Below are 144,179 nucleotides of genomic sequence, written 5' to 3' on the forward strand. Positions count from 1 at the left end.
TCAGAGGGGCGGTACTGAGGGAGCGCCGCACTGCGCTGTCGGAGGGGCGGTGCTGAGGGAGCGCCGCACTGTCGGAGGGGCGGTACTGAGGGAGCGCCACACTGTCGGAGGGGCGGTACTGAACTGAGGGAGCGCCACACTGTCGGAGGGGCGGTACTGAGGGAGCGCCGCACTGTCGGAGGGGCAGTACTGAGGGAGCGCCGCACTGTCGGAGGGGCAGTACTGAACTGAGGGAGCGCCACACTGTCGGAGGGGCGGTACTGAGGGAGCGCCGCACTGTCGGAGGGGCGGTACTGAACTGAGGGAGCGCCACACTGTCGGAGGGGCGGTACTGAGGGAGCGCCGCACTGTCGGAGGGGCAGTACTGAGGGAGCGCCACACTGTCGGAGGGGCGGTACTGAACTGAGGGAGCGCCACACTGTCGGAGGGGCGGTACTGAGGGAGCGCCGCACTGTCGGAGGGGCAGTACTGAGGGAGCGCCACACTGTCGGAGGGGCGGTACTGAGGGAGCGCCGCACTGCGCTGTCGGAGGGGCGGTGCTGAGGGAGCGCCACGCTGCCGCATTTCCTACATTACAACAGTGACTGCACTCCAAAAGTACTTCATTGGCTGTAAAGTGCTTTGAGACATCCGGTGGTCGTGAAAGGCGCTATATAAATCCAAGGCTTTCTTTCTCTTTACCACAACAGTGACCGCACTTCGAAAAGTAACTTAGTTGGCTGGAAAGCGTTTTGGAATACCCTGCGCTCACAAGAGGCGCAAATTTGTCTCTTGATTTTTGGGAGGGGGGGGGTGCGGGGGCGTGGAATCATCATCATCATCATGGGCAGTCCCTCGAAATCGAGGAAGACTTGCTTCCACTCTAAAAGTGAGTCCTTAGGTGACTGTACAGTCCAATATGGGAACCACAGTCTCTGTCACAGGTGGGACAGACAGTGGTTGAGGGAAGGGAGGGTGGGACTGGTTTGCCGCACGCTCCTTCCGTTGCCTGCGCTTGGTTTCTGCACGCTCTCGGCGACGAGACTCGAGGTGCTCAGCGCCCTCCCGGATGCACTTCCTCCACTTAGGGCGGACTGGTCTTTGGCCAGGGACTCCCAGGTGTCGATCTAAACTACAGAACCAGTTGGGAACCTGTTCAACCTTCGTCGTCTCCAGGCCAGGCCCAAGACCGTCCCAACCTCTGTCGTCGAGCGAGCATACGCAGTCGCCGCTTGCGTCTGCGCACATTCAGAGACTGAACTCCAAGTCAGAGTCAACATCTTCACTGAGGCGTTATGAAAGCATGGGAGGACAGACGCACCAACGTTAGCGTCCTCGACCAGGCCAACATCCCCAGCATCGAAGCACTGACCACACTCGACCAGCTCCACTGGGCGGGCCACATTGTCCGCATGCACCGACACGAGACTCCCAAAGCAAGCGCTCCACTAGGAACTCCTACACGGCAAACGAGCCCAAGGTGGGCAGAGGAAACGCTTCAAGGACACCCTCCTTGATAAAGTGCAACATCCCCACCGACACCTGGGAGTCCCTGGCCAAAGACCAGTCCGCCCCAAGTGGAGGAAGTGCATCGGGGAGGGCGCTGAGCACCTCGAGTCTCGTCGCCGAGAGCGTGCAGAAACCAAGCGCAGGCAGCGGAAGGAGCGTGCGGCAAACCAGTCCCACCCTCCCCTTCCCTCAACCACCGTCTGTCCCACCTGTGACAGGGACTGTGGCTCCCATATTGGACTGTTCAGCCACCTGAGAACTCACTTTAGAGTGGAAGCAAGTCTTCCTCGATTCCGAGGGACTGCCCATGACGATGATGGGCCTGATGCGAAACATCCGTAAGACAAAGGTCCTCCAACAGCCTGACCCCGCCACACAGCACTGTCCCCCCCCCCCCCCAGTCATCAAAATCCACGACGCGGCCCTGGAGGTGGAAGAGAAGATAATAACTGCTGGTTTCTCACAGAAGGACATCTGGAGGGATCAATGAGAAAGACACGGAGGCCATTCTGAAGTAACAAGGCGGTGGACTGAATTTATTGTTTTATTTGTTTTTTTTAATAAATATGTCATGGGGAATCCATGTTACTTATACGGATACACATTCAGACAAGTCAGTAACTGAAATGATACAAATTTCCTCTTTTTTTTGTTGTTTAAAACAAATCGCTTGGTTTTCTGCGAGCTCAGTGCATTTCGTTGTTCCTTTACTAACACAAAGAACCCAGTACTTCATTTTAGAAAATAGAACCCTCGTGTGTGTTTAATTTATTGATCTCATTGTTTAAATAACTCAGCGTCCCTCCCGGGTTAACCCTTCCGACAACGAGAACAACCTCAGAACCATATGGAAAATAAAAGATTAAAAAAAAACACGTTTTAATCTAACTGTCTATAGAAATAAAAACTATTAAATCTGTCTAAAAAAAAGTTTTTGTCTAACTTGAGAGAGAAATGACACGTTAAGTAGTTTGGGAAAACACCACAGTCAAGGGACTAGCGAGCAGCTTAATATTAAAAAATAAATGGGAACATTAGAGAGAGAGAGAGAGAGTTAAATGTTCGATAAACACCAACAGCTACTTTACGGAGAAGCGCGCTGCGTACATTTCTAAATAACAGTCCTCGTATATTTGGTCTGACGGAAAGTGGTGGATCCGCTCAGTGGGCCAGGCAGCACTTGTGGAGAGAGGCGCAGAGTTGACGTTTCGGGTCTACGGCCCTTTGTCAGAACGGACAAGTATTCGAAATCTGACAGATTCTTAAGGGGCGCTGAAAGAGGGGGTGGGGGGGGGGGGGGGGAAAGAGAAGAAAAGGGAAGGTCGGTGATCGGGTGGAAGACAGGAGAGATTTGAGAGACAAAAGGGACGATAGAAATTTACAGCGCCGAAGGAGGCCATCTCGGCTCATCGTGTCCACGCCGGCCGACAAAGAGCCGCACGGCCCTCGGTCAGCAGCCGTTATATGATGGGCCGGCTTGAGGTGGTAATGGCAGAAGTTGGAAAAAGATTAGCCGAGAGCGGGCGCGAATGGCAGGAGAATTACCAGCTGCCATCGGAGACACAGAGAAAACAGTCCATGGGTGGGGGGGACCTGACCCATCCACCTCCACGGAGGTGTGTGGGGGGCCTGACCCATCCACCTCCATGGCACGAACCTGGTATTGCAGTACTTCCAGGAACGGTGCAGTGGCTCTAGGCCTTTTGGCTAAGAGCATTGGCGCAGAGTGATCCTTGAATGGGCCCAAGGTGACCTCTGGCGTTTGTGATTTGACAAAGAATTGGAACGATTGGCTACGAATTTCAAAAAAAAAACAAAACAAAAAAAAAAAAACAGTCCATACGATGGGGAAGGGGGCTCATTTCGAACATTCGCCAGTTCGGACGCAGGGTCACCGACCCGAAACGTTAATGCTCGCTTTCTCTCTCTCTCTCTCTCCACGGACGCTGCCTGACCCCCGGCTGAGTACTTCCAGCATTTTCGGATCTCAGATTCCAGCATCGTGGGGGGGGGGGGGGGGGGGTTTGAGACAAGTCCCTCATCACCTTTTCTAAAAGCGAGTTGGCTGTCGGCAGTCGAACGACGGAAGCGGCACTTCCTTCACAGTCTGGAGAGCAAGGTAGCGTGTGCTGTCTCCTGACCGGGAGAATTTAATCCAGCTCGTCCAGTACCCACACCATTTGGGTTGGGGTGGGGTGGGGTGGGGGTGTGGAGAAATGCCAGCAACGCTTATTTAAAAAAAAAATATATATATATATATATATATTTCATTTAAATTAAAGTTAACGATTTTTGCTCGGTGAAGGAAAATTAGTTTTCTGTATATAGAAAAAGTGGGAAGCTCTACCGTGGGTCTCAAGGACATGCAAGTTAAAGAGACCCCGCTGTTGTACGTGGATTATAACGCAGAAGGTTGGAATGCACTAACATAAAGACTGCACGGAACAAGCACCTGATACATTTCACCTGCTTCGCAAACCCTCGGCAATCGGAGATTGCAGGGGCCAGGGCGAGGTTGGGTTTTTTTTTCCCGGAGGTTCGGGGGAAGACAGCGGAAGCAAGGAAGCGGCAGGGCACGAGTGCGTGGTGCGGTGCAAGGTGGGGGGAGGATCGTGAAAGATTGTGGAGTGTTTTTGGCAGCCAGATGCTAGTACCTCTCTTCTGCTCCCCCCAAAAAGGGCCGTCCGCACTCTCTCAAATCCCGACAGCTTGATTGCAGCTCAGAGTGCAGGGTTGGCAACGGCTGGCTGGAGAAGTAATGCCCGAGAACCAGTGGGACGAGGACTCCACACCTCACTGGGGAGGTGGGAGGGGGAAGAGGTTCAAGTCATTCTGCAATGAGGAAGAGGTGAAGTGTTAGGTGGATAGTTGTCTCAGAGAGAGAGAGAGGAACAGAGATCGAGGCAGAAAGATAGGGATGCAGTGAGATAGAGACAGATAAGGGGGAAAGAGAGAGAGACAAGAGAGGAAGAGAGAGAGACAAGAGAGGAAGAGAGAGAGACAAGAGAGGAAGAGGGAGTGTGATAGTGATATAGACAGTGAGAGAGAGAGAGAGGAACAGAGATCGAGGCAGAAAGATAGGGATACAGTGAGATAGAGACAGATAAGGGGGAAAGAGAGAGAGACAAGAGAGGAAGAGGGAGTGTGATAGTGATATAGACAGTGAGAGAGAGAGAGAGAGGAACAGAGATCGAGGCAGAAAGATAGGGATGCAGTGAGATAGAGACAGATAAGGGGGAAAGAGAGAGAGACAAGAGAGGAAGAGGGAGTGTGATAGTGATATAGACAGTGAGAGAGAGAGAGAGAGACTGAGAGTGACACTGTGAGAGATAAGCAGAGGGGGCGAGAGGAAGAGGGATAAAGATAGAGATTGATAGAGAGAGTGTGAGAGAGAGATAAGCAGAGAGAGAGGGGGGGAAGAAAGAGGGATAGAGGGAGAAAGATGAGAGCAAGTGTGATATAGACAGAGAGTAAGAGATAAGCAGAGGGCGGGGGAGGGGGGGGAGAGGGATAGAGCGATAGTGATAGTGAGAGAGACAGCGAGAGAGAAAGAGGGGGAGTGAGGGAGAGAGAGAAAACGAGGGATAGAGGGAGAAAGACAGAGATAGTGAGATAGACAGCGAGAGAGAAAGAGGGGGAGTGAGGGAGAGAGAGAAAACGAGGGATAGAGGGAGAAAGATGGAGATAGTGAGGTAGACAGCGAGAAAGGGGGAGAGGGGGAAGAGGGAGAGAGGGATAGTGAGGAAGAGCGACAGAGGGAGAAAGGAAGCGACAGGAGAACGAGCGAGAGAGAACGTTAGAGACAGAGAGAGTGTGAGAGGGGAAAGGTCAAAGGGAACAATGGCCACCAGTTGGGTCAAGAACACAGGCAGTATTGTTGGAGCTAACCGTGTCTCCTTTGCCAATGCCGAACGTGTGACTGAGACTTGTCTGAAGAGGCGGCAAAGGTAGTCGTGGGCGCCACTCTCAGTGGTGGTTGGACCTGCGATGTCCGCGGCTGACTGCCCGCCCACCCGCTGTTGGGGGGGGGGGGGTGGGACTTTTGTCCGTTTTCCTCCGGAACTGGGAGGGGTCCTTTCGCTTCCAACACTTGGTTGGAAAAACCGGGAATGGGGAACCAACGTGGTTCTTGACTGGACAGGCGGTGAGGGGCATCGGCAGCCATTTTGAAGCCTGGCCGAACCCCAATTCTCCTCACGTGGCCAGCGAGGCGCCTGGAGTCAATGAGGGGAACCCCCTCCTCCTCAGTAGACGGCGCGGCAAGGACACTTGGAAATATTCCACGGAATGAGCGTTCCCTGGGCACGGGGGACTGCACCACCTCCCCCATCACGTGCTCATTCAGCCTTCCAGTCGTGGTTGCCACCCAAGGTGACAAGTCTGCGTGCGCTCAATGGACGCGGCTCAATCAATCTGCTCCGACCCCCCCCCCACCCCTCACCATTTGCGCAAAACACAAGCGGCGGTAGACGGCGAGGAGCTGGGAGAGGCGAGTGGAAGGGCCGAGCTCGGTAAAGTGAACGGGGGCGCTCGAGGCCTCCGACGTCAGCACCAAAGGTTGGGTCGAGAAACAACTGGGGACGGAGCTCCCTCTTCCGTCGAGCGCACTTAACCCCGAGCTCCAGAAGACCACCTCCCGCTGCTCCACGACATTGCTATCGTCCGCACCAGCCACGCTTGTACCTCCCCCCCCCCCCCCCACCACCCCCACTGGTTTCGGGGCCGAGTGATGGATACAGCCTCCCCATTATGGATCCACACTCACCACAAGTTGGGCAGAGGCCGTGGCAAAGTTACTGAGTTGGACACGCGACAACAAGTGCTCGTTCCGTTGGTTTGGGGGTGGATTAGAAGCTGGGTCCGACAGACAGGAAGGGGCAGTGGCCTAGCCGATTGATCCAAGTCAGCCACTTGGGAAGTTCTTGATTTGGGGGGGGGGGCGGGGGTGGGGGGAGGTGTGGGGGTAGAATAGTTTGACCTGGGTGGGGCGGGGGTGATTGGGATCTGGCCCAGAGGCACTCAATCTGTCAACAGAGAAGGAGACAGACTAAGAGCCAAGAGGGTCATTGTGCTATCACAGCATTGAGAGCGTGAAACTACGCACTCCACAATGAAACCAAAATTCTCTCTTCACCAGTGGGAGAACCCTTGATACTGAGGGGGATTGACAGGGTAGATGCAGGGAGGATGTTTCCCCCCCCACCCCCCCCCCGGGCTGGGGAGGTTAGGGGTGACCCCGAGCAGGGATCACACGGTCTCGGGATAAAGGGGTCGGCCATTTAGGACTGCGACAAGGAGGCATTTCTTCACTCAAGAGGGTGGTGAATCGTTTGGAATTCTCTGCCCCAGAGGGCTGTGGAGGCGCAGTCGTTGAGTATGTTCAAGGCCGAGATCGATCGATTTTTGGACTCGAGGGGTCGGGCGGGAAAGTGGAGTTGAGGTGGGAGATCGGCCGGGATCTTCTTGAATGGCGGAGCAGGCTCGAGGGGCCGAATGGCCGACTCCGGCTGCTATTGCTCGTGTCCACAAGTTGGTCACGGATACGGATTCTTGAATACCAGTTCACTGCGGACTCTGGGATACACTACGTTAGCCCGTTGGGATAGGTGCTCGGGCAACTGCGCTGGCCTGAAATCGCGGCGTGGGCAACTTGAGCACAGTGTGGTGGGTCAGCGGAAAACGGAAGATCGGTGCGTTAATGGAAGAGGGTCGGGAGGAGGGTGGAGGGGGCGTCCCCTGAACCCAGATGCGAGGAAGACCATCCAATGTCCCAGAGAGGGGAAATGTCATTCCTCCCCTCAGCCACACCGGAATTTATCGATGGGTTATATTTACTTCCGCACGAGTGCTTCCACGCATGCACATCCGCTTCCTGACGTCAGATCTCGGGCGAGCGGCAGAACTGGCCCCGGGTGGAGACAGGCCCCGCCCCCCCTCCGCATTTCATTCGCCGCCCAACGAGGAATGAGACGACGGCCAAACTCTCTGCGGGGCTTCCCTTCGTAACGACGAGACCGAGCGCGGCGGGGTTTTAAGCGAGCCGTCGCTCTCGCAGCCAGGACGCGTGCGACGACACGCACCCACCCTCCCCCCTCACCCCGCCATCTTCTCCAGGTGGAGTCCGAGCTTGGCTTCCCATAGGGTCAGGGTTTTAACCAGAGCGGGCGTGCGCGCGCACACACACACACATACACGCGCCCCCCCCCCCCCCTCCTCCGCCTCGGGACAGGGACCATTTGACACGCAGACTGAGATCCGAGCACAAGACTTCGGCAGGGACCCGAGAGCGACTTTGTTCCAAAGTATGAAAGAACGAGAAAAAGAATAAAAATCAAACGAGTCCGCTGGCTTGTAAGCCACTCGGGGCCTTGCTCCAGCAGTCTCCGGGGGGTGGGGAGCATCCTGTGTCGTGCGGTGCAAGGCCGATTCCACAATCGGGGTTTAAGGCGATCTTTGCACGCCGTTATTGCCGGGGCTACTTCGAGAGGTTCTCGCCCCGGGGACGTGAGTTTGCAGCGGTGGAGTATCCCAACGGCTCGCAAAACCGAGCAGTTGCTCGACCGCGCACTTTCGCACGTGGAACCTGCACCCTTGGATATCGATGGGCTGATCACCTTCCCTGAATTGCGGTCTCCCCCCCCCCCTGCCCGCAGCTCACCAGTTTCCATTGGAGTCACCTTCACAGTGCTGTCTCTCACACGGTGGGGCGGGGAGGGAGGTGTGGGGGGGAAGGGGGGAAGGTTCCACGACAGGTTCACGCCTAACGCTGCCTCCGATTAACAGTGCAACACGGCGAGAGGGGGGGGGGGGTAGGTAACCGGGACACACACCAGCGAGCGGCACAGGATCTCTCCCGTTATCAGTGACGCAGCGATTCGGGGCAGAGGACACGACCTCGGGAGCGTTTTCAACAGCTGCAATGGTTGCGACGGGTGCAATTCCTGCGAGCCTGGGGTGGGGGGGGGGGGGGGCGGGTTGGTGAAGCGCCAATGGGGGTGGGGCATTCCATCCCACCTCCCTTTCTTGACGCAAATCCAAAGCTACGGGGAGGTTTGGGAGGGGGGGGGTTGGTTCCCTCTGCGTGATGAGTTTCGACTGGCTGACAGAGAGAGTCTGCCAATACCTGCTCTCTAAACAGCAGTCGTCGTCAGAAGCTGATTGCAGGAGATTGTGCTTGCCTGGCACTCCGAGGTCAAGGAATGGCGTGCGATATTAGAAATGAAAGAGAGGGGAGGGGGGGGGGGGGCGAGCAACCGATAAAAAGGGAATTCAGTCTGGCTTTGATGCATCAAGTTTAAAAAAAATTGAATTTAGGCCGCAGGTCACACACTGTTCACAGGAGCTCGTTTGGGGTCATTTTCCGTCAACCACTCTCTTAGCCGATGCTCAAGCAATGTCCAACCTCTCTCCACGATCCAAGCCCACTGTGGTACCGACACTTGTATTATATATACATTAAAAAATTTGACTACAGTAACACATCACAACACTATCTGCGTCCAACCGTTCGAAATACCAGAAGCAAACGGGACATGTCTTTTATAATTGACGTGGGTCCATGAATGACACACTTATGGCAGGACACCATCTATCTACAGGTAGAACTGGCAATGGGATGGCTGGGAATGTACCTTCCAGCCCAGTGAAGGAATGGGAGGGTGGGGGGGGGTGGCAGGAAGGGGGTGATGCAGTGCATTGGGGAACCGACCAATTGTACCACAGGACCATTCTCGCACAAAATGGCGGGCGCATGTGGCCCAACGGGCGGGGAGGTAACCGGCCGAGATCGAGTTACTTCTTGCTCGTGAAGGAACGGGAGGCGCGACTCAACTCGGGGACGCTCCCGCACGCACCCGCACAGGGGCTGGCGAGGGCGGGGCCAGGCTCTCTCAAAGATGGCGGGCGGCACAGGGAAGGGGCAAGGAACCGTCGGCCGCCGTGAAACCAGCATCGCGTAACTTCCCACCACGGGCCCGGTCGTCCTTCATTCCACATTTATCCGACATTCCCAGCTTTTCCACCCCAGCTCCTTTCCGGACCCCCTCCCCCCACTCCCATCTCCGGCCCCCAGTGCAAGTGGGCCTTCGCTCAGGATTCGGAGGACGCGGGTGAACACCGAGGCCACCAACAATCCCGTTCTGCGGCCGGCCTCGTGGAGACAAGCACAAGACACGGCGTCAGCGTTCTGGTTCAAATCCTGCCGTTTAAGAGCGCTGCATTTACGGGTTGGGGGCCTGGGTCTTTGATCTTTGACCTCGTGGGCTGGAAGTTTGAAGGACAGCCAACAAGCCGGTAAGATTTTTTAAAAAAAAACTTAATTTTATTTCACTGCCAAGTAAAACTCTTACAAAATGATTAAAATTCAGGACTTGGAAGTTTATTTGCATTTTGACAGTGATGGGCGACCACATTAGATCATACGTGCTTGTGAGTCATGGAAGTCACATTTAAGAGTCACTTGGTATGGTTAAATGAGAGAAGGCCAATCAGTCTGCAGTCACCTTAATCCTTACACCGTTGGTCGATACAAACCCTAACACAGTTACACAGTGAGCGACCCTTACCCCGCTGAATAAGCTAAGAACTCCATCCCATTACACAGTGAGTGAGCCTCATCCTGCTGATTTAACCAAAGCTCCACCCTGTTACACAGTGAGCGACCCCTTACCCTGCTGAACAAACAAGAATGTTGTCCCGTTACGCAGCGAAGGGGCTTCACCCCGCGCGCGCACACACACACACACACGTGTTCCCCAACCCCTCCCACCCCACACCCACCTCCCCCCACACCGGCGAACAGAAACTACACCATCACACAAGAGGTAACCCTTACCCCGGCCAGGCAAGAATTTGACACGGTTAACACAGTGAGCATAAAGCAGTACCTCACTGGACGAAGAGGGACTCTGCAATCACAGTCCTTGCCCTGCTGAACAAACAGGGAGTCCCGCACAGTTAGCACAACAAATGGTCCAGCGCTGTAGTGTAGTTAGAGAGCGAGCGAGAGTCAAAGGCGCTCTTGACACACTCACAAACTGCAGGCCTGGCTCCATAGTCACGGTAATCAGACAAGTACAAGAGAAGGAAGCACTGAGCTAGAATCTATTAAGTAACTATACATATATATTCTATAGGAAACTATATGTTTATATTCTATAGGAAGCTCTATATATTCTATATATATATTACTAAAATGTAAAAAATATAAACCAGGAGGGTCCCCCATCTGGTCAATCCTTACCGGACAAACGGATTATCTATTAAAAAAAAATTTACTGGCACAAACATTAACGGCTAGGAATTGGCCGCAATCACGGAAACACGGAAGCGCTTTGCCAAACCGCGCGGCTGACAAATGTGCACCCAAGGATGACATGCAAGTCCTTTCTCGTTACACCCCCCCCACGACATTTAGTCTTCCATTTGTTAACGTCACACACGTTTTTTTTTTAGCTTTTTGATAAAACTTAATTTTCATTCCTTTTTTTAAAAAAAAAGAAAAATGGGTTAGTGGGCGAGAACAAAGGGAGCTGGATTAAAGTCGGGAATCTCGATTTACGACTGGGCAGTGTTCCCCCTCCCCACTAAGTTGTGTGTTTTTTTTTGGCGAGTGACCTACGCGGGGACCTCCAGACCGCTGCCCAGCCACACAGCTTCGCGGGACTGTTAGTACTGGGCCGACGATGAACTCGGCAGCACTGGGCACTAAGCTGTCCCGCTTTAAAAATATAAACACCAACGGAGTTACCTACGTGATGGTATAGTGTGAACGCTGGAAAAGCAACTGTGTGTGTATATAATTTATATATATTTTTTTACTCAAAAACAAATTGGGTGGAGTCACAAATAGAACAGTTTTACAATTATGATGTCCCCCAGCTTTTAAACAAAATATAAACTTCTTTTCTCTATCTCCGTGCAAAAACAAAAAAGCTTTATTCTAAAGAATCGAAGACCCAAGGGTTAAACCTAGGGGTTATTGGTTTACAGGAAGAATCTCCTCACTGACAACACACACACACACACACACACACACACACGAGAACAAGGTGTTAGGGGAGTGCAGACTATACAAGATTTCCTGGTGGATCTTTACAGCCACTGCCGTTCCGGCACTCTTACAGATGTTTGTCCAGCTGTTGGGGAGGGCGGTTAACAAAAGCCACAGCGAGGCGTCCCGACGTGGGGGTGTACGGAAACAGAGCAGGAGTGCTCGGAGAGGGATAGGGAGAAGGGTGGGGATAGGGGAAAGGAGTAAGTGCTGCTTCTCCGAGGTCCAGCCAGCCAGAGCGAGACAATGCTGGCTTTTCAGCCCCACGCAGTGAGTCGTGTTTACGAGGGCCAGGCCGAGAGGAGGGAGCGACACTGCGAGATGTCTGGGATCAAGCTCTGTCGCCGTCTCCCATCGGGGGAGCAGAGGGGGAAGGGGGAAATGCTCGTCTCCGCCCTGCCCTCCCAAAGGGTCGGAGCGTGACTGGGTATCCGGACACCAACACAATCGCACATCTTTTCCCGGGGTCTTCTTGCCACACTAAGCAACTGATTCTCTTCCTGCTGAAAAATCTCTCACTTGAAACACCGTTGTGTTCAATTAGAAGCTCAGCTTCCAACGCGCGAGGAACCTCCCAAAACTGACACTAATGGGATTGAGCAACTCAAGCCATTACCCCAGAGTCCGCACTGGGCCGTACTGCCCGAGTGCAATGTCATCTTCTCAACAAAGAAACGATGCCTGCGCGCGCACATAGACAGGCACACACACACACTACCACTCACTCAAACACACACACAAAACACTGCCACACAGACACACACACACAAACACTCACTCACACACAAAACATCACCCCACACACACTCATACACACTACCACTCATTCACACACAGACACACGATCATAAACACTACCATACACTCATTCACTCAGACACACACACTCACACAAAACACTGCCACACACACAAACACTCACTCACACACAAACCACCACCACACACCCTATCACTCACACACACAAAACACCACCACACACACCCTATCACTCACACACACAAAACACCACCACACACCCTATCACTCACACACACAAAACACCACCACACACACACTATCACTCACACACACAAAACACCACCACACACCCTATCACTCACACACACAAAACACCATCACACACACACACAAAACACCACCACACACACCCTATCACTCACACACACAAAACACCACCACACACCCTATCACTCACACACACAAAACACCACCACACACACCCTATCACTCACACACACAAAACACCACCACACACCCTATCACTCACACACACAAAACACCACCACACACCCTATCACTCACACACACAAAACACCACCACACACACCCTATCACTCACACACACAAAACACCACCACACACCCTATCACTCACACACACAAAACACCACCACACAAAACACCAGCTCACACACACATTCACACACAAAACACCACCACACAAAACACCAGCTCACACACACATTCACACACAAAACACCACCACACACACATTCACACACAAAACACCACCACACACACATATTCATACACAAAACACCACCACGCACACATACACACTACCACTCATTCGCACACAGACACACGATGATAAATACTACCATACTCTCATTCAGACACACACACACTCACAGACAGACACAGACACACACTCACAGACACAGGCACACACACTCACACAAACATCTCCACCAAGAGGCTGAAGTAAGTTTCATTTCAGGATCTCGGATGAGGCGATGCAGGAACACAGGTCATCCGAACACAGGCAACAAAGTGTGCGGATATCGTGTTTTATTCCCAATATTTATAAAACGGGAAGGGCCATTCAGACAGAAACTGGGGGGGGGGGGGTAAAAAAAATTTTTTTCAAGTGCCTGGGACACGACTCTCAGTCGAAATGCTACTGGCGGAGGCTATAAATGCGTTTTCAATTCCCGCAGGCCGGTGAAGTTGGTGTGCTGCTGCTTACACCATGCTCCAACCAGGCCAAATAGTTGGGTATGTTTTCTTTTCAAGTCTAAAGTCGCCGCCACGACTGCAGCAGGATGTCCCCAGCAGTGAAGGTGCACGTTCACGGCCCAATCCCCCAGGCAGTCGGGCACCATTCACCCGGGGCGGGGGAGAATGCGTCTCTTTGAGCTGCAAAGCATTCTGCCAGCATGGTGACACAGCCCCAAACGTTACGCGGGGAGAGATATTCGTCAGCCCGTGTGCAGGAGGGGGATGAAAGCTGGTCTCCTTTCCCTGCAGGCCCCCCCCCGAGCTCGGCCACGCTTTCTCGGGAGGGGAGCAGACATCACTCTGGGGTGCTCAACAGTGGGAATGAACGAATCTGTCCATGCTACACCTGCCGTTTCCCATTGCTGCCCCTCCAGAAAACAGCCACCCACACCCCTTAAAGACAACTGCAACCGAGGCTTTAACCCTCAACAAAGTAGAAACTGTGAACATGTTTCTCGATGGGTCATGTGGGTTTAAAAAAAAAACCCGCCGTGCTTCAGTGAGCTGAATTGCAAAAGTGAAGCCCTCTTTTCTGTAACAGGAAAGCAGACAGCGTGATCCATTAACGTGGGACAACTGCTGGGGGAATTACCCGTCTTGATGCAACAATTCAGCCTGCAGTCGCCCCTCATGCAGAACGCAGGGGAATCTCCCGGCTGAGAAGGGTGGGAGGGGAAATTAAGCGGCAGATAAAAGCACGCCTGAAACCACCGGACCAAATCACAGCAGCATACTCATCGCCCCATTGTTCCGGACAGTCAGTAAACCCCGACCAGTGCCCACTGTCCTGTTATCCTGTGTTTTAAGGCTGCTGATGATGGGGCATCTATTTTACACACAGCGACTCCAAATAACATCAACGTACAGGGGGCAAGGATCCCAGCTTCTCTCTTCCACACCCAGTCCCAAAGGCTGCCTCAGACTGATCGACATAGTGTGTCAGGCTTGATGAGCGCATTTCCCCCCTCCACACCACCACCCCTCCTCTTCACACCCCCCCCCTCCCCCCCACCTCTACACACACACACACCTCCTCTTCACACCCCCCCTCCACCTTGACACCCGCCCTCCCCGATACACACGCACACCCCTCCTCTATACACACACACCCCTCCTCGATACACAACAGACACCCCTCCTCGATACACAACACACACACCCCTCCGCGATACACAACACACACACCCCTCCTCGATACACACACACGCACCCCTCCTCGATACACACACACGCACCCCTCCTCGATACACACACACACCCCTCCTCTAGACACACACACACCCCTCCTCTATATACACACACCCCCCATCTCTATACACACACGCACCCCTCCTCTATACATACACACGCACCCCTCCTCTATACATACACACGCACCCCTCCTCTATACATACACACGCACCCCTCCTCTATACATACACACGCACCCCCCCCCCCCCCCACCAGCTCCCACGACCATAGTTACAGCACCAACAGCTCTGGAACTAGCGCAGTTCGCCAAACCTTTCAACCTGGCGGCCCTCCTCGGACTTAAACCTACAAGTTCACAATAAATCACCCACGGGGGTGGGGGGGGAGAAGGGGCGGTATTTCTGTTATTGGCCTGTGGTCAACTCTCTGACCAAGGGGGAAAAGAATTGACACACCCCCCCACCCCGAAACACTCGGGGCCCGCGCTCGCTTCTGCTCCTTAACTAGGGGGTAGCTGACGCGATCTGACCCCATCGGTCCCGGCACGAGAGAGTGGGGCAACGGGCATCTTGCCCAACCCAGCCTGTTGCAAAATCAATCTCCAACCATTCCCTTGGTCACTGCCATCCCGACCAGTGCTGCTCACAGAATCCCAGGGAAGCACCCACCTGACTCTTCACCTTCAGCCCACCCCCCCCACCTTCAGCCCACCCCCCCCACCTTCAGCCCCCCTCCCCCACCCCCGCCACCCCCCCCCCCCGCCCGCAAAAGAGCAGGGTGGGGTGAGGTGGGGTGGAGGGGGGGGGGGTTATGCTTGAACTGTATAAAACACTGGTTAGGAACACAGCTGGAGTACTGCGTGCAGTTCTGGTCACCGCATTACAGGGAAGATGTGATTGCACTGGAGAGGGTACAGAGGAGATTTACCAGGATGTTGCACTGGAGAGAGTACAGAGGAGATTTACCAGGATGTTGCACTAGAGAGGGTACAGAGGAGATTTACCAGGATGTTGCACTAGAGAGGATACAGAGGAGATTTACCAGGATGTTGCACTGGAGAGGGTGCAGAGGAGATTTACCAGGGTGTTGCACTAGAGAGGGTACAGAGGAGATTTACCAGGATGTTGCACTGGAGAGGGTACAGAGGAGATTTACCAGGATGTTGCACTAGAGAGGGTGCAGAGGAGATTTACCAGAATGTTGCACTAGAGCGGGTACAGAGGAGATTTACCAGGATGTTGCACTAGAGAGGGTACAGAGGAGATTTACCAGGATGTTGCACTAGAGAGGGTGCAGAGGAGATTTACCAGGATGTTGCACTAGAGAGGGTACAGAGGAGATTTACCAGGATGTTGCACTGAAGAGGGTACAGAGGAGATTTACCAGGATGTTGCACTAGAGAGGGTGCAGAGGAGATTTACCAGAATGTTGCACTAGAGCGGGTACAGAGGAGATTTACCAGGATGTTGCACTAGAGAGGGTACAGAGGAGATTTACCAGGATGTTGCACTGGAGAGGGCGCAGAGGAGATTTACCAGGATGTTGCACTAGAGAGGGTGCAGAGGAGATTTACCAGGATGTTGCACTGGAGAGGGTGCAGAGGAGATTTACCAGGATGTTGCACTGGAGAGGGTACAGAGGAGATTTACCAGGATGTTGCACTGGAGAGGGTGCAGAGGAGATTTACCAGGATGTTGCACTGGAGAGGGTACAGAGGAGATTTACCAGGATGTTTCCGGGACTGGAGAATCTTAGCCATGAGGAGAGATTGGAGAGGCTGTGGTTGTTTTCCTTGGAACAGAAGAGGCTGAGGGGAGACCTGATTGAGGTGTGTAAAATGATGAGGGGCCTGGATAGAGTGGATAGGACGGACCCGTTTCCCTTGGCAGAGGGGTCAACAACCAGCGGGCAGAGATTGAAAGTAATTGGGGGATTTGAGGGGAAATGTCTTCACCTAAAGTGGGGGTCTGGGGCGGAACTCGCTGCCTGAAAGGGTGAGAGAGGCAGAAACCCTCACCACATTTAAAAAGTACTTGGAGGTGGACTTAACCTGCAGGGTTACTGACGGAGAGCTGGAGAGTGGGATTGGGCTGGATAGCCTCTTGGTCGGCCGGCACGGACACGCTGGGCCGGAATGGTCTCCTTCCGCGCTGTAAACTTCTACGATTCGATGACGATTCTATGGGAGTGTGTGTGTGGAGAGCGCCATTTGGAGGGGGGGGGGGGGGGGGGGTGGGTGCAGGTCTGTCACTGGCGGCGAGAGCAGTCGGTGACAATCACACGTGGCTTAAGTGCGACCCCCCCCCCACCTCTCCCATCCACCTCCAGCAGAGTATACTGGCAGCAATAGACAACTGAACTGGCAGCAGGTTGCTGCCAATTTTGCAAAATGGATACCTTACAAGCAATGAATTGTCAAAGAGTGAACAAAAGTGCAGAAAAGACATTTTGCAATAAGTGGGGATTGGGTGGTGGGGGGGGGGGTCAGAGGGAAATCAGTCTTTTCAAAACAAAACTGTCAGCTAAATTCATCGTGGTCTGGTCCCCGAGATGACTGTGCGAATGGGGTTATTACAGGTGCAACACATTACAGGTCAGTCCTCTCCTTCCAATAAACGCACAGGCCAGTAACAACAATACCATTCCTTCTTTCAAATTCAGAACTTCCCTTGCGCTTTGTTACGTTTAAAAATCTGAGGCTTTCTTCCCACCCCCCCCCCCCCCCCCCACAATTTCCCTCTCGCCCCAGCTGGTCGTTGCTGCCGATGGAACGCTTCACGATTAATGCAAGCTGAGTGCTGTCCCGCTCTTCCGCCCCCATCCCCTTTCTCCAGCTGGTCCGGTGCTGCCAATACGACACTTGGGAGGGGGGAGCAGGACTTCAAACTTTGCTGGCGACCACCATGGCTGACGTCCAGCAAACTAGGGGGAAGCCAAATTAGGTGGAGCCGGTGGGGGGGGGAAGCGAGAGACCGAGATACCCAACACATCGGGGCCTGTGGAGGCTGCGGTGCAGGTGCCTACAGCGGGGAGTTGGGGAGCTGTCGAGAGCTTGCTGGGGGAAAAGGTGGGGGCGGGGAGAAACCCCCCTCCCCCTCAAGAGACAACAAGCCACCCCGGTTCTTTGCAGACTGCGTTCTGTCACGGCAGCGGGGCAGAAAGGCAGCGCCTGCCACAGAAAATCGAAGCCACACACGCGCCACGCTTTGGAGGGTTTGGGACAAAGGCGATCCCCACTGGATCAATCTGTGGGTTGAGATTTATCCAGTGGATATCCAGTGGAAGGACTGAACGGCCGTGCGTGCGGGAGCGCACTCACATTTACAAGAAGCATACTCTTTATGCAATTTAGTGCATTTTAAGGCGTAAAGAAATGTCACATAAAAGTGCTACTCTACACCTGGAGGCGGGGTGAGAAGTTAAGCCAAGGGTCTTGTCTGTTGAAGTTGTTGTTAATCCAATGGAATTATTTGGGAGGAGAACTAGGCGAATTCTCCCCATGTCCTTGGCCCCCACACCGGTTAAAAACAAAAGCAGATTAGCCCTACAGAAACAAAACAGCATCGCGTGAAACATTGGCGAGACGTTTGGTCGCGAATGTTGGCTGTACAGATTCATAACGCGCTCCCTCTCCTTGACGGAAGATTGTGGGGAAAGGGATGGGGGGGTGTGTGGGGAAGAGACACAAATCCTAACCTTGCTGTAGGCACCTGCAACCTGGTTCACACAGCCCGGGCATCCTGCTCCTCACCCCCCGCTGCGTACCAGCACACACCCTTTTTTTTGCCAGCTTGAGTTACAGCAGGTCGGGACTCGAACGCAGTCGTTCGCTCAACGTGCGTGCACTGCTGAAATAAATGTAAAATACGTATCGGCCCAGGCGGGCAGGCACCCTGCAATTTGAATTGAGCTCGTCCGCCAGCAAACCGGGTGGGCCTGCTGGGTGCAGAGGTGGTCTGCGGGGGAGAGGGTCGTGCTGCCTCGGAGAACTCTCGCAGACGTATCGCTTCGGTCCCGTGTGCTCGATCGCAGCGGGCGAGTCCGAAATAAGCCGGCTCGGCATTGCGGCAACAGTGCTCCGACACCGAGAAGCTGAATGCATTCAGTGCCCGACCTTTGCTGCGTCGAGTCTCGTACCCTGGCCCTGATTTTGGAGGGCTGGGCGTTACGCATTCAGCAGTTCCACTGGAATACATTCGGGTTGGAGGGGAGCGGGAGCCGGGGGGGGGGGGCGAGAAAGGGAAGGGGAGCATCCCTCTCAACGGTTCCCCCCCGCACCACCCCCTCTCTCCTCGTCGTCAGCAGCCCAGTGTTATCCCAGGGGCTATGCTTTTATTTCGGCAAGAGGCGTTTTAAAAAGCCACTCAGTCACACGTTTGGAAAGTGTGGGCAGTGCTTCAACATGTGTCGATTGGAAACGCACTTCCCTTTGCTATTTAAAAAAAAAACACAAACCTCTTGGGATTTCAATAATAACCACGACATACAGGGCAGCCTACGGTGTTGTAAAACCCTCTAGTCGACAGTGCCAAGCAGCAAGAATAAGACTCGAGGCTTGGGGGGGGGGGGGGTCGGAGGCAGGAAAGACAGGACTCGGGAAGAAGCCAGGTCACCGTGATCCAGCGACTGTTTCCAAGTGTTTGCGACCCTTTTAGCAGAGCAGGGGGGGTGGGGGGGGGAAGTCATGGCTTTCACACCTCCTGCGTCCCCCACCCTCAGACACACACACACACACACACATTGAATTGACAGTCTAACACGGGATGTAGACAGGACAGTCAACCATCCTTCACTGATCTATGCGTCCTATATTTTAAAAAAAAAGTTGGGTCATTTTTTGACGACTTTCTTTTGTTAAATATCACCCCCTGTCCCTCCACTCTTCCTTCTCAGTTCCCCCCGCTCCCCACAAGCCAGAAAGAGCGACCTTTCCACGGGACAGAAGTGCAGGGAGATTGAATTTCGAAAACCGAGGTCGAGAGGTGGGGGTTTGAATAATGGAGTGCCCCTTGCCCAAAAGAAAAAGGATTTGATCGATAACAAATTTACCGTCAGATTTAAGAGCGGGTGGGGGGGGGGAAAAGAGAGAGAGTTCATATTCCGAGTGTCTCCTGAGAGCTGGAAGGGTTTATAAAAGAACAAAAATATATATGTACACATCAGCAGGGAGCCTTCGGGGACATCGGGGAGCATTGCAACACACACACAAAAAAAAAAACAGCACGAGGGGCTTCTGTCGCTTTGGAAGTCCGCTGCACAATTCTGTCCCCTTCCTCCACCACCATCCTCAAAAATTCCACGCGAAAGGCCAAGTTGTTGGAAAATAAAACGCCGGGTCGCTCTCCCCCCCCCCACCCCCTCAAAGCGCTTTGGAGACAATGGCGCACTGCTCTTGCTGGGAGGGAGTTCCTGCGCATCAAGAGATTCCTTTTCGAGAAGCGCAGCCCTTGCCCTTCCCCCTACAAAGCCCCACCGCCCCGATCAGACCCAACCACCGTCGCTCTGGTTGGCCGAGGGCTCCCCAGGGTCGTGTTGACGTCGCCCGTTCCCTGTCCCAGACTGGCTCAACAATGAGCTCACTTGCTCCTTCAAACCCCCTGACCCCCCCCCGCCCCCCGCCGGCAGAAAAGAATACCTCGACCAGCACGGGGGTGGGGGGGGGGGAGGAAGGGGGTGCCTACGTGATGCCTCACGTCCCAAAGGTGAGCTTTAATCGAGCAGCTTAAAAGCCCGACAGAACTCGCGACGGTGTTGCTGCGGAGGCGAGTGTGGAGGGGAGGGGCGCATGAGGTAACCGGGCCAGCTTTGGTGTCGATCCGCTTACCGAACGCCGCTCGGCCATCTCGGCAGCCACAGATTTTGCCGAATGGCGCCCCCCCCCCACCTCCCCACAGCGGCCAAACCCCACCCTTCGCCGGTCAGGCCACAGCGAGGATAGGGGTACCCAATTGCGGCCAGCAGGTCAGCGCGAGCGGTATTGCAAAAGGTGGCGCCTGGTCGGTCTCCGGGTGTGGAGCAAACGCTCCCCCGTGTCGACCACACCCCCCCCCCCCCCCCCCCCCCCGCCCCCCGCCCCCAAAAAAAGCAGGCGTCGGGAGAGGGAGGCACGACAGTTCGCTGCACCTCCTATCTTCACCACCCCCCCCCTGCCCACTGTCACACCACACCACACGCCGACTCGGCGCAACTGGGCGTGTACTGGAGAGGTCCCACCCGTCAAAAGCCCCCAGCATCCCGCTGACTGGAGGTGCGCGGCTGGATTGCGGAAGGCACGGCGAGCTGGGGTGGGGGGTGGGGAAAGGAAAGGGGGCGGAGGGGTGTGTGTGTGTGTGTGTGTGTGTGTGTGTGTGGGGTGGTGGGAGGAAGCGAGGTGATGTGCCGGGGATGAGTTGAAGGGGGAGGGGGGGGGGGGTAGCTCAACCTCTCGCTTGCTACCGTTCCGAGGGCCGAACAAAAACACAGAGACAGACACCCGAACACCGACGCGGGGATGGAGTCACATCGCGAGGAAGAAGTTAGAACCGAAAAGCTTGCCCCTCCCCGTCCCCGTTGTAAGCGTCGAGGTTTGGCGTTATGTCACTGCTTCTGGGAAGCCTCCGTGAGCAGCCCCGACTCACGAGGCGGGAAAGAGAGACACACACACGCACGCACACACACACACACACACAACGGCTGCCTCGCTCGTCACTGGTTTTCGCCTCCTTTCCCCAACCAACCAACAGCGCCCCCCCCCCCAACCGCCCTCCCCTCCCCTTCCCCCCCCCCCCCACCCTCCCCCAATGGTCAAAGTCAGCTCACTCTCTCCGACACGGTGGCCCGCGTGTCTGCTGCCGCTGCTGTTGCCGCCGCCGCCTCGTCCCGGCCCTGCCTCGGCAGGCTGGAGATGACGCCCCCCCGCTGATCCCCCTCGCATCGCAGTTTGGCCTTGTCGGCGAGCTCAGTCTTTGAGGGCTCCTTCGGCGGGGGCTCGGGGTCCGCCGGCCCCACCGCCGGGGCTGCCGCCTCGCGCCGCTCGCCGCACGGCCGCACGCTCAAGTCTTTGGGCTCCGAGGGGGAGCTGCGGCCGGCGGCGGCGACGACGCGGCCCTGCAGCCCCGGCTGGTCGGGCGCCTCGGCGGGGCCCGGCTCGGCAGGGGGCGGGGGCTCCTTCTTGAAGCCGCGGCCCTTCGGGCTGCCCTCCCGGGCCTTGTGAATCACGCTCTTCCCGCTCTTCTGTCCCTTGCCGCTCCGCTCCCCAGCATCGGCCGGCGGCGGCGGCGGCGGAGGCAGCTCGGGCTGGCCGCTCTCCGGCGGCGGCGGCGCGCCGCCCACCGCCGCTGGCCCGCTGGTGTCCTCCTCGAAGATGCGGCTGCTCTTCCGCTTCTTCAGGGGCGAGCTCTCCTCGCCCAGGTTGCGCTTCTTGATGGGCAGCACCGTCACCTCCTCGGGCTTGACTGAAGACTCCTTGACCACTTTCTTCTTCACCGCCGGGGGCGGGGGCGGCACAGCGCTGACCGCGGCCCCGCCCCCGCCCCCGCCCGGCTTCCGGCCCCTCTTCTTGGGCACGGCCCGGGGCTCGGCGTCAGCCTTGCGCTTCCGGCCCGGGCTGCCCTTGCGCGCCTTCGGGAGCTGCTCGGCGGACGACGTGGGCCCCTCGGCCTTCTGCAGCAGGGGGGCCGAGAAGGGCATTTTGACCAAGAGCTTGGCCGCGCTTTTGTCCGACAGGCGCTTGGGCGGGCCGGCCCTGCGCACCCGCTTGTCCTTGCCGCTCCCCTTCGGCCGGCCCCGCCCCCGGCCCGTGCCGGGCGACTTGGCGGCCTTGGCCTTCTTGGGCGGCTTCTTCTCCCGCCGCGACGGGCTCCCTCGGCCAGTCACCGTGAAGTCAAAGTCGGTGGGGTCCAGCGTGGTGTCGCCAACCTTCTCAAAGTGAGCCAGCAGCTCCACTTTGGAACGGAAGGCCTTGCCTTCGGGGCTGAAAGACAAAACAGATAACGACAGCGTCAAAACGGGAGATGCGATGTAAGCTTTTAATAAACTTACTTTAAAGTTGCACACGGGTCTTGGTTTCCTCAAACCGCTCCCCCTGTAAGGTATTTGCTGCATGGATTTTGTGTAAGAATTCATAGCATACTACAAGGGGTATGGCGAGAAAGCAGGAAGGGGGTACTGAAGTTGCATGTTCAGCCATGAACTCATTGAATGGCGGTGCAGGCTCGAAGGGCCGAATGGCCTACTCCTGCACCTATTTTCTGTTTCTATGTCTATTGCGACTCGGAACCAGTTGGCTTATTAGCAACATGTTTCACAATCATACACATGTCTCCGCAAGGTCCTGCAAATCCCCTGGGAGGACAGGCGCACCAACATCAGTGTCCTCGACCAGGCCAATATCCCCAGCATCGAAGCACTGACCACACTCGATCAGCTCCGCTGGGCGGGCCACGTTGTTCGCATGCCAGATACGAGACTCCCAAAGCAAGCGCTCTGCTCGGAAATCCCAAAATGGTTTATGCGGCGCTCCTTCACGGCAAACGAGCCAAAGGTGGGCAGCGGAAACGTTACACGGACACCCTCAAAGCCTCCCTGGTAAAGTGCAACTGACACCTGGGAGACCCTGGCCGAAGACCAGGTCCGCCCTAAGTGGAGGAAGTGCATCCGGGAGGGCACTGAGCTCTTCTGAGTCTCAACGCGGAGAGCGTGAAGAGGTCAGGGACAGGCAGCGGAAGGAGCGCGCGGCAAACCAGCTCCACCCACCCCTTTCCTCGACGAATGTCTGTCCCGCCTGTGACGGGGTCTGTGGCTCTCGTATTGGACTGTTTCAGCCACCAAAGAACTCGCTTTGGGAGTGGAAGCAAGTCTTCCTCGATTCCGAGGGACTGCCTATGATAATGACGACACTTCAGCCACTGGGCTCACAACCACCCGCCTCATTTCCCCCCCCCCCACCCCGCCCCCGAACCCAACTGGCCGGGGTTTTATTGAGCCGCACGAACATCACGTGACTGTCTTAAGCTGTTCCCAACCCAACAGCGCTACAGACCGGAGAGCATGCTCCCAGGCACGCACATCGCACCCCACCACCTCGCCCAGTGACACTGTAGCTTTTTATTCCATCAGCCGATAGCGGAGAAACCGGTCAGATAGGATAGAAGCTCACTTTGCCCAATATGGAATGCACAGAGACTCCATCGCGAGCATTCCGCTTACATACGACCACGGGGGCTTGGCATGAGCCAAGGCTCTTGGTCGCCCCCCGCCCCCAAAACGTTCTGCTGGAGTTTAACTGGCGTAAAGCATGCAGCTTCGTATCACCGTACACTGCAAAGCTTCCCGCTGCCTGCCCAGCCCAGGATCACCGTACCCACGGGGAAACTGGCTTGAGGGTTTGGCTGGAGAAACACGGGAAGAATATCAGTCATCAGCTCGCTGACCCGAGCTCCTTGATGTGCAGGGGGAGGAGGAGAGAGGAAGCAAATTAAATTCCTTTCAGTTTCTTTCAGCTGTGGCCCAGTGGGTAGCGCTCTCGCCTCTGAGTCAGAAGGTTGTGGGTTCAAGAACCACTCCAGGGACTTGAGCACGTAAATCTTGGCTGACACTCCCAGTGCAGTGCTGAGGGGGGGGGGGGGGGGAACGGTACTGAGGGAGCGCCGCACTGTCGGAGGGGCGGTACTGAGGGAGCGCCGCACTGTAACATTAAACGGAGGTCCGAGGTGGTTAAAGGCGCTGTAGAAATGGGAGTCTTTTTTTCTTTTGAAACGTTGACATGGTTCCTCTCTCCACAGCTGCAGCCTGATGAGCGTTGCCAAAATTTTGGGTTTTTATTCCCCTTTCATTTTCATTCTTTACCCACAGTCTTATTGCTGTGCCCGATAAACTAGCGGTCTTTAGAAAGTTTTTCCACACATGTCCCCAGATAGACTGACTGGAATCGCGGTCCCGCCAGCTCAGCAGCTCAGTATGCAGCGGGGCCATACAGACCGGGAAGGAACCAGAATTGATCCTCTCTCAGAGCGGTGTCAACGCCTCGGGATAAGGGGGGAAATTAGCCAGAGTTCCCACTCCTGATCAGTGCGAGAGGGGGAGAGTGTGAGAGAGAGTGCGAGAGGGAGTGCATGAGTGCGAGAGGGAGTGCAAGAGAGAGAGAGAGAGAGAGAGAGAGTGAGAGTGAGAGAGAGCGGGCGAGAGAAATAGTGAGTGTGAGAGCGCGCGATTGTACATAGAAACATAGAAAATAGGTGCAGGAGCAGGCCATTCAGCCCTTCTAGCCTGCACCGCCATTCAATGAGTTCATGGCTGAACATGAAACTTCAGTACCCCCTTCCTGCTTTCTCGCCATACCCCTTGATCCCCCGAGTAGTAAGGACTTCATCTAACTCCCTTTTGAATATATTTAGTGAATTGGCCTCAACTACTTTCTGTGGTAGAGAATTCCACAGGTTCACCACTCTCTGGGTGAAGAAGTTTCTCCTCATCTCGGTCCTAAATGGCTTACCCCTTATCCTCAGACTGTGACCCCTGGTTCTGGACTTCCCCAACATTGGGAACATTCTTCCTGCATCTAACCTGTCTAAACCCGTCAGAATTTTAAACGTTTCTATGAGGTCCCCTCTCATTCTTCTGAACTCCAGTGAATACAAGCCCAGTTGATCCAGTCTTTCTTGATATGTCAGTCCCGCCATCCCGGGAATCAGTCTGGTGAACCTTCACTGCACTCCCTCAATAGCAAGAATGTCCTTCCTCAAGTTAGGAGACCAAAACTGTACACAATACTCCAGGTGTGGCCTCACCAAGGCCCTGTACAACTGTAGCAACACCTCCCTGCCCCTGTATTCAAATCCCCTCGCTATGAAGGCCAACATGCCATTTGCTTTCTTAACCGCCTGCTGTACCTGCATGCTAACCTTCGATGACTGATGTACCATGACACCCAGGTCTCGTTGCACCTTCCCTTTTCCAAATCTGTCACCATTCAGATAATAGTCTGTCTCTCTGTTTTTACCACCAAAGTGGATAACCTCACATTTATCCACATTATACTTCATCTGCCATGCATTTGCCCACTCACCTAACCTATCCAAGTCACTCTGCAGCCTCATAGCATCCTCCTCGCAGCTCACACTGCCACCCAACTTAGTGTCATCCGCAAATTTGGAGATACTGCATTTAATCCCCTCATCTAAATCATTAATGTACAATGTAAACAGCTGGGGCCCCAGCACAGAACCTTGCGGTACCCCACTAGTCACTGCCTGCCATTCTGAAAAGTACCCGTTTACTCCTACTCTTTGCTTCCTGTCTGACAACCAGTTCTCAATCCACGTCAGCACACTACCCCCAATCCCATGTGCTTTAACTTTGCACATTAATCTCTTGTGTGGGACCTTGTCGAAAGCCTTCTGAAAGTCCAAATATACCACATCAACTGGTTCTCCTTTGTCCACTTTACTGGAAACATCCTCAAAAAATTCCAGAAGATTTGTCAAGCATGATTTCCCTTTCACAAATCCATGCTGACTTGGACCTATCATGTCACCATTTTCCAGATGCACTGCTATGACATCCTTAATAATTGATTCCATCATTTTACCCACTACTGAGGTCAGGCTGACCGGTGTGTACGCGGGTCAGGTAAGGCTTGGCTGTGATGGCCCCGCACGGTTTAACTGCCTCTGGCCTTTCACTGTCCATGGTCACACAATTGGGTCAGTTACTTGGAGTTCGTCAAATAACTACTTGCATTAATACAGCCCCTTTCATGTAGTAAAACGTCCCAAGGCGCTACGCAGGAGCCTGATCAAAAAAAATTTGACATTGAGCCACATAGAAATATTAGGGCAGGTGACCAAAAGCTTGGTCAAAGAGGAAGGTGTTAAAGAGCATCTTAAAGGAGGAGAGAGAGCGGAGAGGTTTAGAGAGGGAATTCCAGAGCTTGGGGCCCAGGCAGCTGAAGGTACGGCCTCCAATGGTGGAGCGATAGAAATCGGGAGATGCTCAAAAGGCCGGAATTGGAGGAGCGCAGAGACCTTGGGGAGTTATGAGGCTGGAGGGTGGGTCACAGAGATAGGGAGGGGGGCGAGGAAGGATTTGTAAACAAGGATGGAAAATTTTAAAATCGAGGTGTTGCCGGACCGGGAGCCAATGTCGGTCAGTGAGCACGGGGGGCGGGTGATAGGCGAGCGGGACTCGGTGCGAGTTAGGACACAGGGGAGAGGAGAGCGGGACTCGGTGCGAGTTAGGACACAGGGGAGAGGAGAGTGGGACTCGGTGCGAGTTAGGACACGGAGTGGGGAGAGGAGAGCGGGACTCGGTGCGAGTTAGGACACAGGGGAGAGGAGAGTGGGACTCGGTGCGAGTTAGGACACGGAGTGGGGAGAGGAGAGCAGGACTCGGTGCGAGTTAGGACACGGAGTGGGGAGAGGAGAGCGGGACTCGGTGCGAGTTAGGACACAGGGGAGAGGAGAGTGGGACTCGGTGCGAGTTAGGACACGGAGGGAGAGGAGAGTGGGACTCCGTGCGAGTTAGGACACGGGGGGGAGAGGAGAGCAGGACTCGGTGCGAGTTAGGACACGGAGTGGGGAGAGGAGAGCAGGACTCGGTGCGAGTTAGGACACGGAGTGGGGAGAGGAGAGCAGGACTCGGTGCGAGTTAGGACACGGAGTGGGGAGAGGAGAGCAGGACTCGGTGCGAGTTAGGACACGGAGGGAGAGGAGAGCGGGACTCGGTGCGAGTTAGGACACAGGGGAGAGGAGAGCGGGACTCGGTGCGAGTTAGGACACGGAGTGGGGAGAGGAGAGCAGGACTCGGTGCGAGTTAGGACACGGAGGGAGAGGAGAGCGGGACTCGGTGCGAGTTAGGACACGGAGGGAGAGGAGAGCGGGACTCGGTGCGAGTTAGGACACGGAGGGAGAGGAGAGTGGGACTCGGTGCGAGTTAGGACACAGGGGAGAGGAGAGTGGGACTCGGTGCGAGTTAGGACACAGGGGAGAGGAGAGTGGGACTCGGTGCGAGTTAGGACACAGGGGAGAGGAGAGTGGGACTCGGTGCGAGTTAGGACACAGGGGAGAGGAGAGCAGGACTCGGTGCGAGTTAGGACACGGAGTGGGGAGAGGAGAGCAGGACTCGGTGCGAGTTAGGACACGGAGGGAGAGGAGAGCGGGACTCGGTGCGAGTTAGGACATAGGGGAGAGGAGAGTGGGACTCGGTGCGAGTTAGGACACAGGGGAGAGGAGAGTGGGACTCGGTGCGAGTTAGGACACAGGGGAGAGGAGAGCGGGACTCGGTGCGAGTTAGGACACGGAGTGGGGAGAGGAGAGCAGGACTCGGTGCGAGTTAGGACACAGGGGAGAGGAGAGTGGGACTCGGTGCGAGTTAGGACACAGGGGAGAGGAGAGCGGGACTCGGTGCGAGTTAGGACACAGGGGAGAGGAGAGCGGGACTCGGTGCGAGTTAGGACACGGAGTGGGGAGAGGAGAGCAGGACTCGGTGCGAGTTAGGACACGGAGGGAGAGGAGAGCGGGACTCGGTGCGAGTTAGGACACGGAGGGAGAGGAGAGTGGGACTCGGTGCGAGTTAGGACACAGGGGAGAGGAGAGCGGGACTCCGTGCGAGTTAGGACACGGAGTGGGGAGAGGAGAGCGGGACTCCGTGCGAGTTAGGACACGGAGTGGGGAGAGGAGAGCAGGACTCGGTGCGAGTTAGGACACGGGGGGGAGAGGAGAGTGGGACTCCGTGCGAGTTACGACACGGGGGGGGGAGAGGAGAGCAGGACTCGGTGCGAGTTAGGACACAGGGGAGAGGAGAGCGGGACTCGGTGCGAGTTAGGACACAGGGGAGAGGAGAGTGGGACTCGGTGCGAGTTAGGACACGGAGGGAGAGGAGAGTGGGACTCGGTGCGAGTTAGGACACGGAGGGAGAGGAGAGTGGGACTCGGTGAGAGTTAGGACACGGAGGGAGAGGAGAGTGGGACTCGGTGCGAGTTAGGACACGGAGGGAGAGGAGAGTGGGACTCGGTGCGAGTTAGGACACGGAGGGAGAGGAGAGTGGGACTCGGTGCGAGTTAGGACACGGAGGGAGAGGTGAGTGGGACTCGATGCGAGTTAGGACACGGAGGGAGAGGAGAGTGGGACTCGGTGCGAGTTAGGACACAGGGAAGAGGAGAGTGGGACTCGGTGCGAGTTAGGACACAGGGGAGAGGAGAGCGGGACTCGGTGCGAGTTAGGACACGGAGTGGGGAGAGGAGAGCAGGACTCGGTGCGAGTTAGGACACGGAGGGAGAGGAGAGCGAGACTCGGTGCGAGTTAGGACACGGAGGGAGAGGAGAGCGGGACTCGGTGCGAGTTAGGACACAGGGGAGAGGAGAGTGGGACTCGGTGCGAGTTAGGACATAGGGGAGAGGAGAGTGGGACTCGGTGCGAGTTAGGACACGGGGAGAGGAGAGTGGGACTCGGTGCGAGTTAGGACACAGGGGAGAGGAGAGCGGGACTCGGTGCGAGTTAGGACACGGAGTGGGGAGAGGAGAGCAGGACTCGGTGCGAGTTAGGACACGGAGGGAGAGGAGAGCGGGACTCGGTGCGAGTTAGGACACGGAGGGAGAGGAGAGCAGGACTCGGTGCGAGTTAGGACATAGGGGAGAGGAGAGTGGGACTCGGTGCGAGTTAGGACACAGGGGAGAGGAGAGTGGGACTCGGTGCGAGTTAGGACACAGGGGAGAGGAGAGCGGGACTCCGTGCGAGTTAGGACACGGAGGGAGAGGAGAGCAGGACTCGGTGCGAGTTAGGACATGGAGGGAGAGGAGAGTGGGACTCCGTGCGAGTTAGGACACGAAGTGGGGAGAGGAGAGCGGGACTCGGTGCGAGTTAGGACACGGGGGGGGAGAGGAGAGCAGGACTCGGTGCGAGTTAGGACACGGAGTGGGGAGAGGAGAGCAGGACTCGGTGCGAGTTAGGACACGGAGGGAGAGGTGAGTGGGACTCGGTGCGAGTTAGGACACAGGGGAGAGGAGAGCGGGACTCGGTGCGAGTTAGGACACAGGGGGGGGGAGAGGAGAGCAGGACTCGGTGCGAGTTAGGACACAGGGGAGAGGAGAGCGGGACTCGGTGCGAGTTAGGACACGGAGTGGGGAGAGGAGAGCGGGACTCGGTGCGAGTTAGGACACGGAGGGAGAGGAGAGTGGGACTCGGTGCGAGTTAGGACACAGGGGAGAGGAGAGTGGGACTCGGTGCGAGTTAGGACACAGGGGAGAGGAGAGCGGGACTCGGTGCGAGTTAGGACACGGAGTGGGGAGAGGAGAGCAGGACTCGGTGCGAGTTAGGACATAGGGGAGAGGAGAGCGGGACTCGGTGCGAGTTAGGACATAGGGGAGAGGAGAGCGGGACTCGGTGCGAGTTAGGACATAGGGGAGAGGAGAGCGGGACTCGGTGCGAGTTAGGACACGGAGGGAGAGGAGAGTGGGACTCGGTGCGAGTTAGGACATAGGGGAGAGGAGAGCGGGACTCGGTGCGAGTTAGGACACGGAGGGAGAGGAGAGCGGGACTCGGTGCGAGTTAGGACACGGGGGAGAGGAGAGCGGGACTCGGTGCGAGTTAGGACACGGAGTGGGGAGAGGAGAGCAGGACTCGGTGCGAGTTAGGACACGGGGGGGAGAGGAGAGTGGGACTCCGTGCGAGTTACGACACGGGGGGGAGAGGAGAGCAGGACTCGGTGCGAGTTAGGACACAGGGGAGAGGAGAGCGGGACTCGGTGCGAGTTAGGACACAGGGGAGAGGAGAGTGGGACTCGGTGCGAGTTAGGACACGGAGGGAGAGGAGAGTGGGACTCGGTGCGAGTTAGGACACGGAGGGAGAGGAGAGTGGGACTCGGTGAGAGTTAGGACACGGAGGGAGAGGAGAGTGGGACTCGGTGCGAGTTAGGACACGGAGGGAGAGGAGAGTGGGACTCGGTGCGAGTTAGGACACGGAGGGAGAGGAGAGTGGGACTCGGTGCGAGTTAGGACACGGAGGGAGAGGTGAGTGGGACTCGATGCGAGTTAGGACACGGAGGGAGAGGAGAGTGGGACTCGGTGCGAGTTAGGACACAGGGAAGAGGAGAGTGGGACTCGGTGCGAGTTAGGACACAGGGGAGAGGAGAGCGGGACTCGGTGCGAGTTAGGACACAGGGGAGAGGAGAGCGGGACTCGGTGCGAGTTAGGACACGGAGTGGGGAGAGGAGAGCGGGACTCGGTGCGAGTTAGGACACGGAGGGAGAGGAGAGTGGGACTCGGTGCGAGTTAGGACACAGGGGAGAGGAGAGTGGGACTCGGTGCGAGTTAGGACACAGGGGAGAGGAGAGCGGGACTCGGTGCGAGTTAGGACACGGAGTGGGGAGAGGAGAGCAGGACTCGGTGCGAGTTAGGACATAGGGGAGAGGAGAGCGGGACTCGGTGCGAGTTAGGACATAGGGGAGAGGAGAGCGGGACTCGGTGCGAGTTAGGACATAGGGGAGAGGAGAGCGGGACTCGGTGCGAGTTAGGACACGGAGGGAGAGGAGAGTGGGACTCGGTGCGAGTTAGGACATAGGGGAGAGGAGAGCGGGACTCGGTGCGAGTTAGGACACGGAGGGAGAGGAGAGCGGGACTCGGTGCGAGTTAGGACACGGGGGAGAGGAGAGTGGGACTCGGTGCGAGTTAGGACACGGAGGGAGAGGAGAGTGGGACTCGGTGCGAGTTAGGACACGGAGGGAGAGGAGAGCGGGACTCGGTGCGAGTTAGGACACGGAGTGGGGAGAGGAGAGCAGGACTCGGTGCGAGTTAGGACACGGGGGGGAGAGGAGAGTGGGACTCCGTGCGAGTTACGACACGGGGGGGAGAGGAGAGCAGGACTCGGTGCGAGTTAGGACACAGGGGAGAGGAGAGCGGGACTCGGTGCGAGTTAGGACACAGGGGAGAGGAGAGTGGGACTCGGTGCGAGTTAGGACACGGAGGGAGAGGAGAGTGGGACTCGGTGCGAGTTAGGACACGGAGGGAGAGGAGAGTGGGACTCGGTGAGAGTTAGGACACGGAGGGAGAGGAGAGTGGGACTCGGTGCGAGTTAGGACACGGAGGGAGAGGAGAGTGGGACTCGGTGCGAGTTAGGACACGGAGGGAGAGGAGAGTGGGACTCGGTGCGAGTTAGGACACGGAGGGAGAGGTGAGTGGGACTCGATGCGAGTTAGGACACGGAGGGAGAGGAGAGTGGGACTCGGTGCGAGTTAGGACACAGGGAAGAGGAGAGTGGGACTCGGTGCGAGTTAGGACACAGGGGAGAGGAGAGCGGGACTCGGTGCGAGTTAGGACACGGAGTGGGGAGAGGAGAGCAGGACTCGGTGCGAGTTAGGACACGGAGGGAGAGGAGAGCGAGACTCGGTGCGAGTTAGGACACGGAGGGAGAGGAGAGCGGGACTCGGTGCGAGTTAGGACACAGGGGAGAGGAGAGTGGGACTCGGTGCGAGTTAGGACATAGGGGAGAGGAGAGTGGGACTCGGTGCGAGTTAGGACACAGGGGAGAGGAGAGTGGGACTCGGTGCGAGTTAGGACACAGGGGAGAGGAGAGCGGGACTCGGTGCGAGTTAGGACACGGAGTGGGGAGAGGAGAGCAGGACTCGGTGCGAGTTAGGACACGGAGGGAGAGGAGAGCGGGACTCGGTGCGAGTTAGGACACGGAGGGAGAGGAGAGCAGGACTCGGTGCGAGTTAGGACATAGGGGAGAGGAGAGTGGGACTCGGTGCGAGTTAGGACACAGGGGAGAGGAGAGTGGGACTCGGTGCGAGTTAGGACACAGGGGAGAGGAGAGCGGGACTCCGTGCGAGTTAGGACACGGAGGGAGAGGAGAGCAGGACTCGGTGCGAGTTAGGACATGGAGGGAGAGGAGAGTGGGACTCCGTGTGAGTTAGGACACGAAGTGGGGAGAGGAGAGCGGGACTCGGTGCGAGTTAGGACACGGGGGGGAGAGGAGAGCAGGACTCGGTGCGAGTTAGGACACGGAGTGGGGAGAGGAGAGCAGGACTCGGTGCGAGTTAGGACACGGAGGGAGAGGTGAGTGGGACTCGATGCGAGTTAGGACACGGAGGGAGAGGAGAGTGGGACTCGGTGCGAGTTAGGACACAGGGGAGAGGAGAGTGGGACTCGGTGCGAGTTAGGACACAGTGGAGAGGAGAGCGGGACTCGGTGCGAGTTAGGACACGGGGGGGGGGAGAGGAGAGCAGGACTCGGTGCGAGTTAGGACACAGGGGAGAGGAGAGCGGGACTCGGTGCGAGTTAGGACACGGAGTGGGGAGAGGAGAGCGGGACTCGGTGCGAGTTAGGACACGGAGGGAGAGGAGAGTGGGACTCGGTGCGAGTTAGGACACAGGGGAGAGGAGAGTGGGACTCGGTGCGAGTTAGGACACAGGGGAGAGGAGAGCGGGACTCGGTGCGAGTTAGGACACGGAGTGGGGAGAGGAGAGCAGGACTCGGTGCGAGTTAGGACATAGGGGAGAGGAGAGCGGGACTCGGTGCGAGTTAGGACATAGGGGAGAGGAGAGCGGGACTCGGTGCGAGTTAGGACATAGGGGAGAGGAGAGCGGGACTCGGTGCGAGTTAGGACACGGAGGGAGAGGAGAGTGGGACTCGGTGCGAGTTAGGACATAGGGGAGAGGAGAGCGGGACTCGGTGCGAGTTAGGACACGGAGGGAGAGGAGAGCGGGACTCGGTGCGAGTTAGGACACGGAGGGAGAGGAGAGCGGGACTCGGTGCGAGTTAGGACACAGGGGAGAGGAGAGCAGGACTCGGTGCGAGTTAGGACACGGGGGAGAGGAGAGCAGGACTCGGTGCGAGTTAGGACACGGAGGGAGAGGAGAGCGGGACTCGGTGCGAGTTAGGACACGGAGGGAGAGGAGAGCGGGACTCGGTGCGAGTTAGGACACTGAGTGGGGAGAGGAGAGCAGGACTCGGTGCGAGTTAGGACACGGAGTGGGGAAAGGAGAGCAGGACTCGGTGCGAGTTAGGACACGGAGTGGGGAAAGGAGAGCAGGACTCAGTGCGAGTTAGGACACGGAGTGGGGAAAGGAGAGCAGGACTCGGTGCGAGTTAGGACACGGAGTGGGGAAAGGAGAGCAGGACTCGGTGCGAGTTAGGACACGGAGGAGAATAGAGCAGGACTCGGTGCGAGTTAGGACACGGAGGGGAGAGGAGAGCAGGACTCGGTGCGAGTTAGGACACGGAGGGAGAGGAGAGCGGGACTCGGTGCGAGTTAGGACACAGGGGAGAGGAGAGTGGGACTCGATGCGAGTTAGGACACGGAGTGGGGAGAGGAGAGCAGGACTCGGTGCGAGTTAGGACACGGAGGGAGAGGAGAGCGGGACTCGGTGCGAGTTAGGACACGGAGGGAGAGGAGAGCGGGACTCGGTGCGAGTTAGGACACGGAGGGAGAGGAGAGCGGGACTCGGTGCGAGTTAGGACACAGGGGAGAGGAGAGTGGGACTCGATGCGAGTTAGGACACGGAGGGAGAGGAGAGTGGGACTCGGTGCGAGTTAGGACACGGGGGGGGAGAGGAGAGTGGGACTCGATGCGAGTTAGGACACGGAGGGAGAGGAGAGCGGGACTCGGTGCGAGTTAGGACACGGGGGGGAGAGGAGAGCGGGACTCGGTGCGAGTTAGGACACGGAGGGAGAGGAGAGTGGGACTCGGTGCGAGTTAGGACACGGGGGGGGAGAGGAGAGTGGGACTCAGTGCGAGTTAGGACACGGAGTGGGGAAAGGAGAGCAGGACTCGGTGCGAGTTAGGACACGGGGGGGGAGAGGAGAGCAGGACTCGGTGCGAGTTAGGACACGGAGTGGGGAAAGGAGAGCAGGACTTGGTGCGAGTTAGGACACGGAGGAGAATAGAGCAGGACTCGGTGCGAGTTAGGACACGGAGGGAGAGGAGAGCGGGACTCGGTGCGAGTTAGGACACGGAGGGAGAGGAGAGCGGGACTCGGTGCGAGTTAGGACACGGAGGAGAATAGAGCAGGACTCGGTGCGAGTTAGCTCACGGAGGAGGGGGCAGCGTGAGTTTTGGATGGGCTGAAGTTTACAGAGGATGTAAGTTGGGAGGCCAGCCAGGAGAGCGTTGGGATGGGCGAGTTTGTGTATGGGGGGGGGGGGGAAAACAAGGGCAGGGACGAAGGTTTCAGCAGACGAGCTGAAAGCGGACCCAGCAGGAGAGCGCGGCAGTGGGAGCGATGGGGAGCAGAAACGGTTCGAAATACATTTTCCCCCCCCCCCACAAGTCCAAGCAACAGTTTAACGGTCACCTACTTGATAATGTACACATCGTACTTCCCCGCCGATCGGCCAGACTTCCTCTGTTTCAGTTTCCGCGTCCAGCCCTCTGGAAGCGTGGGGTCGTCGTACAGTGGGCCCCGGTCTCGGATCAGGGAGCGCCTCGGCTTGGGGGTGGAAGGGGTGGCCGCGACAGCCCCCTCCTGCTCGGCCGTCTCGGCCTTGCTGCCGTCGGCCGGCTCAGGGACCAGGGCCTCGGCGGGCTGGGCTTCCCGGTGCTGCTCATCATCGCGGTCCTCCTTCTTCTTGTGCTTCTTCACTTTCAGCAGCTTCTCCCGCTGCCCGCCTTGCTCGTGTTCTTCGGATTTCTCTTCGCTGCAACCAAAAGGAGAGCGTCAATTGTTTGCTCGACGGGAAAGAGGCCCCGAGCCCACGGCTCGGAGAGAGCGCGCGCTGGCAGCCAGCAGTCGGTTTCGGGTGCTTCCCCCACCCCCCCCCCCTCCCCCACGAACGGGGACAAGGGACTTGAGACGCGGCACACGGCTCAAACTCAGCGTCGAGCTCGGTCACGTCACCAAGCCCCCTCTCCGATGTCCGGCGTCCCAAGCCAGCCTCCTCGACATTGGGGCGACCAAGCCCAGGCCGGGTGGCCGCTTTTGCGGAGCGCCTCCGTTCAGTCCGCAAGCGCGTGACCCCGCTCTCCACCCCTCGGCCTCCTGCGCTGCTCCAACGAAGCTCGACGCAAGAACAGCACCCACCACCCCGCCCACCTGTCGCTTCGGCACTTTGCAGCCTTCTGGACTCAACATCCAGCTCGACAACTTCAGAGTGTAAGCGCTGCCCATCGTGGGCTCCCTTCCTTCCCCACCCCACGAGACTGTGTCTCTTAGAAACATAAGTGCAGGAGTAGGCCATTCGGCCCTTCTAGCCTGCACCGCCATTCAATGAGTTCATGGCTGAACATGCAACTTTGTCTCAAATGGCAGCTGGTCATTACCACGCCATTCACACCCCTATCCTGACTGGTGTTTCTCTAACGCCGGCCATTACCGTTTCAATTCGGTCCCCCAGTCCATTTTGTCTCTCTAATCTCTCCTGCCTTCCACCTGATCACAGACCTTCCCCCCCCCCCCCTTGTGTTCTTTCTTCCCCCTCCCCCCCCCCTTTCAGCGCCCGTTAAGAATCTGTTCTTTCCGAACACTCGCCAGCTCTGACCGAGGGCCGTCGACCCCGAAACGTCAACCCTGTTTCTCTCTCCGCAGACGCTGAGATTTTCAGCATTCTCTGATTTGATTCCAGACTCCAGCGCCCGACACATTTTGCTTGTGTACCAGCCCTCCCCTTCCCACCTTACGGCTAAAGGGATCAAGGGGATATTGAGAGAAAGCAGGAATGGGGTACTGAAGTTGCATGATCAGCCATGATCATATTGAATGGTGGTGCAGGCTCGAAGGGCCGAATGGCCTACTCCTGCACCTATTTTCTACGTTTCAAGGAAAGACCTTGATCTCGTGCCTCAATCTGTAGCGCAACAGAGAATTTACTGAGTTTAAAATAAAGAGCAGAAAATATTGGAAATGTACAACAGCTTTAATTTATATAGCGCCTTTAACTACGTCCCAAGTCGCTTCACAGCAGTGTTCGAAGACAAAACAGGTAAGTGTGACACCGAGCCACAGCAGATGAAATTACAGATGACCAAATAGCTTGGTTAAAGAGGCAGGTTTTAAGGAACGTCTTAAAGGAGGAAAGAGAGGTAGAGAGGTTTAGGGAGTTCCAGAGCTTGGGGCCCAAGCAGCTGGAGGCATGACCACCAAGGGTGGAGTGATTATAATCAGGGATGGTCAGGGGGGCAGAATTAGAGGAGCACAGACACCTCGCGGGGGTGGGGGGAGCCGTGGGGCTGGAGGAGGTTACAGAGATAGGGAGGGGTGTAGGGGCTGGAGGAGGTTACAGAGATAGGGAGGAGTGTAGGAGCTAGAGGAGGTTACAAAGATAGGGAGGGGTGTAGGAGCTGGAGGAGGTTACAGAGATAGGGAGGGGTATAGGGGCTGGAGGAGGTTACAGAGATAGGGAGGGGTGTAGGAGCTGGAGGAGGTTAGAGATAGAGGGGTGTAGGGGCTGGAGGAGGTTACAAAAATAGGAAGAGTGTAGGGGCTGGAGGGGGTTACAGAGATAGGGAGGGGTGTAGGGGGTTACAGAGATAGGGAGGGGTGTAGGGGCTGGAGGAGGTTACAGAAATAGGGAGGGGTGTAGGGGCTGGAGGAGGTTACAGAAATAGGAGAGGGCGAGGGGCTGGAGGAGGTTACAGAGATAGGGAGGGGGCGAGGGGCCATGGAGATTTGTAAACAAGGATAAGAATTTTGAAATCGAGGCGTTGTTTAACCGGGAGCCAATGTAGGTCAGCGAGCACAGGGGGTGATGGGTGAGACGGGACTTGGTGCGAGTTAGGACACGGGTCAGCGAGCACAGGGGGTGATGGGTGAGCGGGACTTGGTGCGAGTTAGGACACGGGTCAGCGAGCACAGGGGGTGATGGGTGAGCGGGACTGGGTGCGAGTTAGGACACGGGGTCAGCCGAGTTTTGGATGACCTTGAGTTTACGTTGCGCAACAACGTGCATTTGTATAGCGCCCTCAATCCCAGGGCACTTCACAGGAACATAATCAGACAGAAATTTACGCCGAGCCAGAGGAGGAGTGACTCAAAGCTTTGTCTGAAAGCCAGGTTTAAGGATAGTATTTAAGGAGGATAGTGGGTGGGACGTTTCTGCTTTAAACAATAGGCCATTGTTCACTTAAGTCATAACAAATTCAGTCTTATAGTAAAAAAAATAAAGTGATTATAACCATAACAAGAAAGAATCCCAGAGGATAATTTCTTCACAAGTTACAAGCAGAGTTTTGGCAGTGATTTTGAGCGAAGGCACGGGCCTTTCTCTCTGTTAAACCTAACACAGAAGCTTCCTTTTTTTTTTAAATACAGTTTTCTCCTCAACCCAACTGGAAATAACATGGTAGGCTTAATATGGTCGGCTGTGGTCAACGCGCTGTCCTTCAGCCGATTCTTACGCACACTAGTTTACGTTTCTGTACAACATGTACACATCCTTTCCCGTAGGTTGCAATGCTCTCATGGCAGGACTCCCAGTTTCAGTCCTCGGGACCTGAAACTGCTCACCTGAACAAAGTGGCCGTGGCCCAAGTGACATCTCGTCAATGATGTCAATTACTTTTTCTGCCCTTGATTGAATGAGCTAAATGGGAAGCCAAATTAGCCGAGATCCTTGTACCAACAGACGTTTTGCAACGTTAGCGCACTCAGCTGCCCAGTGTCCTAACGCGCACCAAGTCCCGTTCACCCATCGCTGACCGACATTGGCTCCCGGTTAAGCAACGCCTCGATTTCAAAATTCTCAGCCTGGTTTACAAATCCCTCCATGGGCCTCGCCTCCTCCCTATCTCTAATAATCTCCAGCCCCAGATTTTTTTTCCTCCAATTGGCCTGGGTTTTTAATCTGGTTTTTGCCTCTCCCAGGAGATCCCATGGCTCCGGTTGGGGTGGAGTGTAGAATGTTTCAGTGTAAGGGGTGTTGCAGTTGCGTGGGGCGGACTGGTTGGGCCGGGCGCTCTTTACCTTTCCGCCATTGTGCATAGGTCTGTGTGTCACCTTTGGGGCTGCTGACCGAGGGCCGTGCGGCTCTTTGTCGGCCGGCGGGGACACGATGGGCCGGAATGGCCTCCTTCTGCGCTGTAAATTTCTATATTTCCGAGATGTCCGCGCTCCTCAAATTCTGCCCTCTTGAGCATCCCTGATTATAATTGCTCAACCATCGGTGGCCGTGCCAAGCTCTGGAACTCCCTCCCGAAACCTCTCCACCTCTCTCTCCTCCTTTAAGACGCTCCTTAAAACCCACCTCTTTGACCCAGCTTTTGGTCATCTGCCGTAATTTCGTCTTATGTCGCTCGGTGTTAAATTTTTTGGTTTTGGCTGCTCACAGTGCACGTGGGACATTTTATTACATTAAAGGCGCTGTATAAATACAAACAGAAGTGTTATAAAGATGCTATGTAAATTGCAAGTCGGCATCGAGGGAGCTGCTCTATATTTTCAGGTTACCTAACCCCCCCCCCCATCCCCGCCAAAAAGCACAGCAATTTTAGCCAAATTGAACAACAGCCGCAGATTAAAAGATTAAAAAAAAAGAGTCTGGTGTTCGAAATGACTTTCAAAAATCAAACCGTCACACACAACTCTGGAAGAACTTCAGGTCGAGAGAAGCAAAACTGCGTATGGATCCCGTTTGCACACCCAACCGGCCCCGAGATCCGAATGTGATATTGCCCACGTGCAATAGGATTTGCACCCCCCCCACCCCGTGCCTCTGTTCTGTTCCACAGGCTGCCCCAGCCTAGCCCAGTTTGCCAGTGCGGGATACGGGAGGCAACTCGGAGTCCCTTCTCTATTTTACAGGGTGGAAAAGGCCCCGCGCCCCCCCCCCTACCCCCAGTGAAAGCTTATGGTGCTGGAACAGTTAAACAGGGCTGCTTCACATTTGCTGGCCATACCAGATTAGTCACAGGAACAGTGTTAGTTCCAGACTGGCCTCGGGACGTCGAGCTTTTGTGTCAGCTTATTTAACAGTCCTTGGAACAAATCCGACCCCGGTTTGAGTTTAGCGGTTCTGAACTTTAGTCGGCTTTTAGTTTCAACTCGTGGATTTCTTTTTTTTTTTCCACGTTATCGTCGCTTTCAACGTTGGGCTTCAGTTCTGATCTTTTGAGAAATACAACGTTTCAGAAAAATAGCCCAACTGGTTCACTTGCTTACTCTTCGATACTCAGGGAACCGAAGGATATGGGGATCGGGCGCGAAGGTGGAGTTTCAGTCGAAGATCAGACTTATGAGGATAGGTTGAGTAGGCTGGGCCTGTACTCATTGGAGTTCAGAAGAATGAGAGGCGATCTTAGACATTTACAGCGCAGAAGGAGGCCATTCCGGCCCATCGTGTCCACGCCGGCCGACAAAGAGCCGCACGGCCCTCGGTCAGCAGCCCTGAAGGTTACATATAAACCTAGGAACAATGGCGGAAAGGTAAAAAGCACCCAGCCCAACCAGTCCGCCCCACATAACTGCAACACCCCTTACCCTGAAACATTCTACACTCCACCCCAACCGGAGCCGTGTGATCTCCTGGGAGAGGCAAAAACCAGATAAAAACCCAGGCCAATTTAGGGAGAAAAAAATCTGGGAAAATTCCTCTCCGACCCATTCGGGCGATCGAAACTAGTCCAGGAGATCACCCTGGCCATATTCTATTCCCTGCAGTACTTATCATTATATCTGTACCGTCCAACAAAAGGTCATCCAGTCTAATCCCAATTACCAGCTCTAGGTCCGTAACCCTGCAGGTTACGGCACTTTAAGTGCCCATCCAACCATCTCTTAAAAGTGGTGAGGGTTTCTGCATCCGCCACTCTTCCAGGCAGCGAGTTCCAGATCCCCACAACCCTCTGTGTAAAGAAGCCCCCCACTAAAATCCCCTATAAACCTTCCACCAACCACCTTAAAACTATGCCCCCTCGAAATAGACCCCTCCACTAATGGAAATAGACCCTTACTATCCACTGTGTCCAGATCCCTCAATATTTTGTACACCTCGATGAGGTCTCCTGTCAATCTCCTCGGTTCCAATGAGAACAAACCCAGCCTATCCAATCAGTCCTCATAACTAAGATTCTCCATTCCTGGCAGCATCCCAGTAAATCTCCTCTGCACCCTCTCTAGTGCAATCACGTCCTTCCTATAATACGGTGACCAGAACTGCACGCAGTACTCCAGCTGTGGCCTAAGCAAAGTATCATACAATTTAAGCATATAAGATTATGAGGGGGCTTGGCAAGGTGGATGCAGAGAGGATATTTCCACTGATGGGGGAGACTAGAACTAGGGGACATAGTCTTAGAATAAGGGGCCACCCATTTAAAACTGAGATGAGGAGGAATTTCTTCTCGAAGGGTTGCAAATCTATGAAATTCTCTACCCCAGAGAGCTGTGGAGGCTGGGTCATTCAATATATTTACAGATTTTTGAGCGATAAGGGAGTCGAGGGTTATGGGGAGCGGACGGGGAAGTGGAGCTGTGTCCACGATTGGATCAGCTGCGATCTTATTGAATGGCGGAGCAGGCTCGAGGGGCCAGGTGGCCTACTCCTGCTCCTATTTCTTATATTGTGTTCGCAGAATTCACCGGGAGACACAAAAAAATTAGGAAATAATAAACTGGGGCTTGAAGGCAGCCGTTTCAATTACTAGCATCTATTCCGATTATCGAGGCCACCAACCAATGTTCTCGTCCGAGAAATAATTCCATTTTAGTTTCCACTAGAAATCTAGTTGACGAGAAAGCAATTTTAGTCACCAACTATTTTCCTCTGCATTTTATTTAGCACAAACACCACTGTTTGCTGGGGACAGGCTGATCGGAGGGGGAACGGAGCAGTGCTCTTCTCAATCCCCGTACTGGGGAATGGATATCATCTGGGAGGCCAGGAAATGCAGAGCAGGCACCGAGAGACAGCGATGGAGTTGTCCTGTTTTATTAACTTTCTATTTGGCAAACAGGATTTGCACTCAATTGACCTGTGCTTGTACAGGTTAGCCGAGGCTCAGGGGGCTGCACTCTCGGCTCCGAGTCAGAAGGTTGTGGGTTTAAGTCCCACTTCCAGAGACTCGAGCACAAAGATGTCGGCTGACATTCAAATAATACAAAGGGCGAAAGACATTTCTGTAACACCGTTCACCACCTCAGGAGAGCCCAAAGCGTTTCACAGTCAATGAAGTACTTTTTGGAGTGTGGTCACTGTTGTAATGTAGTAAACGCGGCAGCCAATTTGCGCACAGCAAGCTCCCCCACACAGCAATGTGATAATGACCCAAGATCGCCTGTTTTAGTGATGTTGGTTGAGGGATAGATATTGGCACCAGACCACCGGGGAGAACTCCCCCTGCTCTTCTCCGAAATAGGGGCATGGGATCATTCACGTCCACCTGAGAGAGAAGACGGGGCCTCGGTTTAACGTCTCATCCGAAAGACCGCACATCCCCTCCGACAGTGCAGCGCACCCTCAGCACCGCCCCTCCGACAGTGCAGCGCTCCCTCAGCACCGCCCCTCCGACAGTGCAGCGCTCCCTCAGCACCGCCCCTCCGACAGTGCGGCGCTCCCTCAGTACCGCCCCTCCGACAGTGCGGCGCTCCCTCAGTACCGCCCCTCCGACAGTGCGGCGCTCCCTCAGTACCGCCCCTCCGACAGTGCGGCGCTCCCTCAGTACCGCCCCTCCGACAGTGCGGCGCTCCCTCAGTACCGCCCCTCCGACAGTGCAGCGCTCCCTCAGTACCGCCCCTCCGACAGTGCAGCGCTCCCTCAGTACCGCCGCTCCGACAGTGCAGCGCTCCCTCAGTACTGCACTGAAGTGTCAGCCTAGATTTTTGTGCTCAAGTCTCTGGAGTGCGGCTATCAATCCCCAACCTTCTGACTTGGACGGGAGTGCTACCCCACTGAGCCACGGCTGACACCCAACAAAGGAGCAGGGATAGAAAAAAGATCTATGCAAACACTCCTTCAGTTATTGGATCACATTTTACAGCATAAAGAACCTTTCAAGAAGTGGAACTTTTCTTAAACAAGCTCTTTATTTCACGGTATTGATCTGAAGGCCAGAGCAAATGAAAATTCTGCAGTGTCGGGATTATCCATGCATTCAGACACTGCCTCGCCTTTAACAAACCACAGAATCAAAGGGAAGAAAACACAGCATGGAGCCTGTGGAGCCGCAGTGTCATTCAAAGGCCTTTCACTCCTGCGGTGAAGATCGATATCACTCCTGTTCGAGTTAGCACCATTTTACCGAGGGGGCTACACCAAGACAGAGCCTCGTTCCACCACCTTGCTCAGAGCTCTCGGGAGCCGCCCGTGCTTTGGAGTAGCGATGGTCAGAGCCCGGGAGCGTGCTAACTGCCTCCAGACCCTTTGAGCCCTCCGGGAAAGTGCTGCCGCAGAAAAACTCCTTCGGTTCCCAAAATGTAAGAGTTGAGGTAACCAACTTCAGAAAGTCATCACCAAAGGCAGTCCCTCGGAATCGAGGAAGACTTGCTTCCACTCCCAAAGTGAGTTCTCTGGTGGCTGAACAGTCCAATACGAGAGCCACAGACCCTGTCACAGGTGGGACAGACATTCGTCGAGGGAAGGGGTGGGTGGGGCTGGTTTGCCGCGCGCTCCTTCCGCTGCCTGCGTCTGGCCTCTTCACGCTCTTTGCGTTGAGACTCGAAGAGCTCAGCGCCCTCCCGGATGCACTTTCTCCACCTCGGGCGGTCTGCGGCCAGGGTCTCCCAGGTGTCAGTGGTGATGTCGCACTTTACCAGGGAGGCTTTGAGGGTGTCCTTGTAACGTTTCCTCTGTCCATCTTTGGCTCGTTTACCGTGAAGGAGCTCCGCATAAAGCATTTGCTTAGGGAGTCTCGTATCCGGCATGCGAACTATGTGGCCTGCCCAGTGAAGCTGATCAAGTGTGGTCAATGCTTCGATGCTGGGGATGTTGGCCTGGTCGAGGACGCTAACGTTGGTGCGTCTGTCCTCCCAGGGGATTTGCAGGATCTTGCGGAGACATCGTTGGTGATATATCTCCAACGACTTTAGGTGCCTTCTATACATCGTCCATGCCTCAGATCTATACAGGAGGGCGGGTATTACTACAGCCCTGTAGACCATGAGCTTGGTGGTAGGTTTGAGGGCCTGGTCTTCAAACACTCTTTTCCTCAGATGGCCGAAGGCTGCACTGGCGCACTGGAGGCGATGTTGAATCTCCGCATCAATGTCTGCCTTTGTTGATAAGAGGCTCCCGCGGTATGGGAAATGGTCCATGTTGTCCAGGGCCCGCGCCGTGAATCTTGATGATTGGAGGGCAATGCTGAGCGGCAGAAAGTAACTAAAGTCACCGCATCACAGAAAGATCGCGATTACGCTGGAGAGCGTATAGAGGAGATTTACGAGGATGTTGTCAAGAGTGGAGAATCTTAGTGATGAGGTGTTTTCACTGGAACGGAGGAGGCTGAGGGGAGGACTCATTGAGGTATATAAAATGTTGAGGGGCCTGGATAGGTAGGGTCTATTTCCCGAAGCAGAGGAGTCAACAACCAGGGGGCATAAATTTAAAGTAATTGGGAGGAGGTTTAGAGGGGATTTGAGGGGAAATCTCTTCACCCAGAGGGTGGTGGGGGTCTGGGGTGGAACTCACGGCCTGAAAGGGCGGCAGAGGCAGAAACCCTCACCGCGTTTGGACGTGCGCTCGACGTGCCGTAACCCACAGGGCTACGGACCCAGAGCGGGAAAGTGGGATTAGGCCGGGATGGCTCTTGGTCGGCCGGCGCAGGCACGATGGGCCGCAATGGCCTCCTTCCGTGCTGCAAATTGTTACGGTTCTACGATTTTAAATAAACAAACCATCACATTCAGGGTGGCTATGCGCCTGTAATCCACAAAACGGATAACCTGTTCTGGGTTAGGAGCTCGGTCAAGCCCGTGTGGTGGCTGGTGTGCAACGGCCACCCCACGTCAAAAGAATCCACCCACAGGCATCTTCCACCCTTGACCTGGAATATTAGGTCCTTCATTGAAACACCTATGAACTCATCCCTCTTTGGCGTGGGAGCGGGTCGTCCTCGATGCGAGGGACTGCCGAATACTATGATGAAGCCAATTATAGTGTCCCCATTATCACCCCAGCTAAATTAGCTCCTGGATCTGATCAAGAGCAGAATTCAACCCCTGCAGCCACCCCTGAACTCGCGGTGCGTCAGCAGGATGGTTGATCGATTAAACCCCTTCCCACACACGGAGCAGGTGAACAGTTGTGGTTTGCTTCTGGTGATGTTAGTAACATGTATAACTGGACGGAGGGGCGGCGAGGGACTGGGGGCCGAGGGGCGGCGAGGGACCCGGGGCGGAGGAACGGCGAGGGATCGTGGCGGAGGAACGGCGAGGGACCCGTGGCGGAGGAACGGCGAGGGACCGGGGCGGAGGAACGGCGAGGGACCGGGGCGGAGGAACGGCGAGGGACCCGTGGCGGAGGAACGGCGAGGGACCCGTGGCGGAGGAACGGCGAGGGACCCGTGGCGGAGGAACGGCGAGGGACCCGTGGCGGAGGAACGGCGAGGGACCCGTGGCGGAGGAACGGCGAGGGACCCGGGGCGGAGGAACGGCGAGGGACCCGTGGCGGAGGAACGGCGAGGGACCCGTGGCGGAGGAACGGCGAGGGACCCGTGGCGGAGGAACGGCGAGGGACCAGTGGCGGAGGAACGGCGAGGGATCGTGGCGGAGGAACGGCGAGGGACCGTGGCGGAGGAACGGCGAGGGACCGTGGCGGAGGAACGGCGAGGGACCCGGGGCGGAGGAACGGCGAGGGACCGTGGCGGAGGAACGGCGAGGGACCGTGGCGGAGGAACGGCGAGGGACCGTGGCGGAGGAACGGCGAGGGACCCGTGGCGGAGGAGCGGTGAGGGATCGTGGCGGAGGAGCGGCGAGGGACCGTGGCGGAGGAACGGCGAGGGACCCGTGGCGGAGGAACGGCGAGGGACCCGTGGCGGAGGAGCGGCGAGGGACCGTGGCGGAGGAACGGCGAGGGACCGTGGCGGAGGAGCGGCGAGGGACCGTGGCGGAGGGGCGGCGAGGGACCGTGGCGGAGGAACGGCGAGGGACCGGGGCGGAGGAACGGCGAGGGACCGTGGCGGAGGAACGGCGAGGGACCGTGGCGGAGGAACGGCGAGGGACCGTGGCGGAGGAACGGCGAGGGACCGTGGCGGAGGAACGGCGAGGGACCGTGGCGGAGGGGCGGCGAGGGACCGTGGCGGAGGGGCGGCGAGGGACCGTGGCGGAGGGGCGGCGAGGGACCGTGGCGGAGGGGCGGCGAGGGACCGTGGCGGAGGGGCGGCGAGGGACCGTGGCGGAGGGGCGGCGAGGGACCGTGGCGGAGGTGCGGCGAGGGACCGTGGTGGAGGGGCGGCGAGGGACCGTGGCGGAGGAACGGCGAGGGACCGTGGCGGAGGAACGGCGAGGGACCGTGGCGGAGGGGCGGCGAGGGACCGGGGCGGAGGAACGGCGAGGGACCCGTGGCGGAGGGGCGGCGAGGGACCGTGGCGGAGGAACGGCGAGGGACCGTGGCGGAGGAACGGCGAGGGACCGTGGCGGAGGAACGGCGAGGGACCGTGGCGGAGGAACGGCGAGGGACCGTGGGGAGGAACGGCGAGGGACCGTGGCGGAGGAGCGGCGAGGGACCGTGGCGGAGGAGCGGCGAGGGACCGTGGCGGAGGAACGGCGAGGGACCGTGGCGGAGGAACGGCGAGGGACCGTGGCGGAGGAACGGCGAGGGACCGGGGCGGCGGAACGGCGAGGGACCCGTGGCGGAGGAACGGCGAGGGACCCGTGGCGGAGGAACGGCGAGGGACCCGTGGCGGAGGAACGGCGAGGGATCGTGGCGGAGGAACGGCGAGGGACCCGTGGCGGAGGAACGGCGAGGGACCGGGGCGGAGGAACGGCGAGGGACCGGGGCGGAGGAACGGCGAGGGACCCGTGGCGGAGGAACGGCGAGGGACCCGTGGCGGAGGAACGGCGAGGGACCCGTGGCGGAGGAACGGCGAGGGACCCGTGGCGGAGGAACGGCGAGGGACCCGTGGCGGAGGAACGGCGAGGGACCCGTGGCGGAGGAACGGCGAGGGACCCGGGGCGGAGGAACGGCGAGGGACCCGTGGCGGAGGAACGGCGAGGGACCAGTGGCGGAGGAACGGCGAGGGACCAGTGGCGGAGGAACGGCGAGGGACCGTGGCGGAGGAACGGCGAGGGACCGTGGCGGAGGAACGGCGAGGGACCGTGGCGGAGGAACGGCGAGGGACCCGTGGCGGAGGAACGGCGAAGGACCGTGGCGGAGGAACGGCGAAGGGACCGTGGCGGAGGAACGGCGAAGGGACCGTGGCGGAGGAACGGCGAGGGACCGTGGCGGAGGAACGGCGAGGGACCGTGGGGAGGAACGGCGAGGGACCGTGGCGGAGGAGCGGCGAGGGACCGTGGCGGAGGAACGGCGAGGGACCGGGGCGGAGGAACGGCGAGGGACCGGGGCGGCGGAACGGCGAGGGACCCGTGGCGGAGGAACGGCGAGGGACCCGTGGCGGAGGAACGGCGAGGGACCCGTGGCGGAGGAACGGCGAGGGACCCGTGGCGGAGGAACGGCGAGGGACCGTGGCGGAGGAACGGCGAGGGACCGTGGCGGAGGAACGGCGAGGGACCCGTGGCGGAGGAACGGCGAGGGACCGTGGCGGAGGAACGGCGAGGGACCGTGGCGGAGGAACGGCGAGGGACCGTGGCGGAGGAACGGCGAGGGACCCGTGGCGGAGGAACGGCGAGGGACCGTGGCGGAGGAACGGCGAGGGACCGTGGCGGAGGAACGGCGAGGGACCGTGGCGGAGGAACGGCGAGGGACCCGTGGCGGAGGGGCGGCGAGGGACCGTGGCGGAGGGGCGGCGAGGGACCGTGGCGGAGGAACGGCGAGGGACCCGTGGCGGAGGAACGGCGAGGGACCGTGGCGGAGGAACGGCGAGGGACCGTGGCGGAGGAACGGCGAGGGACCGTGGCGGAGGAACGGCGAGGGACCGTGGCGGAGGAACGGCGAGGGACCCGTGGCGGAGGAACGGCGAGGGACCGTGGCGGAGGAACGGCGAGGGACCCGTGGCGGAGGAACGGCGAGGGACCGTGGCGGAGGAACGGCGAGGGACCGTGGCGGAGGAACGGCGAGGGACCGTGGCGGAGGAGCAGCAAATGAGGGTACACGGCCCAGGGGCAGCACAGGTCAGTCCACACTGTGCGATGTGTGCGCGCACTAGGTCCGTGCAGCAGAGCAGGTCTCCAGTCGTCGTGGTTCTATCCTTGCCACTGGATAAAGGCCTATATCGGTCAAGCCCATGTGGTGGCTGATGTGCAACGGTCAACCACGGGTTAAAAAAAAAACCACGCACAGGCATCTTCCACCCCTTGAATTGGCGTTCAGGACTGAAACATCGGGTCCTTCATTGAAACATCCGTGAACTCATGTGGAAGCAAGTCATCCTCGTTCGAGGGACCGTCTATGATGAGAGGGGATCTCATAGAAACATATAAAATTCTGACGGGGCTGGACAGGTTAGATGCAGGAAGAATGTTCCCGATGTTGGGGAAGTCCAGAACCAGGGGTCACAGTCTAAGGATAAGGGGGTAAGCCATTTAGGACCGAGATGAGGAGAAACTTCTTCACTCAGAGAATTGTGAACCTGTGGAATTCCCTACCGCAGAGAATTGTTGAGGCCAATTCATTGGATATATTCAAAAGGGAGTTAGATGTGGCCCTTATGGCTAAAGGGATCATGGGGTATGGAGACAAAGCAGGAATGGGGTACTGAAGTTGCATGATCAGCCATGATCATATTGAATGGTCATGTTCGAAGGGCCGAATGGCCTGCTCCTGCACCTACTTTCTATGTTTCTATGACTAAAAGGCTTTATGGCCCCTTCATCTAAATGTAGTCGAGAGAGAAACCGTGCGACATTAGAACCAGCACGTTACCTAAAATTAAACGCTGGGGACACAAAACGTTGCTTTTTGCAAAGGCTCAAGGTTCGGAGGAGGAAATTAAATCTGCAGCTTTACACCAGAACTACAAATGAGTCATACGGATCCGCTCAGTGCTGACCGCCAAGGATTGCTCATGAGGGACGAGAATTTCTCTGCACTGTGGCTGGTGATTTGAGTTTAGTCAGAAGCACGCATCGTTCATTCCTTTCTCGCTCAGCCCCCGGGGAGGAGCACTCGACAGTGGCACGGCTGCCGGCCCCCGGGAGGAATGCCACTCAAGTACGTGATGCTCCGCGCGCGAACGTCGCGAGCCGGCGTCGAGCTGCAGACGCCACAGGAAACGTAAAGCGGAGCGCGCACGATGCCAACACTTGCGACAGGAGTCACTGCAGGACCAGCGGGAGCCTTGGCCGATTGCTTACCCCCCCGCACCCCCGGCTAGGGCGTGCTGAAGTCGAAGGCAGAAACCCTCACTGAGCTCCACTGGGATCAGTGAAAGCCCAGGATCAATGCTTGGACCTCTCTGCTCCCTATGGCGGAAACAAACTGGTTAGCAATCGTAGCAAAGGCTCGCATCTCTTCAGCGCCTTGCAACGACCTCAGGATGTCCCAAATCGCTTCACAGCCAAGTACCACATAGGTGTTTTATTCACAGGATGTGGGCGTCGGAAGTGGGGCTTTCGAGCTCCGCTATAATTAAAGGGTTAAGAATGGCTCTCGGGACTAAAGGAGCTAAACACAAGCTTTTGTAGTGGTCAGTTTTCTAAGTTGCTTAATGGGCAGAAGAGATAATGCTAAGATTAACATGTCAGAATGATGAACTGCTGCAGGCTGTGTAACAATTAGAAATAGCCAAACTGTTGAAACACAGGAGGCCCAGAGGGGCCGTTAAACAGGACACGCTGGAGAAACTTCATCTGGTATGAGACATAGGCCAATGATTGTGTGCTGCGAAAGGGAATTAGTCAATCAGCAATTGTGCACGTGGGCTTTGGGTCAATTAAAACGGCATAGGGGGACCGTACATGAGGCCACCATGCATCATTAAGTGTATAAAAGATTGCTTGGAACTTTGTATCATGGGAGAAGCTTGGCTACAGACAGAGAGCAGGCGGTCTCCCCACTGGTGCAAATAAAGACAGCTTGAATCTTCTAACCCAGACCTGGTGTTGAGTGCTTATTTTAAATACTCCACTGTACCGTCACTGGCAAGGCCGGCATTTATTGCCCATCCCTAATTGCCCCTTGAGAAGGTGGTGGTGAGCCTCCTTCGTGAACCACTGCAGTCCGTGTGGTGAAGGTGCTCCCACAGTGCTGTTAGGGAGGAAGTTCCAGGATTGTGGCCCAGCGACGATGAAGGAACGGCCGATATATTTCCAAGTCGAGGGATGGTGTGTGTGACTGGGAGGGGAACGTGGAGGGGGTGGTGTTCCCCATGCGCCTGCTGCCCTTGTCCTTCTAGGTGGTGGAGGTTGTGGGATTGGGAGGTGCTGCCGAAGAAGCCTTGGCGAGTTGCCGCGGTGCATCTTGTAGATGGTACACACTGCAGCCACGGTGCGCCGGTGGTGGAGGGAGTGAATATTGAAGGTGGTGGATGGGGTGACAACAACTTTATTTATCTAGCATCTTTAACGTAGTGAAATGTCCCAAGGCGCTTCACAGGAGCATTGCGAGATAAAAATTTGACACCTAGCCGCCCAAGTAGAAATTAGCGCAGGTGACCAAAAGAGGGATGTTTTAAGAAGCGTCTTGAAGGAGGAAAGAGAGGCGGAGAGGTTTAGGGAGGGAGTTCCAGAGCTTGGGGCCCAGGCAACAGAAGGCACGGTGTCGAAATCTCGACCTCCGATAAATGACTCAGACACCTTTCATCAGCTTAGATAAAAATACATTTCCACAACGGCCACCAATGGTTGAGCGATTATAATCAGGAATGCTCAAGAGGGCAGAATTAGAGGAGCGCAGATATCTCAGGGGGTTGTGGGGCTGGAGGAGATTACAGAGATAGGGAGCGGTGTAGGGGCTGGAGGAGGTTAGAGGGATAGCGAGGGGAGAGAGCCACGTGGGGGGGGGGGGGGAGATTTGAAAACAAGGATGAGAATGTTAAAATCGAGGTGTTGCTTAACCAGAAGCCAATGTAGGTAAGCGAGCACAGGGGTGATGGGTGAGCGGGACTTGGTGCGAGTTAGGACACGGGGACAGCCGAGTTTTGGATCACCTCTAGTTTATGTAGGGTAGAATGTGAGCGGCCAGCCAGGAGCGTAGCGCGGTGGAATAGGCAAGTCTAGACATGACAAAGACACGGATGAGGACTTCAGCAGCGGATGAGCTGAGGCAGGGGCGGAGACGGGCGATGTTACGGAGGTGGAAATAGACAGTTTTAGTTATGCTGCGGATATGTGGCTTGAAGGCTCATTTCAGGGTCAAATGTGACGATCAAATGGGCTGCTTTGTGTTGCTACCTCTCCACATATCATAGCCCCCAACTGAAGCGGAGGGCAAGAAAACCAGTTCCTTGGCCTCAAGATTCCCCCCCCACCCTCAGGGAAATGCAACGACTCCGGCTGCCTCCGACTCATCATCATAGACAGTTCCTCGGAATCGAGGAAGACTTGCTTTCACTCCCAAAGGGAGTTCTCTGGTGGCTGAACAGTCCAATACGAGAGCCACAGACCCTGCCACAGGTGGGACAGACATTCGTCGAGGGAAGGGGTGGGTGGGGCTGGTTTGCCGCGCGCTCCTTCCGCTGCCTGCGCTTGACATCTTCACGCTCGCAGCGTTGAGATTCGAAGAGCTCAACGCCCTCCCGGATGCACTTTCTCCACCTCGGGCGGTCTGCGGCCAGGGTCTCCCAGGTGTCAGTGGTGATGTTGCACTTTACCAGGGAGGCTGTGAGGGTGTCCTTGTAATACTTCCACTGCCCACCTTTGGCTCGTTTACCATGAAGGAGCTCCGCATAAAGCATTTGCTTAGGGAGTCTCGTATCTGGCATGTGAACTATGTGGCCTGCCCAGCGGAGCTGATCGAGTGTGGTCAGTGCTTCAATGCAGGGGATGTTGGCCTGATCGAGGACACTGATATTGGTCTGCCTGTCCTCCCAGGGGATTTGCAGGATCTTGCGGCGACATTGTTGGTGATATATCTCCAGCGACTTGAGGTGCCTTCTATACATCGCCCATGCCTCAGATCCATACAGGAGGGTGGGTATTACTGCAGCCCTGTAGACCATGAGCTTGGTGGTAGATTTGAGGGCATTTAAAAAGAACTTGGATGTGCACTCGAAGTGCCGTGACCTACAGGGTTATGGACCAAGAGCTGCATGGCTCTTTGTCGGCCGGCGCGGACACGATGGGCTGAAATGGCCTCCTTCCGTGCTGTAAATTTCTATGGTTTTACATTTTTAAAGAAAGAAACCATTACATTCAGGGTGCGCCTGTAATCCACAAAACGGCTAACCGGTTCTGGGTTAGGAGCTCGGTCAAGCCGTGTGGTGGCTGGTGTGCAACGGCCACCCCACGTCAAAAGAATCCACGCACAGGCATCGTACACCCTTTGACATGTAGTTCGGGACCTGGAATATCAGGTCCCTCATTGAAACATCTGTGAAACATCTGTGAACTCATCCCCTCATCACATTGTTGGTGATATATCTCCAGCGACTTGAGGTGCCTTCTATACATCGTCCATGCCTCAGATCTTAACACGTGCGTAGTTACAGTCACAAATCCACTGCGTGACCAGAACTGCATTGTCCCAGAAACATGACATTTGTCCCTATGTAGAGAAGACATTAAGTCGCTCTGCTGGGGCCTTGCACTAAGGGAATCAAAACCGAGCGTGTCATCAGATTAGTAGTCGGATTCATGCAACCAGGGCGCACTAATGAAATTCACTCCGCATTTGGAAGTCACACATTCGGTCCTCATTTTTATATTTCCATTTGGAATCCCTCATCCACATTTCTAATGGAAGTCAGCTTAGCAATTGTCGTCATGCTGCAATGACGCCCTCCTGCCAGAGATGGTGGTGTTGCACCATCCCCACTGGCAAAGGGCGCCAATGCAGCGTCAGTGTCAGCTGCCGTCGCTCTTGCCTCTGGATCAGAAGGTGGTGGGGGTTCGAGTCCGACAACCAGGCGCTTGAGCTCCTGATCTCGGCCGGCACCCCGCCATATTACCGAGGGAGTGCCACAGCGTCAGAGGCACCATCCTGTACACAAGAGCGAGGGCGCGCCGAACATGTTCCACCGGTTCAGGTGGATGTTCAAGATCCAGGGCACTCTGTCAAAAAGCAGGGAGCTCTTCCCGGGCCTTTGACCAAATCACCCGCTCAACAAAACACAGCTACACAAACCAGTCATCGCTGTTTGTGCAACATGGCTGCCTGGTTTGCCTGCAGAACGACACTCATTGTACTGCAAATGACTCATTTCCTCGAAACACTTCGAGGCATTTGAGAAATGTGATGATGTGCCCTAAAAATATGAGTTCAAAAAAAATTAACTAGAAAACTTCAGTGGCCACGGCACCAAAAGATCTCTCTATTTAAATCGGTACTTGGTGATGGGGTGGGGGGGGGGGGGGGGAATGAATCACCCACCACACTGCCCTTTGACCTCTGGGCTGGGATCCAGGTCAAACTGACAGGATGAGAGTCACCTCTCTCTGCTATAAAGGCCCTATTAAAGTGAGGTCGGGCCAATTTTAACACAGTTTCTCAGGAACATGGGTGTACAATGCAAAAATCTCGACCTGTCTCGAATCCAACAGCAGATTGGAAATCTTACAACAAATTGTATTTATATAGTGCCTTTAACGTAATAAAACGTCCCAAAATGCTTCACAGGAGTGTTATAAGACCAAGCAAACACATTTGACACCGAGCCATGTAAGAACTTATATCAGATGACCAAAAGCTTGGTCAAAGAGGTAGGTTTTAAGGAGCGTCTTAAAGGAGGAAAGAGAGGCGGAGAGGTTTAGGGAGGGAGTTCCAGAGCTTGGGGCCCAGGCAACAGAAGGCACAGCCATCGATGGTTGAGCGATTATAATCAGGGATGCTCGAGGGCAGAATTTGAGGAGTGCAGATATCTCGGGAAGGAGGGTTTGTGGGGCTGAAGGAGATTACAGAGATAGGGAGGGGCGAGAGCCATGGAGGGATTTGTAAACAAGGCTGAGAATTTTGAAATCGAGGCATTGTTTAACTGCGAGCCAATGTAGGTCAGCGAGCACAGGGGGTGATGGGTGAGCGGGACTCGGTGCGAGTTAGGACACGGGGTCAGCGAGCACAGGGGGTGATGGGTGAGCGGGACTCGGTGCGAGTTAGGACACGGGGTCAGCGAGCACAGGGGGTGATGGGTGAGCGGGACTCGGTGCGAGTTAGGACACGGGGGCAGCGAACACAGGGGGTGATGGGTGAGTGGGACTCGGTGCAAGTTAGGCTGCCGAGTTTTGGATGACCTCAAGTTTACATAGGGTAGAATGTGGGAGGCCAGCCACGAGTGGGTTGGAGTTAAATCTAGAGGTCGCAACGGCATGGATGACTGTTTCAGCAGCAGATGAGCCGAGGCAGGTGCAGAGACGGGCGATGTTACGGAGGTGGAAACAGGCGGTTTTAGTTATGCCACGGATATGTGGCCGGAAGCTCATTTCAGGGTCAAATATGACGACAAGGTTGCGAACAGTCTGGTTCGGCCTCAGACAGATGCCAGGGAGAGAGGTGGAGTCGGTGGCCAAGGAATGCAGTTTGTGGCAAGGACCAAAGACAATGGCTTCGGTCTCCCCGATATTTAATTGGTGAAAATTTCTGTTCATCCAGCACTGGATGTCAGACAAGCAGTCTGACAATGCCTGTACAGCCAACGTGATGGAAAATGGCCACGCTGGTGTAAGCAGGGAGGTTCTTGTGAGCTTGAGGCTCAGGCACATTGGTGAAGGGGATTGCGGAGGGAAGCGTTACTCTGCAAATGGGCCTGCTGTATCTGACCTGGGAGCGTATGACACCGAAACTGGGTGCCTGAAATGGGGAGGGGTGGGGGGAGAAAGAGAGAGAGGGGGAGAGAGACAGACCGAGAGAGAGAGAGAGAGAGACACAGAGGGAGAGAGAGAGAGAGAGAGAGAGAGAAAGAGAAAGACAGAGAGAGAGAGAGAGACACACAGAGAGAGAGACAGAGAAAGAGACAGAGAGAGAGAAAGAGACAGAGAGAGAGAGAGAGACAGAGAGAGAGAGAGATCTTTCTCCCATTAATATCCCCAACAGAGGAAACAAAGCAAGCGATGAGTTTCAGGGTCAGCTCTGGCACAGGCCTACAGGCAAAGCTGACTATCCAATCAGGTAACACACAGCCAGCGTAAGAAAATGGTCTTAAAGGAAGAAACCGTGCTGCCACCAAGCCGTGGATATTTACCTGGCCCGATACATGGGTGAAGGTATTAGGTGGCCTCATGATTCTGGGTTTTTACACAATTTCACACTGTATATAAATGAACAATCCATTGACAAAATGTTGGGCATCCTCCCTTTTGCAAGTAAAAGATTAAAGCTACAATTTTATAAAAGAGAAATGATTACAAACGTAACAAGCTCACGCAAAATTCCCTACCCCCCTCTTTAGCAAAGGCCGAAGCCTATTTATTTTAAATAGATCAATGTCTCCTTTAAGATAGCAACATAGAATCCATGAGCAGGGAAGTTATGCTACAACTGTATAAAACACTGGTTAGGCCACAGCTGGAGTACTGCGTGCAGTTCTGGTCACCACATTACAGGGAAGATGTGATTGCACTGGAGAGGGTACAGAGGAGATTTACGAGGATGTTGCACTGGAGAGGGTACAGAGGAGATTTACCAGGATGTTGCACTAGAGAGGGTACAGAGGAGATTTACCAGGATGTTGCACTGGAGAGGGTACAGAGGAGATTTACCAGGATGTTGCACTGGAGAGGGTACAGAGGAGATTTACCAGGATGTTGCACTAGAGAGAGTACAGAGGAGATTTCCCAGGATGTTGCACTAGAGAGAGTACAGAGGAGATTTACCAGGATGTTGCACTGGAGAGAGGCAGAGGAGGTTTACCAGGATGTTGCACTGGAGAGGGGCAGAGGAGATTTACCAGGATGTTGCACTGGAGAGGGTACAGAGGAGATTTACCAGGATGTTGCTCTGGAGAGGGTACAGAGGAGATTTCCCAGGATGTTGCACTAGAGAGAGTACAGAGGAGATTTACCAGGATGTTGCACTAGAGAGGGTACAGAGGAGGTTTACCAGGATGTTGCACTGGAGAGGGTACAGAGGAGATTTACCAGGATGTTGCTCTGGAGAGGATGCAGAAGAGATTTACTAGGATGTTGCCAGGACTGGAGAGTTTCAGCAATGAGGGAAGATTGGATAGGCTGGGGTTGTTTTCTTTGGAACAGAGGCGGCTGAGGGGAGACCTTATTGAGGTATATAAAATTATGAGGGGCCTGGATAGAAAGGATAGGAAGGACCTATTTCCCTTCGCAGAGAGGTCAATAACCAGGGGGCAGAGATTTAAAGTAATTGATAGAAGGATTAGAGGGGATTTGAGGGGAACTTTCTTCACCCAGAGGGTGGTGGGGGTCTGGAACTCACTGCCTGAAAGAATGGTAGAGGCAGAAACCCTCCCGCATTTAAAAAGTACTTGGATGTGCACTCGAAATGCCGTAACCTACAGGGCTACGGACCTAGAGCTGGAAAGTGGGATTAGGCTGGGTAGCTCTTTTTCGGCCAGCGCAGACAGGATGGGCCGAATGGCCTCCGTCCAAGTAAATTTCTATCATTCTATGCATGACTTTCCTGTAATGTGGTGACCAGAACTGCACGCAGTACTCTAAGCTGTGGTCTAACCAGTGTTTTATGCAGTTCAAGCATAACCTCCCTGCTCGTAGATTCTATCTTGTTATCTGAAAGGAGACTTCTTACGAAGATAGGTTGAGCAGGTTGGGCCTATACTCATTGAAGTTCAGAAGAATGAGAGGTGATCTTATCGAAACATATAAGATAATGAGAAGGCTCGACAGGGTGGATGCAGAGAGAATATTTCACTCATAGGGGAGACTAGAACTAGGGGGCATAGTCTCAGAATAAGGGGCCGCCCATTTAAAACTGAGATGGAGGAATTTCTTCTTTCAGGGGGTCGTGAATCTGTGGAATTCTCCGCCCCAGAGAGCTGTGGAGGCATTGAATATATTTAAGGTGGAGATAGACAGATTTTTGAGCGATAAGGGAGTGAAGGGTTATGGGGAGCGGGCGGGGAAGTGGAGCTGAGTCCATGATCAGATCAGCCATGATCGTATTAAATGGCGGAGCAGGTTCAAGGGGCCGAATGGCCAACTCCTGCTCCTATTTCTTATGCTCTTGTGCATCTATAAAAGGGGAATCTGGCACAAGCACGTTTAGCCTTTGTGCAAGAACGCCACCAATAAGGATTTCTACCCCAACACAATTAAACAATCAAATGACGTTCGGGGTCATTGAACTACCGCTGAAGCAGAGACTACGTGTTTTCTTAAAAGAAACATTTGAAAGGAAGAAAGCCCCAAACTGCATTTTAGGTGATGTTTGGGCGGGGAGCGGAGAATTAAATGTTGCGTTAAAAAAAACATACTTGTGGAAAATACGCTTGAAGCACTGAGTCACAATGCAACCGAGTCAGCATTAATCACCAGCGTGCTTTACTGAAATTGCGGTAACAGCCCTGAAATATCCTCACACATTCCCCGCAAGGGTAAAACTGGGTGGAGAATTTAGCAAGTCATTGAAATACTGCACTGCTCAGGGAAGGGTGATGTGTGAACACGGCCAGTGCGCTAAGGTACAAACACGTTTCGAAAAGCAACGTTTTCAGAATCCGCTTCTTCTGAGCCTCCTGTCCCCGATTTGCATTTGGGAGTGGGAGGGCTGGTGTTACTGTACAGGTGCAATACGCACTTGCGTGTGGGGAAATCCCCCTGTGAAACGACTGCATTTACGGTAAACCTGGGGCAACACGCTTACAAGCGGGAGTTTGGAACATCCCCGCACTTGCAGTGGGAGAGCGAGGCGACACATTCGCAAAAAAGCTCCCGCCAGTTTTGGAGCACCTGCAAGCATTTTGAGCGGAACAAGGCAGTTTGGTGACTCAAAACCGCAAGCTTGAACAAAACTCGCTGCAACATGGGGACATGCGGTGTCATGACTGCGTCGCCTACGCACACTGTGCTGTACAACGGCAGAGAGTCACGGCACTGTGAGCGTTTAGACGCGAAGGGTCGATAAAAGAACATATTAGGAGCAGGAGTCGGCCATTCGGCCCCTCGAGCCTGCTCCGCCATTTAATACGATCATGGCTGATCTTCGACCTAATCTCGACTTTCCTGCTCTATCCCTTGACATCCAAAAATCTCTCAATCTCGGCCTTGAATATACTCAACGACTGAGCCTCCACAGCCCTCAGGGGTAGCGAATTCCAGAGATACACCCCGCTCCGAGTGAAGAAATTTCTCCTCATCTCAGTCCTAAATGGCCGACCCCTTATCCTGAGACTGTGTGACCCCTGGTTCTAGACTCCCCAGCCCGGGGGGAAACATCCTCCCTGCATCTACCCTGTAAGAATTTTGTATGTTTCAATGAGATCACCTCTCATTCTTCAAAACTCTAGGGAACATAGGCCTAGTCTGCTCAATCTCTCCTTCCGGAATGGTTCAGTGTGCTTAGTGCGGAAAAGGGAGTGGTAAAAGGGGGTTTAAAGGGACGATGTGTGACCTTCGCTCAATTGGTTTCAACATAACATGGAGGGAGAAGAGATGAGGTGAAGGGGGGGGGGGGGGGGGGAAAGAGACTTGTTAATAACAAAACCAGAGGTGAGGGCTAACAAAGAGACAAAATCTCACATCTGTCTGGCCTCAAAAACATGAAAAAATTGGGCTTCGACAGAAAGATCGGTTGTCTTGTGCTTTCGTCCTTGTCTGCCCCCATCCATTCTGTCTGATAATCGCTCCTGTGCAACACCTTGGGACGTTTCTCTCGGTTAAAGGCGTTGTATAAACGCATGTCGAGCAGGATTAAAAAGGTTTAGGGGGGGGGGGGGGGGAAGAAATTTGCGTTGTTTGGGGTGCAAACGATTACTCGCCCGGGAGCACTAACGCCTCCCGCAAAATTCTGCAGGAACCGATAGCGCCCCGCTCCCGCCTTAACGGAAGAGGCGTGCGCCCCCCCCCGTGGCTACTGCCCCCAGGAGGAAGTGGGAGCGTGTGACATTACCCGCCCCCAATGTCGCTGCCGGGGCGGGGCCCCCTGCGCCGGGTTTGGAAGTCCCGCCCCCCCCAGCAGTTACCGCCCCCAAATATCAGAAACAGGAGTCGGCCATTCGGCCCCTCGAGCTTGCTCCGCCATTCAATAAGATCATGGCTGATCCGATCCTGGCCTCCACTCCACTTCCCCGCCCGCTCCCCATAATCCTCGACTCCCTTATCGTTCAACAATCCGTCTATCGCCACCTTGAATATAGTCAAGGACCCAGCCCTCTGGGGCAGAGAATTCCACAGATTCACCAGAAGAAATTCCTCCTCATCTCCGTCTTAAATGGGCGACCCCTTATTCTGAGACTATGTGCCCCCTAGTTCTAAATTCCCCCATGAGGGGAAACATCCTCTCTGCATCTGCACTGTTTCACAGGCTAGCTCGCCCAAGAGGCTATTCCTCATCTATGAGCCGACACAGCGAGTGACAGCAGGCTCTTTGACAGCAGCAGCACAGTAGCCAGAAGAGGGGGCATAGTTTCGGAATAAGGGATCGCCCATTTAAAACAGAAATGAGGAGGAATTTCTTCTGGCGAATCTTTGGAATTCTCTACCCGAGAGAGCTGTGGAGGCTGGGTCTTTTGACTATATTTAAGGTGGAGATAGACAGTTTGCCCGCCCGCGCAAACGTTTCGCATGCTCCAGTGTTATTTTGGCCCGAAATTAGCCTGCACTTTCCTTCTTAAAACGTTCACTTCAAGCACTGATATGTGGCTTCCGAAAGAAACCAACAATGGGTCTGTCACACACTCTTGCCTGGAGTGATACCACAAGAATGTGAAATAAATCAGAGCGTAGACAGCTGGGAAAGGGGTGCTATTTATAGTGCGGAGGATAGGAAAAGAGAGAGAGTCCCAATCTTGTGTTATTGTCAGACAACACAGAAACACTGCTGCAGTGCTCCACAGAGATACACAGACGATGACGGCTATTCAGCAGGGACTTACAGACAGCTTGACGCATAACAAGGCAGCAATTTAAACCAAAAGCTTACTGCAGACAGCTCACGCATTAACAAGGCAGCAATCCAACTGAAGGCTTTAAATGGCTTGTGTGTAGAATAACAGAGGGGGTTTATATAGAACAGCAGGTAGTCGGCAATGAGGTACAGGTTGGTATCTAATCCAGACTTTATATGTCGAACAACTGGCATTTATAAAACGCCTTTTAACGTAGTAAAACATCTCAAGGCGTTTCACAAGCGCATTATCAAACATGACAGTGGGTTCAAGTCCCACTCCAGGGATTTGAGCACAAATAAATCTAGGCTGACACTCCAGTGCAGTGCTGAGGGAGCGCCGCACTGTGGGAGGTGCCGTCTTTCAGATGAGACGTTAAACCGAGGTCCCGTCTGTTCTCTCAAGAGGAAGTAAAAGATCCCATGGCACTATTTTGAAGAAGAGCGGGGGAGTTAACCCCTGGCCACTATTTATCCTTCAATCAACACTACAAAAAAAACAGATTATCTGGTCACTACCACATTGCTGTGTGCAGGAGCTTGCCTGTGCACAAGTTGGCTGCCGTGTTTTCTACATTACAACAGTGACTGCACTCCAAAAGTACTTCATTGGCTGTGAAGCGCTTTGCAACGTCTGGTGGTCGAGAAAGGCGCTATATAAATCCAAGTCTTTTTTTTTCTTTTTACAAGTTGATATGAGCCACTTAAGGAAACATTAGGACAGGTGACCATAAACTTGGTCAAAGAGTTTTATGGAGTGTCTTAAACGAGGAGAGAGATCGCGAGATGGGAGAGGTTTAAGGGGAGAAATCCAGAGATTCGGGCCCAGGCAGCGGAAGGCACAGCCGCCAACAGTAGAGTGATTAAAACCGGGGATGTGCAAGAGGCTAAAATTGGAGGAGCGCAGAGATCTCGGAGGGTTGTAGGGCTGGAGGAGGTTAGAGAGACAGGGAGGGATTTGAACACGAGGATGAGGATTTTAAAACCGAGGCGTTGCTGGAGCGAGAGCCGATGTTGGGTCAGCGAGCACAGGGGTGCTGGCGGGAGATCAAAATCCGTCACCAAGCTCATGATCTACAGGGCTGTAGTAATACCCGCCCTTCTGTATGGCTGAGAGACATGGACCATGTACAGTAGACACCTCAAGTCGCTGGAGAAATACCAACGACGATGTCTCCGCAAGATCCTGCAAATCCCCTGGGAGGACAGACGCACCAACGTTAGCGTCCTCGACCAGGCCAACATCCCCAGCATCAAAGCACTGACCACACTCGATCAGCTCCGCTGGGCGGGCCACATTGTCCGCATGCCTGACACGACACTCCCAAAGCAAGCGCTCTACTTAGAACTCCTTCACGGCAAACGAGCCAAAGGTGGGCAGAGGAAACGTTTCAAGGACACCCTCAAAGGCTCCCTGATAAAATGCAACATCCCCACCGACACCTGGGAGGCCCTGGCCAAAGACCAGTCCGCCCTAAGTGGAGGAAGTGCATCCGGGAGGGCGCTGAGCACCTCAAGTCTCATCGCCGATAGCATGCAGAAATCAAGAGCAGGCAGCGGAAGGAGCGTGCGGCAAACCTGTCCCACCCTCCCCTTCCCTCAACCACTGTCTGTCCCACCTGTGACAGAGACTGTAATTCCTGTATTGGACTGTTCAGCCACCTGAGAACTCACTTTTAGAGTGGAAGCAAGTGTTCCTCGATTTCGAGGGACTGCCTATGATGCTGATGCTGGTGGGAGAGCGGGACTCGGTGTGAGTTAGGACAAGGAGCGGCAGAGTTTGGGGACGAGATCAGGCACCGATTGGAAAGAGCCGAGGGTTACAGAGTCCCAAGTGTACACTGTGGTATTGCCCAAGTTTCCTCAACCTGCGATCCAATGCAAGATTAGTTTCTGGCTCATATATGTTATATTAATACTCAACATCCGCCCGCGATTCGCAGGCAGTAATCCAATTCAGAGGTTCGAAGTGTGGCACCGACTACAGAGACCGTTTCTTCATTGCCCCGGAACTGTTGATAAGGCAGGGATTTCACCCAACAATAAACAGTAATGGTGCGTCATTCCATGGAAACTGGTTTGCTCCCCAGCATCAACCCAAGTGGCCGTTCGACACCAGTGCAGACTGCAAATGTGGACAGAATTAACAGTGGGAGGCAACAGATAGCCTCGAACTTGTTTCCATCCTACAGTGTGAGGAGGACACAAAAAATCTGCAAAAGGACATAGACAGGCTAAGTGAGTGGGCTAAAATTTGGCAGGTGGAGTATAATGTTGGGAAGTGTGAGGTTATGCACTTTGGCAGAAAAAAAATCAAAGAGCAAGTTATTATTTAAATGGAGAAAGATTGCAAAGTGCCGCAGTACAGCGGGACCTGGGGGTTACTTGTGCATGAAACACAAAAGGTTAGTATGCAGGTACAGCAAGTGATCAGGAAGGCCAATGGTATCCTGGCCTTTTTTGCAAAGGGATGGGTATAAAAGCAGGGAAGTCTTGCTACAGTTATACAGGGCATTGGTGAGGCCACACCTGGAGTACTGCGTGCAGTTTTGGTTTCCATTTTTAAGAAAGGATATACTTGCTATGGAGGCAGTTCAGAGAAGGTTCACTCGGTTGATTCCGGAGATGAGGGGGTTGACTTTTGAGGAAAGGTTGAGGAGGTTGGGCCTCTACTCATTGGAATTCAGAAGAATGAGAGGTGATCTTATCAAGATTATGAGGGGTCTCGACAAGGTGGATGCAGAGAGGATGTTTCCACTGATGGGGGAGACTAGAACTAGGGGGCATGGTCTTAGAATAAGGGGCCGCCCATTTAAAACTGAGACGAGGAGGAATTTCTTCTCTCTGAGGGTTGTAAATCTGTGGAATTCGCTGCCTCGGAGAGCTGTGGAAGCCGGGACATTGAATAAATTTAAGACAGAGATAAGACAGTTTCTTAACCGATAAGGGAATAAGGGGGCGGGCAGGGAAGTGGAGCTGAGTCCATGATCGGATCAGCCATGATCGTATTAAATGGCGGAGCAGGCTCGAGGGGCCGAATGGCCGACTCCTGCTCCTATTTCTGATGTTGACACCTGTGCACTTTCCAGGCAGGCTCGAGGGATACCCATCAGGATTAGGAACCTTGGCTAATGTTTCCCCTCCAGCACGTGGGGGAGGGGTGGCGAGCGAATGCTGAGGTCAACCCCCCCTGCCCCCCCATAAAGACCTCCCGTTTAGCACCAACCAGGGGTTGAACTATTGATCTTCCTAATCCGACAAAATGCCTCCAACCAAAACCTTAATCTGTCTTTTCCTTTTGCAGACGGGGAGAGGAATGTTACGTAACTCCAGTGCCGGCGTTTTGCAGTTCAGACTCCCAAGTGTTTGAATTTACTTTTTCCATCTTCCTGGTGTGGTTCAGTCCCACAGGCGACAGTGCAATGTCAGTGTTCTCGCTCAGGTGAACATCCCCAGCATCGAAGCACTGACCACGCTCGACCTGCTCCGTTGGGCGGGCCACATCGTCCGCGTGCCCGTGACACGAGACTCCCGAAGCAAGCACTCGAACGCGGAGCTTCGGCGCGGCAAGCGAGCCCCAGGTGGGCAGGGGACACGCTTCAAGGACACCCCCTCAAAGCCTCCTTGACAAAGTGCAGCATCCCCACTGACTCCAGGGAATCCCTGGCCCGCGACCGCCCTAAGTGGAGGAAGTGCATCCGGGAGGGCGCTGAGCACCTCGAGTCCCATCGCCGAGAGCGTGCAGAAATGAAGCGCAGGCAGCGGAAGGAGCGTGCGGCAAACCAGTCCCACCCACCCTTTCTTTCAACCACCGTCTGCCCCACCTGTGACAGAGACTGTGACAAAGGTGGGCAGAGGAAATGTTACAAGGTCACCCTCAAAGTCTCCCTGATAAAGTGCGACATCACCACGGACACCTGGGAGTGCCTGGCCGAAGACCGCCCTCGGTGGAGAAAGTGCATCTGGGAGGGCGTTGAGCTCTTCGAATCTCAAGGCCAGAGCATGAAGAGGCCAGGCGCAGGCAGCGGAAGGAGCGCGCGGCAAACCAGTCCCACCCACCCCTTCCCTCGACGAATGTCTGTCCCGCCTGTAACAGGGTCTGTGGCTCTCATACTGGACTGTTCGGCCACCAAAGAACTCACTTCAGGAGTGGAAGCAAGTCTTCCTCGATTCCGAGGGACTGCCTATGATGATGATGATGAGGAGGTCCCGCATTGGAGCAGCTGCCGTGTGATGGGGAGGTGCAGAGCAGAGACCAGAGCCTTTGCCGCAGAGAGGGACTGAACCGGGCCAGCCCGAGCCACGCTTGGAACATTACAGAAGGAGATGGCGGAGGGGGGGGGGGGAAACAGGGACCCGGAAGGCTTGAGGCCGGCTCTTCCAGTCTGGGAGGTTCACAGCACGAGACGACGAGGAGAGAATAAAGGCTCAAAGCACAGGTCTGGCAGGAAGGGACCTACATCAACACCAGTGGTGATGGTCATTAAGGTAGAGGGGATTTAACTGGGACCACAGGGCACATCAGGAAGAGTGACAGGAGGTAATTTACACTGCACCAGTGAGCTAACCGATTAACGCACAAGCTACAAAGCTGCCACAAATGGCGTGCAAGTCACATCCCATGGCTCCTCATCGTCTAATCTGTTTACACAGCACCGTAGGCAAGACATTTCAATAATTAGATGTAAATTTTAAATGAAAACTGGTCAGCTGACTTTACAATTCCCACTCCCGCCAACCAGTACAGTCTGAAATGTAATCTACATTTAAAAAAAAAAATAATGAATGGAATAAATGGCATAACCAGTAACGACACTCAGTCAGATGGTCGAGACAGTTATCTGAAGCTCTACAGCCTGTTCCAGCAATTTAAACGGATTTTAAAGCTCCCAAACATAAAACCATAGAAAAATAGGTGCAGGAGCAGGCCATTCGGCCCTTCGAGCCTGCACCACCATTCAATATGGTCACGGCTGATCATTCAACCCCAGTACCCAACCCCAGTCTTCTCTCCATACCCCTTGATCCCTTTAGCCGTAAGGGCCACATCTAACTCCCTTTTGAATCTGCCCAACGAACTGGCCTCAACAACTCTCTGTGGTAGAGAATTCCACAGGTCCACAATTCTCTGGGTGAAGAAGTTTCTCCTCATCGCGGTCCTAAATGGCTTACCCCTTATCCTTAGACTGTGACCCCCGGTTCTGGACTTCCCCAACATCGGGAACATTCTTCCTGCAATCCCGTCAGAATTTTATATGTTTCTATGCGATCCCCTCTCATTCTTCTAAATTCCAGTGAGTATAAGCCCAGTCGATCCAGTCTTTCCTCATATGTCAGTCCTGCCATCCTGGGAATCAGTCTGGCGAAGCGGGATTTTAAAGAGCGTCTTAAAAGGAGAGAGAGATGCCGAGAGGTTCAGGGAGGGGATTCCAGAGCTTGGGGCCCAGGCGGCTGAAGGCAGGGCCACCGATGGTTGAGCGATTAAAATCGGAGCGCGCAAGAGGCCAGAATTAGAGGAGTGCAGTGTTTTGTCGGACTGGAGGGGGGGGGTTTACAGAAATAGGGAGGGGGAGTCGAGGAGACCAGGGAGGGAATTGAAAACAAGGGCGAGAATTTTTTTAAATCGAGGCGTTGCCGGACACTGGGAGCCAGTGCAGGTTGGCGAGGTATGGGGTAATGAACTGCTGAGCAGCAAATGAACTGAGGAGGGGGCGATGATGGTCGACGGCATTTATCCTTTGTTCTAATCAGATCCTCAGCACGAGCCATTTGTTAATGAAAAAAAAACATATTTTTCCAAGCGCAACATGAATATAAAGAGTGAGGGATGTTTTAATTATTGCCCCATCTGGAGGGAGGGGCACGGATTGCGAGAATCCCTCCTGAAGCAGTGTGTGCCCAAGCTGCCTCGAAGATTCTGAAATGCAATTAATAACCACCCCTCTCCTCCCCTCGCCAACGGGACAGATGAATGAGTGACTAATCTGACAGATTACCTGGGTAACGCACAAGAAATTGACAGCACAGTTTTACGAGGGTTAACCTTCAACCAACAATAGTCAGCTCTTTCCTTTATATTCCTTTTCAACCCCGAAGGCGAGAAACAGACATGCAGGAAACTTGCGCCTCTCGGCCCGTCAGGAGTGACGTTGGCATTTCTTCAGAAACTCATTGGCATAGAAGGTTCACCAGACTGATTCCTGGGGTGAGGGGGATTGTCCTTTGAGGAGGGATGGTGTAGACGAGGCCTATATTCTCGAGAGACTCCCAAAGCAAGCGCTCTACTCGGAACTTCTACACAGCAAGCGAGCCCCAGGTGGGCAGAGGAAACGTTACAAGGACACCCTCCCTGACAAAGTGCATCCCCACCGACACCTGGGAGTCCCTGGGCCAAAGACCAGTCCGCCCTAAGTGGAGGAAGTGCATCCGGGAGGGCACTGAGCACCTCGAGTCTCGTCGCCGAGAGCGTGCAGAAACCAAGCGCAGGCAGCGGAAGGAGCGTGCGGCAAACCAGTCCCACCCTCCCCTTCCCTCAACCACTGTCTGTCCTACCTGTGACAGGGACTGTGGTTCCCGTATTGGACTGTTCAGTCACCTGAGAACTCACTTTTAGAGTGGAAGCAAGTCTTCCTCGATTCCGAGGAGCTGCCGATGACAATGACGATGATCTCAATAGAGTTTAGAAAAATGAGAGGTGATTTTGTTGAAACATACCAAATTCTTACAGGGTTTGACAGGGTAGATGCAGGGAGGGTGTTTCCCCCGGACTGGGTAATCTAGAACCAGGGGTCACACCGTCTCAGGATAAGGGGTCGGCCATTTAGGACTGAGATGAGGAGAAATTTCTTCACTCAGAGGGTGGTGAATCTTTGGAATTCTCTACCCCAGAGGGCTGTGGAGGCTCAGTCATTGAGCATATTCAAGGCGGAGATCGATAGATTTTGGGATATTAAGGGAATCGAGGATATATGGGGATAATGCAGGAAAGTGGAATTGAGGTCGAAGATCAGTCGTGATCTTATTGAATGGCGGAGCAGGCTTGAGGGGACACATGGCCTCCTCCTGCTCCTATTTCTTATAGACCGGAATCCAAAAAAGTATAAAACAATCAGGCCCGAGCAAATTGCCAAACATACATAAGAACCTAAGAAATAGGAGGAGTCGGCCATACGGCCCCTCGAGCCTGCTCCGCCATTTAATAAGATCATGGCTGATCCGATCATGGACTCAGCTCCACTTCCCCGCCCGCTCCCCCTTATTGTTTAAGAAACTGTCCATTTCTGTCTTAGATTTATGCAATGTCCCAGCTTCCACAGCTCTCTGAGGCAGCGAATTCCACAGATTTACAACCCTCAGAAGAAATTTCTCATCTCGGTTTTAAATGGGCAGCCCCTTATTCTAAGATCATGCCCCCTAGTTCTAGTCTCCCCCATCAGTGGAAACATCTTCTCTGCATCCACCTTGTCAAGTCCCCTCATAATCTTATACGTTTCAATAAGATCACCTCTCATTCTTCTGAATTCCAATGAGTAGAGGTCCAACCTCCTCAACCTTTCCTCATAAGTCAACCCCCTCATCTCCGGAATCAACTGAGTGAACCTTCTCTGAACTGCCTCCATAGCAAGTCTATCCTTTTGTAAATATGGAAACCAAAACTGCACACAGTACTCCAGGTGTGGCCTCACCAATACCCTGTATAACTGTAGCAAGACTTCCCTGCTTTTATACTCCATCTCCTTTGCAATAAAGGCCAAGATACCATTGACCTTCCTGATCACTTGCCGTACCCGCATACTATCCTTTTGTGTTTCATGCACAAGTACCTCCAGGTCCCGCTGTACTGCAGCACTTTGCAATCTTTCTCCATTTAAATAATAAATTGCTCTTTGATTTTTTTCTGCCAAAGTGCATGACCTCACACTTTCCAACATTATACTCCATCTGCCAAATTTTTGCCCACTCACTTAGCCTATGTCATTTTGCAGATTTTTTGTGTCCTCCTCACACATGGCTTTGCATCATCAGTAAACTTGGCTACGTTACACTCAGTCTCTTCTTCCAAGTCGTTAATATAGATTGTAAATAGCTGGGGTCCCAGCACTGATCCCTGCGGCACCCCACTCGTTAGTTTGCCAACCAGAGAATGAACCATTTACCCCGACTCTGTTAGTTAACCAATCCTCTATCCATGCTAATATATTTCCCCCAACCCCGTGAACTTTTATCTTGTGCAGTAACCTTTTATGTGGCACCTTGTCAAATGCCTTCTGGAAGTCCAAATACACCACATCCACTGGTTCCCCTTTATCCACCCTGTTTGTTACATCCTCAAAGAACTCCAGCAAATTTGTCAAACATGATTTCCCCTTTCCCGCCATATTCCTTCTTTTAAAAACAACTTGCATTTATAAAGCTCCTTTACCGCCCCAACGCTCTTCATGGGAGTATTAGAGGAGATTTTAAAGAATTGACACCCAGCCATACAAGGAGAAATCAGGACAGGCGACCAAAAGCTTGGTCAAAGAGGTCGGTTTTAAGGAGCGTCTTGAAGGAGGAAAGTGAGGTAGAGAGGCGGAGAGGTTTAGGGAGGGAGTTCCAGAGCTTGGGGCCCAGGCAACAGAAGGCACGGCCACCGATGGTTGAGCGATTACAATCGGGGATGCTCAAAGAGGGCAGGTCAAGGAGCGCAGACATCTCGGGTAAAGGGGGGGGGGGGTTTGAAGTCACTCTTTATGCACAAGAATTAGAGCTTGTAGCCATCAAACAACTATTTATGCACGTTAGGCACATTAAGAAGCATTTGGGAAGGCGGCGAACACTTCGTCTCGAGCATGCGGAAGTCAAATACAAACAGCGGAAGCAGCGTACGACAAACCAAGCACCCCCCACCCTCATGTCCCTCCAACCGCCACCTGCCCTGCCTGTGACAGTGTCGGTCCCACACTGGACTCCTCAGCCACCTTAGAACGCATATTAGTGTGGAAGCAAGTCATCCTCGACTCTAGGGGACTGCCCAAGAAGCAAGAAACTGCAACCGTGAAGGCTTTCAATTTTTAACGCACATCATTCTTAAGCCATAAAAAGCTGGATTCAAAAGCCACAGAACACACATTTGTAGGTCTCAGTCAGGGGAATGTGTTTTTAAAATCGCCATGGAACAGCAGAAATATGACGCTGGTTCCTGTTGTGCCCAAAATAGGATTAAGAACAGAAGAAATAGGAGCAGGAGTCGGCCATTCAGCCCCTTGAGCCTGCTCCGCCATGTAATAAGATTGTGGCTGATCTGATCATGGACTCAGCTCCACTTCCCCGCCCGCTCTCCATAACCCTCTACTCCCTTATCGCTCAAAAATCTGTCTATCTCCACCTTAAATATATTCATTGACGTAGCCTCCGCAGCTCTCTGGGGCAGAGAATTCCACAGATTTACAACCCTCAGGGAAGAAATTCCTCCTCATCTCAGATTTAAATGGGCGGCCCCTTATTCTAAGATTATGCCCCCTAGTTCTAGTCTCCCCCATCAGTGGAAACATCCTCTCTGCATCCACCTTGTCCAGCCCTCTCATTATCTTATACGTTTCGATAAGATCACCTCTCATTCTTCTGAACTCCAATGTGTAGAGGCCCAACCTACTCAACCTTTCCTCATAAGTCAACGCCCTCATTCACAGCCTGTTCAGAACCCGGTGTAAATGTTTGCAGGGTTGTTACAAAGCAGCAGCGGCTTTAAGCCGAGGTTTTGGGGAATCAGCAGAAATCTGGCACTCACACCGCGATTTCTTTGAGCCTTGGCGCTGGAAATCAGCATTGCTCTATTCGGCCTTGCGCTGGCATAAATTTACAGGAAATTCGGGGCCAAAGGGCATCAGTTTAAGTGCAATTTCTCTTGTAACGTGTCGGTACACGAATATTAATCATCATAGGCAGTCCCTCGAACGAGGATGACTTGCTTCCACATAAGTTCACGGATGTTTCAATGAAGGACCCGATATTCCAGTTCTGAACTCCAATTGAGGGGGTGGAAAGATGCCTGTGCGTGGATTCATTTTTAACGTGGGGTGGCCGTTGCACATCAGCCACCACACGGGCTCGACAGAGCTCGGTCTTTACCCAGTGGCGAGGGTTAACCAAGACGACTGGAGACCTGTCCTGCTGCACGGACCTAGTGCGCACACATATCACACAGTGTGGGCTGGGCCCGTGCTGCCCCATGGCCCTCTGCTCTTCTGGGTCCCGTACCCTCACATGCCACCACAAAGCCACAAACTCTCGCCGCTCCTCCGCCTCAATCACTCGCCACACCTCCGCCATGCCCGTCCTGCTCCTCTGCGGTACCTGGGCCCTGCCGATGTTCCTGCCCACGCTTCACGAATATTAAATAAGCCCATAACAATGCTAGAAATGAATTCCCAGCTGCAGCCATGCCACTGTGGCATGCTGTGAAATTAAATTCAACAAATCTGGGCTTGCGCCGGGAACAATACCGCTGAACGTCATCAGACTGCCAAATTAAAAAAAACGGATCTAATATTGACCGGGAATCTGCTCTGGCTTTCATGCGATTCCAGTTCCATAATGCTTGACTGTTCGGAATGAGAAATAACAGAATTAGGAGCACGAGTCAGCCATTCGGCCCCTCGAGCCTGCTCCGCCATTCAATATCATGGCTGATCTTGGACTTCAGATCCACTTTCCCGCCTGATCTCTCCAGTCCCCTTGAGTCGAAAAATCTAGCGATCTCAGCCTTGAATATATTCAGAAACTCAGCCTCCACAGCCCTCTGGGGTAGAGAATTCCAAAGATTCACAACTCTCCGAGTGAAGAAATTCCTCCTCATCTCAGTCCTAAATGGCCGACCCCTTATCCTGAGACTGTGACCCCTGGTTCTAGACTCTCCAGCCCCGGGGGAAACATCCTCCCTGCATCTACCCTGTCAAATCCCCCTCAGAATCTTATACATTTCAATGAGATCACCTCTCATTCTTCTAAACTCTGGAGAGTACAGGCCCAATCTATTCAATCTCTCCTCACGGGACCAACTGTCTCATCTCATACTGCGTTCCCTGTGTTACTCATATCCCAAGAACAAAATGTTTAAAAGAATGTAAACTGCAGTGTGACCAAAACTGGTCGCCGTGCACCCCAGGCCCATGATTACCCAATAATAATGGCACGCCTGTACCAGGGATTTACCAAGCTTTGCAATAAGGGGAGCCCCAAGTGGCAAAATGATTGCTAAATGTGATTTAAAAAAAAAAATATGGCTAAGGTCTTTCCGACATTACAACAGTGATTACACTTCAGAGTACTTCATTGACTTGTAAAGAAAGCGCTTTGGGGCGTAAAACGAAAAAATTAAAAACTTAAAACATTTAAAACTGAGACGAGGAGGAATTTCTTCTCTCTGAGGGTTGTAAATCTGTGGAATTCTCTGCCCCAGAGAGCTGTGGAGGGCGAGTCATTGAATATATTTAAGGCGGAGATAGACAGATTTTTGAGCGATAAGGGGATAGAGAGTTATGGGGGTCGGAAGCAGAGAGGAGAGGGCGGACGGACGAGGCACGGAGGAGCAGAGAGGTCAGAGCCCAGAGGTGTAGCAGCGTGGACAAGACCAAAGGAAGGCGCAGCACGGGCCAATAGCGAGGCTGAGAGATGGTGAGGCTCACATTCCACGCAGAGAGAGGTCTTGTGGAAAGAAGCAAGGAAGGAAAAGCATGTTTGCGTTTGTGTGTATGCATTTGAAGACCAGGCCCTCAAATCTACCACCAAACTCATGGTCTACAGGGCTGTAGTAATACCCGCTCTCCTGTATGGATCTGAGGCATGGACAATGTATCGAAGGCACCTCAAGTCGCTGGAGATATATCACCAACAATGTCTCCGCAAGATCCTGCAAATTCCCTGGGAGGACAGGCGCACCAACATCAGTGTCCTCGACCAGGCTAACATCCCCAGCATTGAAGCACTGACCACACTCGATCAGCTTCGCTGGGCGGGCCACATTGTCCGCATGCCAGATACGAGACTCCCTAAGCAAATGCTTTATGCGGAGTTCCTTCACGGTAAACGAGCCAAAGGAGGACAGCGGAAACGTTACAAGGATATCCTCACAGCCTCCCTGGTAAAGTGCGACATCACCACTGACACCTGGGAGTCCCTGGCCGAAGACCGCCCGAGGTGGAGAAAGTCCACCCGGGAGGGCGTTGAGCTCTTCGAGTCTCGACGCAAAGAGCATGAAGAGGCCAAGCGCAGGCAGCGGAAGGAGCGCGCGGCAAACCAGCCCCACCCACCCACCCCTTCCCTCGACGAATGTCTGTCCCACCTGTAACAGGGTCCGTGGCTCTCGTATCGGACTGTTCAGCCACCAGAGAACTCACTTTGGGAGTGGAAGCAAGTCTTCCACGATTCCGAGGGACTGCCTATGATGATGATGATGGTACGTATAGGCACATGTGGCGGAGCGGGTCTCCAGTCGCCTTGGATCCCCTTGCCACAGGACCAAGACCTCGCTCCGTCAAGCCCGTGTGGTGGCTGCTGTGCAACGGCCACCCCACGTTAAAAGAATTCACGCACAGGCATCTTCCACCGTTTAAAATGAGTTCATCAGTCACCTGAGAACTCATTTTTAGTGTGGAAGCAAGACCCTGAGGGACTGCCGATGATGAGGATGGAATTGAGACCAAGATCAGATCAGACCAGCCGTGATCTTATCGAATGGCGGAGCAGGCTCGAGGGGCCAAATGGCCGACTCCTGCTCCTATTTCTTACGTTCTTATGTCCAGTGGGCGTGAGAGGCGCTGCAGAAATGCAAGTCTGTCTTTGCTCTTTTTGTCACTCGACGTGGTGTCTCACTCCTTATTTAGCCAGCGAACAGAACTTCAAAACTGCGAGCAGTCATAACAGCAGTGGGGCCGAGGAGGCAGAGGGAACGGAATGAGTAAACTGGGCGTTTTACCGCAGCAGCCAATCACAGAACGAGCCGGCTGTTTCGGTGCGAGCCTGATTTGATGCGTCATTTCAGGGCCACACGTTCATTCAATCCAAACTTGCTGGACGCAGAGTAAAGTGGCACCCCAGCTCGAGTCAGCGGGTCGAGGCACGCCACCTGGGGAAATTGTCGCGGAACGCGCGTCACGGCAGTCGAGGAACGCAGCTTCGATTATCACAGTGACGCAGTTGAATTCTTCCCCACACAGGGAATCTCGAGTCCAGCTCTTGCCTGGCCAACTGGCCAGCTGACAGCAGCACTGGAAGGCTGGGGGAAGGCTTCTGATGATTCTGGCACAGCTGATATGCAAGAATGCCGTGCCAGGAGAAAACAAAATGGGGGGGGGGGGGGGGGGGGTGGGGGGAGGGGAAGATGGAAGGGAGTTATACTCCACAAGGTTAAAAACACACCCTTGCTCCAACAACTCGATGCACCCATCGCAAGCCAGGAATTAGCTGCGGGATACTAAAAATAGTATCTAGGGGGAATTAAGTTACGGAAAATTGAATCTACATGCGATAGAGGAACAAAGGGATCTGGGAGTGCATGTACACAAATCACTATTAATAGCAACGCAGGTTAAACATGGCCAGAAAAAAAGTACGAGGGCCTACTTTTAGAGGGATAGAATTGAAAAGTAGAGACGTTATGCAAAACTTGTATCAAACCTTGGTTAAACCACAGTACTAGGTATAGTTCTGGTGGCCATATTATAGAAACAAAGAAAATAGGTGCAGGAGTAGGCCATTCGGCCCTTCGAGCCTGCACCACCATTCAGTAAGATCATGGCTGATCATTCACCTCAGTACCCCTTTCCTGCTTTCTCTCCATACCCCTTGATCCCTTTAAGGCGTAAGGGCCACATCTAACTCCCTCTCTTGAATATATTCAACGAACTGGCCTCAACAACTCTCTGCGGCAGGGAATTCCACAGGTTCACAATTCTCTGAGTGAAGAAGTTTCTCCTCATCTCGGTCCTAAATGGCTTACCCCTTATCCTTAGACTGTGACCCCTGGTTCTGGACTTCCTCAACATCGGGAATATTCTTCCTGCATCTAACCTGTTCAGTCCCTTCAGAATTTTATATGTTTCATCCTTCTAAACTCCAGTGAATACAGGCCCAGTTGATCCAGTTTCTCCTCATAGGTCAGTTCTGCCATCCCGGGAATCAGTCTGGTGAATCTTCGCTGCACTCCCTCGATAGCAAGCACGTCCTTCCTCAGACTAGGAGACCAAAACTGAACACAATACTCCAGGTGAGGCCTCACCAAGGCCCTGTACAACTGCAGTAAGACCTCCCTGCTCCTATACTCAAATCCTCTCGCTATGAAGGCCAACATGCCATTTGCCTTCTTCTTCGCCTGCTGTACCTGCATGCCAACTTTCAATGACTGATGTACCATGACACCCAGGTCTCGTTGCACCTCCCCTTTTCCTAATCTGCCGCCATTCGGATAATAGAGGCACTGGCGAGGACGCAAAAAAATATTGGCAAGAAATGAGGGGTTATACCCATAAGGAAAGGATGAACGGGCTGAGTCTCTTTTCTCTTGAAAAGCAAAGGCTGAGGGGTGACCTAATAGAGGCCTTTAAAATTATGAAAGGTTTGCTAGAGTGGATGCAGAGAGAACGTTTCCACTTGTGGCAAAGAGCAAAACTAGAGGCCATCAATACAAGAGAGTCAACCAAGAAATCCAATGGGGAATTCAGAAGAAACCTCTTTACCCAGAGAGTGGTGAGAATGTGGAACTCGCGGCCACAGGGAGGGGTGGAGGCGAATAGTAGCGATGCATTTAAGGGGAGGCTGGATAAACACACGAGGGAGAAAGGAATAGAAGGATATGGTGATAAAGAGAGATGAGGAACGATGGGAGGTGGCTCGAGTGGAGTATAAACGACGGCATGAACTGGTTGGGCCAAATGGTGTAAATTCCATCTAATCCTACGTAACAAATATCAGCCAGAGCTTCCAACTCTGCTGGCTAGACAATGTACATGTGTACACACGGTATATTGTAAGGTACCGGGTGGTGCAAATGCCTTTGGAACAGTCAAGGAAATGGGGAAGTAACCCTCATTGCTGTTACTTTGCATCCCATTGTTTTACTGACTACTTCAAGGGAATTCATTGCAAGTGAGGCGTTTTCCGAGAGCTGCGACAAGGAGTTACCGAAACGCAAGTTTCTCTCTCATTGCACTGGGACGCAGCTCGACGGAAAGATATTCTAAATCTCGCTGTCTTGGGCAGTGGAACTGGGTTCCTGGTGTCCGAGGCTGGGCGCAGGCGGCAATGTCTGCGCGCGCGCACACAAAGGCGAGGAGTTCGGTGCCCGAGCTCGGGTGCCCTGCCGAACCAGCCAAAGGCAGAGAGAGCTGGGAGTAGGCCGAGCTGGTCGGCGGCAGGGCTCCGAAAAATGTGTCACTTGAATCGAGGCGCCACTGTACAACTGTGACCACTGAACTGGAAGGAGAGCCGCAGATTTAAGTCTTCCGGTACTGATTGCTATCTTGCATACCTCAGAGGGTTTACTCGGTCACCTTATACCGGTGTCCCTAAAGGAACAATTTCTACACTGTCGCAACAGGAAAAGGTGGGACTTTTCTGAACATCAGTACACCGTGTCATCCTTTGATGGGGCTTCAAAGGGGCAGCGTGGAGCCCGATCCGGCATTCAGCAAGGCGGCCCCGACCTGCAAGGACCATCAGCAGGTCGGGGCCTTCAAAGAAGCAGCGTGGAGTGTACCACTCAAGGTGCAGCGTCCCGGTTCAGGAGGGCGACGGCTGTGAAGAGGGTGACTGGCTTGGACGTCGGTGATTGGAGCGCGGGCGGGTACAGCAGGAGCGGCGAGAGATTGTACAGGGACGTGATCGGGGGCCCAGGAGAGGCGCGAGTTACGGGGCCCCAGGGGCAGCACGGGCCCAGCCCACACTGTGCGATGTGTGCGCACACTCGGTCCGTGCAGCAGAGCAGGTCTCCAGTCGTCTTGGTCAATCCTTGCCGATGGACCAACACCTCACTCTGTCAAGCCCGCATGGTGGCTGGTGTGCAACGGTCACCCCACGTTAATAAAATCCAAGCACAGGCATCTTCAACATGTAGTTCGGGACCTGGACTATCAGGTCCTTTATTGAAGCATCTGTGAACTCGTCCCTTTTTGGCGTGGAAGCAAGTCATCCTCGATACGAGGGACCGCCTATGATGATGACGACGGTGTCATGCAGTCACACACACACATCAGTTACTCCCAGTTTCTGTCTGGCTGTCTGAGGGGGGCGGGAGGCAGCAAGAGAACGGGAAAAGTGTTTCTCCACACACCCCTCCACCGCCACGACGGGGGAAAGAGGAAGGCAAGCCATATAGTTCAATCCTACTCTCGGCCAAGACGACTGAAGACCTGCTCTGCTGCACGGACCTAGTGCGCGTACATATCGCACACAGTGTGGGCTGGGCCCGTGCTGCCCCCTGGGCCCTCGCCTCTCTTGAGCCTCAGACTCGCGCCTCTCCTGGGCCACGGGTCACGGTCACTTCCTTCGACAGACTCTCGCCGCTCCTTCACCCCTCCTGCTGTGCCTGCCCGCACTGCAATCAGCGACCTGGCTTCGTAGCCGTCGCCCTCCTGCAGTAGTATGCTGCACTAAATATATTCAAAAAGGAGTTAGATGTAGTCCTTACTACTCGGGGGATCAAGGGGTATGGCGAGAAAGCAGGAATGGGGTACTGAGGTTGCATGTTCAGCCATGAACTCATTGAATGGCGGTGCAGGCTCGAAGGGCCGAATGTCCGACTCCTGCACCTATTTTCTATGCCGCACGCTGCTCCCTCCAATGGCCTCGGCCTGCCGATGGTCTCGCAGGCCGGCACCGCGCTGATTTCCAGGCCGGGCCGCAGCACGCTGCTCCCTCTAATGCAGCAGAGCTAGGTCCGTGCAGCTGAGCTGGTCTCGAGTCGTTTTGGTCAATCCTTTGTCGCTGCACCAAGACCTGGCTCTGTCGAGCCCGTGTGGTGGCTGGTGTGCTACAGCCACCCCACGTTAAAACAATCCACGCACAGGCACCTTCCACCCCTTCAACACGTAGTTCGGGACCGGGAATATCAGGTCCTTCATTGAAACGCCTGTCAACTCATCCCTCTCTGGCGTGGATACGAGGGACCGCCTATGGTGATGACGACGGTGTCACGCAGTCACACACACATGTCCGCTACTCCCAGTTTGAGTCTGGCTGTCTGAGCCTGGGGGGGGGGGGGGGGGGCGGAGGCAGCAAGAGAACGGGCAAAGTGTTTCTCCACACCCGCCCCCCCCCCCCCCCCCCCACAAGTGGGAGGGGCGTAGAGGAAGACAAGCCATATCGTTCAATTTTACTCTCAGCCAGCTCATGGCAGAAGCCTCAAAGATCTTCCTAATGCTCCGGATGGGGGAGCACATTACAGAAATAGCTGGGGGGGTGGGAGGTTTTAGACAAAATGCTCCATCACAGTGCGTAGGCCTGTGTGTGCAGCTGTTATTATGCACTGACTAAGGAGCTGGAGTCTGAATGAGCTCGGTTTGATCATGTGTGATGGTGATACAATGCACTAAACGCAAATGTTAAAAACGAGAATCACAGAGAATGAATATCAATGAGTTGTTTGGCGTGGACTGTGTACTGCCGCTGGCCAGCAACCGTTCAAACTGCCCCCCCCCCCACCACTCTTGCCGTGCTCGGTGATCGCACAGCCTGTGTCACCACACCACAGGCAGGCAATGCTCGGATCCCAGTTTGCAACCTCGGGACCAAATGCTGCTGCGCAGCAAGTGAGGACTGTGCGCTGTTTTTCCATGACATGCAGGCCCGTCTCCACATTAGCCAGACGCTGCAACACGACAGCATCGGGGCGCCTGCCTGTCTTCCCTCCCTGGCTTTTTTCAGAAGCTGAAAGCCACTAGTTATTAAATTGGTGCGACGTACAATGTGCTCTTGCAAGAGGCAGGGAGCAAGATCCGGCAAATCCCCTGGTATTCTCTCTGTGGTAGGGAATTCCACAGGTTAACAACTCTCTGAGTGAAGAAGTTTCTCCTCATCTCGGTCCTAAATGGCTTACCCCTTATCCTTAGACTGTGACCCTGGTTCTGGGCTTCCCCAACATCAGGAACATTCTTCCTGCATCTAACCTGCCCAATCCCATCAGAATTTTATATGTTTCTATGAGATCCCTTCTCCTCCTTCTAAACTCCATAGCAAAAATGTCCATCCTCAGATTAGGAGACCAAAACTGAACACAATATTCCAGGTGAGGCCTCACCAAGGCTTTGTACAACTGCAGTAAGACCTCCCTGCTCCTATACTCAAATCCTCTCATTATGAAGGCCAACATACCATTTGCCTTCTGCACCGCCTGCTGTACCTGCATGCCAACTTTCAATGACTGATGTACCATGACACCCAGGTCTCGTTGAACCTCTCCTTTTCCTAATCTGCCGCCATTCAGATAATATTCTGCCTTCGTGTTTTTTCCCCCCAAAGTGGATAAGCTCACATTTATTCACATTATACTGCATCTGCCATGCGTTTGCCCACTCACCTGACCTGTCCAAGTCACCCTGCAGCCTCTTAGCATCCTCCTCACAGCTCACACCGCCACCCAGTTTAGTGTCATCTGCAAACTTGGAGATATTACATTCAATTCCTTAATCTGAATCATTAATGTATATTGCAAAGAGCTGGGGTCCCAGCACTGAACCCTGCGGCACCCCACTAGTCACTGCCTGCCATTCTGAAAAGGACCCGTTTATCCCGACATTCTGCTTCCTGTCTGCCAACCAGTTCTCCACCCACGTCAGTACATTACCCCCAATACCATGTGCTTTAATTTTGCACACCAATATCTTGTGTGGGACCTTGTCAAAAGCCTGTTGAAAGTCCAAATACACCACATCCACTGGTTCTCCCTTGTCCACTCTACTAGTTACATCCCCAAAAAATTCCAGAAGATTTGTCAAGCATGATTTCCCTTTCATAAATCCATGTTGACTTGGACCGATCCTGTCACTGCTTTCCAAATGCGCTGCTATTTCATCTTTAATAATGGATTCTAACATTTTCCCCACTACTGATGGCAGGCTAACCTGTTTTCCCTCTTCCTCCTTTTTTAAAAAGTGGTGTTACATTAGCTACCCTCCAGTCCATAGGAACTGATCCAGAGTTGATAGACTCTGCTTCAAAAATTGCCATAGGATTTTTTACATCCGCATGAGGGGGCAGATTTAATGTTTCTATTGTTGATGCCAGTTCATTGGCTATATTCAAGAGGGAGTTAGATATGGCCCTTGCGGCTAAAGGGATCAAGGGGTATGGAGAGAAAGCAGGAACGGGGTACTGAAGGAATGATCAGCCATGATCTTATTGAATGGTGGTGCAGGCTCGAAGGACCGGATGGCCTACTCCTGCACCTATTTTCTATGTTTCTATGTTTCATACGAGACCTCGGTTTAACATCTTCTCTGAAAGACAGCACCTTCAACTGTGCAGCGCTCCCTCGGTGCCACCCCTCCGACAGTGCGGCGCTCCCTCGGTACCGCCCCTCCGACACTCCCTCAGTACTGCACTAGAGTATCAGCCTGGATTTCTATGAACAAGTCTCTGGAGTGGGACTTCTACATCAATGAACAAGGCCCAGTGATTAAAAGTAGTGCCCTACCCAGAATAGGAATGAGCTTTACGGTGTCAGGAAGGTTACAAGTTGTGACACCGCAGTCTGCTACAATGGACAATAGCGAGGGCAAAGAAAGTCACAGATTACCGGTTGCTGTGTAATGAACCTTCCTAGTTTGGGTGTTGGATGTAGACAGCAGCAGGCTTGGCTGTGTTGTCCCCTCCCACACTAAAATGGCTCACACATAGGAAGGCAAGGTGCTGGAGGTTTCCTGCTATCTGTGGAATTATAACCCAAAATAAGTAAAGTGCAAAAAAAATATGAAGAGACGAGAATTTTTGAACAGTTTTTCCTGTGGCTTTTTGTCTTATTCTACAATGTTGTTGCTGCAGGATTGAAATTGGAGGGGAGAGGGATGGGGAGGGGAGAGAGGAGAGAGAGGGGGGAGGGTGGGAGGAGAGAGAGGGGGTAGGGTGGGAGGGGGGAGGGTGGGAGGAGAGAGAGGGGGGAGGGTGGGAGGAGAGAGAGGGGGGAGGGTGGGAGGAGAGAGAGGGGGGAGGGTGGGAGGAGAGAGAGGGGGGAGGGCGGGAGGAGAGAGAGGGGGGAGGGCGGGAGGAGAGAGAGGGGGGAGGGCGGGAGGAGAGAGAGGGGGGAGGGCGGGAGGAGAGAGAGGGGGGAGGGCGGGAGGAGAGAGAGGGGGGAGGGCGGGAGGAGAGAGAGGGGGGAGGGCGGGAGGAGAGAGAGGGGGGAGGGCGGGAGGAGAGAGAGGGGGGAGGGCGGGAGGAGAGAGAGGGGGGAGGGCGGGAGGAGAGAGAGGGGGGAGGGCGGGAGGAGAGAGAGGGGGGAGGGCGGGAGGAGAGAGAGGGGGGAGGGCGGGAGGAGAGAGAGGGGGGAGGGCGGGAGGAGAGAGAGGGGGGAGGGCGGGAGGAGAGAGAGGGGGGAGGGCGGGAGGAGAGAGAGGGGGGAGGGCGGGAGGAGAGAGAGGGGGGAGGGCGGGAGGAGAGAGAGGGGGGAGGGCGGGAGGAGAGAGAGGGGGGAGGGCGGGAGGAGAGAGAGGGGGGAGGGCGGGAGGAGAGAGAGGGGGGAGGGCGGGAGGAGAGAGAGGGGGGAGGGCGGGAGGAGAGAGAGGGGGGAGGGCGGGAGGAGAGAGAGGGGGGAGGGCGGGAGGAGAGAGAGGGGGGAGGGCGGGAGGAGAGAGAGGGGGGAGGGCGGGAGGAGAGAGAGGGGGGAGGGCGGGAGGAGAGAGAGGGGGGAGGGCGGGAGGAGAGAGAGGGGGGAGGGCGGGAGGAGAGAGAGGGGGGAGGGCGGGAGGAGAGAGAGGGGGGAGGGCGGGAGGAGAGAGAGGGGGGAGGGCGGGAGGAGAGAGAGGGGGGAGGGCGGGAGGAGAGAGAGGGGGGAGGGCGGGAGGAGAGAGAGGGGGGAGGGCGGGAGGAGAGAGAGGGGGGAGGGCGGGAGGAGAGAGAGGGGGGAGGGCGGGAGGAGAGAGAGGGGGGAGGGCGGGAGGAGAGAGAGGGGGGAGGGCGGGAGGAGAGAGAGGGGGGAGGGCGGGAGGAGAGAGAGGGGGGAGGGCGGGAGGAGAGAGAGGGGGGAGGGCGGGAGGAGAGAGAGGGGGGAGGGCGGGAGGAGAGAGAGGGGGGAGGGCGGGAGGAGAGAGAGGGGGGAGGGCGGGAGGAGAGAGAGGGGGGAGGGCGGGAGGAGAGAGAGGGGGGAGGGCGGGAGGAGAGAGAGGGGGGAGGGCGGGAGGAGAGAGAGGGGGGAGGGCGGGAGGAGAGAGAGGGGGGAGGGCGGGAGGAGAGAGAGGGGGGAGGGCGGGAGGAGAGAGAGGGGGGAGGGCGGGAGGAGAGAGAGGGGGGAGGGCGGGAGGAGAGAGAGGGGGGAGGGCGGGAGGAGAGAGAGGGGGGAGGGCGGGAGGAGAGAGAGGGGGGAGGGCGGGAGGAGAGAGAGGGGGGAGGGCGGGAGGAGAGAGAGGGGGGAGGGCGGGAGGAGAGAGAGGGGGGAGGGCGGGAGGAGAGAGAGGGGGGAGGGCGGGAGGAGAGAGAGGGGGGAGGGCGGGAGGAGAGAGAGGGGGGAGGGCGGGAGGAGAGAGAGGGGGGAGGGCGGGAGGAGAGAGAGGGGGGAGGGCGGGAGGAGAGAGAGGGGGGAGGGCGGGAGGAGAGAGAGGGGGGAGGGCGGGAGGAGAGAGAGGGGGGAGGGCGGGAGGAGAGAGAGGGGGGAGGGCGGGAGGAGAGAGAGGGGGGAGGGCGGGAGGAGAGAGAGGGGGGAGGGCGGGAGGAGAGAGAGGGGGGAGGGCGGGAGGAGAGAGAGGGGGGAGGGCGGGAGGAGAGAGAGGGGGGAGGGCGGGAGGAGAGAGAGGGGGGAGGGCGGGAGGAGAGAGAGGGGGGAGGGCGGGAGGAGAGAGAGGGGGGAGGGCGGGAGGAGAGAGAGGGGGGAGGGCGGGGGGAGGGCGGGAGGAGAGAGAGGGGGGAGGGCGGGAGGAGAGAGAGGGGGGAGGGCGGGAGGAGAGAGAGGGGGGAGGGCGGGAGGAGAGAGAGGGGGGAGGGCGGGAGGAGAGAGAGGGGGGAGGGCGGGAGGAGAGAGAGGGGGGAGGGCGGGAGGAGAGAGAGGGGGGAGGGTGGGAGGAGAGAGAGGGGGGAGGGTGGGAGGGTGGGAGAGGGGGGAGGGTGGGAGGAGAGAGAGGGAGGAGGGTGGGAGGAGAGAGGAGGAGGGGGGAGGAGAGAGGAGGAGGGGAGAGGAGGAGAGAGGAGGGGGAGGAGGTAAAGAGATCTACTTGCCAATTAGCCTTGTCATGAAATGGCAGAATGAAAATGTCTGCCAGGGAATCACTGATCTCTGCCATGCCGTGATCCAGCAACATGTGGGAGCCACGGGCTTCTTTTCAGATTAACACAGAGCCATCTTAAAAAGCTCGGCATCTGAACTGTGGGGGTTCCCATCGCCGTGGTGTAGTCTTCACACACGGCGACACCTCCAAGGAGAATTGTTTGCCTAACATTACTCTCTCACACACACATGCAGGAACACAGCATTTATTTAAAACTTAAAAGAAGGCCTTGTACAACCACTGGACGTCTCAAAGCGCTTCACAGCCAAAGAAGTACGTTCGGAGAGTCGTCACTGTTGTAATGTGGGAAACGCAGCAGCCACATTGCGCACAGCAAGCTCCCACAAATACTGCAATTTGATCATGACCAGATCATGTGTTACGATGATTGAGGGATAAATATTGGCCAGGACACCAGGGATAACTCCCATTGCTCTCCTTTGAAATAGTGGCCATGGCATCTTTTCCGTCCCCGAGAGCGCAGACCGGATTTCGGTTTAACGCCTCATCCGAAAGATGGCACCTCCGACAATGCAGCGTTCCCCGAGTACAGGCCCTCCGACAGTGCGGCACTCCCTCAGTAGGGCTGGAGGAGGTTAGAGATTGGGAGGGGTGTAGGGGCTGGAGGAAGTTACAGAGATAGGGAGGGGTGTAGGGGCTTGGAGGAGGTTACAGAGATAGGGAGGGGTGTAGTGGCTGGAGGAGGTTACAGAGATAGGGAGGGGTGTAGGGGCTGGAGGGGGTTACAGAGAAAGGGAGGGGTGTGGGAGCTGGAGGGGGTTACAGAGATAGGGAGGGGTGTGGGGGCTGGAGGAGGTTACAGAGAAAGGGAGGGGTGTGGGGGCTGGAGGAGGTTACAGAGAAAGGGAGGGGTGTAGTGGCTGGAGGAGGTTACAGAGATAGGGAGGGGTGTAGCGGCTGGAGGAGGTTACAGAGATAGGGAGGGGTGTGGGGGCTGGAGGAGGTTACAGAGAAAGGGAGGGGTGTAGGGGCTGGAGGAGGTTACAGAGATAGGGAGGGGTGTGGGAGCTGGAGGGGGTTACAGAGATAGGGAGGGGTGTAGGGGGTTACAGAGATAGGGAGGGGTCGAGGAGGGATTGGAAAATTTTGAAATCGAGGTGTTGCATAACCGGGAGCCTATGCTCAAACAAGGGTCTGATTTAAACAACCGTAACAACAACACTACACTTAACACGCCAGCATCACCGGCAGGACCCCCGAGAGAGAGGTTGAAACAGACGATTACTGGGGATTAGCCTCAATACCTCCTCATCCTCTGCAGTCCCATTGCGCAGCAGGTCGAGTACTTGGTTCAAACAGCGAGGGCTGATGACATTATCGAAGGAAAATGGCTGAGACAGGTCAGTGTGGCCCGATGGCGTGAGGGGCCAGAGAGCGAGCCACTGACCCCAGGGAAGGGGGGGGGGGGGAAAGAGAGGGAATTCCTTAGCTGGGGCTGATTTGAAACTCCCTTCACGCTGCCTGACTCGGTTAGCTCTTGCCAGCCACTGCACCCTTCCTCCCCCCCCGTCAGCTCTCGCCACTTCAAACAGAAACAGAAACAGTCTCTCTCTCTCTCTCCAGATTAATTCGCAACTGCGTATCGAGTGCAGGGCGACAGGGCTCGGCTGGTCTGCTGGGAGGATTTATGCCCAACAGCATTAAAGAGAGAACAAAGAGATTGAGGGGTTCTGCCACATCTTAACAGGGGACGCCCCCCTCCCCTCCTGAACGCACAAGTTTCCCCAACAGGGGAGCGAGGGTCCCTCAAAACCTGTCTGTCTGGGGGCCGAGGCGAGCACACCGCCAACCAACACAGTATCAAAAGAATCATTCTATCCAAATTCTTTCTGTCGCTGCGTACTAATGTTTGGGTCACGGACAATGTCTTTCAGAAGCTGCGACAGCAATCCTCGGGGGGGGGGGGGGGGTGGGGGGCGTGCCAATACTTGATAGCACTCTTTTTTTTTTAAGAAACACGGCATGATTTATTGGAAGAGGGCCCCCAGGATTCAATCCCTTCCCCTCCCCAACCTCTCGGCCGCAAGAGGTGGTGGCTCTGGCCATTTGTGGCTAGAAAAAGGTTTCGGCCCCTCAAACACAAATGGCAAAACAAGACGGTGTTAATGAGGGAATCTTGGCAGGCACCGTTTTCATCTCAAAGAATTGTTTCTCTTGATTTACTTTAGAAACACGGAGCGCTGACGATGTCTCGGCAACGTGCCAGGAGTGGGCGAAAGTGTGCAGGAGTTACATTAGTACACAGACAGTTTAAAATGGCACAATTACTGGAACAGCCCTGCATTAATAAATATCGTCACCAATGTTAATTAACTCCGTGGCTATGTCAGCCTTGGTAATAACCCCAACCAACAAAATAACAAAATCTAATCAGGTCATTATAACACACGACTTCAATATTTACACACTTTAAAAACACAGAGACACACACACACACACCGAGACACAGAAACACCGAGACACAGAAACACACACACACACACAGACACGCGCGCGCGCTCTCACACACACGCGCGCGCTCTCACACACACGCGCGCGCTCTCACACACACGCGCGCGCTCTCACACACACGCGCGCGCTCTCACACACACGCGCGCGCTCTCACACACACGCGCGCGCTCTCACACACACGCGCGCGCTCTCACACGCGCGCGCTCTCACACACGCGCGCGCTCTCACACACGCGCGCGCACTCACGCGCACGCGCGCACTCACGCGCACGTGCGCGCTCTCACGCGCACTCTCACGCGCACGCGCGCACTCTCACGCGCACGCGCGCACTCTCACGCGCACGCGCGCACTCTCACGCGCACGCGCGCACTCTCACGCGCACGCGCGCACTCTCACGCGCACGCGCGCACTCTCACGCGCACGCTCTCACGCGCACACTCTCACGCGCACACTCTCACGCGCACACTCTCACGCGCACACTCTCACGCGCACACTCTCACGCGCACACTCTCACGCGCACGCGCACACTCTCACGCGCACACTCACGCGCACGCGCACACTCTCACGCGCACGCGCACACTCTCACGCGCACGCGCACACTCTCACGCGCACGCGCACACTCTCACGCGCACGCGCACACTCTCACGCGCACACTCTCACACGCACGCGCACACTCTCACACGCACGCGCACACTCTCACACACGCGCACACTCACACACACGCGCACACTCTCACACACACGCGCACACTCTCACACACACGCGCACACTCTCACACACGCGCACACTCTCACACACACGCGCACACTCTCACACACACGCGCACACTCTCACACACACGCGCACACTCTCACACACACGCGCACACTCTCACACACACGCGCACACTCTCACACACACGCGCACACTCTCACACACACGCGCACACTCTCACACACACGCGCACACTCTCACACACACGCGCACACTCTCACACACACGCGCACACTCTCACACACACGCGCACACTCTCACACACACGCGCACACTCTCACACACACGCGCACACTCTCACACACACGCGCACACTCTCACACACACGCGCACACTCTCACACACACGCGCACACTCTCACACACACGCGCACACTCTCACACACACGCGCACACTCTCACACACACGCGCACACTCTCACACACACGCGCACACTCTCACACACACGCGCACACTCTCACACACACGCGCACACTCTCACACACACGCGCACACTCTCACACACACGCGCACACTCTCACACACACGCGCACACTCTCACACACACGCGCACACTCTCACACACACGCGCACACTCTCACACACACGCGCACACTCTCACACACACGCGCACACTCTCACACACACGCGCACACTCTCACACACACGCGCACACTCTCACACACACGCGCACACTCTCACACACACGCGCACACTCTCACACACACGCGCACACTCTCACACACACGCGCACACTCTCACACACACGCGCACACTCTCACACACACGCGCACACTCTCACACACACGCGCACACTCTCACACACACGCGCACACTCTCACACACACGCGCACACTCTCACACACACGCGCACACTCTCACACACACGCGCACACTCTCACACACACGCGCACACTCTCACACACACGCGCACACTCTCACACACACGCGCACACTCTCACACACACGCGCACACTCTCACACACACGCGCACACTCTCACACACACGCGCACACTCTCACACACACGCGCACACTCTCACACACACGCGCACACTCTCACACACATACACACGCACAAAGAGGCACAGAGACAGAGACACACAGAAAACAGAAGCAAAAGTAAGATCACTGAATCACAATTCTGTGTCATCTTTCTCTTAAACACACAATCCTCAGCTTATTTTTGCCCTGACTAATTTTCGGCCGATTCCTGCTCCAGATTCTGTTGACTATTTGTTGCGGTACAGCTCCACAAATGTCAGTTGCATTTCTGTACCCTGCCCAACGGCCATTCGTCACACGGGATGCGGACGACCTGATTCACCAATGGAGATGGGTGGCTCTCACTAAACAGCCCAATTCTGCCCCCACCAGACATCCGTCCACATACACCACGTCCAATCGGGAGCCGCTGGACAGGAATGAGACAGTGACGAACATGGATGCCGCTCCACAAGCTCCGTGGGGAAGTGACCGACCGCCACCCTGTCCGAGACCCGCAAACTCACTACAAGATAGAAACCGAACCTGGTCTGTATTCTCCAGGGAGCAAGGGAGAGGTTTTCCCAGCTCGATGGCGGACGACAGACGGGACAGCAATTGGGGGGCAAGGAGCCAGGGCTACAATGGGCTCGGCAGAGACGTCTGCCAGAAATCACAGACACGTGGGGGGGGGGGGGTGGGGGGTTGAAATTCGGTCGATAACGCCACCAGTTAAGTGCCGGGGAGCAGCAAGGAATTGCCGTTCGGCGGGGAGCAGGTTTCTGGCCCTCCGGAGAAATGTGGTTGGGCGGTGGGGCTGCGGAACCAAGAGGTACCGCCGTGCACTTTATCACCACCCACGCGGTCACGCCATCGAGTGCGCAGCTCCCCCTTGCCGCCGCGAAATTAGGTGGGTATGGTGGCCTTACCGGCCGGGAGCGCCACACTGTCGGAGGGGCGGTGCCGAGGGAGCGCCGCACTGTCGGAGGGGCGGTGCCGAGGGAGCGCCGCACTGTCGGAGGGGCGGTGCCGAGGGAGCGCCGCACTGTCGGAGGGGCGGTGCCGAGGGAGCGCCGCACTGTCGGAGGGGCGGTGCTGAGGGAGCGCCGCACTGTCGGAGGGGCGGTGCTGAGGGAGCGCCGCACTGTCGGAGGGGCGGTGCTGAGGGAGCGCCGCACTGTCGGAGGGGCGGTGCTGAGGGAGCGCCGCACTGTCGGAGGGGCGGTGCTGAGGGAGCGCCGCACTTTCGGAGGGGCGGTGCTGAGGGAGCGCCGCACTGTCGGAGGGGCGGTGCTGAGGGAGCGCCGCACTGTCGGAGGGGCGGTGCTGAGGGAGCGCCGCACTTTCGGAGGGGCGGTACTGAGGGAGCGTTGGCACGTCCCAGATTTAGTCAGCTAAATGCTGAAATATTTTCACATTGTAAATAATTTGCTCAGGGCTCCCACGATGGTTCAGTCAGTGAGTCATACAGAACAGGAAATTCCAGATTCAATGAGCGGCCTGTGCTTAAATACCTAATCTCAGAGTGCCGGCGCTGTGCCTCACCCCTCTTTCTGGGTTAGGGAGTGGGGTGGAATACGCTACGGTTCTCGCTGCTGTTTGCTCACTGCCAACCGCTGCTGGAAATGAGTGTGGGTGTGCATCAGGTCAGGCCGAGCTGCTGAATCTCCCTGGCATCCAGCAGTCGGTTGACGCTCCTCACTCTGGGTTCAAGGGCAGAAACGGTCACTTCGGCGAGGGAAACAGGAGCAGGAGGTGGCCACTCGGCCCCTCGAGCCTACTCCGCCATTCACCCTGCTAAGAGGCTGCAGGGTGACTTGGACAGGTTTGGTGAGTGGGCAAATGCATGGCAGATGCGGCATAATGTGGATAAATGTGAGGTTATCCACTTTGGTGGCAAAAACAGGAAGGCAGATTATTATCTGAATGGTGACAGATCAGGAAAAGGCGAGACGGGTGTCATGGTACATCAGTCATTGAAAGTTGGCATGCAGGTACAGCAGGCGTTGAAGGCGGCAAATGGTATGTTGGCCTTCATAGCGAGAGGATTTGCGTATATGAGCAGGGAGGTCTTACTGCATTTGTACAGGGCCTTGGTGAGGCCACACATTGAGTATTGTGTACAGTTTTGGTCTCCTAATCTGAGGAAGGACGTTCTTGTTATTGAGGGAGTGCAGCGAAGGTTCACCAGACTGATTCCCGGGATGGCAGGACTGACATATGAGGAGAGACTGGATCGACTGGGCTTGTATTCACTGGAGTTTAGAAGAATGAGGGGGGAATCGCATAGAAACATATAAAATTCTGACGGTATTGGACAGGTTCGAGGCAGGAAGAATGTTCCCGATGCTGGGTAAGTCCAGAACCAGGGGTCACAGTCTAAGGATAAGGGGTAAGCCATTTAGGGCTGAGATGAGGAGAAACTTCTTCACTCAGAGAATTGTGAACCTGTGGAATTCTCTACCACAGAAAGTTTTTGAGGCCAGTTCTTAGATATATTCAAAAGGGAGTTAGATGTGGCCCTTAGGGCTAAAGGGATCAAGGGGTATGGAGAGAATGCAGGAAAGGGGTACTGAGGTGAATGATCAGCTATGATCATATCGAATGGTGGTGCAGGCTCAAAGGGCCAAATGGCCTACTCCTGCACTTAATTTCTATGTTTCTATGGACTCAGCTCCACTTTCCCGCCCGCTCCCCATAACCCTTGATTCCCTTATCGCTCAAAAATCTGTCCATCTCTGCCCAGCCTCCACAGCTCTCCGGGGCAGAGAATTCCATAGATTCATGACCCTCAGAGAAGAAATTTATCCTCAGTTCGATTTAGTTTGAAACTATGTGCCCCCTAGTTCTAGATTCCCCCACGAGGGGGAAACATCCTCTCTGCATCTACCCTGTCCAGCCCCCTCAGAATCTGATACGTTTCAATAAGATCACCTCTCATTCTTCTAAACTCCAATGAGTACAGGCCTAACCTGCTCAACCTTTCCTCATAAGACAACCCCTTCTCAACCGAGTGAACCTTCTCTGAACTGCCTCCAGTGCAAGTATACACCTTCTTAAATAAGGAGATCAAAACTGCACGCAGTACTCCAGGTGTGGCCTCACCAATACCCTGTACAGCTGTAGCAGGACTTCCCTGCTTTTATACTCCAACCCCCTTTGCAATAAAGGCCAACATTCCATTTGTCTTCCAAATTACTTGCTGTACCTGCATACTAACTGCGCCCCCCCCCACCCCCCAGCAAGATGGCAGGTGACAAGTGGAGGGGAGGAATGATTGATGAACGCTAAGAATTTGAGTTGAATTCCTGATCTCAGCTGAGACATCGGGGGAGAGGTTAGGACTCCAATCAGGCACACACACCATTCCACTCTCTCCTCCATCCGTGAAAAACCTTTCTGGCTGTGTGGCATCAGCAATGTCTGCCGTTTTCATTGGGCCTCTGTAGAAAAACGCTCCAGAGAAGGGCAATCAGAGGAGTGACGCATTCGGCCATTTCTGACCAAAAGTTTGGTCAAAGAGGTGGGTTTCAAGCAGGAGGGGGAGATGGAAGGAGTGGAGGGGTACAGGCAGGGAATTCCACAGCCCGATTTGGGAGGGGTTCGCTTGCCTTTCTCTCCTGAAGGTGCTGGCTCTTGCCAAGGTACAAAGTCAAACCGCCTCACACCCAGTCCCTATCTCGTTTGCGCACATGCATTGTTGAGCAAAGGTCACTCGATAGCCAGCAGGAGTGGAAATAATTGTATAATGTTTACCCCTAGCCTCGAGATGTTGAGACCAACGCAACAACCTGATTGCTGCCTTGCCAGATATTAGCATAAACGAGGAAGCTGTCCCTGGGAATATCTGTCCGTATGGCTCACTAGCACACCGTGGCACCTTTACCCCAGTGGGCCACTGGGCAAGTGCATGCAGCTCTTTGTCGGCCGGCGCAGACACGATGGGTCGAAATGGCCTCCTTCTGCGCTGTAAATTTCTATATTTTTAATTGCTTGCTCTCGGCATTGGGCGATATAAGAACGTGAGAAACAGGAGCAGGAGTTGGCCATTCGGCCCCTCGAGCCTGCTCCGCCATTTAATAAGATCATGGCTGATCTGATCATGGACTCAGCTCCACTTCCCCGCCCGCTCCCCATACCCCTTCACTCCCTTATTGCTCAAAAATCTGTCGATCTCTGCCTTAAATATATTCAATGACCCAGCCTCCACAGCTCTCTGGGGCAGAGAATTCCACAGATTTACAACCCTTAGAGAAGAAATTTCTCAACTCAGTTTTAAATGGGCGGCCCCTTATCCTGAAACTATGTCCCCTAGTTTTATGAATGGACATACCCTCTCTGCATCCACCTTGTTGAGCCACCTCATGTTTCGATAAGATCACCTCTCATTCTTCTAAACTCCAATGAGTAGAGGCCCAACCTACTCAACCTTTCCTCATAAGTCAACCCCCTCATCTCCGGAAACAACCAAGTGAACCGTCTCTGAACAGCCTCCAATGCAAGTATATCCTTCCTTAAATACGGAGACCAAAACTATATGCAGTACTCCAGGGATGGCCTCAACAATACCCTGTACAGTTGTAGCAGGACTTCTCTGCTTTTATGCTCTACCCCCCTTGCAATATATATTGACTAGGCGTACGATTTCCCAGTATTTAGTCGCAGATTATTTCTCTGTACACCGGCAGTAATGCCACGCACACAAGCCTTTCAACAAGCGTCACATTTCCCTGCTATCATTAAACATCTCACCTCAGAAACCCACATGGTCCAAAGCAGCAAACCTCAAGAAATAGTTCTGCAGATTCAGAAAGTGAATACTGAACAGGAATATCTTAAGCCTCCCCAAGGTCCAACAATGCTGGTTTTGAAGTGGAGAGTTTAAGTGATCGCGTACCCTTCCTGAAATCTCTCATCTTCCCCTGGCCACAACCCAGGCGGATTACTGGTTTATTAACATTGCGCTTGGACCCTCACTCAGTCCACACTTGCTCGGTGCTAATTTAGATGATCTCGGCTGTGCCGGGCCCCACAATTGGCCTCAGCACACCTCCGTTAGCGAGAGAAAAGCAAGCTAGGGTTCATGCCTCAGCGAGAAAACACTCACACAGCGGCATTGGGTTTGGTGAAAAGCACTGGAGGGCAGCTGGGGAACAACATCCTCCCCAGGAGAGGCAGGAAGGGGCCAAATGGTGAGACAACAGAAAACAAACCCACTGCCCAAGGAACAAGAGACAAACCTTGAAGTAAAGGCAGCACTGTGTGTTGATTGAGCCAATGACGGACTCTGAGCCTTTGCGGAGTTACAGGGTGACAGCAGCTTATTGGTTGTGGGCTATAAATACAGCTGGAGCGCGGGCCCTGGAACATCATGGGCCGCCCCGACCTGTGTGAGAACACCGCAGGTCGGGGCTATAAATAGAGCTGGAGTGCTGGGCCCTGGGACATTGTGGGCAAAGGTGCGGCGAACGAGGGTACGGGCCCAGAAGAGCCGAGGGCCCAGGGGCAGCACGGGCCCAGCCTGTGTGCGATATGTGTGCGCACTAAGTCCGTGCAGCAGAGCAGGTCTCCAGTTTTCCTGGTTCAACCCTTGCCACTGGATAAAGGCCGAGCTCTGTCAAGGCCGAGCTCTGTCAAGCCCATGTGGTGGCTGGTGTGCAACGGTCACATTAAAAAAATCCACACACAGGCATCTTCCACCCCCTCAACTGGAGTTCAGGACTGGAACATCGGGTCCTTCACTGAAACATCTGTGAACTCTTGTGGAAGCAAGTCATCCTCGTTCGAGGGACCGCCTACGAATGAATGAATGAGTCGGTTCTGTTATTGAATCCGTTGGGCGGGCCACATCATCTGCTTGCCCGACACAAGACTCCCAAAGCAAGCGCTCTGCTCGGAACTCCTACACGGCAAGCGAGCCCCAAGTGGGCAGAGGAAACGTTTCGAGGACACCCTCCTTGATAAATGCAACATCCCCACCGACACCTGGGAATCCCTGGCCAAAGACTGCCCTAAGTGGAGGAAGAGCATAGAAACATAGAAACATAGAAAATAGGTGCAGGAGTAGGCCATTCGGCCCTTCTAGCCTGCACCGCCATTCAATGAGTTCATGGCTGAACATGCAACTTCAGTACCCCATTCCTGCTTTCTCACCATACCCCTTGATTCCCCTAGCAGTAAGGACTTCATCTAACTCCTTTTTGAATATATTTAGTGAATTGGCCTCAACAACTTTCTGTGGTAGAGAATTCCACAGGTTCACCACTCTCTGGGTGAAGAAATTCCTCCTCATCTCGGTCCTAAATGGCTTCCCCCTTATCCTTAGACTGTGTCCCCTGGTTCTGGACTTCCCCAACATTGGGAACATTCTTCCTGCATCTAACCTGTCTAGCCCCGTCAGAATTTTGAACGTTTCTATGAGGTCCCCTCTCATTCGGGAGGGCGCTGAGCACCTCGAGTCTCGTCGCCGAGAGCGTGCAGAAACCAAGTGCAGGCAGCGGAAGGAACGTGCGGCAAACCAGTCCCACCCTCCCCTTCCCTCAACCACTGTCTGTCGCACCTGTGGCAGAGACTGTGGTTCCTGCATTGGACTGTACAGTTACCTGAGAACTCACTTTTGGAGTGGAAGCAAGTCTTCCTCGATTTCGAGGGACTGCCCATGATATACTGAACCAGTAATCCAGAACTCTTAGCTAATAATCCCGCGAACGCAAGTTCAAATTCCACCAGTTTTGAGAATTTGAATTCGATTAAAAAATTCTGGAGTTAAAAAAAGCTGGAAACAGTAAATGACTCTGAAGCTGTCGGATTGTCGCTGAACACCCAGCTACTTTGCTAACATCCTTTGGGGAAGGAAGCCTGCCGTCCTTACCCGGTCTGACTTGTATGTAACGCCAGGCCCACGCCAATGTAGACTTCCGAAGTGGCTTAAGCCAGCCACCCAGCTCTACCACCACCTTCTGGGAAACCTCACAAATCGCTCAAAGTTGGTTTAGCAAGGCCATAAAAAACACAAACTAAGCATGAGGGTTTATTTCCAGCAGTATAGAATTGAAAAGTAGGGAAGTTATGCTAAACCTGCATCCAACCTTGGAGCACTGCGCACAGTTCTGGTCCCCATATTATAGAAACATAGAAAATAGGTGCAGGAGTAGGCCATTCGGCCCTTCGAGCCTGCACCGCCATTCAATGAGTTCATGGCTGAACATGCAACTTCAGTACCCCATTCCTGCTTTCTTGCCATACCCCTTGATTCCCCTAGTAGTAAGAACTACATCTAACTCCTTTTTGAATATATTTAGTGAATTGGCCTCAACAACTTTCTGTGGCAGAGAATTCCACAGGTTCACTCTCTGGGTGAAGAAGTCTCTCCTCATCTCGGTCCTAAATGGCTTACCCCTTATCCTTAGACTATGACCCCTTCCCCAACATTAATAAGAACAAAAGAACATAAGAATTAGGAACAGGAGTAGGCCATCTAGCCCCTCGAGCCTGTTCCGCCATTCAACAAGATCATGGCTGATCTGGCCGTGGACTCAGCTCCACTTACCCGCCCGCTCCCCATAACCTTTAATTCCCTTATTGGTTAAAAATCTATCTATCTGTGACTTGAATACATTCAATGAGCTAGCCTCAACTGCTTCCTTGGGCAGAGAATTCCACAGATTCACAACCTTCTGGGAGAAGAAATTCCTTCTCAAATCGGTTTGAAATTGGCTCCCCCGTATTTTGAGGCTGTGCCCCCTAGTTCTAAAGGATGTAGAGACACTGGAGAGGGTGCAGAGAAGGTTTACAAGGATGATACCAGAAATGCGAGGGCATACGTATCAGGAAAGGATGAACAGGCTGGGGCTCTCTTCTCTTGAAATAGAAGGCTGAGGGGTGACCTAATAGAGGTCTTTAAAATGATGAAAGGTTTTGATAGAGTGGATACAGAGAGAATGCTTCCACTTATGGGGAAGAGCAAAACTAGAGGCCATCAATTAAGAAAGACTTGGATTTATATAGCGCCTTTCACGATCAGCAGACGTCTCAAAGTGCTTTACAGTCAATGAAGTACTTTTGAAGTGTAGTAACTGTTGTAATGTGGGAAACGCAGCAGCCATTTTGCACGCAAGCAAGCTCCCACAAATCATCATAGGCACCTGGGAATCGAGGAAGACTTGCTTCCACTCCTAATGTGAGTTCTCAGGTGCCTGAGCAGTCCAACACGAGAGCCACAGACCCTGTCACAGGTGGGACAGAGATTCGTCGGGGAAGTGGGGGGGGGGGGGGGGGGTTGGCGAGACTGGTTTGCCGCGCGCTCCTTCCGCTGTCTGCGCCTGATCTCTTCACGCTCGCAGCGTTGAGATTCGAAGAGCTCAATGCCCTCCCGGATGGGCTTTCTCCACCTCAGGCGGTCTTCGGCCAGGGTCCCCCAGGTGTCAGTGGGGATGTCGCACTTCACCAGGGAGGCTTTGAGGGCGTCCTTGTAACGTTTCCGCTGCCCACCTTTGGCTCGTTTGCCGTGAAGGAGCTCCGCATAGAGCAGTTGTTTAGGGAGTCTTGTGTTTGGCATGCGAACTAAGTGGCCTGCCCAACGAAGCTGATCTAGCGTGGTCAGTGCTTCCACGCTGGGGATGTTAGCCTGGGCGAGGACACTGATGTTGGCGTGTCTGTCCTCCTAGGGGATTTGCAGGATCTTGCGGAGACATCGTTGGTAATATATCTCCAGCGACTTGGTGTCTACTGTAAGTCGTCCATGTCTCTGACCCATAGAGGAGGGTGGAAATTACTACAGCCCTGTAGATCACAAAGAGCAATGTGATAATGACCAGAACATGTGTTTTTTTATTGTGTTGATTGAGGGATAAATATCACCGGGGATAACTCCCCTGCTCCTCTTCGAAATAGTGCCATGGGATCTTTTACGTCCACTTGAGAGAACAGACGGGGCCTTGGTTTAATGTCTCATCCGAAAGACGGCACCTCCGACAGTGCCAGCCTAGATTTGTTTTGTGCTCAAGTCCCTGGAGTGGGACTTGAGCCCACAGCCTTCTGACTCAGAGGCGAGAGTGCTGCCCGTTAAGACTCAGCTGACACTGGAATCAATATAAGACAGTCGCCAAGAAATCCAATCGGGAATTCAGGAGAAACTTCTTTACTCAGAGAGCGGCGAGAATGTGGAACTCGCTGCCACAGGGAGGGGTTGAGGCAAATAGTATCGATGCATTTAAGGGGAGGCTAGAGAGAAGCATATGAGAGAGAAGCATATGAGGGAGAAGGGAAGAGAGGGTAGATTTAGATGAGCAAAGACGGGGGGATAAAACTCGAGTGAAGCATAAACGTCGGCATGGACTGGTTGGGCCGAACGGCCTGTTTCTGTGCCATATATCCAATGTAAACCGGGAAGGGCAATAAATGCCGGCCTTGCCAGCAACAGCCACATCCAGAGAATGAAGTGCTTTTTTTTTAATCTCAAAAGGACATTGGTAAAATTAACCGAAGCACCACTGGGCGAGAGAGAAGAATTACTTTCTGATGCTATTGTTCAAAGTGTACACGCGGGGAGGGCAGGGCCGATCGTAGCTAATATCGTCAGCCAGGTATTAAGTCAATATTTTACAGGAGATGGGACCCTGGAAAATGTCGCACATTTCTACAGAGGATGTCCCTTTAAGCTGCTCTGAATGACGTGGACCATATACAGCAGACACCTCAAATCGCTGGAGAAATACCACCAGCGATGCCTCCGCAAGATCCTGCAAATCGCCTGGGAGGACAGACGCACCAACTCTCGGCCAGGCCAACAACCCCAGCATCGAAGCATTGACCACACTCGACCAGCTCCGATGGGCGGGCCACATTGTTCGCATGCCAAAGCAAGCACTCTACTGGGAACTCCTGCACGGCAAGCGAGCCCCGGGTGGGCAGAGGAAACGTTTCAAGGACACCCTCCCTGATAAAGTGCAACATCCCCACCGACACCTGGGAGTCCCTGGCCAAAGACCAGTCCGCCCTAAGTGGAGGAAGAGCATCTGGGAGGGCGCTGAGCACCTCGAGTCCCGTCGCCGAGAGCGTGCAGAAACCAAGCGCAGACAGCGGAAGGAGCGTGCGGCAAACCAGTCCCACCCTCCCCTTCCCTCAACCACTGTCTGACCCACCTGTGACAGGGACTGTGGTTCCCGTATTGGACTGTTCAGTCATCTGAGAACTCACTTTTGCAGTGGAAGCAAGTCTTCCTCGATTTCGAGGGACTGCCTATGATTTTGACACTGGCGTGCCCCATGTACTACGCACAGGAGTGGTAGAGAGATGACTCACAGACTTGATTCACCAAACAGGAATTGCTCAATCTAAGCTGGGCTACTAGATTTGAGAGAGTTCACCCTGGACTCCTCTCGCATACCAACAACCGGCCAATTACGAAGAGCTCGGCCTGTTTTAGTCAGGGAACGGTGCATGATGTTACAAACCTGAAGAGAGAGAGAATATTACTTCAAATTACAGACACTGAACTCCAAATAATTAGTAGATATGACGCAGGTGATCGGATACATGCAATGGCACAGTGCGGCAGAGGCCCGCTGAGCCCTTAATACAAACTGGCAGGATGTGGGTACACATCCACAATCCTATGCACGCCATGCTTCTGATCTCAATGGTCTCTCAGTGGGGAGGCAGTGAGTGGTTGCTCCCACACAGAGACTTAAAAGCATAGGAACGGAATGGAAACAAGTTATAGAAAAATCTCACCCACCGAAAAAAACTACAGGCAGTCCAAAAGTGATTGGGTGGGTATTCATGCACGGTAAAATCGCCACTTCTTAAACGCCATTAATGGGGCCACATCCACAGCTCCACAACCATAATTAATCTCGCAAACCTGTGGGGGCGGGGTCGTGGTGCAAAAGATAAGCTCTGGTTTATCAAGGATCACGGCCACATCTTGCCCTTTTAACCAACTCTCTGCCACTGCGTCAACACAACAGTTGTCTCAGGATAAGAACATAAGAAATAGGGGCAGGAGGAGGCCATTCGGCCCCTCGAGCCTGCTCTGCCGGTCAATGAGATCACGGCTGACCTTCGACCTCAACTCCACTTTCCCGCCCGATCCCCACATCCCTCGATTCAAAAATCTATTCATCTCCAGCCTGGAATGTACTCAACATCCACAGCCCTCTGGGGCAGAAAATTCCAAAGATTCACCACTGAGTGAAGAAGGAGGCCATTTTGGCCCACGCATCATGTCCGCGCTAGCCAACAAAGCCGCACGGCCCTCGGTCAGCAGCCCTGAAGGTTACATATAAACCTGTGAACACTGAATCTAAAGGGATCAAAGGGTATGGAGAGAGAGCTGCAATGGGGTACTAAAGTGGCACAATCAGTGAAACATTCTACACTCCACCCCAACCGGAACCATGTGATCTCCTGGGAGACACAAAAACCAGATAAAAACCCAGGCCAATTGGGGGGAAAAAAATCTGGGAAAATTCCTCTCTTCATCTCAGTCCTAAATGGCCGACCCCTTATCCCGAGACTGTGACCCCTAGTTCTAGACTCCCCAGCCCGGGGGGAAAACATCCTTTCAGTGTCTACCACCAAGCCCAATATAACGCATTACTCTATTGGAAATCGTAATTATACCACAAGTGCAACTGCACCGGAAAGGCTTAATTTGTAAAAATGTCAGCGTGTATAAACCAAAAAGAACTGAATGAGCTCGACGATTGACAAGCTGTCCTGCACTTCAAGGAGAGTTTATACATACGTTCGCCCGCGCACACGACGCTGCAGATTCAGACGCAGCACTCTTCCCCTCCAGAAGGGGCAGCAGCAGGTCAGGACAGCACTGTTCCATGCAGTGCCAAGCTCTGCCCCCAAGCTGGTCTTCACATGTCAGCGGATTACTGGACCACGGGAGGGGTCCAAATTGGGCGGAATCTGGTCCTCGACCAACAGCCACGCGCACGCTCCCCAGCTGGTGATCAGCAACGGGCCACCCTCAATTATTTTCCGCCCCTCCTTCGTGCAGGCTTGGCAGCCAGCTGCCATTCCCATTGATGGTCAAAAAATGTCCTCCCTCCCGCGCTCTCCTCCCTCCCGCGCTCTTCCCCCCCCCCCCCCCCAATAAAATTCCAAGATCCACCTCATTAATACAGAAAGATCATATCGAGGAAGACTTCCTTCCACTCTAAAAGTGAGTTCTCAGATGGCTGAACAGTCCAATACGAGAATTAGTCCCTGTCACAGGTGGGACAGACAGTGGTTGAGGGAAGGGGAGGGTGGGACTGGTTTGCCGCACGCTCCTTCCGCTGCCTGCGCTTGGTTTCTGCACGCTCTCGGCGACGAGACTCGAGGTGCTCAGCGCCCTCCCGGATGCACTTCCTCCACTTGGGGCAGACTGGTCTTTGGCCGGGGACTCCCAGGTGTCGGTGGGGATGTTGCACTTTATCAGGGAGGCTTTGAGGGTGGTCCCTTGTAACGTTTCCTCTGCCCACCTTTGGCTCGTTTGCCGTGTAGGAGTTCCGAGTAGAGCGCTTGCTTTGGGAGTCTCGTGTCTGGGGCATGCGGACAATGTGGCCCGCCCAACGGAGCTGATCGAGTGTGGTCAGTGCTTCGATGCTGGGGATGTTAGCCTGGTCGAGGACGCTAACGTTGGTGCGTCAGTCCTCCCAGGGGATTTGTAGGATCTTGCGGAGACATCGTTGGTGGTATTTCTCCAGCGACTTGAGGTGTCTGCTGGACATGGTCTATGTCTCTGAGCCATACAGGAGGGCGGGTATCACTACAGCCCTGTAGACCATGAGCTAGGTGGCAGATTTGAGGGCCTGATCTTCGAACACTCTGTGCCTCAGGCAGATACTGCAGCCATTACTCGCCTCCAGTAAAACCAGTGATGGACACACCAGCCAAGACATTTCCGCAGCAAAGATTTATTTCCGGAATTGCTTTTGAAGAAAAAGAACTCAGTGCTCCGACAGCTCGGCACGGCTATTCCGTGAATCGTTGATCCACACAGACTGGGAAACACGTGTTTCGAGACCACCGGTCTGTTCCTCAGCCATGTTAAGAATCAGGATACAACAATTAGCCTTAGTATCCTTAGTTTTGCGGGGGTTGGGGTAAGGCAAACCAGCCAGGGCTCCCGCTCGTGATCAGTGACCCCCGCTGGAACGTGCACGCGCGCGAGGATTGGATAGGAAAGGAAATCCTTCCACGACTGACGAGCATGCAAGTCACTCTCCACTTGCCTGGGGAACGGCTTGAGTGGGCAAGAGACAAGGGGGTCAACAGCGACCACGGAACACAAAGCTAAGAGCCAGCGGCTTCATGACAGGACGGGAGACGAAATATCGGCACAGCGAGTCTGTAACCACCTGCCCATTTCAGAAAGACGGGAAATTCAAGTAAAAAACGTTCGTCCTTCCCCTCCCCATACCACCAGGTTCTCCAACACAAATCTGAATGGTCAGGTTGCTTGGTGTTAGTGATACCATCTACAGAATTGTACATTCAAAATTGAAACAGGCAAAAATATTCCCCAATAAAAGATCGGCTGCCGTGTTTCCTACACTACAACAGTGACATTGCTGTTTGTCGGATCTTGCTGTGCACAAATTGGCTGCCGCGTTTCCTACGTTACAACAGTGGCCACACTTCAAAAGTACTTTATTGGCTGGGAAGTGCTTTGGGACATCTGGTGGTGGTGAAAGGCGCTATATAAATGCAAGTCTTCCTTTCTATACATGTTGTGATAAGACCTGCTGGAATCGGGAGTGGTTCTCAGACAGCCTCTGCCCCTCCCCTCAATTCGCATGCCCAACCCACAATTATGTTATTCCAAAACCCCGATCGTTTCTGCGGGACAAATGGCGGCCGTACCCAGGTGGAGAGAGCAGCAAACATTGCCGCAGTCAGATTCCCCGTCACGTCCCAAAATCAAAAGTCAAATGAAATGCATTGCTGAACAGTAATTACAAAAATGCTAAGTCCGATCCTCGCCATTTTATTCTGAAAATTAGTTGACAAAAGTCGTTTCCCTTGTCTCGAAAAAGTGGCAACTTGGTGCTTATCTGCAGTTCCCCAGAAACTGAGAGCCCTGCAGTACCTCACCCAGAGCTGTGGCTCAGTGGGATGTACTCTCGCCCGAGTCAGGTGGTGTGGGTTCAATTCACACTCCAGTGCATCACTGAGGGAGCACCGCACTGTCGGAGGGGCGGTACTGAGGGAGTGCGGCACTGTCTGAGGGGTGGCACTGAGGGAGCGCCGCACTGTCGGAGGGGCGGCACTGAGGGAGCGCCGCACTGTCGGAGGGGCGGTACAGAGGGAGCACCGCATTGTCGGAGGGGTGGTACTGAGGGAGCGCGGCACTGTCGGAGGGGCGGTACTGAGGGAGCGCGGCACTGTCGGAGGGGCGGCACTGAGGGAGCGCGGCACTGTCGGAGGGGCGGTACTGAGGGAGCGCCGCACTGTCGGAGGGACGGTACTGAGGGAGCACCGCACTGTCGGAGGGGCGGTACTGAGGGAGCACCGCACTGTCGGAGGGGCGGTACTGAGGGAGCACCGCACTGTCGGAGGGGCGGTACTGAGGGAGCACCGCACTGTCGGAGGGGCGGTACAGAGGGAGCACCGCACTGTCGGAGGGGTGGTACTGAGGGAGCGCGGCACTGTCGGAGGGGCGGTACTGAGGGAGCGCGGCACTGTCGGAGGGGCGGCACTGAGGGAGCGCGGCACTGTCGGAGGGGCGGCACTGAGGGAGCGCCGCACTGTCGGAGGGGCGGTACTGAGGGAGCGCCGCACTGTCGGAGGGGCGGTACTGAGGGAGCACCGCACTGTCGGAGGGGCGGTACTGAGGGAGCACCGCACTGTCGGAGGGGCGGTACTGAGGGAGCACCGCACTGTCGGAGGGGCGGTACTGAGGGAGCGCCGCACTGTCGGAGGGGCGGTACTTTTGGATGGGACGTTAAATCGAGGCTCCGTCTGCCCTCTCAGGTGGATGGAAAAGATCCCACGGCCACTATTTCGAAGAAGAGCAAGGGGCAGTTCTCTCTGGTGTCTTGGCCAACATTTAGCCCTCAATCAACATCGCTAAAAACAGACGATCTGATCATTATCATATTGCTGTTTGTCGGAGCTTGCTGTGCGCAAATTGGCTGCCACGGTTCCCACATTATAACAGTGAGCGCACTTCACAAAGTACTTCGGGGGCTGTGAAGCTCTTCGGAACGTTCGGTGGTGTGAGAGGCGCTGTAAATATACAAATTCTTTCTCTCTCTTTGTCTTCAAGGTTTCAGGCATGGCAGCCGACTCGCAGTCGCAATCATGCCCAAGTAGCCACAGCCGACGTGGATACAAACACACACAGCGTTTCCATCAAGAATTGCACATCGTTCGAGAGCGCGACTTCCTGGCCGCCGTTGTGTTGAGTGACTGCCTCAACCTCGCCACGCTTCCGCGACGGTATAACCGGGGCCCACCGAGTGCCGCGATCAGCTGCGGATGGGGAGGGGGGGGGGGGGGCTGATCTTCCTGTCTGTTAGGGTTTGGGGCTCCAGGTTCTGCAGAACCTTGCAAAGAGCGACCAGCCCCGTTCAAAGGGAACGTTTGGCCGAACATGCGAAAGGGTCATCAGAAAAGGGATCTGGGTTTTCCTCTCCCCCCACCCCCCGGCCACACACACACACTCGACCTGACAATCTGCCTGGCACCTGAGCCAAAAAGGTGCACGAGACACGGGGCGGGGGAGGGGGGCGACTCATCCGTCGGATTCTCCCTCCTGGGATTGCCCCGTCTCCGAGCGGAGGAGTGGAAAGCAGGAGCCTGTCTGGAGAATAGATACGACCGGGGGAAAACAGCGTCCAAGCTCAGGGCTGCAATTCCCGTGCGCCAAGCGGATATTTTTAAATAACGCAGGCCGTGCTAAATGCACGCTTGTGGCTGTCGGGCGGGAATGGGAGCGGGATTGGGATTGGGATCAGCTGCGAGTGTCCAATGGATGAATCGCCTGCTCGTGCCCGTGGAACTGGACTATGGTAGGACTTCGAGCAAACCCTTCAACCTGGCTTTCGTCCCGCCCCAGTACCGAAACTGCTCTCGTCAAAGTCACAAATGACATCCTTTCTGACTGTGACAACGGTAAACTGTCCCTTCTCGACCTGTCTGCAGCCTTTGATACGGCTGTCCACTCCATCCTCCTCCAACGCCTCTCCACCATGGTCCAGCTGGGTGGAACTACACTCGCCTGCTTCCGTTCTTACCCATCTAATCGTAGCCAGAAAATCTCCTGCAACAGCTTCTCTTCCCACTCCCGCATCGTTACCTCTGGTGTCCCCCGAGGATCTGTCCTTGGGCGCCTCTTAATTCTCATCTACATGCAGCCCTTAGCGACATCATCCGAAAACGCAGTCAGCTTCCACATGTACGCAGACGACACCCAACTCTCCACCACTTCTGTCGACTCTTGCTTGGTATCTAAATTGTCAGATTGCGTGTCGACATCCAGTACTGGATGGGCAGAAATTTTCTCCCAATTAAATACTGGGAAGACCGAAGCCATTGTCTTCGGTCCCCGCCACAAGCTGTGTTCCCTAACCACTGACTCCATCCCTCTCCCGAGCATCAATCTGAGGGTGAACCAGACGGTTCCCAACCTCAGTGTCATATTTGACCTGGAGACGATTTCCAGTCACATACCCGCGGCATAACTAAAACCGCCTTTTTCCACCTCCGTAACATCGCCCGCCTCCGCCCCTGCCTCAGCTCTTCCGCTGCTGAAACCCTCATTCACGCCTTTTGTTACCTCCAGACTTGACTATTCCAACTCGCTCCTGGCCGGCCTCCCAGATTCCACACTATGTAAACTTGAAGTCATCCAAAACTCAGCAGCCCGTGTACTAACCCGCACCAAGTCACGATCACCCATCACCCCCTGAGCTTTCTGACCTACATTGGCTCCCAGTTAAACAACGCCTCGATTTCAAAATTCTCACCCTTGTTTACAAATCACTCCATGGCCTCACCCCTCCCTATCTCTGCAATCTTTTCCAACCTCACAATCCCGCAAGATGTCAAATTCTGTCCTCTTGAGCGTCCCTGATTATAACTGCTCAACCATCGGTGGCCGTGCCTTCAGCTGCCTGAGCCCCAAGCTCTGGAACTCCCTCCCGAAACCCCTCCACCTCTCTTTCCTCCTTTAAGACGCTCGTTAAAACCTACCTCTTTAAACAAGCTTTTAATCATTTGCCTTAATTTCTTCTGTGGCTCGGTGTCAAATTTATCTGTTTGTCTGTAACACTGCTGTGAAGCGCCTTGGGAGGTTTTACTATGTTAAAGGCGCTCTATAAATACAAGTTATTATTATTAAAAAACTGTTGGTGCCCTCCCACCACTCCTCTACAGTAAGGAGGGCAGGATGGTCTAGGCACTTGCTGACTCCCAACGTTGGTCGGGAGTATTCCGGTTCAGCGGGGCGGACATAAGTTCCTTCTCTCCCACCGCTGTGTCTGCTAGACAGAGTCCCTCAACCCTCTCCACACTCCCTCCGGCAGACAGAACACAAGGCAACTGATTTTTGGCGCAGCCGATGCACAACGGCCGTTTTGCAAGCGTGGCTCTCAAACCATTTCATTTCTAGTACTTCAACAACTTGTATTTATATAGCGCCTTCAACGTAGTGAAATGTCCCAAGACGCTTTACAGGAGTGTTTTAAGACAAAACACATAAATGCGACACCGAACCACAGAAGATGAAATTACAGCAGTTAGGTTTTAAAGAGCGTCTTAAAGGAGGAGAGAGAGGCGGAGAGGTTTAGGGAGGGAGTTCCAGAGCTTGGGGCCCAGGCAACAGAAGGCACGGCCACCGATGGTGGAGCGATTATAATCAGGGATGGTCAAGAGGGCAGGATTCCAGGAGTGCACAAATCTCGGGGGGCTGTGACGCTGGAGGAGGTTACAGAGATAGGGAGCGGTGTAGGGGGTTACGGAGATAGGGAGGGGTGTAGGGGCTGGAGGAGGTTACAGAGATAGGGAACGGTATAGGGGCTGGAGGAGGTTACAGAGATAGGGAGCGGTGTAGGGGCTGGAGGAGGTTACAGAGATAGGGAGGGGTGTAGGGGCTGGAGGAGGTTACAGAGATAGGGAACGGTATAGGGGCTGGAGGAGGTTACAGAGATAGGGAGCGGTGTAGGGGCTGGAGGAGGTTACAGAGATAGGGAGGGGTGTAGGGGCTGGAGGAGGTTACAGAGATAGGGAGCGGTGTAGGGGCTGGAGGAGGTTACAGAGATAGGGAGGGGTGTAGGGGCTGGAGGGGGTTACAGAGATAGGGAGGGGTGTAGGGGCTGGAGGAGGTTAGAGAGATAGGGAGGGGTGTAGGGGCTGGAGGAGATTACAGAGATAGGGAGGGGCGAGGGCCATGGAGGGATTTGAAAACAAGGATGAGAATTTTGAAATCGAGGCATTGCTTAACCAGGAGCCAATGTAGGTCGGCGAGCACAGGGGGTGATGGGTGAGCGGGACTCGGTGCGAGTTAGGACACGGGGAAGCCGAGTGTTGGGTGACCTCAAGTTTACGTAGCGTAGAATGTGGGAGGCCAGCCATGAGTGCGTTGGAGTCAAACCTAGAGGTAGCAAAGGCAGGAACGAGGGTTTCAGCAGCAGATGAACTGAGGCAGGAGTAGAGACGGGCGATGTCACGGAGGTGGAAACAGGTGGTTTTAGTTATGCCGCGGAAGCCGGAAGCTCATTTCAGGGTCAAGTATGACACCGAGTAGGACCAAAGAGAACGGCTTCGGTCTTCCCGATATTCAATTGAAGAACATTTCTGCTCCATCCGGAACCGGATGTCGGAGAAGCAGTCTGACAATTTAGAGACGGTGGCGGGGTCGAGAGAAGTGGTGGCGAGGTAGAGCTGGGCGTCGTCGGTGTACATGTGGAAACGGACGCCGCCTTTTCGGAAGATGTCGCCAAGGGGCAACGTGTAGACGAGAAATAGGAGGGGGCCAAAGATAGATCCTTCGTGGACGCCAGAGGTAACGATGCGGGAGTGGGACGAGAAGCCAGAGGAGGTCCTTCGAGACCAAAGACTCTTGTCCCAAATAACCGCGGCTGTTCAATGCCACACGCCCTCCCCCCAGCCCCCTGCACAAGCGATGCAAAGAATATTCCTTCTGTCGATCGCAGGGTTGCGAGCGCCGCTGATCACGGGCCACAGACTGCCCGGCCACCACGCGACGAGAATGCCTATTCTCACCAACGGGAGCACGAACTTGCACCAGTCCCACTGACACACCCAACGATATTGTCTGGGCCCTTAAACAAATTCTACACGGCAAACGGCCAGACCTCGCATCCTGCGACTTTTATTAACGCGGGGTAAAAATGAAAAGAGGGCAACTTTCTTTTGCAGCAACAGCGCAGCTCAGAGTAAACGAAGCGACAGTGGGAACTTGTTTTAAAGAAATCCTAATCACCAAGGGGGGGGGGGAAAGAAATTCAAAAAATACAACGTGAACAACTTTATTAAAATGATATAATCTACCTAGAATAATGCAATGATGCAGACAGACAAACAGCGAGAGAAAAACACCACTGTAACTATCTACTGCAAAGATAAAAAACAGCATTATGTAAAATCATATCATATATATATATAAAAAAAAATTAGATAAACACAATTTACCATGACACAGCCATTTACAGAGCAAAAATACCATTTTGCGAGTTATAAACGCAAAATTTGCCATGACACACCCTGATGTATCTAAAAATTACAAACATAATATACTTAGAAACTCTGCAGCACAGGAGGTGGCCGTTCAGCCCATTGTGTCTGTGCCGGCTCTTGGAAAGAGCGATCCCATTCGTCCCCACTCCCCCTGCTCTTTCCCTGTAGCCCTGCAAATTTTTCCTTTGAGAATTTATCCGATTCCCGTTTGAAAGTCACGACTGAATCTGCTCCCATCGCCTCTTTCAGGCAGCGCGTTCCCGATCACAACAACTCACCTCGTGAAGAAATGTCGCACGGTTTCCCCCCCCCCCGCCCTTTATCTTAAACTTGCATCCTCTGGTTACCGACATATGTACGAAAAGTGGATACATTTTACGTCGACAAAAACAACACAGCCAGACGCACAAAGCAAAGAACACCACTGCCGGCTTAGACACCACCTCGGCAATGGCTCACGGGCGACCATTTTGCACGCGGTGCGCCGTGCTGGTTTAAAAACACGGTGCCGTGTGGAGGAGTCGAACCGCTTGGAACGAACCGGTCAACGCCAGGCCGGCGGCAAGCAGTACGTGCACGCAGAGCGTCGGACGCTTACACTGCCGACAGTAAATTCTAATTGCAAGAAAGCAGAGGAGGAGGACAGAAAAAGACGCAGACAAATGTAAAAATTATATACATATACTGGTACGACGCCTCAAATCCAGCAACCTCGGGACGAAGAGCGTGCTGCATTGTGGATGTTTCCGCATTTCGGACAAGGCAAAGTACGAACGGTGGGTCGGGTCGACGGGGTCATTCGGCAAGGCTCGCACTGAACGCATGCCATTTAAATCACAGCGGCGAAGTCGATAACTAGTCCGGCCCGCCGGCTTTTGGACAATAATTCTGGATTTTTTTTTTACTGAATATCAAATGGGATTTTCTCAAAAATGTCTGGTTTTCGGACAATTCCGATTTTCAGACAGCCGGATTTGAGACGTTGTAATATGTATACACACACACATACGTATATATACATATGCACGCGCGCACACTGACACACATACGTGCACACATACATACATATTTACATTTTTAAAAATGAATGCATATAATCCAACACCTACCCTCCCTCCCCTTAATTTTTTTGGGGGGAGAGGGGGCAGATTAAACATTTTCATGCTAAAAATTTGCAAATGATTGGTAGTGGTGGAGGGAAAGAGATCAACACCCCCTTGCGAATGTGATAGACAGGTGGTCCCTGGGTTGCAGTGGTCGCTAGGGGACACTGGGACGGTTGTTAGGGGACCCCAGGGGTTGGTCGCCAGGGGGCAGTTGTTTCAGAGACCCCGGGGGGGGGGGCGGTCATTCGGGGACCCCATGGGACAGTTGCCAGGGGGCGCTTGCTTGGAGACCCCAGGGGCCAGTTACTAGGGGACCCCAGGGGCCGGTTGCTCGGGGACCCCAGGGGCCAGTTGCCAGGGGCTGGTCGCTAGGGAGACCCCAGGGGCTGGTCGCTAAGGGACCCCAGGGGGACTGGTCACTAGGGAGACCCCAGGGGGCCAGTTACAAGGGGCCGGTTGCTAGGCGACCCCAGGGGCCGGTCGCTAGGGAGACCCCAGGGGCCGGTCGCTAGGGAGACCCCAGGGGCCGGTCGCTAGGGCCAGTTACTAGGGGCTGGTTGCTAGGCGACCCCAGGGGCGGACTGGTCACTAGGCGACCCCAGGGGCCGGTTGCCAGGGGGGGGGGGGGACTGGTCACTAGGAGACCCCAGGGGCGGGGACTGGTCACTAGGAGACCCCAGGGGACGGTTGCCAGGGGGAGACTGGTCACTAGGGGACCCCAGAGGCCGGTTGCCAGGGGGACCGGTCACTAGGAGACCCCAGGGAGCGCGCGGCGCGGCCGTTCCCCCCGCCCCTCAGTGTCTCGCGCTCTCTCCCAACGGCCGGCAGCAGGTGAGAGGGGCGGGGGGCGGCGCCGCTCGGATTTGCCCGTGTTAGATGGGTGCGTGTGTTTTTGTTGTTTGTACCAACGCGCCCTTTTCCCCTCGCGCGCACACACACAGGGGGGAGGGAGGAAGGGAGGCCCCGATGATCTTTTCCTGAAAAAAAAGCCCGAGGCCTCGACCTCTCACACACACCCCCCCCTCCCCTCAGCGACGGACAGGCCCGCGGGCCCTCCCCGCTCAGGCCGAGCGCCCCACGCCACCCCTCCGGCCCGGGGGCAGCAGGTCTCCCCCCGGCTCGCTCTCTCCCCGCCCCGCCGGCCTTTTTTTTTGTTACTCACAGCCGCTCTCCTCCGCTCGGCGCGGCGGCCATTTTTTCAAATTATTTCCAGCGCGTCACCCCCGCCGGCAGCCCCCGGGCCGCCGAGATCTCGCGAGCCTTCCGCGAGAGGTTGGGGGTGGTGGTGGGGAGGGGGGAGAGGGAGGGGCCTGGAGACAACCCGCCCCGCCCACTCTCGCGAGAGAGAGAGAGGCCCCGGGCCCCGGGCCCCGCCCATGCACTCCACCGCCAGCATCGCGCGCAGCCCTGCCCAGCCACGCCCACACACTCCCAGTAAAGCCACGCCCACACACTCCCAGTAAAGCCACGCCCACTCAGACAAGCCACGCCCACTCAGACAAGCCACGCCCACACACACACACTCCCAGTAAAGCCAGGCCCACTCAGACAAGCCACGCCCACACACACACACACACTCCCGGTAAAGCCACGCCCACACACAGAAAAGCCACGCCCCCACACACACACACTCCCAGACAAGCCACGCCCACACACTCCCAGTAAAGCCACGCCCACTCAGACAAGCCACGCCCACACACTCCCAGTAAGGCCGCGCCCACACACACAAAAGCCACGCCCACTCACACACCCAGACAAGCCACGCCCACACACTCCCAGTAAAGCCACGCTCACACACAGAAAAGCCACACCCACACACACACACTCCCAGACAAGCCACGCCCACACACTCCCAGTAAAGCCACGCCCACACACTCCCAGTAAAGCCACGCCCACACAGAAAAGCCACGCCCACACCCCCAGACAAGCCACGCCCACACACTCCCAGAAAAGCCACGCCCACTCAGACAAGCCACGCCCACACATTCCCAGTAAAGCCACGCCCACATCCAGACAAACCACGCCCACACACTGACAGTTAAGCCACGCCCACTCCCAGCCAAACCCAGAGAGTAAAGCCACGCCCACGCCCAGCCAAACCAAACCACACCCACACACTCCCAGCCAAGCCGCACACACCCAGCCCCACCCCCACACACCCAGCTCCGCCCCCACTCACCTAGCCCCGCCCTCACACACCCAGCCGAGCCCCACCCCCACACACCCAGCTCCACCCCCACTCACCTAGCCCCGCCCTCACACACCCAGCCGAGCCCCACCCCCACACACCCAGCTCCGCCCTCACTCACCTAGCCCCGCCCTCACACACTCAGCCGAGCCCCGCACCCACACACCCAGCCGAGCACCGCCCACATAAACACCCAGCCCCGCCTCCACACACCCAGCCGAGCCCCACCCCCACAACCCAGCCCCGCGCTCCCAAACACACCCAGCCCCACCCGCACACACCCAGCCAAGGCCCGCACAACACACACCCAGCCAAGCCCTGCCCCCACACAAGCAGCCCCGCCCCCACATACCCATTCACACCCAGCCCCGCCACCACACAGCCAGTCGAGCCCCGCGCACACACACCCAGTCGAGCCCCTCCCCTACACACCCAGACCCGCCCACACGCATCCAGCTGTGTTCCGCTCCCACACACCCAGCCCTGCCCCCGCACATACCCAGCCGAGCCCCGCCCACACACACACAGCCCCGCCCCCACACACCTAGCCACGCCCCTCCCCCACACATCCAGCCGAGCTCCGCCCACACACCACAGCCGAGCCCCGCCCCCACACACCCAGCCGAGCCCCGCCCCCACACACCCAGCCAAGCCCCTCCCCCACACATCCAGCCGAGCGTAGCCTCCATTTCCCTCCATTCATAATTCATTAGAGATAGGATTGCACGTAGGACTTGTATTTCCATAGAATCGTAGAACGGTTCCAGCACAAAAGGCCACTGGGCCCGTCGAGTCTGTGCCGGCTCTCTGCAAGAGCACCTCAGCCAGTCCCATTCCCCTGCCCTTTCCCCGTAGCCCAGCTAATCTTCTTCCTTCAGGAACTTATCCAACTCCCCTTTGAAAGCCGCGATCCAGTCTGCCTCCACCACCCTCTCAGGCAGCGCACTCCCGATCCCAACCACTCGCTGCGTAAAAATGTTTTTTCTTGCGTCGTCTTTGGTTCTTCTGCCAATCACCGCAAATCTCCGTCCTCTGGCCCTTGACCCTTCCGCCAATGGGAATAGTGTCTCTCTCTATCTACTCTGTCCAGACCCCTCATGATTTTGAACACCGCGATCAAATCTCCTCTCAACCTTCTCTGCTCCAAGGCGAGCAACCCCAGCTTCTCCAGTGTATCCGCGTCACTGAAGTCCCTCATCCCTGGAACCATTCTCGTAAATCGTTTCTGCAGCCTCTCTAAGGCCTTCACATCCTTCCTAAAGTGTGGTGCCCAGAGTCCAGTTAAGGCTGAACCCGTGTTTTATAAAGGTTCATCATAATTTCCTTGCTTTTGTACTCTGTGCCTCTATTTATGAAGCCCAGGATCCCGTACGCTTCTTTAACCGTTATCTCAACCTGCCCTGCCACATTCAACGATTTATGCACACATACCGCAATTAGGGCTTGCATTTATATAGAATTCATCACAATTAGAACTTACATTTCTATAGAATTCATCACAATTAGGACTTGCATTTAACTCAATTTAATTACACCTAAATATTCCTGCAATTCTTTCCCCTTCAACTATTTGTCCAATTCTTCTTTTGAAAGTTAGTATTGAATCTGCTCCCACCGCCCTTTCAGGCAGCGCACTCCAGATCATAACGCACTCCATAAAGACGTGCTCCCCATCTCCCCCCTTGGGTTCTTTTGGCCGATTATCGTCAATCTGTGTCCCTCTGGTTACCGGCCCACCTGCCTTTTTCCTCAACCGAGGCCGCACTCCCACCCTGATCTCTCCGTCCTCAGCCTCCTACACTGTTCCAACATAGAAACATCGAAAAAAGGTGCAGTAGGCCATTCGGCCCTTCGAGCCTGCACCACCATTCAATATGATCATGGCTGATCATGCAGCTTCAGTACCACATTCCTGCTTTCTCTCCATACCCCTTGAACCCTTTCGCCATAAGGGCCACATCTAACTCCCTCTGGAATATATCCAATGAACTGGCCTCAACAATTCTCTGTGGTAGAGAATTCCACAGGTTCACAATTCTCTGAGTGAAGAAGTTTCTCCTCATCTCGGCCCTAAGTGGCTCACCCCCTTATCCTTAGACTGTGACCCCTAGTTCTGGACTTCCACAACATCGGGGACATTCTTGCTGCATCTAACCTGTCCCGTCCCGTCAGAATTTTATATGTTTCTATGAGATCCCCTCTCATTCTTCTAAAAATGATTCTCATTCAACGAAGCTCAATGCAAGCCCGTTTACGGACTTTATAACCAATTGGACTGGATCGACTGGGCCTGTATTCACTGGAGTTTAGAAGAATGAGAGGGGATCTCATAGAAACATATAAAATTCCGACGGGATTGGACAGGTTAGATGCAGGAAGAATGTTCCCGATGTTGGGGAAGTCCGGAGCCAGGGGTCACAGTCTAAAGATAAGGGGTAAGCCATTTAGGACCGAGATGAGGAGAAACTTCTTCACTCAGAGAGTTGTTAACCCGTGGAATTCCCTACCGCAGAGAGTGGTTGAGGCCAGTTCATTAGATATATTCAAGAGGGAGTTAGATGTGGCCCTTACGGCTAAAGGGATCAAGGGGTATGGAGAGAAAGCAGGAAAGGGGTACTGAAGTTGCATGATCAGCCATGATCATATTGAATGGTGGTGCAGGCTCGAAGGGCCAAATGGCCTACTCCTGCACCTATTTTCTATGTTGATGTTTCTATGTTAATTCCGGGCACCGCAGTTTAGGAACGACGGTGAAGGCTTTAGAGAGGCTGCAGGAAAGATTGATGAGAACGGTTCCAAGGATGAGGGACTTCTGTAACGTAGAGAGACTGGAGAAGCTGGGCCTGTTCTCCTTGGAGCAGAGAAGGTTAGAGGGGAGATTGACGAGAATGGTTCCAGGGATGAGGGATTTCAGTGACGCGGATAGACTGGAGAAGCTGGGCCTGTTCTCCTTGGAGCAGAGAAGGTTAAAGGGGAGATGCGATCTCCTCCACACTGGGGAGACCAAGCACAGATTGGGTGACTGCTTTGCGGAGCGCCTCCGTTCGGTCCGTAAACGCATGACCCCGACCTTCTGGTGGCCTGTCACTTTAATTCCCCGCTCCGCTCCCACTCCGACCTCTCCGTCCTCGGCCTCCTACACCGTTCCAACGAAGCTCAACGCAAGCTGGAGGAGCAGCGCCTCATCTTTCGCTGAGGTGCTTTACCGCCTTCCTTATGTTACAGGTACAGCAGGCGGTGAAGGCGGCAAATGGTATGTTGGCCTTCATAGCGAGGGGATTTGAGTACAGGAGCAGGGAGGTCTTGCTGCAGATGTACAGGGCCTTGGTGAGGCCTCACCTGGAATATTGTGTGCAGTTTTGCTCTCCTAATCTGAGGAAGGACGTTCTTGCTATTGAGGGAGTGCAGCGAAGGTTCACCAGACTGATTCCCAGGATGGCAGGACTGACACATGAGGAGAGGCTGGATCAACTGGGCCTTTATACACTGGAGTTTAGAAGGATGAGAGGGGATCTCATGGAAATATATAAGATTCTGACGGGGACTGGACAGGTTAGATGCGGGTAGAATGTTCCCGATGTTGGGGAAGTCCAGAACCAGGGGACACAATCTAAGGATAAGGGGTAAGCCATTTCGGACTGAGATGAGGAGAAACTTCTTCACTCAGAGAGTTGTGAACCTGTGGAATTCCCTACCGCAGAGAGTTGTTGAGGCCAGTTCATTGGATATATTCAAGAGGGAGTTAGATATGGCCCTTGAGATCGTGGCGGAGGAGCGGCGAGAGATCGGGGCGGAGGAGCGGCGAGAGATCGGGGGCGGAGGAGCGGTGAGAGATCGTGGCGGAGGAGTGGCGAATGTTTGTAGCGGATAAACGGCGAGAGATTGTGGCGAAGGAACGGCGAGAGATCGGGGCGGAGGAGCGGCGAGAGATCGGGGCGGAGGGGGGGCGGAGGAGCGGCGAGAGATCGGGGCGGAGGAGCGGCGAGAGATCGGGGCGGAGGGGCGGCGAGAGATCGGGGCGGAGGAGCGGCGAGAGATCAGGGCGGAGGAGCGGCGAGAGATCGGGGCGAAGGAACGGCGAGAGATCGGGGGCGGAGGAGCGGCGAGAGATCGGGGCGGAGGAGCGGCGAGAGATTGTGGCGAAGGAACGGCGAGAGATCGGGGCGGAGGAGCGGCGAGAGATCGGGGCGGAGGAGCGGCGAGAGATCGGGGCGGAGGAGCGGCGAGAGATCGGGGCGGAGGAGCGGCGAGAGATCGGGGCGGAGGAGCGGCGGGAGATCGGGGCGGAGGAGCGGCGAGAGATCGGGGCGGAGGAGCGGAAAATGTTTGTAGCGGAGGAGCGGCGAGAGATCGGGGCGGAGGAGCGGCGAGAGATCGGGGCGGAGGAGCGGCGAGAGATCGGGGCGGAGGAGCGGCGAGAGATCGGGGCGGAGGAGTATCGAGAGATCGGGGCGGAGGAGCGACGAGAGATCGGGGCGGAGGAGCGGCGAGAGATCGGGGCGGAGGAGCGGCGGGAGATCGGGGCGGAGGAGCGGCGAGAGATCGGGGCGGAGGAGCGGCGAGAGATCGGGGCGGAGGAGCGATGAGAGATTGGGGCGGAGGAGCGGCGAGGGATCGGGGCGGAGGAGCGGCGAGAGATCGGGGCGGAGGAGCGGCGAGAGATCGGGGCGGAGGAGCGGCGGGAGATCGGGGCGGAGGAGCGGCCAGAGATCGGGGCGGAGGAGCGGAAAATGTTTGTAGCGGATGAACGGCGAGAGATCGGGGCGGAGGAGCGGCGAGAGATCGGGGCGGAGGAGCGGCGAGAGATCGGGGCGGAGGAGCGGCGGGAGATCGGGGCGGAGGAGCGGCGAGAGATCATGGCGGAGGAGCGGCGAGAGATCGGGGCGGAGGAGCGGCGAGAGATCGGGGGCGGAGGAGCGGCGAGAGATCGTGGCGGAGGAGCGGCGAGAGATCGGGGGCGGAGGAGCGGCGAGAGATCGGGGCGGAGGAGCGGCGAGAGATCGTGGCGGAGGAACGGCGAGAGATCGGGGCGGAGGAGCGGCGGGAGATTGTGGCAAAGGTGCGGTGAACGAGGGTATGGGTCCCAGAAGAGCCCAGGGCCCAGGGGGCAGCACGGGCCCAGCCCACACTGTGCGATATGTGAGCGCACTGGGTCCGTGCAGCAGAGCTGGTCTCCAGTCGTTCTGGTTAACCCTTGCCACTGGACCAAGACCTGGCTCTGTCAAGCCCCGTGTGGTGGCTGGTGTGCAACGGCCACCCCATGTTAAAAAAAATCCACGCACAGGCATCTTCCACCCCCTTCAATTGGAGTTCAGGACCTGGAACATCGGGTCCTTCATTGAAACATCTGTGAACTCTCGTGGAAGCAAGTCATCCTCGTTCGAGGGACAGCCTATGATGATGATTCTGAACTATATTTTTTACCAGGATGTTGCCGGGACTGGAGAATTTTAGCGATGAGGAAAGATTGGAGAGGCTGGGGTTGTTTTCTTTGGAACGGAGGAGGCTGAGGGGAGATTTAATTGAGGTGTGAGGGGCCTGGACAGAGTGGATAGGACGGACCTGTTTCCCTTGGCAGAGGGGTCAATAACCAGGGGGCAGAGATTGAAAGTAATTGGGGGGAGGTTTAGAGGGGGTTTGAGGGGAAATGTCTTCACCCAGAGGGTGGTGGGGGTCTGGGGTGGAACTCACGGCCTGAAAGGGTGGTAGAGGCAGAAACCCTCACCACATTTGGACGTGCGCTCGAAGTGTTGTAACCCACAGGGCTACGGACCCAGAGCGGGAAAGTGGGATTAGGCCGGGATGGCTCTTGGTCGGCCGGCGCAACGCGGACACGATGGGCCGAAATGGCCTCCTTCCGTGCTGTAAATTTCTGTGATGTCCGTTTTGCAGGAACCCAGTGGCGTAATGTAAAAATATTTTTCTATATTTAAACTCACTGGCTCTGCTGCCATCTGCTGGGGAACAAGTGTTGCAACTGACGTTCCTTGCATTTACCGAGCGCCTTTAACGGAGGACAGACGCACCAACGTTAGCGTCCTCGACCAGGCCAACATCCCCAGCATCGAAGCACTGACCACACTCGACCAGCTCCGCTGGGCAGGGCCACATAGTTCGCATGCCCCGACACGAGACTCCCAAAGCAAGCGCTCTACTCGGAACTCCTTCACGGCAAACGAGCCCCAGGTGGGCAGAGGAAACGTTACAAGGGACCACCCTCAAAGCCTCCCTGATAAAGTGCAACATTTCCCACCGACACCTGGGAGTCCCTGGCCAAAGACCAGTCTGCCCTAAGTGGAGGAAGTGCATCCGGGAGGGCGCTGAGCACCTCGAGTCTCGTCGCCGAGAGCGTGCAGAAACCAAGCGCAGGCAGCGGAAGGAGCGTGCGGCAAACCTGTCCCACCCTCCCCTTCCCTCAACCACTGTCTGTCCCACCTGTGACAGGGACTGTGGCTCCCGTATTGGACTGTTCAGCCACCTAAGGACTCATGTTAAGAGTGGAAGCAAATCTTCCTCGATTCCGAGGGACTGCCCATGATGATGATGAATCATGCAGTAAAATGTCCCAGGGTGGTTCACAGGAGCAATTATCAAACACATTTTGACACTGAACCACATAAAGAGATATTAGGGACAGGTGACCAAAAGCTGGGTCAAAGAGGCAGGTTTTAAGGAGCGTCTTAAAGGAGGAAAGAGAGGTAGAGAGGCGGAGAGGTTTAGGGAGGGAGTTCCAGAGCATGGGGCCCAGGCAACAGAAGGCACGGCCACCGATGGCTGAGCGATTATAATCAGGGATGGTCAAGAGGGCAGAATTAGAGGAGCGCAGACATCTCGGGGGGGTTGTGGGGCTGGAGGAGATTACAGAGATAGGGAGGGGTATAAGGGCTGGAGGGGGTTACAGAGATGGAGAGGGGTGTAGGGGCTGGAGGGGGTTACAGAGATAGGGAGGTGTGTAGGGGCTGGAGGAGGTTACAGAGATAGGGAGGGGTATAAGGGCTGGAGGAGGTTACAGAGATAGGGAGGGGTATAAGGGCTGGAGGGGGTGACAGAGATAGGGAGGGGTGTAGGGGCTGGAGGAGGTTACAGAGATAGAGAGGGGTGTAGGGGCTGGAGGGGTTTACAGAGATAGGGAGGGGTGTAGGGGCTGGAGGAGGTTACAGAGATAGGGAGGGATATAAGGGCTGGAGGAGGTTGCAGAGATAGGGAGGGGTATAAGGGCTGGAGGGAGTGAAAGAGATAGGGAGGGGTGTAAGGATTGGAGGAGGTTACAGAGATAGGGAGGGGTGTAGGGGCTGGAGGAGGTTACAGAGATAGGGAGGGGTGTAAGGGCTGGAGGAGGTTACAGAGATAGGGAGGGGTGTAGGGGCTGGAGGAGGTTACAGAGATAGGGAGGGGTGTAGGGGCTGGAGGAGGTTACAGAGATAAGGAAGGGTGTCGGGGCTGGAGGAGGTTACAGAGATAGGGAGGGGTGTAGGGGCTGGAGGAGGTTGCAGAGATAGGGAGGGGTGTAGGGGCTGGAGGAGTTTACAGAGATAGGGAGGGTGTAGGGGCTGGAGGGGGTTACAGAGATAGGGAGGGGTGTAGGGGCTGGAGGAGGTTACAGAGATAGGGAGGGGTGTCGGGGCTGGAGGGGGTTACATAGATAGGGAGGGGTGTCGGGGCTGGAGGAGGTTGCAGAGATAGGGAGGGGTGTAGGGGCTGGAGGAGTTTACAGAGATAGGGAGGGGTGTAGGAGCTGGAGGAGGTTACAGAGATAAGGAAGGGTGTCGGGGCTGGAGGAGGTTACAGAGATAGGGAGGGGTGTAGGGGCTGGAGGAGGTTACAGAGATAGGGATGGGTGTAGGGGCTGGAGGAGGTTACAGAGATAGGGAGGGGTGTCGGGGCTGGAGGAGGTTGCAGAGATAGGGAGGGGTGTAGGGGCTGGAGGAGTTTACAGAGATAGGGAGGGGTGTAGGGGCTGGAGGAGTTTACAGAGATAGCGAGGGGCCGAGGAGGGACTTGAAAACAAGAATGGAAAATTTTAAAATCGAGGCGTTGCCGGACCGGGAGGCAATGTAGGCCAGCGAGCACAGGGGGTGATGGGTGAATGGGACTCGGTGCGAGTTAGGACACGGGGGGAAGCCGAGTTTTGGATGAGCTGAAGAATGAAAAAGAAAGACTTGGATTTATATAGCGCCTTTCACGACCACCGGATGTCTCAAAGCGCTTTACAGCCAATGACGTACTTTTGGAGTGTGGTCACTGTTGTACTGTGGGACACGGCGTAATGCAACGTGGGCGGTCGAGTGAGGAGAGCTCGAAGTACAGCACGCTGAGCACGGAGCAGCCCGTACCCTGGGCAGAGCGAGCGGCTTCAGGAGAAGCTGGCCGGTCCTGCTCCGTGTGGCACTAACATCAGAAACAGGAGCAGGAGTCGGCCATTCGGCCCCTCGAGCCTGCTCCGCCATTTAATACGATCGCGGCTGATCCGATCATGGACTCAGCTCCACTTCCCCGCCCGCCCCTTCACTCCCTTATCGCTCAAAAATCTGTCTATCTCCACCTTGAATATATTCAGTGACCCAGCCCCCCACAGCTCTCTGGGGCAGAGAATTCCACAGATTCACCAGAAGAAATTCCTCCTCTTCTCCGTCTTAAATGGGCGGCCCCTTATTCTGAGACTATGTGCCCCCTAGTTCTAGATACCCCCACGAGGGGGAAACATCCTCTCTGCATCTACCCTGTCCAGCCCCCCTCAGAATCTGATACGTTTCGATAAGATCACCTCTCATTCTTCTGAATTCCAATGAGTAGAGGCCCAACCTGCTCAACCTTTCCTCATAAGTCAACCCCCTTCATCTCAGGAATCAACCGAGTGAACCTTCTCTGAACTGCCTCCTAAGCAAGTATATCCTTTCGTAAATATGGAAACCAAAACTGCACGCAGTACTCCAGGTGTGGCCTCACCAATACCCTGCATAACTGTAGCAAGTTTTATACTCCATCCCCTTTGCAATAAAGGCCAAGATACCATTGGCCTTCCTGATCACTTGCTGTACCTGCATACTGACTTTTTGTGTCGACACTGGGTGTTGTTGCAAGGGATTCAGCGGTTCGATAGTGAGGAGGGGAATTATTTATTAGCCGTATCAGTGCGTCAGTGAGCAAACAATCTGCTTTGGCAGGGCACCAGCATTGCTTCGGCATGATTCACAGTGGGCCGAGAACAGAGCCTCAAACAGGAGCCACGAGAACAACTGCATGCTCTGTGTGGCTTTCCACCACTCTTGCGACGGCCCTTGCATGATTCGCTGAGATTGACGGCAACAAAATGACTGCGCGGCCTTGTGCAATCAAGAGTGTGCAATGTTCCCCTTGGAGACATCACCCGCCCCCTCCTCCCCTGCCAGAGACAGTCCCTCGGAATCGAGGAAGACTTACTTCCACTCCAAAAGTGAGTCCTTAGGTGGCTGAACAGTCCAACACGAGAGCCACAGTCCCTGTCACAGGTGGGACAGACAGTGGTTGAGGGAAGGGGAGGGTGGGACTGGTTTGCCGCACGCTCCTTCCGCTGCCTGCGCTTGCTTTCTGCACGCTCTCGGCGACGAGACTCGAGGTGCTCAGCGCCCCTCCCGGATGCACTTCCTCCACTTAGGGCGGGACTGGTCTTTGGGCCCAGGGACTCCCAGGTGTCGGTGGGGGATGTTGCACTTTATCAGGGAGGCTTTGAGGGTGGTCCCCTGTAACGTTTCCTCTGCCCACCTTTGGCTCGCTTGCCGCGAAGGAGTTCCGAGTAGAGCGCTCGCTTTGGGAGTCTCGTGTCTGGCATGCGGACAATGTGGCCTCCACCAACAGAGAAAGAAAGACTTGCATTTATATAGTGCCTTTCTCAACCACCGGACGTCTCAAAGCGCTTTACACCCAATGAAGTACTTTTGGAGTGCAGTCACTGTTGCAATGTGGGGAAACGCAGCAACCAATTTGTGCACAGCAAGCTCCCACAAGCAGCAACGTGATAATGACCCAGATCATCTGTTTTGTTATGTTGATTGAGGGATAAATATTGGCCCAAGGACACCGGGGATGACTCCCCTGCTCTTTGAAATAGTCCGACAGTGCGGCGCTCCCTCAGTACCGCCCCTCCGACAGTGCAGCACTCCCTCAGTACCGCCACTCCGACAGTGCGGCGCTCCCTCAGTACCGCCCCTCCGATAGTGTGGCGCTCCCTCAGTACTGCCTCTCCAACAGTGCGGCGCTCCCTCAGTACCGCCCCTCCGATAGTGTGGCGCTCCCTCAGTACTGCCTCTCCAACAGTGCGGCGCTCCCTCAGTACCACCCCTCCGACAGTGCGGCGCTCCCTCAGTACCGCCCCTCCGACAGTGCGGCGCTCCCTCAGTACCGCCCCTCCGACAGTGCAGCACTCCCTCAGTACCGCCACTCTGACAGTGCGGCGCTCCCTCAGTACTGCCCCTCCGATAGTGTGGCGCTCCCTCAGTACCGCCCCTCCGACAGTGCGGCACTCCCTCAGTACTGCCCCTCCGACAGTGCGCCGCTTCCTCAGTACTGCCTCTCCAACAGTGCGGCGCTCCCTCAGTACCGCCCCTCCGACAGTGCAGCACTCCCTCAGTACCGCCACTCCGACAGTGCAGCACTCCCTCAGTACCGCCCCTCCGACAGTGCGGCGTTCCCTCGGTACTGCACTGGAGTGTCAGCCTAGCGTTATATTTGTGCTCAAGTTCCTGGAGTGGGACTTGAACCCACAACATTGTGACACAGGCGAGAGTGCTGCCCACGGACCCACGGATGACATGACATGGAATTATTGGCTGGTCAATGGCTGGAGCGTGGGGTCGGTGTTTGGAGGCAGGAGGTCGTGCGATGAACCCTCCCGCAATACATCCAACCAGAATTCGCAACCCTGCTGTGTGTCTGCACTTTTGCGTTCGCAGTAAGCGTGACATTCATTGAGTGTTCGGCTCGATGTGCTTTATTCGCAGGTTCAGTTTACACAGAGCTCCCCCTGATGGCCCAAACTGGTGTACCACTGGTGTAACCCAAGTTAAATTGCAGTTAAGTGACAGCCGCAGTACTCAGACATCCTTAAGACAAGGGTCCTCCACTGGCCTGTCCTCGCCGCACAGCACTGCCCCCCTCAGTCATCAAGATCCACGGCGCGGCTCTGGACAATGTGGACCACTTTCCACTCCTCGGGAGCCTCATATCAACAAGAGCAGCCATCGACAACGAGATCCAACACCGCCTCCAGTGCGCCAGTGCAGCCTTCGGCCGCCTGAGGCACAGAGTGTTTGAGGACCAGGCCCTCAAATCTGCCACCAAGCTCATGGTCCACAGGGCTGTAGTGATACCCGCCCTCCTGTATGGCTCAGAGACATGGACCATGTACAGTAGACACCTCAAGTCGCTGGAGAAATACCACCAACGCTGTCTCCGCAAGATCCTGCAAATCCCCCGGGAGGACAGACGCACCAACGTTAGCGTCCTCGACCAGGCCCAACATCCCCGGCATCGATGCACTGACGTAAAAGAAGCCAGGTCCGCTATTTGATGTCGGGGGGGGCAACTCGGGATGGGGAATAAATGCTGTCCCTGCCAGCAGCCCCCTTCGTTCCGTCAGTTAACATGCAGGTACAGCAAGCAATCGTGGCGGAGGTGCGGCGAATGTCTGTGGCGGAGGAGCGGCGAGAGATCGGGGGCGGAGGTGCCGCGAACGAGGGTACGGGGCCCCGGGAGAGGCGAGGGCCCAGGGGAAGCCTGGGGCCCAGCCCACACACTGTGCGATATGTTGTGTGCGCACTAGGTCCGTGCAGCAGAGCTGGTCTCCAGTCGTCATGGACAACCCTTGCCACTGGACCAAGACCTCGCTCTGTCAAGCCCGTGTGGTGGCTGGTGTGCAACGGTCACCCCACGTTAAAACAATCCACCCGCAGGCATCTTCCACCCCCTCAACTGGAGTTCAGGTCTGAAACATTGGGTCCGTCATCGAAACCTCCGTGAACTCTCGTGGAAGCAAGTCTTCCTCGTTCGAGGGACCACCTCTGATGATGACAGCAAGTAATTAGTAAAGCTGATGGTACGTTCCCTTTTGTTACAAACAGATTAGAGTTTACAAGGAAAGACTTCTTACTGTAATTATATCGGGCCCTGGTGACACCACACCTGGAGTATTGTGCACAGTTTGGGTCTCCTTACCTAAGGAAGGATATACTTGCCATCGAGGGAGTGCAGCGAAGGTTCACCAGACTGACTCCTGGGATGGGGGGATTGTCCTATGAGGAGACACTGAGTAGACTAGGCCGATATTCCCTACTGAGTATATTCAAGGCAGAGGTCGATATTCTTTTGGGAACTAAGGGGATCGAGGGATATGGGGATCGGGCGGGAAGGTACAGTTAAGGTGAATGATCAGCCATGATCTTGTCGAATGGCGGAGCAGCTTTGAGGGGCCGAATGGCCGACTCCTGCTCCTGTTTCTTATTGTGACCAAATTATTTTTAAAACTCCATGCTGGGCTCCGCCATCATTGAGGCTGGTGATACTCACTCAGCCTCCTCCTCCCGTTGGTGGTTTAATGGTCCACCACCATTCACGACTGGATGTGGCAGGACTGCAGAGCTTTGGTCTGATCCGTTGGTTGTGGGATCGCTTCGCTCTCTATAGCATGTTGCTCCCGCTGTTTAACATGCATGTTGTCCTGTGTTGTAGCTTCCCCAGGCTGGCACTCCCGGCACCTTTTAATATCCCCCCAGTCTAATCCCACTCTCCCCTCACTCCCCCCTTTAATATCCCACACAGTCTAATTCCACTCTCCCCCTCCCTCAGCACTGGCCCTCCGACAGTGCGCCGCTCCCTCAGTACCGCCCCTCCGACAGTGCGGTGCTCCCTCAGTACCGCCCCTCCGACAGTGCAGCACTCCCTCAGTACCGCCCCTCCGACAGTGCGGCGCTCCCTCTGTACTGCCCCTCCGACAGTGCGGCGCTCCCTCAGTACCGCCCCTCCGACAGTGCGGTGCTCCCTCAGTACTGCCCCTCCCACAGTGCGGTGCTCCCTCAGTACCGCCCCTCCGACAGTGGGGTGCTCCCTCAGTACCGCCCCTCCGACAGTGGGGTGTTCCCTCAGTACCGCCCCTCCGACAGTGCGGCGCTCCCTCAGTACTGCCCCTCCGACAGTGCGGCACTCCCTCAGTACTGCCCCTCCGACAGTGGGGTGCTCCCTCAGTACTGCCCCTCCCTGGGGTGGGGGGCGGGGTGGTGTTTGACTGTGCTTGAACCTGGCCCCACACGGCGTGAGTCAGACTGACGGAGCCACACCAGCACCCCAGCCAACCGTGGACCAATCAGAGCGGGTGGGTGGGGAGTGGTGAGGGCGGGGCGAGCGGGCTTTCACCAATGTCGCCGCCACCTGGTGATTGAGGGGCGGGGTCTGGGCGATGACTGACGGGCACAGCCAGTGGATCAATCGGAGAATTGGCAGCTGAGGCGCGCGATGCGTCAAGTCAGGTGCTTCGGGGAGGAGTGGGGGGGTGTGGGTGGGTGACAATGATTGACAGGAGCTCGGACCACTCACGGGTGAGCGGCGCGCACAACCGGCCAATAAGCGAGTTTGGTGGCCGTTGATTGACGGTGGCTGGGTGGGCGGGCCTGCACAGTGAAGCGATCGCATGGAGGTGACAGAGAGAGAGAGAGAAAGAGAGAGCAAGCTGGCGGCCGCAGTTTGGTGTTTGCTGGGCGGGGGCCTGGTCGACGGAGAGATGAGTAAAGCTCCCTCTACATTGTCCCCATCACACACTCCCAGGGGCGGTACTGAGGGAGCGCCGCACTGTCGGAGGGGCGGTACTGAGGGAGCGCCGCACTGTCGGAGACGCAGTACTGAGGGAGCTCCGCACTGTCGGAGATGCAGTACTGAGGGAGCACCGCACTGTCGGAGACGCAGTACTGAGGGAGCACCGCACTGTCGGAGGGACGGTACTGAGGGAGCACCGCACTGTCAGAGGGACGGTATTGAGGGAGCACCGCACTGTCGGAGACGCAGTACTGAGGGTGTACCACACTGCCGAAGGGACAGTACTGAGGGAGCACCGCACTGTCGGAGTGCCATCTTTTGGATCGGACGTTAAATTGAGGCGCAAGTCTTTTGAAGGTGGGTGTAAAAGAAGCCACCTCCGCTATTTGATGACGGGCAATTACGAATGAGGAATAAATGGTGTCCCTGCCAGCAGCCCCCTCGTTCCGTTAGTTAACATGCAGGTACAGCAAGCAATTAGTAAAGCAGATGGTACGTTCCCTTTTGTTACAAAGGGATTAGAGTAAACAAGTAAAGGTTTCTGTAATGTCTGTAAGCTTGTAATGTTTGTAGCTCCACACTGTGGATGTGGACATATTGTGTACTGCAAGTGCAGGGTTAATAATAAACAGAACCAGGCAGATTTCCGGAGGCTTCCGATGGAGCTGCCTGCCATGTTAGGAAGCTGTGTGTGCTGTGCACTGTGAATATATCACATTTGGCGACTGAGATGGGATTTTCCGGATGATTTAAAGCTTAAATTTTATTGGTGAAGTATTTAGCCAGCCGACAGAGAGACTTTGGAAGTTTCTGTCTTTGGAAAAAGCGACAAAAATCCGAGGTAAAATACAGCATACGGTGTGAACAGCTAGAGATTAAAATGGCAGCACCCGCAGGTGTATTGGGACATTTGGGGGAATATAGACATGACTGGGAACGTTTTAAAGCCTATGTGGATCAACTAGAAATGTATTTCACTGCAAATAACACAATCGAAGTTCCAGACAATGCAGTCCAGAACCGGGCTGTGTTGGAACGTAAGAAAGCCATCTTCTTATCGGAGGCAGGTCCGGCATTGTACGAGACCCTTGTAAATCTGCTTGTGCCTGACGAGCCAGACACAACGCTTAAAGAGATTTTAACGAAGCTGGAGCAGCACTATAACCCCAAACCGTTTGAAATTGCTGAAAGCTATCGTTTCGGGACTCGGAATCAAAAGGCTGATGAAAGTATCAGTGATTACATCGCTGCATTAGAGAAGTTATCAATGCACTGTAATGTTGGAAACTTTCAAAACCGAGCATTACGGGGTCGTTTTGTTTGTGGGGTGAAAAATGATGCGATCAGAAGGGAGTTATTGATGACGGATGACTTGATTTTTGAGATTGGTTGCCAGACAGCGAGGTCGATGAGCATGGCCGAACAATATTCCCGAGAATTAAATAATGATTACAGTCGTCAGTCAACCGAGGTAAATCACCTACAGGTTCAAAGTAAAAGACGGCCATGGCCGAAAGTCTCAGAAACTGGAAATTATAACAGAGCGTCGAAGTCGTGCTATAGGTGCCTGGGACAACACATTGCTCAAAGTTGTCCATACGTGAAGGCAGAGTGTTTCTTCTGCAGGAAGACTGGGCATCTTGCGAAGGCATGCCGACTGAAGGGTAAACCAGCTTCCAAAGCTATGAGTCCAGCTTTCAAAGCTATGAGTAGAAATCCAAAGAGACTACGTAGCATGGAAGAACCACAACAGGACGAGGAGATGTTAGAGTTACACGTCATCAGGAGCACGAGGTTAACGGACAGCGATTCAGAAAGCATCAAAATCCACATAGATGTTGCGGGATTCAAGATACCAATGAAAATCGACACGGGTGCATCTGTGAGTGCAGTACCGGAGTCACTGTATCGCGACAAATTGCGTGATTTCCAACTGGAGAAATCCAAGATAGAGCTGCGAGGCTACTCGGGAGAGAAAATTCCTGTAGTAGGCTGTATCACCGTACCGGTGAAATATAAAGATCAATTTCAGAACTTGCCTCTAATAGTAGTGAAAGGAGACAAGCCGGCCTTACTAGGAAGAAATTGGTTGAGCTCACTGAAGCTGGATTGGAGTAAGATTTTCTGTGTGGAAGCGAGATTTTCATCAACGGATGAGGTTATCAAGAAGTATCCGAAGGTGTTCTGTGAATCAGGCAGTCCGATCCAAGGCTTCAAGGCGAGTGTCAGGGTACAGAAGGACACTAGATCGGTTTATTGCAAGCCACGTTCCATACCATATGCACTCAAGGAGAAAGTTGAGCAAGAACTCAAAAGACTAGAGACTGAGAACATTATTTGTAAGATAGGTCGATGTAATTGGGCTACACCCATTGTTGTCGTACCTAAGTCCGATGGTAAGGTAAGATTGTGTGGTGATTATAAAGTAACCGTAAACCAGGTTCTAGAGGGTAATGCCCCCAATACATTGCTGAATATAGAAGATTTGTTCACAACACTGACAGGTGGTCAGATCTTCTCAAAACTGGATCTTACGAATGCCTACTTACAGCTTGAACTAGATGAGGAGTCCAAGTCATGTTTGACTATAAATACTCATCTAGGCCTATATCAATTTAATAGGCCACCGTTTGGAGTGTCTTCCGCCCCTGCCATATTCCAAGGGGTGATGAACCAGATTTTGCAAGGTATTGAAGGGGTAGTATGTTATTTGGATAACATACTAATTTCAGCACCAAATAGGCAAATTCATAATAACATTTTGAATGAAGTCCTCAAACGGCTAGAGAAGCACAGAGTACGAGTGTCTGCTCATAAGTGTGAGTTATTTAAAACTCAGTGGAGTACTTAGGGTACAGAGTAGACAAAGATGGGTTACATCCAACCATGGAAAAATTGGATGCAATTAGAAATGCACCCACTCCCAGGAATGTCACTGAACTTTGTTCATTCTTGGGTCTTTTGAACTATTTATGGGAAGTTCCTACCAAATTTGGCTACAGTATTACATCCACTGAATGAACTTTTGAAAAAACAGGTCCATTGGAAGTGGTCAAAAGAATGCGATACAGCATTCATGGAGTGTAAAAGCAAATTGGTAGAGAGCACCATGTTAGTTCACTATGACATATCTAAGGAGATTAAGCTAGCATGTGATGCCTCTCCGTATGGAGTTGGGGCAGTTATCTCTCATGTATTAAGTAGTGGGGAGAAGAGACCAATTGCTTTTGCTTCACGCACTCTCAGTGCCAGTGAGAGTAATTATGCGCAAATTGAAAAGGAAGCTTTGGCATTAATTTTTGGGGTCAAGAAGTTTCACAAATACTTGTATGGTCGTAAGTTCACCATCATTATGGACCATAAGCCCCAAACAGCAATCCTCCATCCAAAGTCCCCAGTTCCAACCTGAGCTGCAGCCCGAATGCAGAGATGGGCTTTGATTTTGTCAGCATATACATATGATATTGAATACAGATGATCAGCTGATCACAGTAATGCTGATGCAATGTCTAGATTGTCTTCCCCATCACAAGTTACACCCCATAGGGAAGAAGTGTTTTATTTTTCATACACTGTCATTTTTGATGAACTGCCAGTCACAGCTGAAGAGATTGGTAGAGCAACCAAACGTGACTCAGTGATGTCAAAGGTGTATGATTATATTGCAAATGGATAGCCAATCTAGGTAACAGACAAAGATACACATCCATTCTTCATTCGTAGGAATGAATTATCAGTCGATAAGGATTGTATCATGTGGGGTGCAAGAGTGGTTATACCAAATAAATTCAGGTCCAAATTATTCGGAGACCTCCATGACCAGCACCTGGGAGTGTGCTTGACCAAGAGTTTTGCACGCAGTTATTTATGGTGGCCAGGTCTTGATAAAGATACAGAGTACATCGTGAGTCAGTGTACGACATGTCAATCGATAAGCAAGCAACCACCACCAGTACCATTACAGCCATGGAAATGGCCTCCCAGGGTGTGGCAAAGGCTACATATTGATTTTGCTGAGTTAGAAGGACAACAATTGTTCATTGTGATTGATAGCCATTCGAAGTGGGTTGAAGTGTTTCCAATGTGGAAAATAACAACAAGTAAAAAATTGAAAATTATTTTCTTCATTTGGCCTCCCCAAAGAAATTGTTTCTGATAATGGACCACAATTTCGTTCAGAAGAATTTGCACAATTCACGAGCAAAAATGGTGTGAGACATACCAAGGTTCCACCATACCATCCTGCTTCGAATGGTGCAGCAGAGCGCACTTTACAAATTGTAAAATGTGCCCTCATAAAACAAATGTTAGGTCCAAATCCAAGGAAACGACAGTTGCCATTGGATCACAAATTGGCTAATTTTTTGATTACATATCGAAATACTCCTCATACAACTACTGGTAGTTCACCAGCAGAGTTGTTTCTCAAACGACAGCCACGAACCAGATTCTCGTTGTTAAAGCCAAATTTGGCATAGTCCATAGAAGAGACACAATTAAGAAAGAAAGAGAATCAGGATAGAGATAGAGTAAAAGAGAGAAGTGTGAAATTAAACCAGAAGGTGAGAGTGAAGAACCATCACCATAAATGGTTAAAGTGGTTACCAGGAAGAGTGGTGAAGATATGTGGTCCTCGCACATATTTGGTAAAGATGTTTGATAATGGACAGGTTAGGTTTGTTCATATTGATCATATTTTACCTACAGACATGGAAGGAGTTGAAGGTGGGAATGATTCAATTATTTCTGACTCACCAGATAGTTTTGATACACCAGTAGCAAATCCTAAATCCAATGTACTGGAAACAAATTCAGGAGAGAATCAGAATGAAAGTCTGAGTCCGAGTCAGGAAAACAAAGAGCCTGAGGTTAGAGTGAGTTCAAATGAAAATCAAGGAAATTCCGTGGAGGAAAACGTTCCTCAGGATGAGCCTCGAATGAGTTTAGATTCAACACCATGTTTGGAAGGTTCTGTTCGAGAGCGAAGGTATCCTCTTCGAAACAGAAAACAAGTGGTAAAGTTAAATTTGTAAATATGGAAAAAAAAAGTTTATATCCTGTGTTATAGATAAACATGAAAGTTATGTATGATGTTTGTTATGATGGCTTCTTCATTAAGGAGGGAGAAGTGTAATGTCTGTAAGCTTGTAATGTTTGTAGCGCCACACTGTGGATGTGGACATATTGTGTACTGTAAGTGCCGAGTTAATAATAAACAGAACCAGGCTTCCGAGAGAGCTGCCTGCCATGTTAGGAAGCTGCGTGTGTTGTGCTCTGTGAATATATCACAGTTTCTGAATTGGAATATAAGAGCAAGGAGGTTATGCTTGATCAGTATAAAACATTGGTTAGGCCACAGCTGGAGTACTGCGTGCAGTTCAGCTTACCACATTACAGGAAGGATGTGATTGCACTGGAACGGGTGCAGAGCAGATTTACAAGAATGTTGCCTGACTGGAGAATTTTGGACATGAGGAAAGATTGGAGATGCTGGGTCTGTTTTCTTCGGAACAGAGGAGGCTGAGGGGAGACCTGATTGAAGTGTATAAAATTATGAAGGGTCTGGATAGAATGGACAGGAAAGGCCTGTTTCCCTTGGCAGAGGGGTCAACAACCAGGAGGCATAGATTTAAAGTAATTGGGGGGGAGGTTTAGAGGAGATATGAGTGTAAATGTATTCACCCAGAGTGTAGTGGGATCTGGAACTCACTGTCTGGAATATTGCGTTCAGTTTTTCTCTCCTAATCTGAGGAAGGACGTTCTTGCTATTGAGGGAGTGCAGCGAAGGTTCACCAGACTGATTCCCGGGATGGCAGGACTGACATATGAGGAGAGATTGGATCGACTGGGCCTTTATACATTGGAGTTTAGAAGGATGAGAGGGGATCTCATAGAAACATATAAAATTCTGATGGGACTGGACAGGTTAGATGCGAGAAGAATGTTCCCGATGTTGGGGAAGTCCAGAACCAGGGGTCACAGTCTAAGGATAAGGGGTAAGCCATTTAGGACCGAGATGAGGAGAAACTTCTTCCCTCAGAGAGTTGTGAACCTGTGAAATTCTCTACCGCAGAGAGTTATTGATGCCAGTTCATTGGATATATTCAAGAGGGAGTTAGATGTGGCCCTTACGGCTAAAGGGTTCAAGGGGTATGGAGAGAAAGCAGGAAAGGGATACTGAGGTGAATGATCAGCCATGATCATATTGAATGGTGGTGCAGGCTCGAAGGGCCGAATGGCCTACTCCTGCATCTATTTTCTATGTTTCTATGTTTCTATGTTCCAGGGTTAACTCAGTTACGTGGAGAGACCGGAGAAGCTGGGGTTGTTCTCCTTAGAACAGAGACGGTTGAGAGGAGATTTGATCGAGGTGTTCCTCAGAAGGGCTCTTGATAGAGTAGATAGAGAATGTCTTTATTGGCAGAAAGGTCGAGAACCAGAGAACACAGATTTAAGGTGATTGGCAGAAGAACCAAAGGCGAAATGAGGCGAAAACATTTTTACGCAGCGAGTGGTTAGGACCTGGAATTCACTGACTGATACGCTGGTGGAGGCAGACTCAACCATGGCTTTCAAAGGGGAATTGGATAAGTACCCGAAGGAAAATAAGTCCAGGAGAACGGGCAGAGGAGCGGGTGTAGCTGAAGGTCTCTTGCCGAGAGCCGGCACGGGTTCGACGGGCCGATTGGCCTCCATCTGTGCAGTAACCATCCTGTGATTCTTTGACCCACTCTCCAGATATCGCTCTTACAGGGCTGCTGCCGGCTGCATGCAGACAAAGGGAGGAACTTGAACCGCGGGCCATAGCGTAAAATGTTCGCTATCCGGTTCGCTGCACCTCAGGGGGGCAAGGGGTCGCCAACTTGGTGCCAAGTTTCATTCCAAACCACCATGTTGATGCAAACGTGCACAATCAGGTCCGGGACTGCAAGGGCCTCGTGGGTGACTGAACACTCATTATGGAGCTGAAATTGGGAGAGGTAAGGCGTTTGCTGATCCACTCGCTGTCTGAAGGTGCAGCGGGACTGTGGCTGAGATCATCGGCAGGGAAAGCTGCTTGGCAAGACCATGTAGGGGTTAAAAAGGCGGCTTCTCTCCCTCAAGGTGGACTAACTGATATAGTTAATCGACACCTCGTCCTTCTGTTGGGGTAAAAGGGGGCTTCTCTCCCTCAAGGTGGACTAACTGATAGAGTTAATCGACACCTCGTCCTTCTGTTGGGGTAAAAGGGGGCTTCTCTCCCTCAAGGTGGACTAACTGATAGAGTTAATCGACACCTCGCCCTTCTGTTGGGGTAAAAGGCGGCTTCTCTCCCTCAAGGTGGACTAACTGATAGAGTTAATCGACACCTCGTCCTTCTGTTGGGGTGAAAGGCGGCTTCTCTCCCTCAAGGTGGACTAACTGATAGAGTTAGTCGACACCTCGCCCAGCTTCCCACCGTATAACGACCGCGGAAGTGAACACACGAAATCCCAGGCTCCACCGGCTTTTATTACGAGCAATTGCACGGGAAGGTTCAGTCGTGGAACCTCTGAAATGCAAGAGTTTTCAAGTACAATTTATACAGGTTTTGGAGAGGAGCTATCCTCCTGCAAAATCATCGCTAGGTCTATTGTTATCAGCGAAGTTGCATTAATTTGTCGACACCTATCAGGCGGGCTCTGAGTGGTACATGCAACTGTCCATCTCTCATCATTGTGTTGTCCCATTTTTCCCTCTACCCCAGTCTATCTGACGCCTAGTGTGGCTGTACTGGCTTCGTTATCTCTTTCTCAGGGACTTTTAAATAAAACTGCTGACTTTGGCTGTTTAAGTGTTACTAAGGTTAAGCTATAGTTTAATGCATCTAAGTGTGCTGTACCTATACAAGCAAGTGTTACATACACAGGCAAATTATATGTTCGCTACCTTCAGCATTATTCTGACCCCCTATTTGCAAGCTTACAATTTATCCCTTACAACCATAATTCCAGTGGAGGCACTGAACGGTATCGTGTCAAGCGAGGACGGTGAGGGATATTTGGGGTGCTTGGTGAGGCAGTAATGGGTGCCTCAAATGACTATTTGGAGGCTGGCCAGCGAGGCAAAGCATGCAACTAAAGGCTTATCAGTTGTGTATCTGTAAAGCATGCACTCCCATGTTCCGCCACCAGGGAGCTCATCCCCTGAAGTCCCAAGGGATCCCAGCATCCCTTGGGAGCACTGTATATAAGACGGCCCCAAGGCCTGTTCCTCACTCTGGAGTGTCTTATTAAAGACTGAGGTCACTGTTACTTTAACCTCCCTGTGTGCAGCCTCATCTGTGTTAGGAACACAATAACTGGCGACGAGAATACGAATCCAACGCAAAGATGCAGCAAACTGTGGGCATCCTGGAGAAGTTCTCGGAGGGTGAGGACTGGGAAGCCTATGTCGAACGGCTAGACCAGTACTTTGTAGCGAACGAGCTGGACGGAGAAGGAAGCGCTGCAAAAAGGAGAGTGGTCCTCCTCACAGTCTGCGGGGCACCGACCTACAGCCTCATGAAGAATCTTCTGGCTCCAGTGAAACCCACAGATAAGTCGTATGAGGAGCTGTGTACACTGGTTCGGGAGCATCTTGACCCGAGGGAGAGCGTGCTGATGGCGAGGTATCGGTTCTGCACGTGCCAGCGATCTGAAGGTCAGGAAGTGGCGAGCTACGTCGCCGAGCTAAGGCGACTTGCAGGACAATGTGAGTTTGATGGCTACCAGGAGCAAATGCTCAGATAATTTTTTGTACTGGGCATTGGCCACGATACCATCCTACGAAAACTTTTGACTGTAGAGACACCGACCCTCAGTAAGGCCATTGCGATAGCACAGGCGTTTATGTCCACCATTATAACACCAAACACAAGTGCTAGCAATGTTCATAAATTAACTGGAACTGTGTTTGCGAGCAGAAATGTACAGGGCAGAACCTATGAGTCTGCAACTGCCAGCTGGCCTCAGGTGACCCAGATGACTCAGAGTCCCCAACAAAGGATGAATGCAAGGCAATTCACACCTTGTTGGCGTTGTGGAGGCTTCCATTCAGCCTATTCATGCCGCTTCAAAGGGTATGTTTGCAAGAGCTGTGGAACAATGGGGCACCTCCAACGAGCTTGCAAACGAGCTGCAAGCTCTGCAAAACCTGCTAACCACCACGTGGTAGAGGAAGATTGGTCCATGTTGGATCAAAGCAATTTCGAGCCTCAGAGAGGAGGCAGATGCTGAAGTACATGGGGTACACACATTTTCGATGAAATGTCCACCTATAATGCTAAACGTAAAATTGAATGGCTTACCCGTAGCCATGGAACTGGACACTGGCACTAGCCAATCCATCATGAGTAAAAGATGTTTGAGAGACTGTGGTGCAACAAGGCATTCAGACCAGCCCTGAGCCCCATCCACACGAAACTGAGAACGTACACCAAAGAGCTTATCACTGTCCTGGGCAATGCCATGGTCAAGGTCACCTACGAGGGCACGGTGCATGAACTGCAACTCTGCATTGTCCCGGGCGATGGCCCCACATTGCTTGGAAGGAGCTGGCTGGGCAAATTCCGCTGGAACTGGGATGACATCCGAGCGCTATCACATGTCGATGAGGCCTCACGTACCCAGGCTCTAAACAAATTTCCTTCCCTTTTTGAGCCAGGCATTGAAAACTTTTCCGGGGCGAAGGTGCGGATCCACTTGGTCCCAGAGGCACAACCCATTCACCACAAGGTGCGAGCGGTACCTCACATGATGAGGGAGAGAGTGGAAATCGAGCTGCACAGGCTACAACACGAGGGCATCATCTCCCCAGTGGAATTCAGCGAGTGGGCCAGCCCAATTGTTCCAGTACTCAAAAGTGATGGCACGGTCAGGATTTGCGGCGATTATAAAGTAACTATTAATCGTTTCTCGCTACAGGACCAATACCCGCTACCGAAGGCAGATGACCTATTTGCGATGCTGGCAGGAGGCAAGACGTTCACCAAGCTCGACCTGACTTCGGCCTACATGACGCAGGAGCCGGAGGAGTCTTTGAAGGGCCTCACCTGCATCAACACGTACAAGGGACTGTTCATCTACAACAGATGCCCATTTGGAATTCGGTTGGCTGCAGTGATCTTCCAGAGAAACATGGAGGGCCTACTCAAGTCGGTACCACACACGGTGGTCTTTCAGGACGACATATTGTTCACGGGCACCTACAAAACCTGGAGGAGGTCCTCCAGCGACTGGATCACGTAGGGCTGCGGCTGAAGAGGTCGAAATGCGTCTTCATGGCAGCAGAAGTGGAGTTTTTGGGGAGAAAGATCGCAGTGGATGACATTTGGCCCACAGACGCCAAGACAGAGGCTATCAGGAATGCGCCCAGGTCACAGAACGTCACGGAGCTACGGTCGTTCCTGGGACTCCTCAACTATTTTGGTAACTTCCTGCTGGGGTTAAGCACCCTCTTAGAGCCCCTGCATGTGTTATTGCGTAAAGGTGAGAACTGGGTATGGGGAAAAAAACAAGTAATTGCTTTTGAGAAAGCCAGAAACATTTTATGCTCCAACAAGCTGCTTGTATTGTATAACCCGTGTAAAAGACTTGTGCTAGCATGTGATGCGTCATCGTACGGAGTCGGGTGTGTATTACAACAAGCTAACGTTGCGGGGAAGTTGCAACCTGTCGCCTATGCTTCCAGGAGCTTGTCTAAGGACGAGAGGGCCTACAGCATGATTGAGAAAGAGGCATTAGCGTGTATGTTCGGGGTAAAGAAAATGCATCAGTACCTGTTTGGCCTCAAATTTGAGCTGGAAACCGATCACAAGCCCTTCACATCCCTGTTCGCTGAAAACAAGGGGATAAATACTAATGCCTCAGCTTGCATACAAAGGTGGGCACTCGCGCTATCAGCGTATAACTAATCCATCAGCCACAGGCCAGGCACCGAGAACTGTACGGATGCTCTCAGTCAGCTACCATTGCCCACTACGGGGGTGGAAATGGCGCAGCTTGCAAACTTGTTGATGGTGGTGCAGCCCGCAGACTTGTTGATGGTCATGGAAGCGTTTGAAAATGATAAATCACCTGTCACGGCCCACCAGATTAGGACTTGGACCAGCCAAGATCCTCTGCTGTCCCTAGTAAAAAACTGTTTACTGCATGGGAGCTGGGCCAGTATCCCCGTTGAAATGCAAGAGCTAATCAAGCCGTTCCAGCGGCGAAAGGACGAACTGTCCATTCAGGCAGACTGCCTGTTGTGGGGTAACTACGTAGTGCTACCAAAAAAGGACAGGGAGATGTTCATCTTGGATCGCCACAGCACACACCCGGGTATAGTAATGATGAAAGCGATAGCCAAATCCCATGTGTGGTGGCCCGGTATCGACTCTGACTTAGAGTCCTGTGTACGGCAATGCAGCGTGTGCTCAGTTGAGCAACGCGCCCAGAGAAGCACCACTAAGTTTGTGGTCCTGGCCTCCAGACCATGGTCGAGGATCCATGTCGACTATGCGGGCCCGTTTCTCGGTAAAATGTTCCTGGTGGTGGAGGATGCTTTTTCAAAATGGATTGAATGTGAAATAATGTCGGGAAGCACCGCCACCACCACCATTGAAAGCCTGAGGGCCATGTTTGCCACCCACGGCCTGCCTGACATATGGGCCATGTTTCACCAGTGCCTAATTTAAAGAATTCATGACCCGCAATGGGATCAAACATGTCACCTCGGTCCCGTTTAAACCAGCCTCCAATGGGCAGGCAGAGCGGGCAGTACAAACCATCAAACATAGCCTTAAACGAGTCACAGAAGGCTCACTACAAACCCGCCTGTCCCGAGTACTGCTCAGCTACCGCACGAGACCCCACTCGCTCACAGGGGTGCCCCCGGCTGAGTTACTCATGAAAAGGACACATAAAACCAGAATCTCGCTGGTTCACCCCAACCTGCATGATCAGGTAGAGAGCAGGCGGCAGCAACAAAATGTAAATGATGGTCGCGCCACTGTGTCACGGGAAATTGATCTGAATGACCCTGTGTATGTGCTAAACTATGGACATGGTCCCAAGTGGATCGCGGGCACGGTGATAGCTAAAGAAGGGAGTGGTGTGTTTGTAGTCAAACTAGACAATGGACAAATTTGCAGAAAGCACCTGGACCAAACGAGGCTGCGGTTCACAGACTGCCCTGAACAACCCACAGCAGACACCACCTTTTTCGATCCCGCAACACACATCCAAAGGATCAACGACACCACCCCGGACCAGGAAATCGAACCCATCACGCCCAACAGCCCAGCAAGGCCAGGCTCACCCAGCAGCCCTGCAGGGCCAACAACACGCCAGCCCAGCGAGGGCACAGCCAACACACCAGAACAGACATTTGTACCGAGGCGGCCCACCAGGGAAAGAAAGGCTCCCGACCGCCTCACCTTGTAAATAGTTTTCACTTTGACTTTGGGGGGGGGAGTGATGTTGTGTATCTGTAAAGCATGCACTCCCATGTTCCGCCACCAGGGAGCGCATCCCCTGAAGTCCCAAGGGATTCCAGCATCCCTTGGGAGCACTGTATATAAGCCGGCCCCTAAGGCCTGTTCCTCACTCTGGGGTGTCTTATTAAAGACTGAGGTCACTGTTACTTTAACCTCCCTGTGTGCAGCCTCATCTGTGTTAGGAACACAATATTATCGACCGGGTAATTCAAGCAGGCGGAAGTGGGAAGACATGTGGTTTGGGTTAAGGACCGGAGGGGGTGGTGGTGTGAAATATATCCGAGAGGTGGAGAGATCATATGTGTCATGACATAATGACAGAAAGAAGAAGGTGCCAAGGAACAGGAGAAAACATCGAGGTTACAGAATTGGGGCCAAAGTGGCTGTTAAAGTATTCACGTGAATGGACACAGAGGGCATTTGGGTTGCAAGGGACTGGTCTGGTTTAGAAGAGGAAGGTCATGGTTGTAAACGGAGGAAAATACAAAGACAATATACGAGTAAAAGTTCAATATAATGTACTTTATTTCTCTTGTCTTAGGGAACAGAGCTTTGTGTTTGTTCAATTATTCAACGGGATTGCCCCTGCAATACCGACAGACCAGGAAGGTGCCACTATAATTCAGAGAAATTCAAGTGTCATTTGTTCAACTCAAAGGATAGCATTACTGTACAAAATGTACGTTATTTGACAAAGCTTTTAGAAACATCTTAACTGTCGCCAATAATAACAATTATTGCCCAGGCAATCATGAGAGGCAGCTACCCATTCTAACATTGAGACTGATTTTTGCCTTCATCATCATCATCACAGGCGGTCCCTCGAACGAGGATGACTCGCTTCCACGAGTTCACAGACGTTTCGATGAAGAACCCGATGTTCCAGGTCCTGAACTCCAGTTGAGGGGGTGGAAGATGCCTGTGGGTGGATTTTTTTTAACGTGGGATGACCGTTGCACACCAGCCACCACACGGGGCTTGACAGAGCGAGGTCTTGGTCCACTGGCAAGGGTTAACCAGGACGACTGGAGACCTGCTCTGCTGCACGGACCTAGTACGCACACGTATCGCACAGTGTGGGCTGGGCCCGTGCTGCCTCTGGGCCCTCGGCTCTTCTGGGCCCCGTACCCTCATTCATCGCACCTCCGCCACAATCTCTCACCGCTCCTCCGCCACAAACATTCGCCTCTTCTCCGCCACAAACTCTCGCCGCACCCCTGCCACGAACTCTCGCCCCACCTCCGCCACAAACTCTCGCTGCTCCTCCGCCACAAACATTTGTCGGCACTTCCACCACGATCGCCCACCAAATCTCAGCCACGCTCTCTCATCACTCCTCTGCCCCGATCGCTCGTCGCAAGCCCGCCACGACCTTCCCGCTCCTCCGCTGTACCAGGGCCCCGCCGATGCTCCTGCCCATGCTCCAAACAGCGACCCGAGTCCTCATGACGCCACTCTCTGGGCGGCAAGCGCCACCAGGGCTGGAGCGCAGACAGGAAAACCTGCCAGGAAGGTGGTGTTGGTGGTGGTAATTTCAGTGGGAACAAAATCGGTTCTGTTCCGAGCATAGGCCGAGAAATTTGGCGTTAGCGCTGCACGGTTAAGGCCGGCATGGGCGGAGAAAGATGGCGGCCACCTCAATTCTGACCTGCGCCCGCCATTTTAGGCAGGTCGCCAGCGCTGCGGTTGCCTGCGGTCTATGGAAGTACTTTCATTGGTAGATCCATTCTGGAGCTCGCCCCTCCTCCTCCCGCCCTCTCCAAAAACATGCCCATGCTGCGAGCAATTCCCCAGGAACGCTTCTAGTCTCAAATTTAAAACAGCCGGAAAGGCAAGATAGAATTATCCCCAGGTAGAAAATGTAATGTTTCCTTAATCGCAAGCGATAGCTAACCCTTGGGATTTGTCCGTAAATGTTATGTTTTTTTCACGATGGTTTGCTTATTTGAAACTGTCTTGACTGAGATTGTAGCATAGAAGGCACCTCAAGTCGCTGGAGAAATACCACCAACGCTGTCTGCACAAGATCCTGCAAATCCCCTGGGAGGACAGGCGCACCAACATCAGGGTCCTCGACCAGGCCAACATCCCCAGCATTGAAGCACTGACCACACTCGATCAGCTCCGCTGGGCAGGCCACATAGTTCGCATGCCAGATACGAAACTCCCTAAGCAAATGCTTTATGCGGAGCTCCTTCATGGTAAACGAGCCAAAGGTGGGCAGCGGAAGCGTTACAAGGACACCCTCAAAGCCTCCCTGGTAAAGTGCGACATCACCACTGACACCTGGGAGACCCTGGCCGCAGACCGCCCGAGGTGGAGAAAGTGCATCCGGGAGGGCGCTGAGCTCTTCGAGTCTCAACGCAAAGAGCGTGAAGATGTCAAGCGCAGGCAGCGGAAGGAGCGCGCGGCAAACCAGCCCCACCCACCCCTTCCCTCGACGAATGTCTGTCGCACTTGTAACAGGGTCTGTGGCTCCCATATTGGACTGTTCAGCCACCAGAGAACTCCCTTTAGGAGTGGAAGCAAGTCTTCCTCGATTCCGAGGGACTGCCTATGATGATGGTGATGATGGCGGAATATCATAATTGATTACTTCTGAGTAATCTTGAGGTTTGGCTTCGTGTTTCTATCTCTGATATCTGAAGTGTGAATTCAAATTCTTCAGGTTATGAACTGTGAGGACTCGCTCCTCACCAGGGAATAATAAAAAGTGTCGTGTTGTCAGACCATCTAAGGGCTTGAGTAAAGTGATCTGAATACATCAATGAAATTCTGGTCACAGCATAATGGTTTCAAAAACTGCAAAGTGCTTGAATTGATCGTTCCAGTGCGAAGTATTTTCTCTCCTGCTGCATGAAAATTTAAAGAAGCATTTAGAAAAATAGAAACATAGAAAATAGGTGCAGGAGTAGGCCATTCAGCCCTTCGAGCCTGCACCACCATTCAATATGATCATGGCTGATCATTCAACCTCAGTACCCCTTTCCTGCTTTCTCTCCATACCCCTTGATCCCTTTAGCCATAAAGGCCACATCTAACTCCCTTTTGAATATATCTAACGAACTGGCCTCAACAACTTTCTGTGGCAGAAAATTCCACAGGTTCACAATTCTCGGAGTGAAAAAGTTTCTCCTCATCTCGGTCCTAAATGGCTTACCCCTTATCCTTAGACTGTGTCCCCTGGTTCTGGACTTCCCCAACATCGGGAACATTCTACCCGCATCGAACCTGTCTAGTCCCGTCAGAATTTTATAAGTCTCTATGAGATCCCCTCTCATTCTTCTAAATTCCGTTGAATATAAGCCTAGTCGATCCAGTCTTCCCTCATATGTCAGTCCTGCCATCCCGGGAATCTGTATGGTGAACCTTCGTTGCACTCCCGCAATAGCAAGCACGTCCAGCATGTTTCCAGTAGAGTGGACAAGGGAGAACCAGTTGATGTGGTGTATTTGGACTTTCAGAAGGCTTTCAACAAGGTCCCACACAAGAGATTAATGTGCAAAGTTAAAGCACATGGGATTGGGGGTAGTGTGCTGACGTGGATTGAGAACTGATTGGCAGACAGGAAGCAAAGAGTAGGAGTAAATGGGTACTTTTCAGAATGGCAGGCAGTGACTAGTGGGGTACCGCAAGGTTCTGTGCTGGGGCCCCAGCTGTTTACATTGTACATTAATGATTTAGACGAGGGGATTAAATGTAGTTTCTCCAAATTTGTAGATGAAACTAAGTTGAGTGGCAGTGTGAGCTGCGAGGAGGATGCTATGAGGCTGCAGAGTGACTTGGATAGGTTAGGTGAGTGGGCAAATGCATGGCAGATGAAGTATAATGTGGATAAATGTGAGGTTATCCACTTTGGTGGTTAAAAACAGAGAGACAGACTATTATCTGAATGGTGACAGATTAGGAAAAGGGGAGGTGCAACGAGACCTGGGTGTCATGGTACATCAGTCAATGAAGGTTGGCATGCAGGTACAGCAGGCGGTTAAGAAAGCAAATGGCATGTTGGCCTTCATAGCGAGGGGATTTGAGTACAGGGGCAGGGAGGTGTTACTTCAATTGTACAGGGCCTTGGTGAGGCCACACCTGGAGTATTGTGTACAGTTTTGGTCTCCTAACTTGAGGAAGGACATTCTTGCTATTGAGGGAGTGCAGCAAAGGTTCACCAGACTGATTCCCGGGATGGCGGGACTGACATATTAAGAAAGACTGGATCAACTGGGCATGTATTCACTGGAGTTCAGAAGAATGAGAGGGGATCTCATAGAAACGTTTAAAATTCTGATGGGTTTAGACAGGTTAGATGCAGGAAGAATGTTCCCAATGTTGGGGAAGTCCAGAACCAGGGGTCACAGTCCAAGGATAAGGGGTAAGCCATTTAGGACCGAGTTGAGGAGAAACTTCTTCACCCAGAGAGTGGTGAACCTGTGGAATTCTCTACCACAGAAAGTTGTTAAGGCCAATTCACTAAATATATTCAAAAAGGAGTTAGATGTAGTCCTTACTACTAGGGGGATCAAGGGGTATGGCGAGAAAGCAGGAATGGGGTACTGAAGTTGCAGGTTCAGCCATGAACTCATTGAATGGCGGTGCAGGCTTGAAGGGCCGAATGGCCTACTCCTGCACCTATTTTCTATGTTTCTATGTCCTTCCTCAGATTAGGAGACCAAAACTGAACGCAATATTCCAGGTGTGGCCTCACCAAGGCCCTGTACAACTGTAGCAAGACCTCCCTGCCTCTATACTCAAATCCCCTCGCCATGAAGGCCAACATGCCATTTGCCTTCTTCACCGCCTGCTGTACCTGCATGCCAACTTTCAATGACTGATGTACCATGACACCCAGGTCTCGTTGCACCTCCCCTTTTCCTAATGTGCCACCATTCAGATAATATTCTGGCTTTGTGTTTTTGCCACCAAAGTGAATAACCTCACATTTATCCACATTATACTGCATCTGCCATGCATTTGTCCACTCACCTAACCTGTCCGAGTCCCCCTGCAGCCTCTTAGCAGCCTCGGCTCCAAACCTCATTACAGCCTCGGTCCAAACATGGAAAAAAAGGGCTGAATTCCACAGGTGAGGTGAGAGTGACTGCCCTTGACATTAAGGCAGCATTAGACCGAGTGTGCTCGAGTAAAGCTGAAGTCAATGGGAATCGGGGCAAACTCTCCGCTGGCTGGAGTCCCACCCGAGCGCCAGGAAGATGCTTGTGCTGGTTGGAGGTCAATCATCCCAGACCCAGGACATCGCTGCAGGAGTTCCTCAGGAGCAGTGTCGTCGGTTCAACTATTTCAGCTGCTTCATCAATGAATTTCTCGGCGTCACAGGGCCAGTCGTGGGGACGTTCGCTGATGATTGCACAGTGTTCAGTTCCCTTCGCAACTCCTCAGATAATGAAGCAGTCCATGCCCGCATACAGCAAGACCTGGACAACACTGAGCCTTAGGCTGATTAATAACGACGAATATTCGCAACTGTCGAAATCTCGACTCACAATATACGACTCAGACACCTTCAGCTCCGGCAGAAGTTTCTTTAATTTTACTTGCTAGCAAGGGAAAGGTCACACTCAGTCAACGGCTAAGTGAACACCTTCGAAATGGTACGAATTCACAAGATATTTATACAGTAAAAACCCAAGTTATGGCCTCTTCCTGTGTATTGGCTCTGTCTCGCAGTCAGTGAATACAGATAAAGAGTTAATTACCACATCCTTGTCCTGACATGGTTTCCAAATATTTCCTTTTGTCAGGGTTATCAGTTGGCTCGTCGGCCATTACTCGATGAGAGTGTGGTAATGAGCTATTACCGGCATTAAATTGTGTCAGGATTGTCCAGTTTTCTGGTCAGTTAGCTTTTTGCAAGAAATGGATGAGGTCTGTACAAGAGATAATTGCTGGTGGTTTGAGTTTCTCGAAAAGGGTGGGGTGGAGTGGAACTGGTGTATGGACAATAGGAGAGCACCATGGGTGGTACCTGTCTCAGCAGGACTTGTCTCCTAGCTGTCTGGTGGCCATTGATTAGTTATCAGCCGTTTCACAGAAACATAGAAACATAGAAAATAGGTGCAGGAGTAGGCCATTCGGCCCTTCGAGCCTGCACCGCCATTCAATGAGTTCATGGCTGAACATGCAACTTCAGTAGCCCATTCCTGCTTTCTCGCCATACCCCTTGATCCCCCTAGTAGTAAAGACTACATCTAACTCCTTTTTGAATATATTTAGTGAATTGGCCTCAACAACTTTCTGTGGTAGAGAATTCCACAGGTTCACCACTCTCTGGGTGAAGAAGTTTCTCCTCATCTCGGTCCTAAATGGCTTACCCCTTATCCTTAGACTGTGACAAAAAGGTTAGTAAAGACAAATGTAAGTCCCCTGCAGTCAGAATCAGGGGAAGTCATAACGGGGAACAAAGAAATGGTGGACCAATTGAACAAGTACTTTGGTTCGGTATTCACTAAGGAGGACACTAACAACCTTCCGGATATAAAAGGGGCCAGAGGGTCTAGTAAGGGGGAGGAACTGAGATAAATCCTTATTAGTCGGGAAATTGTGTTGGGGAAATTGATGGGATTGAAGGCCGATAAATCCCCAGGGCCTGATGGACTGCATCCCAGAGTACTTAAGGAGGTGGCCTTGGAAATAGCGGATGCATTGACAGTCATTTTCCAACATTCCATTGACTCTGGATCAGTTCTTATCGAGTGGAGGGTAGCCAATGTAACTCCACTTTTTAAAAAAGGAGGGAGAGAGAAAACAGGGAATTATAGACCAGTCAGCCTGACATCGTAGTGGGTAAAATGATGGAATCAATTATTAAGGATGTCATAGCAGCGCATTTGGAAAGAGGTGACATGATAGGTCCAAGTCAGCATGGATTTGTGAAAGGGAAATCATGCTTGACAAATCTTCTGGAATTTTTTGAGGATGTTTCCAGTAGAGTGGACAAGGGAGAACCATGTGGTATATTTGGACTTTCAGAAGGCTTTCGACAAGGTCCCACACAAGAGATTAATGTGCAAAGTTAAAGCACATGGGATTGGAGGTAGTGTGCTGACGTGGATTGAGAACTGGTTGTCAGACAGGAAGCAAAGAGTAGGAGTAAATGGGTACTTTTCAGAATGGCAGGCGGTGACTAGTGGGGTACCGCAAGGTTCTGTGCTGCGGTCCCAGCTGTTTACATTGTACATTAATGATTTGGACGAGGGGATTAAATATAGTATCTCCAAAGTTGCGGATGACACTAAGTTGGGTGGCAGTGTGAGCTGCGAGGAGGATGCTATGAGGCTGCAGAGCGACTTGGATAGGTTAGGTGAGTGGGCAAATGCATGGCAGATGAAATATAATGTGGATAAATGTGAGGTTGTTCACTTTGGTGGTAAAAACAGAGAGACAGACTATTATCTGAATGGTGACAGATTAGGAAAAGGGGAGGTGCAACGAGACCTGGGTGTCATGGTACATCAGTCAATGAAGGTTGGCATGCAGGCACAGCAGGCAGTTAAGAAAGCAAATGGCATGTTGGCCTTCATAGCGAGGGGATTGGAGTACAGGGGCAGGGAGGTGTTGCTACAGTTGTACAGGGCCTTGGTGAGGCCACACCTGGAGTATTGTGTACAGTTTTGGTCTCGTAACCTGAGGAAGAACATTCTAGCTATTGAGGGAGTGCAGCGAAGGTTCACCAGACTGATTCCCAGGATGGCGGGATTGACCTATCAATAAAGACTGGATCAACTGGGTTTGTATTCACTGGAGTTCAGAAGAATGAGAGGGTCACAGTCTAAGGATAAGGGGTAAGCCATTTAGGACCGAGATGAGGAGAAACTTCTTCACCCAGAGAGTGGTGAAACTGTGGAATTCTCTACCACAGAAAGTTGTTGAGGCCAATTCACTAAATATATTCAAAAAGGAGTTAGATGTAGTCCTTACTACTAGGGGGATCAAGGGGTATGGCGAGAAAGCAGGAATGGGGTACTGAAGTTGCAGGTTCAGCCATGAACTCATTGAATGGAGGTGCAGGCTAGAAGGGCCGAATGGCCTACTCCTGCACCTATTTTCTATGTTTCTATGTGACCCCTGGTTCTGGACTTCCCCAACATTGGGAACATTCTTCCTGCATCTAGCCTGTCTAAACCCATCAGAATTTTAAATGTTTCTATGAGATCCCCTCTCATTCTTCTGAACTCCAGTGAATACAAGCCCAGTTGATCCAGTCTTTCTTGATATGTCAGTCCCACCATCCCGGGAATCAGTCTGGTGAACCTTCGCTGCACTCCCTCAATAGCAAGAATGTCCTTCCTCAAGTTAGGAGACCAAAACTGTACACAATAATCCAGGTGTGGCCTCACCAAGGCCCTGTACAACTGTAGTAACACCTCCCTGTACCTGTACTCAAATCCCCTCGCTATGAAGGCCAACATGCCATTTGCTTT

General features: G+C 54.0%; 1 protein-coding gene across 1 annotated transcript; it reads right to left on the minus strand.

The window, feature by feature from the left end:
* Positions 1–21,516: 21,516 nt before the first annotated feature.
* On the minus strand, positions 21,517–108,553 carry mecp2 (methyl CpG binding protein 2). Its single transcript, XM_070869149.1, has 3 exons — positions 108,462–108,553; positions 35,000–35,338; positions 21,517–22,684 (listed from the first exon to the last, which is right to left on the minus strand). Exons 1-3 carry the CDS (start codon positions 108,491–108,493, stop codon positions 21,523–21,525), a joined length of 1,533 nt encoding a protein of 510 aa, XP_070725250.1. The 5' UTR covers positions 108,494–108,553; the 3' UTR covers positions 21,517–21,522.
* Positions 108,554–144,179: the final 35,626 nt, after the last annotated feature.

This window comes from Pristiophorus japonicus, chromosome 32, assembly GCF_044704955.1.
Source record: "Pristiophorus japonicus isolate sPriJap1 chromosome 32, sPriJap1.hap1, whole genome shotgun sequence".
NCBI classification, from domain to species: domain Eukaryota; kingdom Metazoa; phylum Chordata; class Chondrichthyes; family Pristiophoridae; genus Pristiophorus; species Pristiophorus japonicus.

Bases quoted from the DNA above. Each gene is read 5' to 3' on its own strand.
- mecp2 (XM_070869149.1), bottom strand. From the start codon at position 108,493: ATGGCCGCCGCGCCGAGCGGAGGAGAGCGGCT. The intron at 35,339-108,461 runs GTGAGTAACAAA...TTTTGGTTGCAG, and splicing joins CCGAGCGGAGGAGAGCGGCT to CGAAGAGAAATCCGAAGAAC. The intron at 22,685-34,999 runs GTAGGTGACCGT...TTTGTCTTTCAG, and splicing joins TACGATGTGTACATTATCAA to CCCCGAAGGCAAGGCCTTCC.